General features: G+C 41.1%; 2 protein-coding genes and 1 pseudogene across 5 annotated transcripts; 2 read left to right on the forward strand and 1 right to left on the reverse strand.

The window, feature by feature from the left end:
- Positions 1–8,077: 8,077 nt before the first annotated feature.
- LGI1 (leucine rich glioma inactivated 1) lies at positions 8,078–46,797 on the forward strand. Of its 2 annotated transcripts, none has more exons than XM_047825579.1 (8): positions 8,078–8,517; positions 8,926–8,997; positions 27,850–27,921; positions 28,018–28,089; positions 39,562–39,633; positions 42,474–42,643; positions 42,919–43,083; positions 45,645–46,797. In XM_047825579.1, exons 1-8 carry the CDS (start codon positions 8,303–8,305, stop codon positions 46,478–46,480), a joined length of 1,674 nt encoding a protein of 557 aa, XP_047681535.1. In that variant the 5' UTR covers positions 8,078–8,302; the 3' UTR covers positions 46,481–46,797. The 2 variants fall into 2 exon arrangements, with proteins under 2 accessions (XP_047681535.1, XP_047681536.1); XM_047825580.1 differs by having other exon boundaries at positions 46,426–46,797.
- Positions 46,798–58,032: 11,235 nt separating this feature from the next.
- On the reverse strand, positions 58,033–59,835 carry LOC125147609 (stress-induced-phosphoprotein 1-like; annotated as a pseudogene).
- A 59,280-nt stretch (positions 59,836–119,115) lies between these two features.
- On the forward strand, positions 119,116–129,419 carry SLC35G1 (solute carrier family 35 member G1). 3 transcript variants are annotated; one of them, XM_047826370.1, is made up of 3 exons: positions 119,116–119,360; positions 124,198–124,378; positions 126,374–129,419. In XM_047826370.1, the coding sequence occupies exons 1-3, from the start codon at positions 119,183–119,185 to the stop codon at positions 127,110–127,112; spliced, it is 1,098 nt and encodes a 365-aa protein (XP_047682326.1). In that variant the 5' UTR covers positions 119,116–119,182; the 3' UTR covers positions 127,113–129,419. The 3 variants fall into 3 exon arrangements, with proteins under 3 accessions (XP_047682326.1, XP_047682328.1, XP_047682327.1); XM_047826372.1 differs by having other exon boundaries at positions 124,270–124,378; XM_047826371.1 differs by having other exon boundaries at positions 119,116–119,348.
- Positions 129,420–132,929: the final 3,510 nt, after the last annotated feature.

Raw genomic sequence — 132,929 nt, forward strand, 5'->3', positions numbered from 1 at the left:
TCTGGGCTGTGGGTGCAGTGTTAATGGCTTCTGCTCAGAATTCCCTCCTTAGCCATCCTTTTCACCAACTGGCTAGTTATGTCCCTGCTTTCTACCTAACTCCTGTTTTTCCCCCTTTGACAAAAGCGAGAGGCTGTGTTCTAGCTCCATGTCCCTGTAGCATTTTCACCGTTAATTCAACAGGTATTTCTTAAGCATTGTTTCATTCTTCATGTTGCTGCATTAACAAACCATCCAAAACTTACTGGCTTAAAATCATTTGATTTGCTGACAGCTCTTTGATCTGGTGTAGGCTCAACTGGGAGTTTCTTCCATTGGCCTTGCCAGCAGTCACTCTTGTGGTTGCATTCATCTGGCAGATCCGTTGGGAGCTGAACTCAGCCTAGATGCTGGAGTGGCTGGGTCTCCTTCTCTATGGAGACTCAGGGTTTCTAACTCTACGTGACCTCTTCACAAGGAGCCTGACTTACATGGCACCTCAGCACTCCTAAAAGTGCAAAAGCAGAGGCTGCCAGTTCTTAAGACTCTGGCCAGGAACTGGCATCGATTGTGTCACTTCTGCAGATTTTGTTGGACAGTTCTGCTCCCAGAGGAGAGGGCACAAGGGCATGAATACTGGGAGGCCTGGTTCATTGAGGGCCATTAATGTAACAGACTATGGAAAGCACATTCTCTGTGCCTAACATTGTGTTAGGATCATCGGTAAAACGTCAGACCAGATTCCTGTCTCCACGGGCCTGCATCCTAGGGCAGTGGTTATCAAAACTTAAGAGTGAATCGGAATCACTTGGAAGCTTTGTGAAAACACAAATTGCTGGGCTTCACCCCAGAGTTTCTGTTTCCATTTGTCTGGGGTGGGGCCCGAGAATCTGTATCTCTAATAAGTTCTCAGGTGATACCAATGCTGCTGGTCTGGGAACACTTTAAGAACCACAGTCCCGGGAACCAGAATACATCCCCAGAGATTTTAATTCAGTTAGTCTGGGGTAAGGCCCAGGCACCTGTATTTTTTTTTTAACATTTCCCAGAAGATCCTAATATGCAGCCAGGATTAAAAACCACTGCTTGAGAGCCTATTCTGTCTCCCTCTCTTCTCTCTTACAAGTTTCCTTGAGCTAGTCACATGTTGATTTATCTTTATGACCCCACCTGAATATTTCCCATCTTCAAAACCAGGGTTCTCAAATTTTGCTGCACTTTGGAATTTCATGTGACCTTTAAAAGTCTCAATGTCCAGGTCATACACCAGACCAATTAAATAAGAACCTCTAGGGATGTGACCCCAGCATTAAGTATTTTTAAGAATTCTCAAAGTGAATGGGGTGCCTGGGTGGCCCAGTCGGTTGAGCGTCCAACTTTGGCTCAGGTCATGATCTCCCGGTTTGTGAGTTTGAGTCCCAAGTCGGGCTCTGTGCTGACAGCTCAGAGTCTGGAGCCTGCCTCGGATTCTGTGTCTCCCTCTCTCTCTGCCCCTAACCCACTCGCATTCTGTCTCTGTTTCTCTCACAAATAAATAAACATTTAAAAAAAAAAGAATTCTCAAAGTAGAGGTGCCTGTCTGGCTCATTTGGTTGAGCATCTGACTCTTAATTTCGGCTCAGGTCATGATCTTGTGATCCGTGGGATTGAGCCCCGTGTTGGGCTCTGCATTGACCATGAGGAGCCTGTGTGGTATTCTCTTTCCTTCTCTCTCTGCCCCTCCCCTATTTACACTCTCACTCTCTCTCTCTCTGAAAATAAATAAACATTAAAAAAAATTCTCCAAGTGATTGCAAAGTGCAACAAAGTTTGAGAATGGGTGCTTTAAAATACCCTTATTGATATTGTCACAGTACACATTTCTCAGTTAAAAAACGATCCTTCCCACAGTAATTTTCAGTGTCTTCCTTTGAACACTAAAAAAAAATGAAGAGAGTATTTTAAACTAGAATTTTAGGTTCTCCTCTGTCATTCCCACTTACATCTGCATTCATGCCTCAATTTCATAATTATCCTTTAGGGAGACCAGATTTTGCCACATTTGCCATTATTTTTTTTATTTTTTATTTTTTACCGAAGACCGTGAGGAACTTTTGGTGAAGAAGGGGTTAATGTGCTAGCCCAGTTGCATGCTGGGAACTGTAGTCCAGGAGAAGCACCTAGCCAGTGAGGCACTATGGGCCTCCAAAGCAGCACCCAGTGTCTCACATCCCACTGATCCTTTGGGGACGCAGCACCTGATAGTGGCTAACACCATGGGTATCAGAGTCAGATCCCAGTGCCACTGCTCACCAGCTGCAGGACCCAGGGCAAGCTACTTCACCTCCTGGCCCTAAGTTTCCTTATCCGTAAGTAGAGAGGAAATAACAACACTAATAAAGATCTAACCCATTGGGTTGTTATGAGGATTAAATGAATTAATATACATAAAGGGCTTTCAACAGCAGATGGCACACAATATGCATCCTGTTAAGTGTCAGCTTTCATTATTCTTGCCTTCCATCTCCCCTTTTGGCCAAAGATGGACTGCAGGAATCGAAAATGCCCCAATTCCACAGTCAGGACACAAGAGTTTAGCTGTCTTTTGAGAAATTATCCCTGTTTGTCTGAATTGTCCTCTGGTCATTCTCTTAAAAATCATGAGTTCGGCTGGGGTGATAAGCTGGGGCCAAGGGAAATGATATTAGCGGACAGATACTGGCACACATCCCATCCGTAGTGAGTATTCCTGGGTTTTGCCTACCCAGCAGCCATCCTCTCTGCTCCTGGTAGTAGAACCAAAGTTTCCTTTAGGGTGCCACCCCCCTTGCCACTGTGTCCACTCTTGGTGGGGGTGGGGTTGCTGCCAATGTGTCCTGCTTTCCCGTGGCAAGTGGGTGGGTACCTGACCCCAGATCAGCCCACCGGGCTCTCTCCTTCAGGGAGGAACATGGGGATAAGAACTGGTTAGAGTGCATGCACCTGAGGACCTTGTCCCTTACCTCCTTCTACCTAGATTCCAAAGCTCCCTCAAGTTTCTCCATTCTGAAGTCTGCTTGGACAGCCCTTCCCTGGATTCTGCCAGTCACTCTATCACCATGGCAATAAGGGCCTTTTATGCTAAGGTTGGCAGAGTCAATGTCTGACACTTTCTCCAAAGAGTCCTAAGTGACACACTCCTTCTAAGCAATCTTCAAAATCTGGTCCTCTGCTCACTGCCCTCGCCTACTTCTCATCTACTTTCTGGCAGAACTATCAGTAGCTGAATGCCTTCTTTGTGACATGCCTTCCACGTGCATTGTCACTCATCTTAATATCAACAATGCAAAGATGGTATTCTTGCTACTTTATCAACGTAGAAAGTGAGGCACAGAGAAGCTAAGCAACTTGCCCAAGGTCACACAGCTAGTGAATAACAGAAATGGCATTCTAACTGGTCTATTTACTGCCCTCAATCAGTAAGTGGAATTTATTGAAATTGAGATCGACATTTCACAGACTCCTGGGGCGGTGAAGATCTTACGCACTCTCTAATGAAGCATTTTCATTTTCTTTCTTTCTTTTTTTTTCTTTTTTCTTTTTTCTTTTTGGTCATAGACTGTAAGAAACATTTTACATCACAACCATGCGCGCGCACGAACTGACACCATTTGCATGTGTGAGTGTTTGTAAAAGGAGGCAGGGCCAAGCTGCATCTTCCAAGGCTCATAATAATGATTTGTTTACTTGCATAATGCGTGTTTCCTAGGCCACACCAGCCGGATGGGAGAGCTGGAATCAGAACCAGCACAGGCTGTTCCTCTCTCACTCTGCTTTCATCAGCTCTCCCAGAATCTCCAGCTCCCCCACAAAGCCCCTGTCCAGTTTCTGAGGATGCCCAAGGAACGTCACACACATGCTCCCAAACACACACCAGATCCTCATTTCCCTTCTCCTGTGCTCTGGCTCCTGCTGGGATCATCCGCCAACTCCTCTGTGGGGCTGTCACTGCTGCTGGGTCACTAGTGTTGAGCTGCTCCTGGTGAAAAGCCCGGTGACTTTGGTGATATCTGAGTCATGCACTTGCATGGGGACGCTGTTGGTCTTGTATCTCCAGTGCCACAGCGCTGTGTGCAGTTCCTCACAGCACCCACCTGCAATGCCGCGATGCCCACTAAACTAGAGAGAACCCTCTCTGTGACAGGGATCCCAAGCAGATTCCTCTTACCCCTTCTAACTTACACACGTTCAAGGGCAGAAGGCTGAAAACAATCTTTGTCCCGTGTTTAGAAGCACCTTCTTTTTCTCCAGCTCTGGACCTTGTCCTTGGACTGAGTTTCGATGTCGTAGTCTCACCCAAATTGGTGAGTTCTTTCTTTCCCAGGAGGATCCTTGGTTGCTTTATGCAAATAGACTCTTGGCAAGGCCACAGTCTGTCATCCTGCCCAGAAGTGCCTGCTTCCTAGAGTGAATACAGACTTAAGATAAACCCATTTTTATTTGAGAGCTTTGCTTCCCAGGTATCAGGAGTCACAAGTTCAGAGTTCAAGTCCTGTTGCAGCAACGATGATGATGATGACAAATCTTTCCCATGTATCCCATACTAAACACTTTGGATACATTACTGGATTTAATTCTGCCAACAATTCTGTGTGATGTATATTATTATTATCCTCATTTTACAGAGGAGAAAACTACAGCTTAGAAAGCTTAAATTGTAGCCCGTAGCCACACGGCTGGCAAAATGCAGAGCCAGCCCTGGACCCACTCAGCTACTCCTCCAGGCTGGGCCTGGCATCGAGCCTTCCTCAGCCTGGCCTCCCAGACCCCCTGGGCCTCCTGCCAGCTCTGCTTTCATCCTTTCTAGGCCAATCTCCCAGGGTCCCCACCGCAATCCACAGGTGGCTTATCAAACCTTATCTAAAGGTGTCTGAGTTTGTGGAAACTCCTAAGCCTCCATCCTCCCGATTCCCACAACTCTCTGAGCCCAACCAGGGCTTCCTGGAGAAGGGGGAAGTGTCATCAGCAATAAGATCCCCCTTGCCAGGCCCCCTAAGACTTCAACATGGTAAACTGCTCTCCCTAGCCCCCTCCTCAGATCCAATCCTTCAGTCAGGACTTTGTCTTTCCTAAAAGGCCATTAGCAATCTACATGACAGGGTTAACATTTTGCCTGATCTTAGTGGGTTAGTGGGTGTTTTCATTGAATAGGGAATTCAAGTCTGGGCTTTAAATGCCATAGAAAAAGAAAAAGTTACTGTCTTTTCAGAATGCCCATTGTAATTTGTCCTTAGAGTCCCCACTCCCCTCCCCATGGTCCTTTTTCCACTTGAGCTGACAAACTTAGCCACCAGATACATATAGCGGCAAAGTGAAGTTATGGATATGATTTCTTTCCCTTATCCATTTGCCCTTCTGGCTTACTCAAGTCAAAAATAAAAGACTGCTCACACTTTCTTTGACCATGTCTAAAGAGTACAAAGCCAAGGTCTGATCAAGCAATCTTGACAATTTGATACATTTGACGGGGAAACACAGGGAGCGAATGACCCTGTTTAACCGCATCGATCAGTTTAACCAGGTATCTGTGATGGTGTCACCCCACACAGAGTGGTGGCTCTGCTCCTAACCATCCGAATGACCTCTCAGTAACTCAGTTGCCTCATCTATAACATTTTGGAGATCGAATCTGAGAACTCCAAGGTTCCTGAAAGTTCTCCGGGTCTTTATTTTATAATTACAAAATGCATCATTTACAAGTCAGATAAGTTAGGGGATGGGTGGTAAGAATAAAAACAATCCTCTATAAAATTTTTACCACATAATTATTTTTATGGAGCAAATCTCCACTGTGCACTTGAAGCAGGATGCAATTTACAAAAATCTGGCTTGCAGCCAACTTTTAAGTGACACTTTTACCATTTCAAGTAGGGCTTGCCCATGGGTCACAGTCTAAAAACACTCTCATGGGGCGCCTGGGTGGCGCAGTCGGTTAAGCGTCCGACATCAGCCAGGTCACGATCTCGCGGTCCGCGAGTTCGAGCCCCGCGTCGGGCTCTGGGCTGATGGCTCAGAGCCTGGAGCCTGTTTCCGATTCTGTGTCTCCCTCTCTCTCTGCCCCTCGCCCGTTCATGCTCTGTCTCTCTCTGTCCCAAAAATAAATAAACGTTGAAAAAAAAAAAAAAAAACACTCTCATATACTCCCTTCCTCCCTCCCTCCCTACAGAGACTTTGACAGTGAAACATTAGTAGAATCTATTCTAAAATCATTACTTATCTTGGATTGAGGTGTTTTTTTTTCCTTTTCTGTAAAAATGCAACATATTTATATACCCTCAAAAACTGGCTGAATGATAATAATCTACTGGTCCTTTTGAAGCACAAACCAGATTAAATCACTCCTAAAACACTGGAGGGGTGTCCGCTGCTCCCTGGGGCGAGGCCAGGCCCTTGTGTCTGTTTGCCCTACCTAGAATGCTCCCACTCTCTCTTTCATTCCCTCTTACCTGGGAACTCAGTTTAATCATTACTTCTTCAGGGAACTGTCCCCAGACTCCCTTGATGAGATCAGATCCCTCTATTGTAACTCTGAGATGTGATGTGACATTTCTTTGGATGAGCATGTCCTGACCATGAATAGCTTCTCTGCTCCGTTGTCATTCTAGAAGGCTTACTTTTTGCACACTTCGTGCACAACGCTGTCCAGGCACTGGGTGCCTCCCTTCATGAAGCTTACAGTCTTCTGGGTAAACAGACAGAAATCAGCTACAAGAATGAACATGCCTTTGCTGCTCCGCCCCCCCCCCCGCCCCCTCTCCCCCCCCTCCCCCCCTTCCCCCCCCTCCGCCCGCCTCCAGAGTTTATAGAGATTAAACAAGTGATAGGCATGAGCATGTGATGCGAGGGAAAGGGGGGCTGGGTAAACTGACAATGCATCAAGCTCCCATAGAGGTTGAGTTTATGTCATAATCACACCTTTGCTCAAATGTTCCTAAGAACATTTCTCCGCTAAGAAGCTGAGCAGGAGAAAGGATTGCAGACTGACATCCCCTGGCCAGCTGTGCCAGCTCTAGGGATAGCCGACTTCAGCATGGTAAGAGGACCCACAGTTTATTTTCCAACGTGTCCTCCAAGCTAAGGGTCTTCCCACCCTCTTGGACTATACCGCCCTATCCCAATGTCAAGGACTGTTGTGGTTTTTTTTTTCTTCTTTAAATTAATTTCCTATTCCAAGGGTACATTCTCTTTTCCATCAAATGTGACAGTAACGTAGCCTACCGTTTTGATTTAATGTTCATAATATTTATGGAACACCTTGGCGACCATCCTCATTTCACAGGCAGGGGAACAGATGCAGGGATAATATCAGCTAGTTTATGGCAGAACTGGGACCTCAACGCCAGGTCTCCGGCTCTTAGTCCAGTGCTTCCTCCACCCTGTCTGAGCCTCCTGGGCTAAACCAGGATCTTTTCAGGGCCCTGAGAAGCCAAAGTTGGCTGCCTCCTGCTGGCAGGGAGCTCTTTCAGCCTTCTGGTTCCACTACTAACACAGGGGGAGTGAGAAATGAGGAAAGTGGATTATGCACAGAGGCAGTCCACACTGCCATCTCCACACCTCATTGGGGAAGGAGAGGATGGCTTACATATGGGGGGGAGGGAGGAATTATGATAACCAATAATTCATAACTGTTGATAAGTGTCAGAAAAGTATTTACTCACATTCATTCCCTGAAAGTCACATTCTCCATGTGTTCTCATTTGTCTTTCAACGATGGCATCAGTCAGGTGGATTCAGCAAAAACTACCAAGGTTTTAGCCAAATGCTGCAGAGGGAGAGAGTTTCATTTAACTTCATTTTTCCAGCCAGGGCTGGCTCCAAAGCGAGTTTTTGGTTTGCTACATGCAAAGCAAATTCCCAGAGGTTTCTGAGACTGCCGAGATCTGATACAAGATGACTGCTCCCACCCACCCACCCACTAATAAGACAGAAAGCCATCCTATTTTTGGTAACAATTAAAGAGCCTCCCCGTGCAAGCGGAAAGCTGTTTATTTTCTGTTACATCACTTCACTTTGCCTTTGAAGGCTGGTCTGTGCTCAGTGTTCTCGTGGTGATGCAAGTCGGCTCTCTCCTCCAGCCGTTGGGTCCCTCCCATCACACAGCACCTCACAGGTCTCTTCCCGGAGCAGCGCATTGCTGGAGCGAAGAGCAGCTCACGAATCAGCTGCAGGTCCCCGGTTTGAAAAGCAGAGATACAGAGAGGCAAAGGAAAAGGGTGGACTCCTGTGTGACCTGGTCTCAGAGCAAGACAATCACCAGCTGAATTCCAGAAGCCCTGTTCATGTTTGGGGATATTTTTTCGACTGCATGGAATCAGAGAGAAGCCAAAGGATGGGAAATGCCTGCATCCCCCTGAAAAGAATCGCTTATTTCCTATGTCTCTTATCTGCGCTTTTGCTGACTGAGGGGAAGAAACCAGCGAAGCCAAAATGCCCTGCCGTGTGTACTTGTACCAAAGATAATGCTTTATGTGAGAATGCCAGATCCATTCCACGCACCGTTCCTCCTGATGTTATCTCATTGTAAGGCCCGTAAGCATTTTGATATCTAATTTACGATTTAAAAATTCCAGCCGATGTATTTGGGGCTTTTTGTATGTATCGGTAGGAGGGCATGGAGAGAGAAATTCCTCTTGCGTGCTTGGCCATTTGACAATGCTAACATTTTGCTGCATTTAGAAATTTTGATTTTTATTAGCTGCTATGGAACCTGCTTAGAGACCCCCCCAACCCCTGAACATTATTGTGGGAAACCTGTAGCCGATTCATCTCTCCTACTTCATCTGGGAAGGAACAGTATCGTACTTCATAAAATAGTGTCAAAATAGTGACTGTTTTGCTAAACCGGATTAACATAAGGTTTGTTCTGTGTGTGTGTGTGTGTCTCTTTGTGTCTGTCTGTCTGTTTGTTTTTTGTTTGTTTTCTTTCAGATCCTTTGTGAGATCTGGTTTTACTGAAATCTCAGAAGGGAGTTTTTTATTCACACCATCGCTGCAGCTCTTGTGAGAAATATTTATATCATGACTATTTTTAATATAGCATATATTTGGATAAGCCCTCTAGTAAAGTGATCTCAATATTAATTTTGTCAAATGTGACTGTGTTTCTGGAAAGAAAAAGAATATCCGTAAAGTAAGAGGTAGCTGGGTTTGTTTGCGACTTGACATGGGCAGTGCAGGTTGTTTCTTGCAAGGGTAAATTTGCTAACCTGTAATGCTGTCTACTTTCATGGCTATTTATGAAGTTGTTGGAATGTTTGCAACAATGATCCCAATTCCATGCCACTATTTTACTTTCATTTTTGACTTGGGAACTTTGCTTATTTCGCCCTGGAGTTTTTGAATTAGTCCATACAGAACCCTGCGTAACATATGCGCTCAAGATGTTGTCTCCCAGGGATCTGGGGCTGGCTGCTACCCTGTATGATTTACCATGTGGGGAAAAGCAAATCCGGGTTCCTTCGAGGTAACTCCTTAATATATTAGCTCTCGTGAGATTGTTTTCTAATCTCCTGTAATTTATAACTTACAAGGAGGGAAGGAAAATATTAATATAGGATAGTGCAAAGGATTAGTCTTTGCTGTATGTTTTGAGTTAGCCACAAGGGAACCACATATTCAGTCTATGTCTCGAAACAGTCAAAAAACAATATTCGACTAAGAAATCAGATATCTCCACAGGCACAATATCACATGTATAATTTGTTCGGACGTGTAATGTTGGGGCCATTGGAGTGCTAGTCCTTAGAGCAGGACCACGTGAGGGTCAAGAGGTCCCCTGGTACTCAGGTATCAGGCAACAGATTAGAGTTGTAGTGACATGGGTCCAGGAGGAAATTTAGCCAATTGTCAATCAACTGAGTTTTGGCTATCTGAACTGCATGATTCAGGACCCAAGTTTTTTGCTTGCTTGTTTTTTGTTTTCTTGCCTTCATTGGCCATCTTGGCTGTTTTAAGTTATATATAGAGAGACAAACAGCATGATTTGAAATTGGAGAGAACTGTGTAAATCTAACCCCACTATTCATTAGAAACTAGACATGGAATCTTGTGCAAATGACTAAATCTCTCTGAGCCTCAGTCTCCTCATCTGTAAAATGGAGGTGATAATGCATTGAAGGAGTGTTACCAGAGATAATCAAGATTTAAGTAGATAAAATGCTTGGCATCAGATATGAAAAATTGTTTACACATTTTACAAAAGGTGGAGGTTTAATTTTTTACATAAAGCTATAAAGCTAAAAAAAAAAAACTCGGTTAAATCTGTTAATATATTGCTTTATCTATATGAAATCCCAAAACTGGTTTGTCTATGTCATTGATTCACAACCCCGATCAGGTGTTATGACATTATGTAACAATGTTGGCTAATGTCTTTCTACCAGCTAATGTCTTTGAGTGATACACAATTGAGTAGAATATTCTTAAGGGATTTACCTGATTGATGGCTAGTGGTGTGATTAGAGGAAGTGTTTACACATCAAACAGACCCAAACAAGAGTCAGGCAAAGAGCACATGAAGAGGCAAAGTCTCCAGTGCTGGAATCCTTCTATAGCGTAAGAATTGGTTGTATCTGAAAACGCGATACATTGTGCTTCTGTTGTCCACTTGTTAAATAAATAAATGGCTCATTTAAAAAGCATCCTTTTGATGAGCTGAGGCACCTCCTTCCCCCCAGGATAGTTAAATAGATCAGTCCTTAAAACTGAAGAAGGGTCGGTCAACACATACTAATATTCCAACATTAAATAGACATTAGCTGTGACACAGAAAACCTGGATAGAGCAACCCCATCAGTCAGAACGCCCCTACTTTGTTTTTGCTGGAGGACCAGCCTCACAGGCACAGATGCCGGACAGTGTTATAGGAATAGTTACCGGCTGCTGCGGGGTAATGTGATTCCACGTATTTAGAATCACAGAGGGAAGCCAAGGAACTGGTTTTTAAATAGCCCACACCGAGTGTGTGCCATGCCCCTGTGTCCCATGCTCTGAGTTCCTATGGAACATTCCAGCCCTTATTTCTAAAAGCAGTTCAGGTTTCAGAAATAACAAAAGGGCGAGTGATTCTTGCCCGGTATGTCCTTACTTAACTCACATTGGCTAACCTCAACATGGCAGATTTGTGCCAGGGCAGAGCTTATGCAAAAATGTCAGGTGTCAAAGTTTGTCTCTGATCTCAGGACCCTGTTTCCTAAAGATTTTGCTCCCTATTCTTCCTGCCCAATGTTCTCTGCTTCCTGCTCCTCAGGAAAGGGTCTAATAAGCTGACTTTCACTGAGGAGGAAATAAATTCTAAGGCTCCAAATACGAATTGTGCCATAATCATAACATTGATGGGACTAGATGGTTCACAGACAGGAAGAGTGGCCCTATGGGGTAGGGCCATCCAGTGCCCTGAAAAACCCATGTGGGCTGCCAACTCCCCGTGGAACATGAAGACAAAGGGGCCTGAATTTGCCTTTGCGTGACTTTTGCCATCAAACGAGGCCTGGATCACACCAGCCATTGCTTGTGTTTTGCAATGAATTCTAAAGCATTTGTGACTGTGGACTGACCTGTCATATCCTGTGAAGATGCAAACTTCAGACTCAGTTCTGCTTGATTGACACACAAACACAGTCGGTTTCTTGCTCTGTTTTTGAAAAGGGAAAAGAAATGACCCATTCCCATCATCCACGCTAACAATCTGATAATTTTGTTGTGGTTTTTTCAGACCTTCTGCAGAAGCATGATGAGAAGTACTTTTTGAAATGTCAGCTCCGGGTAGTGAGGGAAACGGACGCAGTGCCTCCTTAAGTTGCATACCGTGTTTTGGGGGAAAAGATCCTGGTAGGCCATGGCTGGCAATGTGCATGGGAGAGCAAGAACAGCAAAAGCCCAGACTCTGTAGAGAGGAGAGAAAGAATAGAATTATCACAAAAAAAAAAAAAGAAAGAAAATCATCAAATTAGTTGTACAAAACATTTTAAAAATGTCTTATTTACGGTTTTAAGCAGCAACAATAACAAAACTTTGCCTAAGAAAATGCAATTTCATTCATGTTTTCCATAGGGCCAGTCACGAAGCATAACCAAGGAGAATGATTATTCACTTGGGTTTGATTTTAGCAGTGGAGAACAGTGCTTGGAGTGAATGCAATTTACAGAAATGTGTTTTCACACATTAAAGCCCTGTTCTTCTCAATTACAGACTGAAATCCCCAATGATAAAGGCTCATTCCAGAAGTAAAATTCTAACTGAAGAGTATAAAATGTGGCCTCATTTCCATTCATTTATAAAATGTTTAATAAACTAAATCCCTCCAATTCTTATGAGAGTGCTATATGCAGGGAATAAATTACAGGGTTGATTTTAGTATCATGCTATATATATATAAGAATTCAGTGTGGTCAGAAAAAAATTCTATTTATTCCAATGAGATTTGATCTTGTTTGAAGCAATAGAATTGATCGTGGTGGGGGAGAAGATATCAAAAACATCACTATTTCTTTTCTTAATCCACAATCGGCACACAAGTACATAGTCCATAAGAAGTAAAAAAACTAGGGGCGCCTGGGTGGCGCAGTCGGTTAAACGTCCGACTTCAGCCAGGTCACGATCTCGTGGTCCGTGAGTTTGAGCGCCGCATCAGGCTCTGGGCTGATGGCTCAGAGCCTGGAGCCTGTTTCCGATTCTGTGTCTCCCTCTCTCTCTGCCCCTCCCCCGTTCGTGCTCTGTCTCTCTCTGTCCCAAAAATAAATAAACGTTGAAAAAAAAGAAGTAAAAAAACTAAATAAGGAAAAAGCAAATGCCATGAACAAGGTAAATAATAAGTCCATCCTTATTAAGGTTTTATCGTTTAGTCCTTCAAAATATTCTTTGTCTGGGAAAATATATCCATGGCCTATCTCTTCTTTGCAGTGATCAGCCCCCTTTCATCCTTAGGTTACAAGATTAAGAAAAATGTAGCACTCTCTTTTTTTATTTTTTTTTTAATGATTATTTGTTTTTGAGAAAGAGAGGGAGAGAGAGAGAGACAGAGCACAAGCAGGGGAGGGGCAGAGAGAGAGGGAGACACAGAATCCGAAGCAGGCACCAGGCTCTGAGCTGTCAGCACAGAGCCTGACACTGGGCTCAAACTCACCAGCCATGAGATCGTGACCTGGCTGGGCGCTTAACGACTGAGCCACCCAGGCGCCCCATATGTAGCACTCTTTGATGAGTACTCAAGCCAGACCTAAAAGCTAAGAGGGCTTCTAGAGGAATTATTTGCTGGCTGTGGATGAGCCTGTTTTGGTTTATGCCCAGCTGATGCCCCTCCCCCCTACAATAGACCAAGAAGTAAAAATTTCAGCCAGCTAACTAGGTTGTTCTGTCTACAACTTGCCTAAGGACCCATAGATCTGATTTTGAGCTTTTTAATTAATTAATTGTCGTGACTGCAAGCTGACCCTGTACAACCAATGTTTTCTCTGAAAGTGTATTTCATCCTTTCAATTATTCATGCAAGAAACTTAGGAGTTACCAGCCCCTTATCCCTCACTATCCACTTCCAACCAGACAAGTCCTCTCTCAAACAGGATGAGAACCTGCCACCTCTTCTTCACCCTAGGGCCATGGCCCTGAATGAGGCTGCAATTCACCCGTCAGGCCACTGTGGGAGTTTGTGCACTGGGTGCCTGTTTAACCCTCCTCCATTAGTGTTACTTTCCTGAAACACAGATCTCATCAAGTCACACTTGTGCTTGGAAATGTTTAATGTTTCCCTAGAAACAGAGAAAGACTGAACATCTGAATTGGTATTAATAGAATTTGGCTATTGGTCCAGGGTCATCTCTCATAATATTGACACCACACACACACACACACACACACACACACATTCTCTCTCCCTTGGCTCCATTTATACCAGACTGAAGTACCTCATTCCCTGACCTCTATTTTCTCAAGCTCTATAGATTTTACAGATGTCTCTCGTTCTTCCTGTCACTTACTAGAGTTCTTTGTGCTTGTATCTGCCCCATGTCTCTGGACATCATGGAGGGTTATCAATAGCCAAGGTCCTACAAAAGAGCCCAGATGTTGTAAGTCTGGACTAAGCATGTTATTTGTTGGATTCAATCCATATTTTCGCAGATTTTATGCTTAATACTCTTGCTTTCCTATCAGTAGATAGTCACATCCTTTTTCATGTTTGGTGTACCCTATCAGATTTCACATAAGCTAATTGTGTGGAGAGCTAGAAAGTGAACTGAACCAAAAAAGAAAAAAAAGTGAAGAGATTTTCTTCAGCCTCAGAATAAAGGTGTTGTTCACCGACTCAGTTCCCTCCTTTTTTAAAAAAAAATTTTTTAATGTTTATTTTTGAGAGAGACAGAGACAGAGCACGAGTGGGGGAGGAGCGGAGAGAGAGGGAGACACAGAATCTGAAACAGGCTCCAGGCTCTGAGCTGTCAGCACAGAGCCCAACGCAGAGCTTGAACTCACAAACTGCAAGATCATAACCTGAGCTGAGGCCAAAGCTCAACCAACTGAGCCACCCAGGCACCCTGTCAGTTCCCTCCTGCATATTGGCATCTTAAGTTGGGAATCGTCCCCCTTCCCTAGGAACCAAGGACTGTTCCTACAAAGAGAGTAATGGTTGGGTGATATTCTCTCAAGCCAAAGAGAAGCTCCCCAATCTGTCCTAGGGACCCAGGTTGACCTAGAAAGTGTGGGATAGAACACAATGTGGGGAGCCCCTGGCTCTGAGGTTCAGGTTACTGGAGGACTTCTACCCTCCTCCCTCCTGAAGACCTAGATATAGACTAAATTTGAGTGGGTCAGGCAGAGAGTCTAGTCAAGAAACTACCTTGCCTTTGGGACCAGAACAAAATAGTGGAAGCCAGACTTCGAGGCACGGCCACATCCTCTTCCCCAGGAGAGGCCAGGGCCAGTAGAAGTTTACCTGGAGACCCCGTCCTCCCTGTTCTCTGCCTCTTCACGTTCTTTATGCTTCCCACCCCCCCACCCCCGCCCCGTCTCTTCACACCTACTCCTGGGCTGTCCCAACCCTCTCTTCTGTGTCAGGTGTGTTATTTGTACATATAAATTATACTTTAAAAAAAAAAGGAAAGGAAAAAAGCATGGTGTTATGATGTTAAACTTCACCAGAGATTTCCAGTATACCAGAGCGTAAAAGGCAAAGCTTTCAAAGCCTTTCCTGAGACGCACTGCCTGAGTCTCTTCTGTCCCACTTGGACTTCTACTAGGCCTTTGACATGTAAGAATTCAAATATTTCTCCCAGGTTCTCTATTGATTCTGGAGGTCAACTAGCTTCTCTCTTGTGAAGGGTAAAATTCCCCCATTCTCCTGTCCAACAAGGCATCCAAAGGGAAATGTTGCTTAAGCTTAAAGAGTATGAAGATGAAAAAAAAATTCATTAACATAGGGTAATTTCCTTTTTGACTTATTTGTATTTGCTTAGCTAAAAGTATTTATTCATTGCATCGTGGCAAGCAGTAACAAAATGAAAGCAAAAAGTTTCCCATTTCATAAACACATTTTTGGATTCTGCTGTGCAACAGGCATAGCATTGGACTTTGTTAGGGACACAGAGATGAGTGTCACCTCCCTCCCTGACCTGATATGCAGCTCTCAGTTAACAGAGATATCTAATAAAGTAAATTATAATTGCCTGATTTTGAATGTATCATAATGTAGTCTCTTTTTTAAACAATTTTATCGTAAACTAGTCTTTAAAAATTTTTTTTTAATGTTTATTTATTTTTGAGAGAGAGAGAGAGAGAGAGAGAGACAGTACGTGAGCAGGGGAGGGGCAGAGAGAGAGGGAGACACAGAATCGGAAGCAGGCTCCAGGCTCCAAGCTGTCAGCACAGAGCCTGATGCAGGACATGAACTCACAAACCATGAGATGACCTGACCCATGAGATCAGGACCTGAGCCAAAGTTGGATGCTCAACTGACTGAGCCACCCGGGTGCCCCTATTGTAAGCCAGTCTTGATTGGCTTTCTCATTTTGTTCAAAATGATATCCAGTTGATTGGTGATGATGGTGACTTGTGCCAACTGTTGAGATATAGGCTACAGAATGATTGAAGGGGCTTTGTGGTGACAGCTGTGATATCCAAATGGCTAACCCTGGAGAGCTGGCAATGTGACAAGTAGCAAAGAACACAGGTTTTATGGTGAAATAAACATGGGTTCAGTTTCCACTCTGTTGCTTAGTAGTTCTATGAGTTGGGGCAAGTTTTATCAAGCCTCATTATCTGCATCTGCAAAATGGGGACTAATCATAGATTGCACAGGATCACAGTAAAGATTAAATGAAGCAATAAAGCAAAAAAATTTTCATTCAAAAATGAAAAAGTACTTGGCACTGTGCCTGTAAGTCAATATTAAATGTTAGCTTTTATTATAGTTTTTGAAAATCACTTTAGTATATATGGGGCTGAAGTGAGCACTGAAAATCACTTTAATTTGACTGACCACAACATCAGATTAGCATCCGATTGTATGGGCTGGGTTTGCTTAGGATCCTAGATTCAAAATTTTGTTGTTCTACACGTAGGTCTCCATCAGAACCTGCTAAGAAATCTTTCCTTCAAATACTTCTGACAGAAAACATAAACTATTTACCTTTGTTGGGGTCAGGGACAGAGAGGAAGCAGAATGTTCTCACTTCCTCCTCATGAAAAAAATGCACCACATTTTGTAAAACATGATTTTGTTCAAAATAATGAACACTGACCAGTATTCAGATGAGTGGTTCTGTGACAGGATAGAAAGAAGTCTGCGCTAGAAGACATTTGTTTCAAATCCAGTTCAGCCATTAATGGGCTTTCTGAACTTGGGTTGGTCACAAAATGTCCATGGGCCTCAGATTTTATATGTAGAGAATACCAGAGATAGACCAATTATGGTTCTCAAACTCAAATGCCAGTGGGGGTTGGGTGGTAGCATAAATAAAGGAATCAGCTGGGTATAAGACCTTAGGGCCTGGTAGTGACTGGGGTAAGCCAGAGAAGGCATGCCTTGCCTAAAAATGACATCCTCCGCTCCAACTGATTATTGCTGATGAGAATATGGTACATGAACATGGGGTCATATTTTCCTTATTTTCAGGAAAAGGCAAAAATCTGGAAGCAGATTTTTTTTAAAGGATAAACACCAAATAAAATGTAAGTTGACATTTTGAAACCTTTACATTCAATTAACTAAGGCGTCTTCCTGGCTTAAAACAATTCTATTGTATTCTGTTCTATTCTACAAATAGAGTTACTTTAAATTATAATATAGAAAGTGGTCTTGTTAAAGAAATGGACAAAATTTATTGTATCAGTTCTAACAAACCAGTAAATTGGATTGTTAAATGAAAGAGCCTCATAATATGGAATTGACTATTATAGAATCATTGTTAAAATAATAATGTAGTTCTCAATTTCTCATGGTGGCTGATGATAAAACAATATTTCACTATCCCTCCCATGGGCAGGGACTAGAAAGGAATTGTGCCTGTTTGCATGGCGAGATGCAAGTGTTTGCCTGTGTCAGGTGTGATTAAAAAGCAACGAGCCTTTAAAAAAAATAAACCGACAAGAATTTGTATGTACAAATAACTCTTGAGTTGCAGCGAATTCCTGTGGAAGGTCATAGATTCCTCCCTTCTATGCTTCCATGGAGAAGCATTTCTAGGTCCTTCTCTGAGAATTGTCTTTGCTGCCACTTTATAAGCCATGCAGTAAAACCAGGCAGTCTTTTTAGGGGGTGTTTGTCATTTTTGAATCGCCTGATGCTAAGCACTTTATAGATCTCTCTCTCTCTCTCTCTCTCTCTCTCTCTCTCTCTCTTTTTTAACTTCATCATCACAATAACCCTATGAGGGGGTATGATTACCTCCATTCAACAGAGGAAGCACTGAGTCCTAGAAGGGTTTTAGGTAACCTCCTCAATGTCTCACCCTTCCTAAGTGGCACATCTGGGGTTTAAACCCACGTCCTCACTTTTAATTACTTTCGTCTACTTCCTCTTGAACATGAATCACCGGGCTTGACTTTGCACAGTTCTGTTCCCAAAATCCAACCCCCTCTCAAAGGGTCAACCTTTGCCATTAATGAGGGTATTCAGGGGAATGTGTCCTGATTCCTGGACACAATTAATGAGAAGGAGTTTCAAAAGCCCTTTGAAAGAGTGGCAGCATTACTGGCAAGAACATCTCGTTTCCCTAGGATTCAACTCTCATTTGTATGTGTAAGCTCTGGTCTCCTTACTTGAAAAAGAGAGAGAGAGGAAAAAAATAGTAAATGAAAAAGGACTTATATACTTTAAAGTTATGCCTTAGACCAGCATTTTCTAAACCTGTGTCCTGTGGAAAAACTGTCCTGAAAGAAATGCGTCTGTGCTCAAATAAATTTGGGAAACTGCACATTTTACCCCCACCTTGACTATTCACAAGGCACTTGGGCTTAGAAAAGCCTCTGGAATTATTTCATGTCATTTCACTTTTCTTAACATCTCATAGGATATTGGGAATCTATGCCTTTGGTATGCATATTATTTTATTAGATTAATTATTTGTACCCCACCTTCTTTTAGAAAGCCTTGCTAGCAGTGCTTAGGCAGGTACAAAGAATTCCATCTTGGAGGATACATGAAACCATTTATCTCCATATAAGGCCTAACTCAGACCATCTTGTTAGTGTGGATTCATCGGGTGTGAGATCTGGGAGGACGCCTCCCTGCCACACTGTCCACCTGGTCAAGCAGCTTGGCACACACAGCTTCTCTGGGCACCTCCCAGTGGGTGCTCCATCTTTCTGAAGAAGGAGATTACCATTTGCAGCATGTTAAAGGAAAAATGCCCCTGAACTTAAATCTACACTCTCACCGTTTTTGTCTGGAGCAGGTTCCATCACAGCTATTTCCCAAATGGCTAATCCAACATTTCTGTGGGTATGTTCCGTGGAATATTCGTTTTACATAAAGCTCAGTGATAAAAGGGTTCCATGATCAATAAAATTGGGAAATTGCATATTTCATTCCCTTTTGAAGAGTCTCTGTTTAAGGATAGAAAGATCAGTGTAATTAAGATTATCTTCAATTATCTTCACTTACTCACTTTTCCCAGACTTATTTGGATTTTTGTTGTTGTTGTTGTTCATGTACAATCTCTCAACCCTATAAAGGCCTCATATTTCAGGGAATATACTCTGGGAACAACTGGGCAAGGCTGTTCTAGATTTGTAGCAGATAAGTGGGCAGATCTGATGGGATTAAAAAGAGGAAGCGTGGCCTTGCCTATGACCATTACCAGTCTAAGCACAGAATCCCAGCTCTGCCAGTTACAGGCTTCAAATTACTTTACCTCTCTCACTTTGGTTTTTCTTTATATTTTAAAAGGAGAATATAAAACCTAAATTAAAGTGTTCATTTTAAGATTAAAATGAGTTAATAGATGGCAAGCTGCTGAAGATGAGGCTTGTCACAGAATAGGCTTAAAATTTAAGTCCCTTCTCCTTGGTGCTTCAAGACCAGGGCAATACACGCTGAATTTACACACATCAGGAGGATGGGCTGTTGACTAGTTATGCCAACTCCTAGAAAGGAAAAGTTTGACTATCCTGGGATGAGAGGTAATAGACTATAAAAGCAATGAGGTAGATCCATGCTCTAATCTTTGCTAGTATGCATGCCAAGAATATTCCAAAGGGAATCCCTGCAACTCTAACACCTACATTCTAATCCTGGCCCTGCCACTGATAAAAGATGTATGTGACCTTAGGTAAATCACTTAACTTATGGAGACCTGTTTTCTCACCTTAAAAAAGAGGAATTGGGGGCACCTGGGTGGCTCAGTTGGTTAAGTATCCAACTTCTGCTCAGGTCATGATCTCACAGTTCGTGAGTTCAAGCCCTGCATCGGACTTTCTGCTGTCAACACAGTGCCCACTTTGGATCCTCTGTCTCCCTCTCTGTGCCTCTGCCCCCTCTCAAAAATAAATAAACATTAAAAAAAAAAAAAGGAGGATGTAAACTACATATCTCTCTGGAGTGCCCCTCACCTCCCACCATATTTACATGAAGCTAAAGTAGGGTTGTTTCCTATCAATCCAGATGAAGAGGTGGTGGTCTACTTAAGTGTCAGCTGAATTGCACTGAGAATATTTTGCAAGGATGAGAGACCAAAAAACCCCCAAAACCAAAAAACTATGACATAATGTGCTCATGTGTGATGCTTCCCATTTTAATGCTTTCCTGTCTTAAAAACATATTTTTAAATATTCAAGTGTAAATTATTCACATGGCACATGCACTTAGAATATGTGCATTTAACTAAAGTGAATCATCAGCCTATCATTAATTATCATTCAACCAGCCCTATTCTTTTAGATAAAGGAGAATATTAGTAACTGAAGGGGCTGAATCATTTAAGCACAGTGAGCTCTAAACAAGTTGGCAAGCTTTCCAGCTATGCCCTTAAATCTTCTAGCAGCTTATAGCCTGTGTGGCTTGATCTCTCATTTACCTATATATGCATATATAACACATGTTGCATATGTGCCTGGAATTGTGTGTTTTTGTGTCACACACACTACCCATGGCTGGTTAATTCCTTGGACGATGCCCATAACAGTTCTCTTGGACAGGTGACAATCTCACTAGACCTCAGTTTCCCTAGCAGTAAAACTAAGGTTCTTCACTATATCTAATGGCTCTTCCAGATCTGATGTTTTATGTCTATGCTCTTTGATTATTCTCTGGCAGAAGCATTGGAGACATGCTCACATACATTCTCTCATGTAATTCTTAGAATCTTCCAGGAAGTCTTTTTGTTATCATAATTCCGATCTTGACAGATGATGAAACAGATTCACCTACTTTATGTATCGTGTACATAATAAGTGACAATTACAAGCTTCGAAACCAGATTCTCTAGTCTATATCTGATTAATGCCATCTCCAAGTGAAAGTACTGGCTGCTCACTCTTTTCTTCTTCATGCAGAGTAGTCTTTACTGAGGGGACATTATATGGGAGACCCCTCCTAAATCATCTCCACCACCCCCCCCCGCCCCAAATAGCCAGAAGAATCTGCTCTGGCCTAGAAGACACAATGCAGGCCACTCATGTGTGAATGAAAATTCTAATGGTAATCGAGATATCACAAGTGACTAGAGGGAATTTGAAGTAGTAGGTATCATTAGAGTCAGGGGATGCTGGCACATGGCCAGATCAGCAGTCTGGTTGGAGACTAGGGGAGATTTTCTGAGCAGGATTACTCCTCCTATTCAGCTATCTGCAGCTCCCCATGCAGAGCCCAGTCCTACTCTTCCATGAATGAAGCCCACAATGCTACAAGCATAGATTCATATATATTTGAAGCTAGAAACAACCTAAAATACCTTGTCTTGCCCCCTCATTTGACAACACAGCCAGGAGAAGTCTCAAGGCCACACTGAGTATTTATGGTTAATTCTGGGAATTAAGAGCCAGTCTTCCTGATTCCCTCTTCAGTGTGCTCCTCCTGCAGTCCCTGGAGAGGTGAGGAACCAGGGCAGGAAACCACTTCAGCGGCCCATTAGTCTTGGCATCAACACATGTGCCCGCCCAGTCCTTTTGCTCTTGTGGACTTCCATCTCCAGCCTCTTGGCTGGACGTTGGGCAGCCTGAAACTTGACCTTCTTCCAGTGTAGCTAGATCCTAATTCTCTGATCTTCTGCTCATTTCTTTACTTCTCTGTTGTTACCTCAGTTTCCCTCAGGACTCTGAGCTCCGTGCTGACCCTGTCACCCACTTTTTTGTTCCTTTTGAATTAAATGCTCTGGTCCTAGCTTTTGAATTCAACCAGGAACCCCCTAACAATTTTATGGCCTTGGTGTTAATTTATTGCTTGCGAAGACATGCGACCCACACACACACACCCTCCTGCCAGCTAAGCAGTTGGATGTAGGCACCAGAGGGAGGAACTGGAGCTTGAGGCTAGCAGATACTTTTCAGATACCATCCTCTGTTCCCACTGCGATATTAACAATAAAATCATGAAAGCTTTTTTAAAAAAACTATCATTGATAGGGAATTTTAAGAATATTATTCTAAATGCTTGAGGAAATCAAATATGCAATTTGAAAAGATTATTACCGGGGGGTGGGAGGCAGGGGAGGGTGGGTGATGGGTATTGAGGAGGGCACTTTTGGGATGAGCACTGGGTGTTGTATGGAAACCAATTTGACAATAAACTTCATATATTGAAAAAAAAAAATAAAGTGCTCTTCTCCAAGGTCAGAGCATTCTTGATGGTGATGTGATATGTGTTATCAATAAAAAGTATATATTTCATTAAAAAAAAGATTATCAGAAGTAAAGTCATATTTCTAAATATTTTCATTTTAAATCAGAAAGAATAAACATATATGAATTGAGCACTAAGCTAAATATCCTAAGGAAACAAGAGAAAATAAATAATAATTAGACAAAATAATAAATTAGAAAGCAATTGGAATAATAAATAAATCCAACATTTGATTCTTGGGAAACCAATAAAATAGCAGACCTTTGAAGGAAGCAACACTCACAAATGGAGAGAGCATTAATTATTCAATAAAAGGTTTTGAGTAAATTTGGGTAAGTATTTAGGAAAGAATCAAGGCAGTATCTCATCTCATATTATACATAAAAGTAAGTCTCAAATGGATCAAGGAGTCAAATGTTTAAAAAAAAATTTTTTAAAGGGGTAGATGTAGGTAATAGTTCATTGATCTTTATGTAGGAAAGAACATTTTAAGAATAAAAGCAAAGAAAGAATATGTACCATATGTATGCATATCTTTGGGTAGTATGATTATGTAATCTTTAGTTTTTCCTTTAAGCATTTCTGTGTTTTGCAGAATTTCTACAATGAGCATATAGTGTTCATAAGCAGAATACACCAAACTGCATTCAAAAGTTTTAAAGTCTTTACTTGAAAAAAAAATACAGGTTTAAAAGGTTTTAATATCACTTTGAGACTACTCACATTAATTAGTTCCTTTAAAAAGGGGATTATTGTTTCATTGTATTTCTTAAATCCCTATGAGCTAAACAGTGTTGTTACGGTTGTCCGCCAGAATGTAGATATTAAGTCATTTTGTGACCCTATACTGACAGGCTACCAGGTGTGTCAATACCAGGGCACTGGACAAGGAGTCTTGGGCCTCATGACCTTAAGCAAAGCTTTTCACAGCCCTCTGATCCTCAGTTTCCTCTTGTCAAACAGATATTAATATCTCCTCTACCACTTTCACAGAGTTTTTCCAAAGACCAAATAAGATAATCCAGCAAGAATCTATGAAATATAGGCTATTATGAAGGCAACAACCATCATTTAAAGAATGAGCTATTGCCTGCCTGGAATTAACAGTTGGTATGTACAGTCTTCCTAAATCTCCTTCTTGTAAGGAAACATACACTCCCTTGGTTGCAGAGAGGAAATAAAGTCCTCCTCATTCCCCCTACAGTCCCCTTTCTTACTGAATTCATGAGGGTGATGACTAAGAGATATAAGTGCATTACCTTTGGGGGCAAGGTCAGATCGGTCAACACACATCCCTGTGTGCACCTCTACCAAAACTCTAGGGGGAAATGCCTGATGTTTTCCTTCCCTAAGAATAGAGGAAGTGGCAGAGACCTCACAGGTTCCCATAGGACCAGAGGTGAAGAGCAAATTCTAGACTATCTCCACACCAACCCACAGGATGGCTGCTTGGCAAGCCTATGGGATCTAGATCTCTGATTTGTGCCTCAGAGTATCAAGTTAATTCAGATGGTACATTGGTCCCCACCAACCCTTCTATGATGCTGCTTTTGTGAGCATGGTTGTCAAATCTGGGTCATATTATTGCAGAGTCTTACTACATGTAGTTATGGGGACAGGACCATCCACAGCACCTCTATGTCCCAGAGCCACTGCTCCAACTAGACTTGCTACAAGGAGCGAACTGCTCTCAGCCACCACAGGTAAAGAGGGGGTAGTGTAAGTGACCTGGAAGGGAAGCGTACCATATGCAACCCAGGCTGCATATAAGAGTCACCTAAGGAGCTTTTAAACATCCTCATGACCAGGCCACACCCCAAGTGTAGAATTTAACTAGAACCCCTCAGGGTAAGAACCAGTTGCCACCATATTTTTAAAGCTTCTCAGGTCTTTCCAAGTGCAACCAAGATTAAGAAGCTGTGGCTTAGGATCTAACACAGACCTAGGCATCTCCCCTGCTTCAACATTCACACAACCTTCCCTTTGCAAGGCCTCCTCCACATTCTGCTCTCTCGTAAGTGTGCCTGGCTCATACTTTGCCTGCCAGGGAGCTAACTCAACCCTGAGGCGTCCTTTCTCCTTCAGCTCCTCTGCTGGCTGGCTCCATCTCTGTTTGCTGATTCCAAATACCCAGGAAGGGACTTATCTTTAGCCTAATTTGCCTTTTGAACCAGGGTATTTGGCCCTTGGGAGGCTGACTGACCCCAGGATCAGCTATTCTGGATAAAAACATGAGTCCTAGCCCTAGTAATCTGTGGAAAGGGACAGAGTTTGTGCTCTGCTTGGTCTGCTCTAGGTCTGTCATGTGTGAAGATGGTATGGAGTAGCACAGTTTCCTTTTAACAGGGACTGTGGGATTCTTTAACAACTGGCCCAATGGCAAATCATAATATTGAAATCAAACATATTTCAAGAAATTCATAAAAATTAAGGATCAGAGTTTCACCCTCTTTATAGAACATGATTTTTAGTCTTTTAAGTATACATAGAATAATAAAATGGATAGCCTATTCAACTATATTTATAATGTATGTATAATTTTATACATCTTTGTCTACAGAATCCTTGTCCTTAGAAAACCACAATTGAATTTAGAATTGAAAGACTAAGATACTCATTATTATCTTAACCAGAGTGATTTTTTTTTAGTTTTTATTAAGAAACTTTTTTTTATTGAAATGTAATATACATAATGAAAAGTGTACATATACTAAGTGTTTATCTCGATGACTTTTTAAGAATGTTTTTCAGAGAAGTTTTAGGTTCACGGCAAAATTCAAGAGAAGGCACAGAGATTTCCCATATACCACCTACCCTCAGACATGCATACCCTCCCCCATTACCAACATCCCCCACCACAGTGGGACATTTGTTACAATTGATGAACCTACATTAATACCCAGGGTCCCTAGTTTACATAATGGCTCACTTCTGATGTTGTAGATTCTAGGGTTTTGACAAATGTATGATAATATGTACCCATCATTCTGGTACCATACAGAGTATTTTCACAGCCCTAAAATTCCTCTGTGCTCTACCTATTCATTCCTGCTTCCACACCACTGTGGTTTTTTATAAAGTGAATATCTTTGTAATCAGCATCCAGGTCAAGAAACTAAGCACTATCATTACCCCAAAGACTCCCCTTGAGCTCCCTTCCAGTTACCACCCATCTCCAACGGTAACCACTATCTCGATTTCTGGCAGTATAGCGAGTTTTGCTGGGGTTTGTGGGTTTTTTTTGTTTTTGTTTTGTTTTGGGTTTTTTGTTTTGTTTTTTTGTTGTTGTTGTTATGTTCTGGCTTCTTTCTCTCAACTTAGGTTTGTGAGATTCATTCATATTTTTACATGTAGCTTCCGTTTTAGCCAGAGATTTTAATCCTTGAAATATCCAGTTCAACAAGCATTATTTAACCAGGAACTGTGCTCAGGGCTGGGGACACAAAAGTAAATAAGGGTAAGCCCCTGCTCTAAGGAACATTCAATCTAGTAATGTAGTAATGACAAGAAGTTAATGTAAATTGAATTCCTTTTGTTTAACAAATATTTATTCAGTGTCCACTATGGGATGGGCAGTATTACAGGTGCTAGGGATAAGCAATGGACACGCAGATACAGATTCTACTGGGAATCCTCTGTTTTATTTCCCTGACATGCGTGGGCAAGTTCTGCCCACTAATATCTATTTCCTGCTCTGTTTTGCATCTAATTTCAACATAAGGGGAACTAGTGCTGAAAGCTCTTTCTTCTGGTGACTTAGAGTGTACAGTTTTGAAGTGGCTGCCCCAACCACGGGGCAGTTTGCAAAGCAGTGAGCATGGGAGGTATTTCTCAGTATCTATTTTTGCCTTATTCTATTCTGTCCATCACTGATACTGCCTATTCAGAATGAAACAAAGCTCTGGAACATAAGGAAGGCTTTGGATGTTACTTGGAGCAAAGCTGAGCAATCTTGTTTTTCACAACTGTGAAGTAAGAAGAGACAAGTGCCAGAGTTATGACTGGAATCATAAACCTTTGAATTTGTTGTAATAACTACAAGCATCTAATAAGTATCATTATTCATCAGTGTTGACTTTTCAGAGCCTAGTCAATGACTTAAGTATAAAGCTATGATGTTGGAAGAGGAGAGAAAGAGAATCCAACATCACTCCAGGATTGATAGCTTAAGATGAAATGGAACAGAGCATCTAGTTTAATTTATTTGGTTCATGTTTCCTCCCATATAAAAGTAGAGATAATAGTAAACTTCACTTCCATGTATCTCTGTTTTACCTTCAAAGATTCTCAGTCATGCTCAATTCATCTCCAACTCACTGCTTTCCCCTCCCCTGATTATTCTGAAGGAATCCCAGATGTCAAAATTTTCAAAAATGTTCAGGAAGTAAGATCTCTTAGTATTAGTCTCCTTAGTTAACAGGTATAGAGAGGTGAAATCACCAAGCTAGTTAGCGCCAATTATTTTTAATCCTTAGACTTCAAAAGTAAGTCAAAAAGATTCCTAACAGAGAATATTGGACTTTACATAGTGCAGTTAAATGGGATGTATGAGATTTGAATTATCAAATTATGTCAAACACCTGGTCTAGTCCATGACCATGATCACATTTTGGATAATAGTTACAAGTGGAATAAGAGGTTCCCCCACACAAGAGCCTTAATGTGTAGATGGAACATCACTTGAACCCATTATAAATTTGTCACCAGTACATTTAAAACTTTATTTTTAGCTTGTATCAACACTTTATCTAATGAATTCCATAAATTAATACTCACTCAAAAAAAAAAGCACCTCATCTTTGTATTATTTGGCCTATAATCACCTCTTTTAAGTCTGTCATTCAGAAGCTGGCAACTTTTCCAAATTGTTCAACAGGATGTTGGGACTGCTGGTTGATGTTCCTTTTCATCAGTAATTTCAAAACCAAATTCTTGTGGATTTTGACATTGCAAATAAATGTGCCCAAGTGAAACTGTTTTTTTTTCCCCAACTATTTAGTAATAAAATGGGTCTAAACCTTTTCCTAAGCCTCACTGTTTCCCATCTTCAGCCTGTTCTATTATCTAAGAAGGATGTTAGTTGATGTTCATTGAGCCAGTGTTGATGGCCTATCTACTGTGAGATATCAAAGCAAAACTAGGCTTTGATGGAGCTACTTTTCCAGGGCTTCCGGGCTTAACACCCTGAGGCACCATTGTATGAGCTGATCAGAATGTTCCAGAAGTTTCTAGAGCAAGAGGGAAAGATTCTGTTAGTGTCTTTGTCATAAAAATGTGCAAAATGTTGCTTTGGCTGCTTTGACTGTCAAACTTGTCCAGTGATATCTCAAAAATGTTACTCAGGGCATGTGACATCCATCACTGTGAGAAGTGAGACATGAAGACTCTACGAGTATCTGATGAAGAGATAATTGGGGGTAAAAAAAAAAGCTTCAAAGATTACCTAAATAAACAACACTGTGGAAGACAGACACCTAGACACTTTTCCATACACAACTCCCATTCATTTCTTTAAGACATAATAGCAGCAAAGATTGACAATCTGTCAGGTTAACTATTTTCATTGTGTACTTTTTCCTGGGCAGATTATTCACATCGAACTCCTTTGATGTGATCAGTGATGATGCTTTTATTGGTCTTCCACATCTAGAGTATTTGTAAGTAAAAAAAACTTTTCTTTGACATAATGATTCAGGACAAGTCCTCTTGGGTTCCTACAGCTGTCTGACAACAAATATTATAACTTATTGCAGATTCATAGAAAACAACAACATCAAGTCCATTTCAAGACATACTTTCCGGGGACTAAAGTCTTTAATTCACCTGTAAGTATGAATGTTGCTGTTACTTTTTAAGCTTACTAATAGACAATGCAGTTTGATAATCTGTGGCTAAAGCGCCCACTTAATGGGTAGTCCATGAAAATTTAAGAAACCTAAATGATTTCTCTCCATGCATACTTGCCATATCTCCCTGTCATCAGCCAGTGTGTGTCCAAGAAATTGATTACTATTAATAGGATTAGCCTAATCCAACCATAATTAGGAAAATAATCTAATGCAGGGAAGTTGTGTGGCTGAAATAACTTTTTAATTATCTACTTCATTACTCACTTCATGGATAATTATGGATTGACTATATAGCTTAATTTGATATGTGCTGTTTTTCTTTTTCTGTGTAAATCCTGACTTTATATACATTTAAATATATGCTATACCCACCAGCAATGTCTACACAGTACCTGAACAACTTGTTTATAAATTAAATGTTTAATTATTCAATGGATGGCTAGAGGTACAACTGTTGTTCTTAACAGGAGACAATTTTGCCTCCTAGGGAACATTCATCAATATCTAGAGACACGTTTGATTGTCACAACTGGGGGCTGTAATTGACATCTAGTGGGTAGAGGGAAGCAATGCTCTTAAACACCCTACAATACACAGGACAGCCCCCACAACAAAGAAATATCCAGCCTAAAATGGCATAGTGCTGAGTTTGGGAAGCTTGAAAAACATGAACAAAATAACTTATTTGTCCTAGCCTCCCCCACCGCCTACACACACACACACACACACACACACACACACACACACACACAAATGTATTTTTAAGAAAGCTAGAGGGCATGGGAAGAAAAAGCACTAACATTTATTAAGTCCCCACTATTATGTTGGTCAATTTGCTTTACATGGATTTTCATTTAATCCTTTTAACAATCCTGCCAGATAAGTAAAATAATCCCCATTTTAGAAATGAGAAAACAGAGACCCAGAGGTGATATGTGACTAGTGAACTGAATAGCTATGGGATTATAGCATCAGTAGTCGAACTGCAATGATTATTCATCCATTCAAGGCTATTTTTCAAGTGCCTAATATGTGTCTCATAATGTTGAGACAAAAGTCCAGGAGACCCAAATGCCACTCCATCAACTTTAACCTGTTCCCGCACAATACCTCACTATCAGCTCTGTTCTAAGCCCCAGATCTATAGCAGGGAACAAGGCAGACAAAAATACTTGCCTTTTGAGCCACATTCTAGTGTGTCCACATGGTCCTAATGCTTCTTCTCACCAAGCCTTGTTTCAACTCCTGTTTGGATTTGCAACAAGGAAGGGGGAACTGATGGCCAGATGTATTATGCACAAATCATTATACCTTTCAAGTCTCCTGTGAAAAGTAATTATAATAAAAAATGTTTGCTAGGCTGCTCTGCATGTCAATGATATAATGTGATGCAAAAATAATCGTGCATGGTATAAATGTTACGCCATTTTATCACAGAGCCAAACACCACCAAACCTCATTATTTAGAAAATGATAAATAACAGAAACAAATATATGGAAGAAGAAATGAAAGTCTTGACTTCAACTTGAGAGCTTCTTAATTCACATAAATCCCATTCAACATAGCTTCTGTGTGATGCTTAGCATCATGAAAGGCTAAAGGAAGGATGTAAGATCCAGGTATCCTTTCTGGGAACTTGCAGTATAAGTCTTGCCATTCCCCTTGGTTCACTCAAGTGTATCTTCTCTTCAGTCTAAAGGACTGCCTGACCTGGAAAGAAAGGAGGAAGGAAGGAAGGAAGGAAGGAAGGAAGGAAAGAATGGTTAATGAAAGGAGAGAGGGAGAGAAAGGAAGGAAAGAAGGGGAAGAAAAAATGGAAGGAAAGAGGCTAGAGATGGGGAGCAAAGGGAAAAAGAAAAAAAATCTATACAACACCCTAATGAAGAACATCTATTTTGTTTGACTACAGACTGTTAGGTCCATCAAATGAAACGGGAATTGAAATTTGGGTTATAATGAGGCCCTTTATAAGAAGGGGACACTGGTATAGCATGTGCTTAACATCTAGACATTTTCAAGCTCAAGGGAACACTAAAGTCAGTATTCAAAGAGGCATGAATCTTAAGGGTCAGACAGTGAAAGGAAAGACGAACCTCTCTGACCAGGTGCTAGAGGTGGGAAGGTGTTATGAGGGAACAGGTTAAAGTTGACTAAATGAATATGACCCTTAGGTCTCTTGAATCTTTATCTAATACTCAGATTGACTCATATGGCATTGCCAATATTAGACTGTTTTTGATCTACAAAAATGCAATGCCATATGGTTCATCCTAAATAGTCTTTAAGAAAGTGTCACACAAAGATGAATAAGATCCAATTCCAACCTGGAGAAGCTCAGCCTGGCAAGAGGAATTAGACAAACAAATATTTTCTCACTGAGTGCCTTTGTCCCCAAGTTATATTCTCCTTTCCAGTTATGCCATTCTTTGAGCTGTACTCCTTTCTCCCTTCCTTCCTTCCTTCCTTCCTTCCTTCCTCCCTCCTTTCCTCCTTCCCTCCTTCCTTCCTCCCTCCCTTCCTCCTTTCTTCCTTTCCCTCCCTCCTCCCTTCCTCCCTTCCTTCCCTTCTTCTTTTTTTCTTTTCTCCTTTCCTTTTTTTCCTTTCAAGGAGAGATGGGTAGGGAAGATTTGAAGCCTAAATGTCCCTCTGACTGCTCAGCACGTCAAGTTAATTTTCCATTATTTACCACCTGTAAATAAATCTGGCATCTGTTGGAGCCATTAGTGTCCTTTTTAAGATTTTAGGCTTCAAAGTGCAATTTCCTCCACCTTGGACCAAGTCTTCCAATCAAAGGCAAGCACTGAATCAGTGAGGAATGATCACCTGACCCTCTAAATTGCACATACTGGAGGAAGTTTACCAAGTTTTTTCAGGTCTTGACCTCATTATAGTCTCCTGGTGACCTTACAAAAGAGACAGGACAGTGGCACTACCCACGGTGACACGAGAACATGGAGGTGCACCTGCATTTAAGCTACTCCCCAGCTAGTAGTAAAAGCAGAAGTTTCCTGGGGTCTTTAATAAGACATCTCGTGCCCTCCCATTATGACAGGACCAGAAAGCTTTGATTGAGCTGCCTGGATCCTCCCACAGGACATGGTCTGAGAAGCAAATATGACTAGGAAAGAAGGAAAAGATCCTGAAGACAGGAGCCCTAGCCTCGCTCTTCATCTCCAAATGCAAATAGTTGGGATGAGACATATACTTTTATGTCCAGCTGGCTTCCACTCTGCCCCACCTGAGCGTATACACATTCAGTCAGTTCCTAAGGAAGCAGCACACTTACCTTACCTTCTTATACATCTATCTCAGGAAACTTAACTTCTAAAGAGAGATTTATAGACAACTTAAAAGTTACTATATATACACACTCCCCCTCAAGCTAGCTTTCAGAGTAGGGTGAATACATTTCAGTCCTTATAAGGCCAGTCAAATCCTGGGACACTATCTATTAGTTTATTTTGAGCGACTGTCCCAATGTTATATATGTTTAACTTGAATGTTTGAATAGTTTGTATATTTCAACAAGGTTTGAATTTTTCTAATGACTGTGCATTACTCTTGAAATCAAGGGGAAAATGCATTAAAAATATTTTATGGCCAATGATGATGAAATCTGTAAACATTGTGTATTTCTGTTAATACCCATGAGCCTTTTTCATAATTATTTCCTTGGGTATCACATATGTGTTTGTAACTAAGGCCCAATAGAGGCAGGTCTGTTTGCATATATATATAAAAATATTCGGGAAAAATTGTCATCGATCTGTATGTGTTGTGGGGCACCTGCTGGTTGCTCAGCACTGTAGGGGTGCAAAAGGTATATACAGCAGTCCTCAAACTCAGGGTGCCTATGTGTCCCCAATCAGTCAGGCAGGATGCCTTCACAATGACATACATGCAAGGAGGCAGTGCGATGCAGTGGCTGAGGGTGATCTCTGCCACCAGACTGCCTGGGTTCAAAGCCTGAACAACTGTGGAATATCAGGAGGTCACTTAACTCCACTGTGCCTCAGATTTCTTATATGTAAAATGGGAGTGATAATAATCTGTAAAAATAGCGACAGGAAACAATAAGATACTTAGGAGTACCTAACTCCTAAGGTTATCGTGAGATCAAGTGAGTTAATCTATGCAAAGTGCTTAGCACAGAGTCTGGTATGCAGTCAGCACCATTATGTAGGGATAAATTAAACTCACTGCCTAACTTCTATTCATCCTGGATCAAGATTCCAAATGCTGCAATGTATTTATCCCCTTTAAATGTTTTGTTTGAAATGAAAATAACTGCACTTGAAGCACTACAAGTTCAGTCAGACAGCAACTCAAGACGAGAATCTGCACTGCAGGGAGGCTGGGAGCACCCCAGATAGCTGTGGGTGATGTTTCTTAGCAGCAGAGCCCAATGGCACTGAAACAAACGTGCTGTCTGAGACAGTCTGGTCTGCCTTAGAGACAAGACTTTCCAGTAGGTTCCTTAGTCATAATCACAGGTTTTCTCAGGTAAACCAGGAAGACACCAAAGTGGAGGGAATGGTCATCCCCTCTGTCAGGAAAGAAAGACTGTCTGCCATTGGGAATGCTTGACCCTACTCAGCTAGTTTCAAGGTAACTAGACATTCAGTTGGGTAATTTCCTGGTGTCTTAAAGAATATTTCTAAGGCAGACTCTGAACCAAGACTAGAGAATGGTGCTTAGTTGAAGGCACACTTTAAAGAGCCTCCACATTGCTTTGGAATGAGTGAGGCTAAGTGAGGATGAGGCTAAGAGGAGGGAAGGCTCTTTGTGAGCAGTGGGTCTATGTGATGTGGGGGTGCATGGCAATGGCAGTTCACAGGGCTTTGTACTTTCTCCCCAACTCAGTGTCTTGGTATAAGGGGGCTAAGAGAAGCATCTTCTACTCTTTTCTTTGTCTAGATTGGTGCCCTTCTACTCCTCCACTCCAGCCTGCCTCATTCATATCTAAGTATCTACTGAGGGCTTACTTTGTGCCAGGTACTAGGAATACAGTGATAAGAAAAGCATCCTTCCAGTACTAACTACAGAATCAACCTAGAACAAATTAACATTGATGAAATATATCCTCAAACCTTTCCTTGCCTTGTCTTCACTCCTCTCCTGATCAGTGCTATCCCCAACACACTCCTCCCCACCTCAGACATTCTGGTACACCCCTACTCCCTATAAAAGCCTGTGACCAAACTCATTGACTCTTAACAACGTGGCTTAAAGTATTGCCCCTCCTCATATCATTTCATAATTATTAAAGATGGAGCCATAGCCTTTCACAGGTGAAAAGTATAAAAATGTGATTTAAGAGCTAGAATAGAACTTGCAGATTATTCTGACCAAGTGATCGTTCTCTTTGCAGAAAAGAAAACAGTCAGAGCTCAAAACCAGTATGCCATTCCTGGCCCATGTCATTTCCACCCCACTCTGCTGCCCAATCCAGGGAGCCCTGAAGAGGGCAGGCAGGCAAAGTGTCGGCTTGGTCAGTTGCCCAGATTTCCTTCAGTCATGCTATGCAGAACGTCTTTTCCTGACAATTCTAGGGCCACCTCTGACTCCTTTCCTCTCTCTCCATCAGCCTTGTAATTTGTTTTCCTCTTATTCCTAATAATACTCATATTTAGTTTTAAAGTCTAGCAATGATTTGACCTTTACCCACCTAACATATTTTTGAAGAGGAAGGAGGCCCCCCACATCAGTTCAAGCTCACACCTTTTCATGCCATCTCACACTGGACCAGAAAGAAGGAGACAGAAGGTCTCTAGACCTTTAGGAACAGTAACAGGTGTCTCTGAAATCAATTGCTTTCCACATGAATATCACCATGAGATGAACGCTGTATTAATGACTAAAAGAAAATATGACAAAATCTTTCTTTAAATGTTTTTATTTATTTTTGAGAAAGAGAAAGAGACAGAGGACGAGCGGAAGAGGGGCAGAGAGAGAGGGAGACACAGAATCTGAAACAGGCTCCAGGCTCTGAGCTATCAGCACAGAGCCTGATGCAGGGCTCAAACTTGTGAGCTGTGAGATCATGACCTGAGCCGAAGTCATACGCTTAACCGACTGAGCCACCTAGGCACCCCAAAATATGACAAAAATCTTAACAGTAATTGGCAGGATGGTTATTGTTTTACACTTGAAAAATAGAATTTTTATACTTTCCAAAATTTCTTGAAGAAATAATAATAAGTGTTATTATATATGTATGTATACATATATATGCATATGCATATATGTGTGTATATGTATATCAGGAAAAAATATATGCCAGTGACATATCTATCACTAATAAATGTGTATGCTTTATATACATCAATAAAAGATGAGACACTTAAAAATACAAAGGCATAAAGTTCTGTCTACTCAGAGAGGCAAAGAAAATAGATGATCTCAACCTCCTGAATTGAGCATTTAAAAGTGCTTAGATATTGGGGCACCTGGGTGACTCAGTTGATTTAGTGTCTGACTCTTGATTTTGGCTCAGGTCATAATCTCACAGTTTGTGAGATCAAGCCCCATGTCGGGCTGTGTGCTGACAGTACGGAGCCTGCTTAGGATTCTCTCTGTGTCTCTCTCCCTCTCTCTCTCTGCCCCTCCCTGCCTCTCTCTCTCTCAAAATAAATAAATAAACTTAAATTTTTTAAAAATAATAAAAGTGCTTAGGTATTAAGTATCACTGGCATTGACAACAACCAAGAAACAGATTAGTTTTGTGCCTTGATTATCTGACATAAGGCTTAAAAATTCACATGCAGATGCAGAAATTTTCCCTGGAATCTATTTCAAAAGTGTATTTATAAAAATATTAGTAGTTTTTTGTGTTAATTTTCACAATAAATGAAATTGGTATTCTTTTTTTTTTAATTTTTTTTTCAACTTTTTTATTTATTTTTGGGACAGAGAGAGACAGAGCATGAACGGGGGAGGGGCAGAGAGAGAGGGAGACACAGAATCGGAAACAGGCTCCAGGCTCCGAGCCATCAGCCCAGAGCCTGATGCGGGGCTCGAACTCCCGGACCGCGAGATCGTGACCTGGCTGAAGTCGGACGCTTTAACCGACTGCGCCACCCAGGCGCCCCGAAATTGGTATTCTTTACTCAGTTTTGCAGATGTAGAGACAGAAACCAAGAGAGGTTAAATTAAGTTGGTAAAAGGCACACTCCTGACAGTGAGGATGCTCAAATGGAAGCCCTCGTCCACTTGAGACAAAGCCAGCACCCAAACTACTACACTGATGTGGGTATGAAAGTGACAGCCAGTTTTACAAAAGACAGAGATCATATTTCAACCAGAGCAGCTATTAGGGAAAGGAGAATGATAATATGAAGCTGTTACTCGTGAAGCAGGGGGAAGATGGAGGGAAAGGAGAAACTGAGAACATTTAATGGATTGGATTTTCCATTTTGCTCTCCAGTAGCAAGACTCAATGTAGAGATGGAATCTGAAGAATCAAATGATCCTAACATCAAGTCTAAAAACTCTAACCCTAACCCTATCTCAATATCTCTAGCTGTTTCAGTAACCTAATAGGCATGAAATCTTCACCCTTTCTGCCTAAGGACCAAATGCTGAGCAGGCTTCCCGGAGCATCAGGGACTTGCTACTTTTTCTTCCTAGCAGCCCTGGCCCAGATCCCTCAGGAGCTCCCCACCCCACCCACCCACCTCCCAAGTCTCTCAGAGAATTGCCCATAAGCCCCAGACACCCATGATGGTTTTGGAAGCTCCAGGCCTTCCTCAAAGCTGAGTTTCAGCTGGTGCAAGGAAGCCAGAGGTGTAGCTCCAAATCTGGACTGACTGCAGTCCTAAATCTCCTCAGAGGATGAGGGCCTGAAGCCATGTGGGAATCTTGTGAGAAAAATGGGAGCTCCATCCTAAAACTGATCTCATGAAATAGTTGACATCATCTGACCATGACAGTTATTCACACTCCAGCCCAGTAACTTCAGAACTTTGCAGATGAAGTAAAATAATTGGTTTAGAATGATTAAATCCTCACTGGACAGAACCATTACATACACATATACTAAGCAATGGGGTCTTTTTAAAACCTCAACTTTATCCTTTGTTTCTTCTGAATTTAGAATTTAGAATAACAATACATGCTCGATGATAAAAACTCTTACAATCCAGATGTTTACATAGCAAAAGTAAAAGATTCTGAGTGTAAATGATTATATCTTTTTCCAGACCTTTATGGATCGTTAGACACATATCCTCCCTCCCCAAGTGGGATTATCTTCTACGTACTATTCTCCAATTTCCCTGCTTTTTGTTTTCCTTTAGGCATAATCTCATGTCAAATAATAGAGATCTACCTCATATTTTAAAATCTCCCGCAAAATATTCCATGTTAACTACACACAATCCTTACTGATGGACATGCAGGTTGTTTCCAATTCTTTTCTACTCTAGATAATTCTAGATTAACTATCTTTCCCCAGTTGTGCAGTGGGTCTCAACATAATTCCAATTCTCTTTACTTGGCAAATTGGAAAATACTCTTAACTGGCCAGCTAAGAAATGTGTGGAGGCATTTCATATTTCTCTTCTTCACCTTGCAGACTCTTCTGATCTCCTGTGTGCCCTGTGCATCCTTCACCATGTGCCCATCAGCCTGCACTGGCTGCTTTATATCAGGGCCCGGTTACATTTGTTTTGCAGAATAATTCCCAGGCTTTGTCAGCTTTGCTTTCCTAAGACATTCTCTGCTCCATTCCCTCTTGCAGCTTTCTTCTTATGCAAATGTGAACCCTGTCACTGAGGCCTCCCAAAGGCTTCAGGGAAGCTGTCTGAACTCCAATTCCTGGGCCTCTGGCATCTGGAAGCCTTCCTCTCATTTCTGAGTCTTCCACTTATTTCTGCCTCTTTTAGGATTCCAGGCAGACTTCTCATGCCTCCCTGTCACCAAACCTAGGCATGAAGCTCCATCCTATCTCCTTCAGAAATGGTCCACTGTGAGTCAGTATTTCACTGAATTTTGGCAGTGGAACAGGGAAAGAGTCACACTGAGTGCAGTAAATCCATCCATCACTTATGCCTTTGGCACCTCTTATGCTGTCCCACCCTCTGGTCCCCAGAGTGAGAGCCTCTCTGTCACAAGAAGTCCTCAAGAGGCACAAAGCCTTATTCTACAGCCCATCAGGTCAACCTGCCTTCATCGGCCCCATCCCCCAACTCTGTTGAATTAAAAGTCCTCCATCTTGTCATGGAAAAATGATGTGTCTCTACCCCAGAAGCCTGTAGCTCCAAGTCTGTGTCTTACCAGCTGCTTCTGTGGTTGCTTTCACCTTGGGTATGTGAGGCCTAGAGCTCTATGCATCCTTTGGGCAGGAAGTGCAACTCCCAGATTTGTTCACTGTTTAGAAGAACTGCCTTGGAAATGAAATGGAATGGAATCAAATGGAATGAAATGAAATGAATTGAATTGAAATAAAATAAAATAATAAAAGAAAATAAATAAATAAAAGAAAATAAAAGAAATAAAATAAAATAATTGCTTTGGGCAGCAATACAAACAGGGTATCTCTTCCTGGGCAACCCTAGTGGCAGTAGTAATTCAGGACTTGTCTGTTTCTTCATTTCACATCCACTGTCTTATGATCCTCCAACCTTGTGCCCTGCAGCCAGGTGTAGTTTGTGCTGGTTTCACCCATGTAGGAGTTAGCATGATAACTTAAAGACACATCGTGCCAGAAAATAAATTGAGACACATAACTCGGGAATGACTCTGGACTTGTCCAAGACACTAGGAAATCTCTTCATTCAAGAGAATTCAGAAAGGTGAATTATGGAGACATTCTCTTGAAAAGTCTTCTTTAGCAACATTTTATTAATACTAAATAGGTGGACAGTCATGGTAGTTTTTTCGTGTGGTCAGTTTTCTAAATGTTGTTTCCTGAGCAGTGTACACACAGAAGCCCTTCTCCTTTGTTTCCTCTCCCCACCTCCCTGCTGCCCTTTGTTGAGAGTAGACCAGATGCCAGGTGCCTTCCTGAGTTATCCCATTTACTTTTTCTAACAATCTTATGACATGAGGTATTAACTTCCCCCTAAAAATGAAAAAACTGAGTCTTGAGGAAGATTTATAAAGTCGCACAGCCAGGAAAGAGTGGAGTCAAGATTCAAACCAAGCTCAGAATGACTCCAAAGCTGTGCCCTTCTTTATATAATGGACTGTCATTGAGACTGGAACATTCTGATTCAGTTCCCATTCTTACGTTCCAAGGTCCATTGAAAAGAGTTTTCCAATCTAGTAGTAATTTCTAAAACTCAGGAAAACAACATAATTAACTTAAAAATAGGTTTTAAAAGTCTTGAATGTTTGCACTTGAGAAATCTCATAGTAATAGAGCAGGTGGAAGACAAGAAGAGTTTTGAGTGTGTTTTAAATGGAATTTGAGTGAATTTTCAAGGACTTTGGAGGCCAAACACATAAGCTCTTTTTATTTCATTTAATTAATTTTTTTTTAATTTTTTAAATTGTTTTTAATAGTTTTGTGGAATAAAAACAATCATAAGAAAAGTATATAACATGTATATATACAATGCTGATTAAAAATAAAAAATTACCAGTACCTATATTCCTTTCTGTCATGCAAGGCTCACTCCTTGTTATATCCACACTTCTGTAGTATGGACACATTTCTCTTTTCTTGATAGTATCAGGACTATTTTCTACTCATTAGCTTTGATTAGAATCATTCTAGTGATTCATGAAAGAACAAATAGAGAAAAACAATTCCTGTGACAATAAGACAAGAACTGGAAGAAAAGGAAAGAGGAGATGATTAAAGAGGATGGATGGATGGATGGATATTTGTGAGAAAGCTGTTTCCTGAAGTCGAATGAATGTATGTAAAAAGGGAGTATATACTTTGGAAAGAAGAAAGGATATGCTGGCAGAGAGGTAAGTTAGACAGAGTCCTCAAACTCTAGAGCTATTGGCACTATCAGTTGTGGATTCAGTTGCTGTCTAGAGCATGTGAGGAAGAGAGAGGCAGGAGGAGGGGCAGCCTGAGTGTGAGGGGAAAAGGGCACTGTCAACCATTTAGTTAGTCATCATTTGGGACACATCCCCTAGACTGAATGTCCAAGAGTATGAATCTCATATTCTATTCTACATAGAAGGATCAATGCCCAGTATCATTTTATTGCTGGCATTGTGGGGGTTGTTTGTTAGTTTCTTTTTTTACCATGACACATAAAGTGCCATAAACACTGAGCAAGTGTTGAAGCAATGAGACCAAAAATTGAAAATACGATAGTAGGAAACTGAGTAGTATCTTAGAAGAAGGAGAAGAAAAGGTACTTCAAGTAATTTAGTGTAGTCGGGAAAGAATAAAAGGGACTTATAATTAAGTTTTATCATAAAATGCATTTATTTAGTTTATGACTATAGTTTACATCACTCTTTTTTTTTTTTTTTTCTTCCAGGAGCCTTGCAAACAACAACCTCCAGACACTCCCAAAAGATATTTTCAAAGGCCTGGATTCTTTAACGAATGTGTAAGAGGACCTAAGAAATCACTGATTAATTAATTCGCAGTTGTTAACAAAGAAGCCTGGTATTGAGGATTAGAATTCGTAACTGGCTTTAAAATTAAGTTAGAATTTTTAAATTTAAATTTTAAATTGGCTTAAATTTTAAATTTACTTGAACTAATGTTGGAGCCTTCTATGGTATTTCCCACTGGAAATTCTGAATATATGGTGCCCAGGCATTCCTTTGACAAAGTGTGTGTCCTCTGGGAGGCAGTGCTGATAAGGGACTTCGAGGGTGTGGGAAGAGGAGGCCCAGAGTGAAGTTTCAAGATGCCTTTTTTCACATGAGTTCCAGGAAATGGGGCTACAAAGGAAAAACATAAAGGAGTCTGGGAAACTGACCGAGTACAGATGAAAGGTTACACCCATGGGTTGGTCAATCAACAGAGAAATGGAACAGGAAGTGGGGGAAGGGAGGCAAGTTTGCCTTTTCTCTAGTTAGACTGAACAACAACTCTAGGCTTAATCCCCAGGAATTTGGCTTAAGCCCCAGGAAGGGAATGAACTTAATTATTTTTGACCCTTTTTCAAACAAAAGAGCTTTCAAACTTTGACTTTTAAGCTTCAGAGTGAAAGATCTTTGTAAGGAATTTGTATATTTTGCTGTAAGCAAAGCAAGTAATATACGCCTAATCCTCTCAAAAGCAATTTAGCTTCATTAAGTGCTTTCCAGACATTAGAAGGGTATTTAAATGTCATAAGACAGATACAGGAACAAATGAAAGAATATATGAAACCGAAAGATTTCTTCTTATCAATTCAGGTACTTTGCTATAGAATATACATTCAAAACAAATTTTCTCCAATGACAAAAGATCTAAGTCAAGTATTTTCTCCTAAACCTAGTATTTAACTTCAAATCAGTAAGCTAATGAAAAACTTTCTTTGTTCCTTGTGGTATTTCCCCAGCCCCTCCTCAATGCCTATTACCCCAACTCCTGAATGATGGTTTATTTCCAAGAGAGTGCCAGAATCAGGACACTTCCAAGAGAGTCTCGGACAGACCACAGTTATCCGTTCTGGTTTACAATCACCCAGAAAAACTGATACTCATTATTCTGGGTCAGAGTATTCTTGGGAGATGAAGTCAGTCTTGGGAATGTCTTAGAGGTTAGATGATATGCTATGACAGACTTGGGGATACAGCTTATTTGGGCACCATCCTTTGGCCCATCCTGGTGTCAGCCAACACTGCACACTAGAAACAAAACAAAACAAAACAAAAACCCAAAAAACAAACAACAACAAAAAAACCCACTTGAAATTGGCTCAACCTCTATGGAAATCCCATAATGGATTTGGCCTCTTGGGCCTACTCTGAGATGCCCAAATCAAGAATTATCTAAGAAGTACAAGGATCCTTGCCAAGTTGTCTTTTAGTGGATTTCTTGGTTTTCTTGAATGTATCCCTCCAAAAGCATTTTTAAATGCTTCAACATTTAAAAATTACTCATGTGCTGTGTGAACACTAGGCAATACCTATCTTAGGAATTCCGTGTGACCAAGAAGGGTTTTAGGAAGGACCTGGAATTTCCAAACAAAAGCAATGCAAATAAACAGAAAACTTGGTGAGTTGGGATCATATGTGGAAATTTGAACTACCCATGCTGTATAGTTTATTACAGACATGAGTTGTTGTATGTCTGAGTTAACTCTGCTGTGTCGAAGTCATTTCCTATTAAAATTCAATTTGTAGACCATAGAGTAGGATCAGAATGAATTACATCTGTGAGGAAGAAGAAAAGCAAATAGCTCCCTTGATTTAATTAAGTATGATATAATAAGCACTGTATTCTATCCTCTAGACCTGCGTTGTCCAATATGGTAGCCACACATGTGGTCACCAAACAGCATTCATAGTGTAACTGAGGAACAAAACTTTAAATTTTACTTAATTAAAAAATTTTTTTTTAATGTTTATTTATTTTTGAAGGAGAGAGACACACAGTGTGAGTGGGGTAGGGGCAGAGAGAGAAGGAGACACAGAATCTGAAGCAGGGTCCAGGCTCTGAGCTGTCAGCATAGAGCCTGAAGCAGGGCTAAAACGCACGAACCGCGAAATCATGATCTGAGCTAAAGCCAGACGCTTAACCAACAGCCACCCAGGCGCCCCTAAATTTTACTTAATTTTTTAAAAATTAAGCCAAAAACTAAATTTAAATGAGTTCAATTATGGGAAAATGTAATTATGTTTGGAACAACTTGGATGTGTGAAACTACTGTTTCCAGCTATAAATTTTATGAAATCTAAATCCATATCACACACTTCTGATGAAAATTTAGCATCCAAATTGAGATATACTCTAAGTGTAAAACACACTAGACTCCAAAGACTTACTATTTTTTAAAAATGTAAACTATCTCATTAATGTTTGTATTGACTACACATCTAAATAATAATATTTTGTGTGAAATACTAAGCAAAATATCATTTTAAAATAAATAAAATATATTGTTAAAATTAATTTCACCTATTTCCTGTTATCTTTTTAATGTGTTTATAGAAAATTTTAAATTATGTATAGAGTCCACACTATATTTCTATGGACACACAGCTCTAGACAGAGCTGCCTTTGATCCAAGAGGGAATAACTTCTGAGGTTCCATTGACTGGGTAGCAATGAAGGGTACACTGTGGGAACTCTCTGAACTCAAAGTGAATTGTCAATCAGGTTTAAGGTAGATTATGGGGCACGATGTAAAGCCAGGTAAAGGCATTTTGCATGTGTTAATTGCTGAAGTAAAGTCATGCCTTTGGAGGTAGGACCCTCATACAGCAAAATCAGCTGAAATTTGTCTTTCAGGGACCTGAGAGGGAATTCATTTAATTGTGACTGTAAACTGAAGTGGCTGGTGGAATGGCTAGGCCACACCAATGCAACTGTTGAAGACATCTACTGCGAAGGCCCCCCAGAATACAAGAAACGCAAAATCAATAGTCTCTCCCCAAAGGATTTTGATTGCATCATTACAGGTAATGGATTCCAAATGATTCCACCTCATAAAGTTAAAATAAGGGCTACATTTTATGTGTGTGCAGGAATTGATATTTTTTATACTTTAAAAACCAACTGACCGATTTAATTTTTAAAATACTATAAAGCATTAAAACTTTGTGTGTTTAAAAGCAAAGTAAAATTATCATTTTACTATTTCTCTTAAATAAATGTATTTCTTATGGACATTTGAGATCTAGCCAAGGAACAAGGCATTAGCACAGTTATTCATCATCATTTCCTGTTTTTGCAGAATTTGCAAAGTCTCAAGACCTGCCTTATCAATCACTGTCCATAGATACTTTTTCTTATATGAACGATGAGTATGTGGTCATTGCTCAGCCTTTTACTGGAAAGTGCATTTTCCTTGAATGGGACCATGTAGAAAAGACCTTCCGGAATTATGACAACATTACAGGTATGAAAAGCCTGATTGTATTTTGAATAGAAAGTTAAGCACGTTGAACCAAGAGGAACAGAAAAAGACAAGTGGTATAGGGGGATGCTTTGGGCAGGCTTAGAGTCATTTAAACCCCAACTGTACCATTTACTAAGTGACTTGGGGTTGTTCCCTAAACCTTAATTTCCTGACTTGGAAATGGGAATAATAATACCCAACTCACAGGGTTGTTGTTAAGATAATGCAATCATAAGATAATGTGATCACATATTCAAGGAACTTAGCACAGAACCTAGTCTAGTAAACACACAATACAAGGTGGATTATTTTTCCAGGAAAAATATTGGACTAGGAATCATGAGGTTTAATCCAGGTTCTGCCACAAACTAGCTGGGTGAACCACTCACCCTCACTGGGCCCTCCCTTTTTCTTAACTATAAAATAAGGATGTTACTTTAGATCATTGAATCTCAAGCTTTGTTGCACAAACATGACTCCTACAAAATGTTAATGTACTCCTAGTGACAGAAAGGGTTTTTGGTCCAATATATCTGTGAGCTATATCTCCCTCTTAGAGATTCATAATACACAGTAAAGACCCTGAGAAGTCTGGCAGTAAGGCAGGCTCTTTAAAGTGTTTTATGCATTTAATTTGACGTTGGAAACCACCTTTTTTCCCTGAAAACTTTTACTTAGGTGCCCTCTTAAGTTTTGTTCTCATTTCAACAACTTTACAATTTTTAAATAAGTGAGAATATGGGGCCTCTTCTGAAATAGCTTTAGCTTCTAACGTATTTAAATCTTAAACTTTTCCATAAACTTCTCCATAAACTTCTCCCACCTTTTTGGGTGGGAAGGGTCATAATTAGATTTTGTGGGTGGCCACAAGCCCCATCGCTCATAGGATCAAGACAGGTCTGGGGCTGGCTTGAGACTGAGGTGCCCAGATGAAGGAATCTTCTTCAAACTGAAGTTGTCCCAGAAACCTCCTTCTTTCTCAAGGTGGAAGGTCATGCTTCCCTTTCTCCCCAAAACCCCTCAGTTTTCCCATGGGCTATTGTGCAGCTCTGTGCAGTTTAGTTCAGGTTCTTCTCACCTGGAATAATTCATCATTATTCCAGATGAATCTTAAGATGAACACTTGAAAGAGAAATGAATCACACATTTGCAGACTTTCAGAGACCATCATCTCATCTAGAATGACGAATATATGCCAAATACGCAGTTACTATGACTTCCCTTACCCCAGACAGATATCGCTAATCAATCATGGTGCTCTTGCTTACAGAGTGCAGACAGGGCAACAGAATCCTTCTCAACATAATTTTCCAGGAAGTTTTCCAATCAATCAGTCGATACGGTACGTGGTTGAAATCTAGTGGACATCCCTGATCTGGTCCAAACTCTCATTGTATAGAAGAGAAAACTGAATTTTAGAGAAGTAAAGTGATTTTCCTGAAGTCATACAATCAGTTGAGCCCTTGAAAGGTCACAAATAGAATAATTTCACCTATTAGTACAGAGTTGATGCAGAATTTATTGCCTCAGAGCCTTTAAAGTTGCAGTTAGAAAAGGCGTGGGCCCAGATTTGCCCCACTCTCTTTGGATTTCTTAGAGCCAAGCTCCTACTAGTCAACCAGAATTTACTGATCAAACTCTCATCAAACTCTTACCAAAAGGATACTGAGCTGGTCCACTGATCCCATATTGTTTTCTGAGATTTCCCAAAATAACTTTTAGGAGTATCACCCATGACTGTACCCCTCTTCCATTTTTCTCAAAGATTCCTCTTTCTTCTCTTCTGTCCTGCCACCAAAACTTCAGAAAAATTACAAGTGTCATCTTTTTCCTTTCTTAGGGGAAAATTATGTTACTTTTAGAGCAAGATTCAATTCACAATTAGAACAAACCAATTACAGTTAGAACCATGGGCTACCCAGATCACTGCTCAAGACTTTGTAGGATGGTCTAGAAACTTGTGGGATCCTAGCCCAAGTTGGAAGCCCTGGAATAGCTCACCTCCTCCCAGCTTGGGTTAAAAGCATAGAGACTCTGGTAGACCTGGGTTTGAATCCCAACTTTGCCTTCTCTTAGCAGCACTGAACCTCTCTGAGCTTCAATCTGCTCATCTGCAAAAGGGAGAATAATAATATTTATCTCTTAAGATTGTTGGGAATTTTTAATGAGATGATTTGGCAAAGCACATAGTTGGTGCTCAATAAATGGCAGTTTTCACTAGAATTACTATAACTTATAATATGTCAGGGAAAGCAATGCTTTCTTTCTGTAAGAAGTGAGAGGAGGAAACTCAGGCTGTAGCCATATGTCCTGAATGTCTAGTGCAGGTTGGATGTGACATGACAACTCAGGTGTTGGTAACAAGGCCTCATGAGGCACAAAGGCACAGAATGTCAGGATCCTGCTGCCATTGGGTCTTAGAGATTGGCCTTGCCTGTTCAACCAAGGAAATCTCTTATTTCAGGCTGATTTTGGTGGAAGTTGTATGGCCTCAGCCTGCATGTTTACATGCTGCAAAAGAGGATGGCCATCCAACTAATCTCTCATTTGTCTTTTCCCAGGCACGTCCACTGTAGTGTGCAAGCCTATAGTCATTGAAACTCAGCTCTATGTTATTGTGGCCCAGCTGTTTGGCGGCTCTCACATCTATAAGCGAGACAGTTTTGCAAATAAATTTATAAAAATCCAGGATATTGAAATTCTCAAAATCCGAAAACCCAATGACATTGAAACATTCAAGATTGAAAACAACTGGTACTTTGTTGTTGCTGACAGTTCAAAAGCTGGTTTTACTACCATTTATAAATGGAATGGAAATGGATTCTACTCCCATCAATCCTTACATGCGTGGTACAGGGACACTGATGTGGAATATCTAGAAATAGCCAGAACACCTCAGACACTCAGAACGCCTCATTTAATCCTGTCTAGTAGTTCCCAGCGTCCTGTAATTTATCAGTGGAACAAAGCAACACAATTATTCACTAACCAAACTGACATCCCTAACATGGAGGATGTATATGCTGTTAAGCACTTCTCAGTGAAAGGTGACGTGTACATTTGCTTGACAAGATTCATTGGTGATTCCAAAGTAATGAAATGGGGAGGATCCTCATTTCAGGATATTCAGAGGATGCCATCACGAGGATCCATGGTGTTCCAGCCTCTTCAGATAAATAACTATCAATATGCAATTCTTGGAAGTGATTATTCCTTTACTCAAGTGTATAACTGGGATGCAGAAAAAGCCAAATTTGTGAAATTTCAGGAATTAAATGTTCAAGCACCGAGATCATTCACGCATGTGTCCATTAATAAGCGTAATTTTCTTTTTGCTTCCAGTTTTAAGGGAAATACACAGATTTACAAACATGTCATAGTTGACTTAAGCGCATGACACACCAAATTCTGTGGCTGCCATCAGAAACTTTCTACAGTACATGATCCGGACGAACTCAATGCATGATGACTCTTCTTATCACACTTGCAAATGAATGCCTTTCAAACATTGAGACTGCTAGAACCAAGCACTACCAGTATCTCCATCCTTAACTGTCCAGTCCAGTGGTGTGGGAAGTTACCTTTTATAAGACAAATTGAATTGTGTAACTGTTCTTTGCAGTGAAGATGTGTAAATAAGTGTTTAATGGTATCTGTTACTCCAAAAAGAAATATTAATATGTACTTTTCCATTTATTTATTCATGTGTTCCAAAACAACTGCCAAATAAAATGTTTACATTTTCTTTCATATCTCAAAGGTAATTATTTACAATTATTTTATCCTTGGTGATGGATGCTGAGGAAATAGCTTTATACAATAGGGTTATATTTACATCAAGAACTTAGGGTGTGAATAGTAAGTGATGATGAAACACTGATATTGATTACCCAAGATATAGGAACAGGTTTATCAGCTGATTTGGAACATTCAAGGGTGTTTCCAAAGGTCACAGCATTTAAGAACATTTTGTGGCAAAACGGCGATGAATTAAAAGCAGGGTAGAGAAATTTGCTTATTACAAGAAGACTGATTTAAAATAAAGAATCGTAAGACCCATCCTTTCCTATCTGATAGCTCTAGCTAAAAAAAAATTATTCAAAGAACCTATAGAAGAAACCAAACTCAAGAATCTGAATTTTAAAAACCCTAATTAGGGACTTTCTAAATGTCTGACTCTAGACTTATCTGAGAGCTGATATAGATTGGTAAACCTTACAGTACTTGCCTCAAATTTACCCAATATGATGGCCTCTTAATCTGATCAAGGATGCTTCACTTCTAGACATCAGTTTGGATGTTACTGACATGCCACAGAGTGTCCAGGAGGTTCATATTTGATTTTCTAAATTCTTGCTCCTGGATCACATGGTTTGTTAGCACTTAGCACAGTGCCTGTTATAGGGTAGGCTCTCAAAAACTGCTTTCGAAGATGCATGTGTGTCCTCCTGTTATAATACAATAATAAACTTCGTAAGTCCCTTTGATCTATTCGGTCCTATTTATTGACTACCTATTAAGAACGGGGTGTTGTTCCTGTGGTGCTGGGGAGGAGAATTGAGGAGGAATAGGGCATGGTCCTTGCCCTTTGGGGCCTTAGACTAACCGGAGGGTTAGGACACAGAAACCTACAGAGTAAGCCCTGAGTGCCAATCATCATCTGAATATTCTGATTATAAAGATCATGGGAGTATCAAAGATGAGTTCCTAGAGGAAGTGGTCCTTGTTTGAAGTTAAAGGGGAGATATGGTTTCAAAAGGGGATCACGGCAGAGGAGCTGTTTCTGAAATGATTCCGTGTGAAAGAGCTTCCCCCAACTTATTGCTCCCCACACTCTTTTTCCAAATGAATGGGGAGCAGAGAGGGGTAGACATCAACCCCACTGCCAACACATATCTGGCAAACTTAATGGACCTAAGGTACACACAGTAGTTACACATTTTCCAGGAAGCGACACCTTGGGGCGTTATGCACAGGAACCAGATTTCTTTGCCACATGGGGAAGATATTAACTGACATTAGAATTATGGGGGGACAAGAAGTCTTACCCACTCCCGATCTGTACACAGGGAGACAGGCCTTTGAATGTCTTATTTTTTTCAGTTCCCTTTTTCTATAAGTAGCGTATATACTGTTGAAGAACACCTACTTTGTACAGACTGCGTTTAAGTCCCGCCTTGCCATGTGCTGGCTTTGTCCACAGGCAAGTTACTTAAGTTCTCTGAGCCTCAGTTTCTTCATCTGTAAAGGGATAATAATGCTTACTGCAAGGACAGTGGAAGGATGAAATGAGATAATGTGCACTTGGTGGACTGAATTTTCCAAATATGGTGACAAAATTTCCTATCCTACATGTTCTGTGAGAACCTTGCCCTCACGCCATCAAGAGGTGGTACCTAATTCCCTTATCATTAAATCTGGGCAGGCTTGTAACCAATAGAATGTGGTGGAAATGATGCAGTTTGAATTTTGGGCCTAGATCACAAAAACAAGGAAGCTTCTGTCTTGTGAACTGGGACAATCGTTTCTGGAGCCCTGAGCTGCCACCTGCAGGATCCTACTAGGCTGAAGCCACCATTCTGAGAAAGTCAAGGCTTTGATCAACAGCTCTGGCTGAGGTCCCTCCTAACAGCCACATCAACCACCATCCTGTGAGCGAGGATGCCTCTGGGTGATTCAAGCCCCAAGCTGTTAAGTCACCACCAGCCATCCAGTCTTCCCAGCTGAGGCCCCAGACAAGCAGCTAAGACAAGGGACAAACCATCCGCATGGTACTGGAACCAAATTCCTCACCCACAGAATCTATGAGCATAATAAAATTGTTTATTTGAACATCTAAGTTTTGGGGTGATTTTTTTTATACTGCAGCAGTGATCAGAACAGCACACCAAGTACTTAACACAGACCCAGCACAAGTCAGCACTTACCAAGTGCTAGTTAATGGGCTCCACACCCGGAATGTTGCGTGCTTCGGGGTCATGCTCTACCTTATTACCTTAATGTAACCCACGGTCGTTTCGTTTTTAAAGTCTATCTCCTGTTTTCAATACATTGCCAGTGTTCTAACTGTGCCAGGCCCTCTGCTGAGTTCAGGGATGCAGAGATGAAAGACCTCGATTCTTCTCTGTTTTCATAGAAGCATTATTAGCAAACCGACTCTCGGATTTACCTGAAACCTGAGACCCGGAGCTGTGAAGCAAGCCAAGTGAGGCAGGTTACAATCCCGGCCTCTGGACACTCAATGCAGATCTTTCTTCATCACATGGTGCTACCTTTCAACACCTCACCCTCCAGTCTGAACCTGGGATTGCAGACAGGGATGAGGTGAGGAGTGAGAAGACTGACAGAAATTCAAGAAAGACTGAGGAGGACACATGGTAGGGTCCACTTTCACTGCAATTGGCCAGTCCTTTCTCAGAGTTGCTCTTTTCACCTGTACCCTTCATCTACCTTACACTGTATAACTCTGCCCCCTCTCCAGCCATAGATGATTGGACGTGAAGTGAACTCCTCATCCAGGGTTCAACCCGGATGCTGGGCTGGGCTCAGCCTGAACTGATCTAGTTCTCTCTCCTGGATATTTGGAATTAGGACAGCAGAAGCTGGGTCAATTAGCTACAGGCACTGGAATTGTAAAATGATCTTAAATCAGGTCCCCTCAAAGCAGAGGGATTTATTGGGGGAGTGCTCTCATGCTATACCTGTAAGGGAGTGAGACTAGGGCAGGGGAAGATGCCACACAAAGATGTCCTTTCAGGAGAAGTTAGCTTCAGCCTGACTCCACCACGGGGAACTCCGGAGTATGGACTGTAGCACACAGTGTGTCCTGCCTTGAGGCAAGGAGGACAGACGTTCATACCCCACCCCCCCACCTGATAGTCTTTGACCAAAAAGTATGGGGCATAACGTCTCAGACATCTCCAGCAATGAAAGTCCCTATTGGCTAAGGACAATTCTCAGAAAAGTATGCAGATGTAAGCTGATATAAACTGACACCCATGGCTGCTGCAGGATGGGTGCTTCAACCTAGTAAAGAGCGGTTGGGTGGGAACCAGTGAAAGATGCTACAGGGACAGTCACTGAGGTGCTAAAGACACCATTTTGGAGCAGCCATAAGGGCAGCAAAAGAGCAGAGGAAGCTGGTCTGAAAAGTGAGAAAAGAATGACATAGAAGGTCAAAGAGAAGAAGGGGTGAGAAACTACCTAGTCTGAGGGGGAGAGGGAGGAAGAGCTAGGAGAGAGAGAAAGGAGAGGGAGAAAAGGTAAGAAAAAGAAGAGAGAGGGAGGTCTGGTGTCCCAAGTCAGGTCGCCTGAGAACCAGACTCTGAGAAGTACTGAGAATGTACACACATTTATCAGGTAGTACCCTTGAGATGACACCCGGCAGGGAGAAGAAAGGAGAATTTGGCAGAGAGCAGCTGTGCTGTGGTGCAGTTCCAATAAAAGTAGCACTGTAGGGAGCCAAGACGCTCCCTCTCAGGTGTCCCAAGTTGGAGCGAGGGCCCCACCAGGTCTTTACACCTCCATGTTGATTAGTTATTGGATATGGGCTGAAAGAACGAAAGGCTGTGTTTTAACCACAGCAATCCCCAAAGAGGGGAGGAAGCAGAGGCTGTCTCTGGGAGTCCTCCCAGCAGCTGGAAAAGTAAGTCTTTTATGTCTGAATAGGATCTGAGCAGCACAACACAGCATCCGCCACAAGGGGAAAGAGGGGGGGAGAGAGAGGGTGCGAGAGGGAAGCAGTCCAATTCCTAGGGATTGTCCATTTCCCGCAAATACCTCATTACATCCAATGGCACTCCCTGCCCCTGAATTCCTTGACGTACTTCAGTAGCCTTCTAGTAACAACCCCACCTCCACCATCACCACACACACACATTTGGCTTTGTTCCAGATTAGTTTGACTGGGTTTCTGTACTTGCCACACAATTATCTTCACCTAAGTCAGAATGTTTAGGCACAGTTACTGAAATGTAAATACAATGCGGAGTACTAGATATTCCCATCTCTTTTTCCTCTGCTATTCAAACTGTGTGATTTCTATTCATCTATCTTCAAGTCCACTGACTCCTCTGTCATCTCTGACCTCAAATTTCTTTAAAAGGTAATATTACTTCAGCTAGATCAGACCTGCTCAACTTTTAAAAAATATTTTAATGTTTAAAAAATTTGAACCATGGAAATTAAAAAAATCTCCAGTGTATTTTAGGCCAATGTCTTTCCATTGTGTTGTGGACCAACATTTTTGGAAATTAGAATAAAAATGAATTACCAGAAAAATGATCAAATGCTTCATTATTGTGGTCACACTGCTGTAAGAGATTCTCAACATTTCCTTTCTTTTTTATTAAAAAAAAATTTTTTTAACATTTATTCATTTTTCAGAGACAGAAAGAGACAGAGCATGAGCAGGGAAGGGGCAGAGAGAAGGAGACACATAATCCAAAGCAGGCTTCAGGCTCTGAGCCATCAGCACAGAGCCCGATGCAGGGCTTGAACTCATGAACTGCAAGATCATGACCTGAGCCGAAGTCAGAGGCTCAACTGACTCAGCCACCCAGGTGCCCCCTCAACATTTCCTTTCAAGTCCTGTACTCAATCCATCCCAATTTAATTCCAAACTCTTCCCAGCCTGGCACTAGATGTGGTCCTAGGACCACATCTGTAGGTATCTGAACTAGTCAATGAGAGCTAAACTCTCTCAACTCAGTTCTTTGTCGATTTTAGTGTGGGATATAGAGGCATTTATTTTTATTTTTTATTTTTTATTTTTTGAGAGAGAGTATGCCCTCAAGAGTTGGGGAGGGGCAGAGGGAGGGAGAGAGAGAGAGAGAGAGAGAGAGAGAGAGAGAGAGAATCTTAAGCAGGCTCTAGGCCCAGCTCAGAGCCCAATGCAGGGCTGATCTCATCACCGTGAGAACTTGACCTGAGCCAAAATCAAGAGTTAGAAGCTTAACTGTCTGAGCTACCCAAGTGCCTTGGATATAGAAGCATTTTAACATGGTTGCTGTCATGGGTACAGTGCACCCAGGACCACCGCAGGCCTAGGAAGACCTACAGTGGTTCCTATAAAGTCCTAAAGGTGGAGTTCAAAATCTGGCCAGCTTCTCCTTCTACTCCTGCACCTCTGTTTCACCCACACTCCCTTTATGCTCACAATTTGCCACTCCCTGTTTAGCTGAGCACATAGTTGCTTCTGTGCCCATGCTACCCCAACTACCAACAAAGGCATTTCCCAACTCTTCTACCTTTTGACATCTTAGTCCTCATCCAACCAGTTAGATGTGGATTCTCCTTTCTTAGCCCATGTCTTTTACCATGAGCAAGGCTCATAATTCATCCTGCCTTACATTATGGTTGGTTGTTGATCTATACATCTCTCCACAGGTTACACAGCCCTGCAGATCAGGACTATGTCTTAGGCATCTGTGATTCTTCTATGCCATCCTGCCCTCTAGCCCCTGGAATAGTCCTGCTTTGTAGAAACTCCATAAAGCTGGTAGAAATGAAATAGCTTTAAGCCTACCAGCTTCAGCCTCCTTGTTTTGCATATCTGAGAAGCGACCTCATCCCCTACAGCAAATTCCCAGTCTCACAAAGAATCCTGGCCATGGAAAACATAAGAGACTCTTAAATATAGAGAGCAAACTGAGGGTTGCTGGAGGGGTTGTGGGGGATGGAGGGAATGGGCTAAATGGGTAAGGGGCATTAAAGAAGACACCTGCTGGGATGAGCACTGGGTGTTATAGTAGGGGATGAATCACTGGATTCTATTCCTGAAATCATTATTGCACTATATGCTATTTAACTTAGATGTAAATTTAAACAAACAAACAAACAAACAAACAAACAAATAAATAATCCTGGCCATGGATTACCCCAAAAGAACACACGTGTACAGGCCCACTTTCCTAGGGGTAACTGGGGTGGTCTGGAAGGTAAAAGAAACACAATTTATTTCCTGAGTAAATCCTTATTCAAACAATTTATTTCCTGAGTAAATCCTTAGGCAAATCTACCTAAAACCTGATCCACAAAAATGAGGGACTGGAACTAATTTAATTAATCCATAGAGACCCAAAGAACACGAGGCTTGATATTAACACTTTCAGAAAGTCTATGCCCTTTGAAATTTTTATCCCCAAGAGGGATCCACGTCCATGGTCAGCACTACTCAGAGATGCCTCAAAGGGAGCATCTTCCCCAGCTGAAGCTTTTAACAATAATTCTCAGCAAAACTGTGTCCCAGAAATTTGTCCTTCCAACAGTGCCAGATCCCAGGACAACTGTCCTTTGTCCTTCATTCCCTTAATGCTGTCCACCCACACATATTTAACAGTTCTTAAAAAAACTTTAGGAATTTTAACATTTTAATTCAGTATTATGATTTATATTTTAACATTTTAATTTCATTATAATAATAGGTGGCACTTATTGAGTACTTACGATGAGCCAGGCACTATATTTAAAAAAAATTTTAACGTTTATTCATTTTCTGAGAGACAGAGAGAGACAGAGAATGAGTGGGGAAGGGACAGAGAGAGAGGGAGACACAGAATCTGAGGCAGGCTCCAGGATCTGAACTGACAGCACAGAGCCTGACGCACGGCTTGAACTCATGAACCGTGAGACCATGACCTGAGCCGAAGTTGGACGCTTAACCGACTGAGCCACCCAGGTACCCCTGAGCCAGGCACTATATTAAATGCTTTATCTGTACTGTCATTCCATCTTCTAGGATTCTGTAATAATAGCATTGTTTTACAAATGAGAGAGCTTAGTCTTAGAAAAGCTAAGTAACTTGCCCATATAGCCAGTTAAGAAGGAAAGTCAAGATTCATTTTGGATAGTATCCGTCAATGACATCATGGCATGCTATGAAGTGCTTAAAGACAAAACACATATTAAAAATTAAAAATTCAGGACTGTGTAAACTGCAGATAGACACCCCAATCAAGAACCTTGAATGTTCCAAGTAACCTAGGACTACTGATTGGTATTTATACCCATGGACACAACAAGCTCAATTGGATAGAAAACATTTATTGAACAGCTACTATATGCAAAGTGCTGTGAAAAATGATATGAAGGAAACAAAATGAGCAAGAAGTTCTCCCTCCTTTTAAACAATGCACATGCCTCTGGAGTTTGTTTCTAAAAGGCAGCATGTAAAAACAATAAAAGAGGCATCAGTAAGTTCTACAGTATCTAAAGGAGAAGTGAAACATGACCCACGTTTTCTGGCCTTTTGCCTGTAAATCTATCCTATTTGGTGACCAGAATATTCCTCTAGTTAGAGCCACAGACATAGTGATTAACAACATGTGTTTTAGACTGAGGCAGATCCGCGTTTGCATCTCACTGTGGCTACTTACTAGTTCTATGACCTTAGACAAATTAATTAATCATCATTTCACCACCTAGGCTCCGATCCCTGAAGGCAAATAATGGTCAGGATTCTTTTGGTTATAAATTGCTGAAATCCAACTAAACTAGTTTAAATATGAAAATACATATAGCTTCAGAAACATTACCAGTTACTCAGGTGATACTTTCATAAATCTGTTTTTCTCTGACTCTATTGCTGACTTCTTTCTAAGCCAGTCTCTCCTTTCATGGCGGAGAGATACCCATCAGCAGCTCCAACATGACATCTTGCCAGTAGCCATGCCCAGTTGAAAGACAGTGTTCCTTTTCCAGTAGTTGTAGCAAAAGTTTGGGGCTGAGGCTCATTGGCCCAGTGCCCATCCCTGAAGCAATTGTTTTGGCTAAGGATAGAAGGCTCTGATTGGCCAAGCTTGGGTCATATGCCCACTGTTGGAACCTATGGGTGAGAACCATGTGCAATGACAGTGAGGTAAGGGTGATTCCCTAAAGTAAAACTGTAATGCTATTAAAAAAAAAGAAAAGATGCTGAACAGACAAAACAACAAAAGTCATCAGCAGGAGGTGTGGTCTCTATCGAGAATCTGAGTTTAGAGAGCCAGAGTTCCCAGGGAAGAAGCTACACCCTTTGACGTTTCTAGAATCCCTTCACTAAAAGGTTTCAAAGAGTCCTTCCAGCTCTTATTTTGCAAAACTTGACAAAATATAATCTCCCATCTTTGTCTATTATTCATGATGATTCACTGTAACAATTTCTATATACATTTTTAAATGGTGTTCTCGCAAACATTCTGTTTTAAAATATTTAAACTGATATCCTCTGTTTCAGAATGATGTTTTCCCAAGTGAAGTCAGGCTGCCAATTCTGATTTAGTGGCCACCCATCCCTGGAAGATGAGATCAAGCATTCCTAGATCACTTTTTGTTCCCCTGGATGTGCTTCCGTTTCAGATCAATCTTCACCTGGCAAGGGCAGCTCTCTCCTTACTCTAATCACCTTGAGGTTGGCTTGAAGATTAACACCTTAGAGGCTCCCTACTGCTCAGGACTTTTCCTGACTTAGTTTTTCCACAGGTAACTAGCCATTACCTGGAAATTATCATAGATCAATCTCTGCAGAGAAGAGAATGACATAAAACACTGACTTTTTGTTAATAACGGTTCCCTGACCTGGTTTTCCCCCAGAATCACCCAGAAAGCAAACTAACTACACAGGTTCCTGGGACCCCACCTCAGAGCCACTGAAAGTGAATCTTCAAAGAACAGGACTTAGGAATTTTTATTTTTAAACATTCCTTAGGTGATTGTGATGTTGCTAACCCATCACCAGTCTACTAACTGGGCCCCTGCTCTAAATAACCACATTGAACTGACCGTGGCATGTCGGGAACACCAAGCCTGTGGTTACAAAAGTTGGCCAAAAGCTGTAGAATGTACAAGCTTTAAAGATTTCCCGAAACCAAGACACCGAGTCTCCTTTGGCCTCGGTTTTTTCTATAAGATATTGGAACTAGGTCAGGTCAAACTAAAGGTCTTTCAGCTCTGAAAAATCTGTAACTTTCTGTTATAATGGGGGGTAGGGAATAGCTTGTAAGTTTGGAGATCTTGGCCCAATACAACTACCTTTATAGTTTTGTGACCTTGAGAAGTCACTTTCACTCCCTGGGTCACAATTTCTTTTCTTTAAAAATTGGTTGGAGTACATGAGTTATAATTCTAAGATAGCTGTAAGATAACAATTAAGCCTTAGATAATTCTCCAAAATAATCTGTTAATATGTATAATATGAACAAGCTGAGGTTGATCACAATTTCCTGTTGACTTGGGTTTGCTGGCTTAAGGGTCTATAAGCAGCATTTGGTATGTTGGTGTTTAATGGATATGACATTTCATTGCACCAAATGGGAATGGAATATTTTTAGCACAGAATCCGCTAAGTTTTAGTAAAGAGGGCTTGTTCTGTGAATGGAGTGTGAACAAGCAAAGATACTATTTTAAAAGACAAAATATAACCCCCCTCCCCATCACAGAATAGTCATATGTGTACATATTTTCACCACAGAGCTTGAAGAACTTACCCCTTTTTGTATTTTCTAAAAGGCAGTATTCCATCTACTTTAATAACTATGCTGGCTCACACACATTCCTCCTGTCTTTGCATGGCCTGCATACTTATGATTAGTAGGCTAGAAGGTGCCTGGGTGGCTTAGTCAGTTAAATGTTGGACTCTTGATTTCAGCTCAGGTCATGATCTCATGGCTGGTGGGGTCAAGCCTGATGCTGAGCTCTGCACACTAAACACATGGAGCCTGCTTTGGATTCTCTCCCTCTCTCTCTCTGTCCCTGCCCCTACTCACATGCGCATGTGCATGTGCTCTCTCTCTCTCAAAATAAATAAATAAACCTTAAAAAAAAATAGGCTATCACACTCTGCACTGACAATGCAGAGTCAGCTTGGGATTCTCTCTCTCTCTCTCTCTCTCACACACACACACACACACACACACACACACACACATGCTCTGAGTCTCTCTCAAAACAAATAAACTTTAAAAAAAATTGTGCTAAAAATATTGTTAATGATTGAAGGCAATAATAATAGCTACCATTTATTGAACACTTACTATGTGCAGAACATACGCTATTTCATATGTATTTAGTCATTCAACCTTGCACCAATGTTATTATTCTCAGCATTTTCTTAAGAAAAAATGGAAGTTCAGAGAGGTACAGAAGCCTGCCCAAGGCATGTAGCTAACAGACAGCAGAACCAGGGTTCAAACCAGGTCTCTCTGCAATCAGAACCCTAGTGATTGACTTACATTGATGTACTTATACTGATTGTTATCAGTCAGGATAAGGTGGGTTATTTGGTCACACTTTGGTGGCACTCAAATACTACTGGCTTAAAACAATAAAGACTTATTTCTTGTTCACATTACTGACAGCACAGTTCCAAGTCATCACAATCTGCATACACGGATGCATGCATTCATGTGATAGCACCAAATGGGACATTACTACATCAGAGGGGAAAAGAGCCATGGCAAAGTATGCATGACTGCTACAACTGGTTTTGGAATTCTTTATCTGATTTTTAAAAACTATTTTCATTTTCCCCCCACCCTTTTTTTTTTAATTTTACAACCATGCCTGGCTGGCTTGCTTTATTGGAGAAGGGCATGTGGAGTTAACAATGTGAAGATAGTTGGGACCTGAGGTCCAGAAGAACACCCTCCCCTCCCCATACATACAAACTGTCCCAAATAAAAAATAACCAACTATGGGAGAGCAGCTAAGACAGTGACTGAGGGTAGGGAAGGGAACATGGAACCCAAGGGCCACAGGAGAAACCATGCATGGGCTGGGAGGGCCCAGAGGCAGCCTCAATATGAGTAACGTGAGTGAGAGTCTCTCTACCTTCCACATAGGTCTATATAAATAGAAGTTGTTCACCTTCCCCTATTCTCCCCTCTGCTCTGTGCTGCTCACTGTGGCCCCAGCTCCTCTGTTCACATGTGGGCAAAGGAAAGGGATGATGGGCAAATCATCACTGAATTGTGATCAGACCCACACATTCACCAGCTCTCGGATCTTTTGTGCGTTACAGGATTCTTTATATGCTCACTGAGTGCCTGGGGGTCCTTCCGCATCTGTTCCAGGATGAGCTGCATGGTGGGGTCACTCATTATCTGCTGCACCTCTGGCATGTGGTGTCAGTTGTGCTGGGCCATCATACGGTGTTGGTAACTGTCCGCAGCCTCCTTACAGTTGGCATCCAGTTCTAAGGCTTTCTGGTAGACATCCACGGTTTTCCTGTAGTGCTTCATCTCTTCTAGGGCAGATGTTTTCCCTGTGAAACCCTTGATGGAGGTTGGCTCTAGCTGGACACATTCCTCACAGTCCCTGAGCACTAGCTGAGACTCCAGGAGTTTGGTGTAGCAGGCAGCTTGATTGCTGTACAATTTGGAATCCCTTGGGTTCCGTTTGATGGCTTCTGTATAATGCTTCACAGTCTGGGGATCCTCCCTTTCTGAAAACATTCATTGCCTTTGTTCTTCTCCTCTATAGGCCAGTCACCCTTGCTCCTTTCTCTGCTTGTTGGCATTTCTTTTCTTTTTTTTAATGTTTATTTATTTTTGAGGGAGAGAGAGAGAGAGAGAGAGAGAGAGAGAGAGACAGAGACAGAGTACGAGCAAGGGAGGGGCAGAGAGAGAGGGAGACACAGAATCAGAAGCAGGCTCCAGGCTCTGAGCTGTCAGCACAGAGCACAACACAGGGCTTGAACTCACAAACCGTGAGATCATGACCTGAGCCCAAGTCAGATGCTTAACTGACTGAGCCACCCCAGTACTCCTGCCTGTTGGCATTTCTTGAGCACATCTGGGGTTCAGTGCTCTGCCAAAGACTTGTTATAGAAATGGGTGGCATCCTTGTACTTTTCTTCTTTGAAGTAGGCATTGCCAACTCTAGCATAAGCTTTGGCAATCTGTCGATATTCTTCTTGATTTTCTCACTCCACTTTGATGGCCTTCTCACAAAGCTCTAGGCATTTACTGTAGTTGCCCTTCTTGAAGTACACAGATGCTTGATTGGTCATGTAAGTCCTGTTGGTGGGGTCCAGGTCCCTGGCTCTGTCGTAGTGCTTCAAGGCTGTATCAAAGTCTTTCTTCTTGTAGGACTCATTCCTCAACTCCTTCTCTTTCAGTGCCTGCTTCTTATTCCCTGGAAGATCTTCTTCCATTGGCTCTGGCTTGGTATCCTTTTTGGGAGGAGGTAATGGTGGAGGTATTGCACCTTCCTCCTCCTCATCCATACTGTCCCGATCAACTCCCAGGAGGACACTGAGAGTCTTCATGACCTGGGGATCTTGCAGTTTCGTGCCCAGGTCAGATGGCTTGTTTCACAGCTGCTCTATCATTTCCTGGTAGGTAGGATCAGTGAGCATTGTCTTTGTCCTGGGATCACTCTCCAACTTCTGATACAGATTGGATATGTTGAAAGGGTTCATGGAACCTCCTCTCTGCCACCTGGGCCTCCATATTCTGTAAGCCCTCTTTCAGCTGAGATTATTTGCTTCATATTCTCAACCTTCTTTATAGGTTCACTTGGCTTCTTCAAATCGGTTTAAGAACTCAAGAGCTGCTGCTTTTCGTGAATAGCCCTTGCCTCCATCAGGCTTTAAGTCAATGGTTTTATAACCATCCTCATAAGCCTTCTGGCATAGGCCACTGAGCAATTGCTATAGAGCATGTGGTTCTGGGGATCTAACTTAATTGCTTTAGAGCAGCACTATAATGTATCATCAATGTTGCCAGCGCTCAGGGCCTTATTGCCCTTCTCTTTTAGCTTATTTACCTGCTCCATAGCCTGGTCCAGAACCGCACTGAATCTATTCTATCCACTTCACATTCCCAATTCTTAAGAACTATTTGCATTTAATACGTGGATAACTTTTTTAAAGGGAAGTTTTCCCAAAAATGGAGCTTAAAAGGGCCTAAGCTCCCCCCCACCCCACCTCAGCCATCTCTTGGAGATGTCACTGTTGGTTTGATGAAGATTTTACTGTCTTGTCCTCCTAATCTGAGTCCAGTATGCCCTGTAGTCATCAATGATATGAGCCAGATGGTCATGTTTATAATATTTACACTGGTGTAGGGGCAAAGTGCAGACCACTTTTATATACACACATCTGCCAAAAGGTTCTTCCATGACAAAGAAGAAAGGTTACATGGTAGGTGGATCCTCCCAGAAGTACTGCATTAGTGTGCTAAGAAGGGCCAGAGGGGCCAGCCCAAGATTCTGAGGAGGTCTACAATATACTATAAAATCTGGCAGGTATACTGGTTCCTGGTAACCCAGCACATTGGGCTATCTAAATCCAGTCTCCTTTATCTCCAGGATGCCTGATTTCACCTCCATCAGCATCTTTCCAAATCTTCTCCCTTTACTTTCAGTTTAAAAGGTCAACCTGATGCTGAGATTTGAGATTTCTGCAGTGCTCAGGTACTTCTTCAAGGATGCTATAACAGATGAATCATAATAATAATAACTATTATTATGCTACAAAAAGTGGCTTTGTGTTTAGAGGCCCCCAAATAGAAACTATCATAATATGCGGGGGCAAGGTCAAGAGATATCACCGTTGATAACAAATTGAATGAGTCAGGGCATATTTGATGAGCTCAGACATTTCCTGCACATATTTCAGGGCCTTTCCCAGAAATAACCCATTATCCATTGTGATGGGTGCCAGAATCATTCACTCAGACATGTTAGATAAACTCTATGTGGAAGCTGCAACCTGGCCCCATGCCACCTTCCTTAATAATAAGACGGTTTGGTTCTTACTGTGAATTGTGGAGGAAGAAGAGTTGAAGGGTAAGAATTGCAGCCTCCTGGGGGAGAGGGACATGACCAATGGTTAACAAGCAGAACATGACCACTGTGGCCAGCAGAGGGCAGCAGAACCAGATTACTTGTGCAGGTGGTTCCTTCCAGTGACCCTGTGGCCACTACTGTGAACATCTGTGCTCCAGGAGACCAGGACGACACAGGGTAGTCCCCAGAAAAGGTACAGCTAAAGTGGGAAAGGAGGTTTGGGGGAAAGAGATTTCCTTCCCATTGATGATATTCTTTCTCTGAAATCAATCCACTGGCCTGCCTCCTAGAAAATTAATCTTCCAAAGGCTGCTCATCCCAAGAGGAACACTCAGAAAAGCAATTTAAATCACACAGAGCTAAAGACTAGAACATAAACATCTAATGACTCAATCAAGATATAAACAATTCATTAAATTCAGCCACCATTTCAGCCCTATCCTTCCCTATGCCCTAACAGATTTACCATTGCATTGCTTGTGCCACCAATGTCCACCACCTCCACAACAAAGACACATAATATAAACACTTTGCACTCATCTTCCCAGTAGATCTCTTGCCCTCCGTTTTCTTCTCCAGAAGGTCAGTGTTCTTAATCAGAGGGTAGTGAGTATGGGCAATGGGCAATACACACAAAGAGAGGACCTGTTTCATCCTCCCTTTCTTCTTTGGTTAAGCCAGAGATGACTCAGTATAGTTGAATTTTACTGTCCTTGAACACAGCAAGACTCCTTAAACTTCACGAGTAGAGGAGGGTCAAGTAGGGCATACCACTAAGAATTATTGCTGTTATGATGACTGTCCCAATGAGTGTGGGTAGATGCTCAGATGCTGAAAGGAAATTACGGCTAACTTTGTTATCAAAAATGTAAGTCTAATCAGGTAAAAATGTTGATGTCAATGTATTTTCAGCCCTTCCCCTGGCCCTATGAGCTAAAGAAGGTTCTGCTTTTTTCTATTCTGTTTCTTCCTTTCCCACGCTCCTCCCAGCAGGGTCCTGTTTTGGGGACTCTCATGAAGCCGTATTGAAAAAATAACATAAAGAAACTCACAGGGCAGGCTGAAGGAGGATGTTCAAATCTGTGTTTTAGAAGAGAGAGGCCCAGAAGCAGCTGTGGAAGGGGAGTGGGTGGGTGAGGACATGGGGATTCTAAGTATTTCTGTGGGTTACAGCCTTTCATGACATTAAAAAACATGTTGTTGTACCATGTTCATTTGATGCAAGTCTTCCTTGAGAATGGACATTACGAATCATAGTTTCAATAGAATTATAGAAGACACTAACACAATTCTGCCTCTTCCTTGCAGTGATCATTTGCATAATTTGAGTAGGTTATCCTGTAGCGCATGAGGAGCATGGAAAATTACCTAACTCACAGAATCTCAGTGTACCAAAAACCGAGCAAATCAAAAGCCAGATACTTAACCAAAACTCTGCTGTTTCTCATCTCTGCTTCTGTGTTATTGTACCTAGGGCTTTTTAGAATCATCTTTGCTGCTTGAAAACTGTTGGAGACTTTTCCACTCCATCTCTCTTGGAAAGTTTCTTCTTCTGGGGACCTTTAGTTTTACCACCTCATGACACAGTTCAAGGCTGTCCTGCAAAACCTCTCACTGGGACCTAGACTGACCAGGCTGATGCTTTATACACTGAGGCCTCCCCCACATGACAGAGCCAGTGTTCTTGGTTTGGTTCCTTTTTTCTGTCCTGAAGGGACCCTTTTAACTTCCAGAATTGGAGGCATTTAAAGAAGAAAACAATTGCTGGGTGTTATTATAAGCCTCAAGGCCAAAAGGCACTTAATTAATTAAATGTTACATGTGGATTTAGGATGACAGCAGAGTAAGAGGCATGGGGACAAGAATGGCTTTTCCTCCCAAAAAAGGAAAACCAAATAAAGAGGTAACATTACCTGGAGAAAATTTCCTGGTTACAGATAGAATTTTGATATCTGAGCAGCTGGGATTTCCAATCTCTCTCTCTCCCTGATTTTTTTCTTCATTGGAGGAAGATGAGGGCAGAGATAATTGAGAGGAGCTGGAATTCACTGGGGAAATTACCTCAGAAGCAAGCTATGGAAGAGGGCACCACAGAAACAGGTCCCCATGTAACCATGGTGACAAGCAGAGGAAGGAAAGGGTGGGGAGAAAGGGAGCAAAGAGCCAGTACAGATAGAGGGCAGGAGGGAATGCGGGGAGGGGAGGGGAGGGGCACCCAGGTCAATGAGTGAGTGACAGGAACTTTTAAGCTAAATTCAGGTTTTTAAAGGAAGAAAGAATTAATTTGTAACTGCAATTAACTAGGAAGGCAGGATGTATGTTACACTATGGATTCTTTTTACATTTAGAAAGGGTTTTTAAACGTTTCTAGAGTTTAGCTACTTTAACAAAGCAAGATTAGGAGTGAACAGTAGAAAGTCACGGCTGAGCTGGGGGTGAGGTGAGGAAGGATGGAATAGAAACTGCAGTCATCCAGAGTCCACAAAGCACCCGGCTGCCTCCTGGTGGCAGCTGTCCTCCCAGAGATTCCCCTACTGAGGCTGAAGTGGAAAAACCAACGCCATAAGGACAGAATGCCCACATCTAACAAATACAAATACAGTTAATTTCCAATGTCAGATAAACAGCAAATAATATCTTAGTAGGTTTGTGTTCCATGGCAACCCTAATAAGGTGGTACCCACTAATTAAATATCATCTTGTTCTCTCATCCCCTATATATTTAAAAAAGAAAGGAGAGAGGGGCGCTTGGGTGGCTCAGTCCCACAAGCATCTATTTCAGCTCAGGTCATGATCTCAGGGTTCGTGAGTTCAAGCCCCACATCAGGCTCTGCGCGAACAGTGCAGAGCCTGCTTGGGATTCTCTCTCCCTCTCTCTTTGCCCCTCCCCCACACGTGTGCGTAGGTGCACATGCACTTTCTTTCTCTCTCTCAAAATAAATAAAGAAACTTAAAAACAAAACAAAGAAAGGAGAGAGGCAAAGAAGGAGAAAAGGGAGGGAGGATCTAAACACTAAATGGTTACTTTCTCTTTAATTATCAACCCACACTCCATTCCTTCTTGCTTTCCTCTCTCCTCATCATCATAGAATATTCTCTATTCCCTATACAAAGCCTTCAAACAATCAAATCCGAACAAAGCCACACACAATCAAACCAGACCTCTCTGGTTCCTACAACCTCGCACTGTCTTTTCCAGGGTGTTGGTCGTGTATTATGGCGCCTCCTCCAGCCTCACCTGGGGCCTCCACCCTGACCTCACTAATCTTTCTTGCAGCTGCTGGTTGTTCCTGCCGATCTGCACCTGTACCAGTTGACCCCACCTCTGAGCTCCCTGCTGGCACTTTGTCAGTCCCTTGTCTACAATTAACGCACAACTCTTAAAGCCTCCACCAGTTAGGTGGCAGGTATCAATAAATCCTGTCACAGCAACATTTCAACAAAGTGTTTTACAAAAAATCAATGCCTATGGTTCAGCAACGGTAATGACTTTGTTTGATGGATGTTTCTCACTCATGCCACCTCAGCTCCAGCCCTAACCAAACACCACTATGGAAAAGACCAAACAGAAGACAAGAAATTGGTTCACACATCACCTTAAAACTTCAATCAGATCGTGTTATTTGATTTAAAACCCTCCACTGCTGTCTCATTACATTGAGAATAAGACACAAAATGCTCACTATGGCCTGTAAGTTCTGCAGGATTTTCCTCTACCCACACATCTCACTCCATCTATGACTCACCCACTGTTATTCAGCCACGTGGAACACTTTTCTGTTCCTGGAAAATGCCAGGCCTTTTCTTGCCTCCGGATCTTGCTCTTGCTTTCCCTTCTGCCTGGAACGTTTTCCTTGACCAGATCTTTGGTTGGACAAATCATTTTGATCCTTCAGAACTCAGTTCTGGGGTGCTAAGTACATTCTACATTATCTTGAAATTTGTGTGCTTTACTGTATGAATGTCACAACCCAGTGAAAGATAACATATTAAGTGGGACACCCTAGTAATTTATTATCACATCACCCTCTTTATTTCCTTCCTGATAATGATCACAATCTAATGGTGATGTTGATTTGTTGGCTGTCTGTCTTCCCCCAAATCAGAGTTGGCAAAATGATGTCCCATTGTCCAAATCCAGCTACCATCTATTTTTGTAAATTAAGTTTTATTGGAACTCAGCCATGGCCATTCATTGACTATTGTCTGTGGTTCCTTTTTCATTGACTATTGTCTGTGGAAGAGCTGAGTAGTTCTGACACAGATTTTGTGGCTTCATGAACCTAAAATGTTTACTACCCAAACAAAATTTGACTGTCCATGCCCTCAGTTTCATGAGGGTAAAAACTGTGTCCATCTTAGTCATCTCTATTTTCAGTGTCCAAATAGTGCCTGGTCCAAACTTAGGAACCCTTCAATAAATGTTGGCTTCCCATTATGCCTCCTGCCAACTGGCTCCCACAGTAGTCATCTCCTAGTTGTTCTTTCCCCCATCAGAGCCTGGATCCTGACCAGTTGCCTGCAAACTGTAGGTTCTTGCCATCTGTCGTCCCCTCCTAGTCCTACCTCCTTGCTCTGTATCTCCAACTTGGGCTACTGAAAAGCAATCTGACCACAACCAATAATCCCATACCACAAAGCTTCCTCTGCTTTGTGGCCATCAGAACCATGTTTTATAATCAATTATTATATGGCCAATCCATTCTTTATAATCATGAAAGCATTCTTACTTAAAATTTCATTCTTCTATCATTCAGCTTCTTGACAACATATTTATTTAGGTCATTTTCTATTATAAAAATGATTTATACACATAACATGAAATTGTGGAAATATAGAAAATAAAATAAAAAGTCACCAAAAGATGATCACTTTTATCATTTTGGTGTAGTTTCTTTCCATTCTTCTTTCTATCTTTCTATGCTTTTTTTTTAAAGTACACCTGTATAAAACAACAAAAGATAGCTGAAAATAATTTTTTCTCTTGCATTATAAAAAACTTTTATATTGCACATTCTTTGTAAATTAATATTTTTGGTATTGGCAAAATATTACATTGAGTGAATATATTTATGAAATATTTCCCAGTTCTTAAGAAATATTTATAATATATCCATATTTTAATAACCAAATGTCTTTGTGCATGCATGAAGCTTTTTTTCCCTACCTTTTGGATAACCCCCTCAAGTAAGATTTTCAGAAGCAGAATTACTGGATCAAAGGATTTTTTTTTTTTTTTAGTTTAGATACATATTGTCATTCTCACTTTTGAAAAGGCATAAAAACCTCTGGATAAAGTTCTCAAAGTAAATATACTCAAAATCCTCTTTCCTGTACTCCAAATCCATAAGAATGAGAGATGAGATATTAACATATATATTCATACACTACTGTCAAAACACAAGAGAAAAATCTCAGTGGCTAAAAACAGAAAGAAAACTTAAACAATAAGCAAAGTGTCAAGTCACAGGAACCAAAGGTGGGACTGGAGCCAGACAATTACATACCTCCTAAGAAAAGTCTGAATGCACCTTATGTAACAAGAACCTGAGCTGGGCTTCCCACCCAAGAACAGTGGATGACATAGCTCCATCCATGCACCTAGAATTGTAGTAGAAACACCATTACCTACTCAGGGCCAGAGTCCATAGCAGAGTCTCCTTCTGGTCTGTACCATGTGAATTGTGGAGAATTGTCACTCCAGAAATGGGGAGCTCTGAGCTGGACTACAAATATATGACCTGGGTTGACTCTGGTCAACCCATGAGATCAAGGCTAAGGCAGCTAAGAAACTACCTCACAGAAGAGGGATGTATGGGAGAAAATTCCTACACAATATGAGCTTTCCAGAAAAAAGTTTCAAAACACACTTAGCACAATGAAAAGTAGTCACAAAGGAGAGATTTACACCCTGAGGTGACAGAGATACAAGAATCTGAAAAGAAATTTGAAATGAATCTGTCTGAAATCTTCAAAGAAATAAAATAAGGTAACATCAATAAAATCAGAATAGGACATTATAAAATTGGAATAGGTAAATAATGAAAAGAACATTAAAAAATTATCCACCCTTGGGGTGCCTGGGTAGCTCAGTCAGTTAAGCTTCCAACTTTAGCTTAAGTCATGATCTCACAGTTTATGAGTTCAAGCCCCACACTGGACTTTTCTTCTGTCAGCGCAGAGCCTGCTTCAGATTCTTTGCCCCCTCTCTCTGTCCCTACCCCATTTGTGTGTGCTCTCACTCTGTCTCTCTCTCTGTCTCAAAAATAAATAAACATTAAAAAATATATATGCACCCTCCAAACTTAAAAATAAAAGCAGCCCTTAAAGGAACTGTACTTCACTACATTGACAGAAGAGGGTGATCTTGAACTAGGAATGGCAAATTTCTCTAAATCCATGAAATGAAATGAAGTATCATAAATCCACACAAAACGACTCCAAGGGGGAGGGAAAAAATTAGAAATTAGAATAAAACACCTCAGCTGGAGAAAATTTTTTACCAAAAAACACCCTCAAAGCAACCACAAAACACAAAATTCCAAACAGAATTAATACCCTCAAACAAGCATTTGGAAATATGAAAAATGACCTTAAGTCAGAAATTCAAAATCCAAGAATAGAAATGGACAAAGTGATAGGTGGAGAGAGAAAGAGAGAGAGAGATTGAAGTCAGGAAAGAAAATGCATATTCATGTTAGGAATGAAAGCTACATTATAAGTACCCAATGGAGAATAGACTCAAATGAAGTTGTTCTTGTTTTTTTAAGTTTATTTATTTATTTTGAGAGAAAGAGAGAGAGCACCCAAGCAGAGGAGGCGGAGAGAGAGGACAGACAGAATCCCAGGCAGGCTCCATGCCATCAACGCAGAGCCCAATGTGGGGCTCGAACCCACTAACTGTGAGATCATGACCTAAGCCAAGAGTCGAGGTCTCGGATGCTTACCCAACTGTGCCACCCAGGTGCCCCTCAAATGAAGTTTTAATAAAGAGTATTGAGGAGTGGAAGTAAAACAAGAAAACAAGAAAACAAAAATGAAATAAAGAAAGAAGTAAAAAGATTCAGAGAGAAAGTGGTTGAAATGGAAGACAAAGAAAATGAAGGGTCCATTGGAACCCTTGAAAAAGACATATGAAACACGGGAATAAAACTTGTGTTTAAACCTACAATCCAAAATAGAGAGATATACCATGTTCATGTACTGGAAGACTCAATATTGTTAAGATGTCAGTTCTCCCCAGACTGAACTATAGACTTCTTGTTTATAAAACTTCTTGTTTCTCCTTTCCTCTCATACTCACAACTCTTCTGACAGTGTTGGGTAGAAGTGTGGGTAACAAACCTACACCCACCAACTCTCCAACACAAGCTGGGTGTCCTACAGCTCAACTCAGCACTGTCTGCCTGAAGTTAGCATTATATCCCACAAGTTAAGGGTTCAGTCCCACAAGACCATCCCACTTCAGATACCTATTGTAGATCCCATGTTGTCTTTTATACTTTTGATCAACAACCAAAAGTATATCTGTATATATCTGTATATATACAGTATATCTGTATATTAGGGTTTCCAAGACTTCCTTTTCAGATTTTATAATTTGCTAGAACAGGTCACAGAAGTCAGGGAAACACTTATTATGTTTACTAGTTTATTATATAATAAAAAAATATGATAAAAGACACAGATGAACATCCAGATGAAGAGATACATGGGAGGAAGTCTGGAAGTGTCCCAAATGTAGGAGCTTCTGCTCCATGGAGTTGGGATGTGCCACCCTCCCTGTGTTCGCCAGCCTAGAAGCTCTCCAACCCCTGTACTTTTTGGATTTTTGTGGAGGTTATATTGTGTACACATGATTGATCTTAGCTCAATCTCTAGCTCCTCCCTCTTTCTCAGAAAATGGGGAGTGGAGATGAAAGCTCAAAGCTTCTAATTGTGGCTACATCTTTTTAGTGACCAGCAGACATCCTGAAGCCATCTAGGAACCCACCAAGAGTCACCTCATTAGGACAAAAACATTCCTATCACCCAGGGAATCCCAAAGGATTTAGGAGCTCTTTGTCGGGAACCAGGATCAAAGACTAAATATTACAACAGAAGATGCTACTTGTGCTCTTAACACTTAGGAAATCACGAGGTTTTAGGACCCCTGTGCCAGGAACCAGGGACAGAAACATATATATATATCAGTTCTCCCCAAATTGAACTATAGACTCAATCCCAACCAAAGTCCTAATAAACTTTACTATAGGAATTGATAACCTGTTCCTAAAACTCATATAGAAATGCAAAAACCTAGAAGAGCCAAAATCATTTTGAAAGAAAAAAAACAAGGTTGGAGGACTCACATTACTTGATTTTAAAACTTAATATAAAATGAACCATAACTAAGAAAGAGTGGCATTCATTGAGTTATCATCTCATGCCTGTTAAAATAGCCATCATCAAAAAGACAGGAGATAACAAATGATGGCATGGATGTGAAGAAAAGAAAACCCTTGTGCACTGTTAGTGGGAATAAATAAGCCATGTGATAATATTCACATGCATATATAGGACCAAGGACTTATATCCAGAATATATAAAGAACTCTTATAACTCAATAATGAGAAGATGGGTTGTTTAATTTTAAAAACTGGAAAGGAAGGAAGATTGGGAAGGAAGAGTCTTGGGCAAGCTGATGTGGAGTCTTTAAGCCAAAGGTCATGGTCCTCTTGATAGATGGGCTTCCTTAGTCCCTCTGCCATGCTTAATCATTGGAGGGAGCAGCCTGGGAATCAGGACTCAACTTAATGGTGGCAGTGGATCTAGTGGCACAGAGGTTGTGGCCAGCTAGGCAATTTTTTCTTCACAATAGAAAATACATTTTCATGGCCATGCCATCTTCTTTCTCTACTTTCTATTCTTCTTGGCCTTTGATCTCCCAAGTATCATTTTTCTCTTAGCCTCTATTCTATTCTCCCTCTATAAAGTCAGAGACATGGTAACCAATCATAATGCATTTTCCTAACATCTGACAGAGATGAAGAGCTCCAGCTCTCCAAGAGGCTCCCTTGAAACTTAGAAGCAGAAAAGTACTATTCTCACTCTTGTAGGGACTATACCTTTTTTCTCTAGTCCTATATTCCCTACCATGGTATGTACCCATCTCTCTCAGGGAATTCTGTCTCATTCCTACACTGTAATAAGATGCTAGAATGCAGAAAATCCCACATTTCACCATCAGCCAATTCTGTGTGTGTGTGTGTGTGTGTCTCACAGTATTAAGCAGCTTTTAAAGGTTTTAAACATATATTTTTTTTGGAAGACCTGGTGATTCTATCATAAACAGTTTTCTGAAAATTCCTCTGGCTTACATGCACTGTTAACCTTTGAAGTTGCTATGGGAACCAGTGTTTTTTAAATAAATTATATATATAAAAGAAAAAAAGGCCTTGATGCCTAACTCAAGGAAAAACAAATGAGGCATTGGAAGATATTTTTAAAAAACAAAAAAAAACTGAACACATCAATAAGAAGAAGGAAAAAAAGTGTTTTAAAAAATGTGGGGGGCACCGGAGTGGCTCAGTCGGTTAAGCGTCCGACTTCAGTTGTTCAGGTCATGATCTCATGGTTCATGAGTTTGAGCCTTATGTTGGGCTCTGTGCTGACAGCTCAGAGCCTGGAGCCTGCTTCAGATTCTGTGCCTCCCTTTCTCTTTGCCTTCCCCTACTTGCACCCTGTCTTTCTCTCTCTCTCTCTCTCTCTCTCTCTCTCTCTCTCTCAAAAATAAACATTAAACATTAAAAAAAAAAAAAGAGGGGGGTGCCTGAGTGGCTCAGTTGGTTAAACCTCCAACTCTTGATTTCAGCTCAGGTCATGATCTCACAGTTTGTTGAGTTTGAGCCCCCATATCAGTCTCCATGCTGACAGTGTAAAACTTCTTTGGAATTGTCTCTCTCCCTCTCTCTCTCCCCTCCCCGACTTGTGCTCATGTGCTCTCTCTCAAAAATAAATAAATACACTTTAAAAAAGTGCTTATAACAAGAAGAGCCTTTCATTCTTTACTCAAATTGTACTAATGGAAAGCTTGCAGAAATTCTGCTATGTGGGGAATAAGAGCCCTCATTTCTATGAACAAAGTCAATTAATACTTGTTGGATGAATGAATGAATGAATGACGAATGGGAGACGAGACAACCCTAAGACAGTATTGAATAAACTGGTCATGCTTTATACTCACTTGGGTTATAGAAATTGGAAGGGTTCATCACCCCATGATTAGTCACTGATTCCAGCTTCTTATCAGTTCTGTTCCTTAAACCTTGAGAGATTTCACTACGAATCACACATTCATTCTTCAGAAACCTATTTTCTGGGCTGTAGGAGATTAAAAGTTGGTGTCTACAAAAATGTCATACTATGAACCAGCCTGAAAAAGCCAAAGGTAATCTATGACTATAGGCCAGGGGCTTCCTGCCAAAGAAATTTAACCACTATAGCCAGATGTTACAATTTCTCAAGTATAAAACAAGATCACATTAATTTTTAACGTCCACATTTGAATGACTGAAACCAGTGGGATCATTACTAGATCTCAAAGTCTGTAGTAATGGGGATGGTGAATCCCAGGTCTTCCTTCAGGGAAGGATTTTTATGGCTGCTGGGAGTGTTGTCAGCAAAGAAACTTCAGTTGTCAGCTCCTTCAGGGTCAGCCTCAGCTATAGAGAGCTGCCTTGCCTAAGGCCACATTTTTCCTAGGCAGCTTACACCCCATGATGGGAGGGAGCAGGGGTATAAAGTCCCAGCCATTTCAACCCAGTGTGGGACAACTTGGATACATTTGGTTGCCTTTAGGATTGGTTGAGGCTGTGGGGCCTATCTCAGTTCACCTTCTTTCTTAACCCAGTTCAGTTTTCATCTCCCCACCTCCCCGCCTGCTTCCATGTGTGTTGATCTCAAAGGCACTTCCTAGTAAAAATCCTGCACACTAAACTCCATCTCAGACTCTGCTTGCCAGAGGACCTAACCTGCAAAACTCCTCCTATCCCCTGCTACCTAGCATTGTCGGATAAAATACTGCCCAGTGAAATGTGAATTTCAGACAAACAAGGGATAATTTTTTAGTATAAGTAAGTCCCAAATATTGTTATGGCTCTATTCCCTATTCCTTGTATGATACTTGGCTTAAGTAAATGTTTGTTAGATGAATGAGAATGTTAGGACCCCATCTTAAAATAGAGTGCCCTGGGGCACCTGGGTGGCTCAGTCGGTTGAGCTTCCAACTTCGGCTCAGGTCATGATCTCGCAGTCCGGGAGTTCAAGCCCCGCGTCGGGCAGGCTCTGTGCCAACAGCTCAGAACCTGGAGCCTGTTTCCAATTCTGTGTCTCCCTCTCTCTGACCCTCCCCCGTTCATGCTCTGTCTCTCTCTGTCTCAAAAATAAAATACAACCTTAAAAAAAAAATAGAGTGCCCTGTCACACAAGGAAGAAGGCAGAGGTGAGTAATGGTCCCCTACTTTCCATTATGCAAGTGTTTCTCAAAATGTCAGGAGGTAAGCAAGATCCTAAAGACTTGGGAGTGGGTGGTGCTAGTTATAAATGCAGATTCCTGAGGCCTCACCAGATTAACTGAATGAGGATCTCTGGGACTGATCCCTAGAAATCTGCATTTGTAGCAAGCTGCCTGGGTGATTCTTCTGCCTCCTAAAGTTTGAGAATCTTCTACACTGAGAACGGTATCCTTGAACTAGAAAGACCAGTTTCATCTAAATTGAGAAGGTCTCTCTCTGTGGTTACCAAAGAACCAAAGACAGCAGAGGACCAGCCCTGTTTCTTTCCCACTTGTCTACCTTCTTTCCCTTTCCTCTTGAGTCTCCTTTAGACGGAAAGTAAGTTCTTGGACCAGGCTGATCATAAACTCTGGGAGAAGTGCTTTATAAGAATACCGATGTATTCATTCAGCATAGTACTGGAAGTCCTAGCCACAGCAATCAGACAGAATAGAATATAAAATAAAATAATAAATACAGAAATACAGAATAAATAAATGGCATCCAATTGGTAAGGAAGACGTAAAACTTTCACTATTTGCAGATGACATGATACTATTTTTCAAAAACCCTAAAGGCTCTACCCAAAACTACTAGAACTGATAAATGAATTCAGTAAAGTCACAGATATGACTGTCAAAATCATTTGATATGAAACTAATATATAGAAATCTGCTGCATTTTTATAGACTAATAATGAAGTAGCAAACAGAGAAATTAAAAAAAAAAAAACAATCCCATTGCAGGGATGGGCTAAATGGGTGATGGGCATTAAGGAGGGCACTTGTTGGGATGAGCACTGAATGTTATCCGTAACTGATGAATCACTGGGTTCTACTCCTGGAACCAATACTACACTGTATGTTAACTAACTTGAATTTAAATAAATAAATTTTTTTAAATCTCATTTATAATTGTACCAAAAATAACAAAATACCTAGGAACAAACTTAAATAATGAGGTCAAAGACCTGTAATCCAAACATTATTTAAAAAAATTACTAACCTACTAAATCAGAGACTCTGAGAGTGATATGCTGAGCCCAGCAGGGCCTCAGAGAAGCCAGAGTTACAGGAATAGTCATTGAGGAAAAACTGGCTGTGAATGATGGATGGTATTTGCATGGGCAGATTGAAGAGGTTTGAACATTCTAGAATTATAGAATTAGAAGCAGGAGAAGCATGGCAGGGGGACACTTATTGTTAGAAGGCTCCTGGAACTCACTGACAGTGTTGCTGCAGAATCTGGGTGGCAGGTTCAGAAACATTCCTTCCTAGCTGGCTGTAACACACAGTCTTAAGTTTCTGCTGCCAGAAGCCCTTCCCCCCCCCCCCCCCCCCCGCCCCGGAAATAAGCAGAGGAATCTTCCTATGGGGTTTGATCAGATCTCAAATGGGTCAACACAATGTACCTACCAAATGATCATCCACTAGAAATTCACATATTGGTGCCTCAACTGGCTGGTCACTGTGTCCAAAAGCTCACATTCATGTTTGTATCTTTGTCAGGGTCCTCCTCACACAAAACTCTACTTTCTTCCCATCAGGATGAAGGTGCATCGGGTGCGTGAGTGGTTTTCCCCAGATGCCAAACAATGCCACAAAACGTTTCCTCCCCCCACCTTTATTTTATCGTTTAAGAAACAATAGGATTCACGGGTAAGAGACATCTAAACCTTTGCGGTTTGAGAAAGATGATTTGGGGCTGATGAAGAATATGTCAGCTCCACGGAAGGGTAAAAGGGTAAGGTCACTCTGCATACACCTGGCTAGAGCAGCACGTACATGTTGCGGAAGAATAAAAGTCAGATTGGATAATTGACAGTGATTTGCCAGCCATGGAATGCTAAGAGCTACAGTTATCTTCTCAGCACATCCTTCTAGTCTAGACTCATTTTATTCTTGTCATTCAAGTCTCAGTTTGTATGTCTCCTTCTCAGAGAGGACAGCCCTAAGCACCCCCTACCCTGTCTAAAATCACTTTGGCCCTACCTTGTCACTCCATCACATCATGCTGTTTGATTTTGTTTAGAGTGCTACTCTTCTATTTAAAATTATGTTGCTCATTTATCTGTTCTCCTATTTATTATCTTTGCTCTCACAAGAATGTAAATTCTATTGGGACTGGGTCTATATCTGCTTTGTTCACAGCTACAATCCCCTACCTAACATTATTCCTAGTATTTAGTGAGTACTCAATAAAATAGGTGTTGAATGAAAGAGTGAACTTACATTTTTTTCATTTTTACATTTTGTTCATTATGAATATTTGTTAATCCATACCAGAAACATAAGTATAAATGCTATAATAATAGAAGCATCGATGCTCGAGGGGCCCATACCTTGCACCGTCCTCAGAATCCATGTGCACTATTTCGTGAATCCCGAACAACATTTGAAAAGTCACTGACAAGGTCAATGAAGAAAAAGACAAAAGTTGAGCATTTGCAGAGACTTTATCAAGTTGTAGCACAGGGCTTTCTGATTTGACATTTAAGGGAAAATCAGCCATAAATCCAAGAGAAGAAAGGTAATAATTACTCATAAACATTACATTTTAAAGCTTTACCATGGGGAAAAAAAAACCTTTAGACAGATGGGTATATTTCACTTAAATTTTATTTTATCTCAGAAAAAAAAACAGACTTAACTGAGTCTAATGAATAAAAACGTATTTTTAACACTAAATAAACCTTGTCACAATCTGCATATGCAATGAAGTATTTGTTAAAATTTAGGTGGAGAAGACTCAAATTCAATTAATCAGTAAGAACTGAGAGTTCAGTCCAGGATAAAAGAACTAGAAGAAGGATGTTAAAAGCTCTCACATATTAATGAAGTCTGCACACCATTTCCCAATATGTATGATTATAATATTCGAAATTTCAGTTATCTGTATCTCTGGGTTTAATTCTCTTATGTTTTGAATGTCATAAAAGTTCATTTCTTCAGATCTGCAAAGAGCACAGTGTTTCTAAAAATAGGCAAATAGAACCTGTAAATCACTTACCTTCTGAAGTCTAAGTATCTATAATTATGCTCTGCTTTTAAAAAGGAGGTAGCTACATTATCTGTGCCTTTTAAAGAAATGTTCAGGAATTTGGTTAAGGCAGTCAAATTTATAAGATGGTTAACTAGCTTAAAGCAGGCTATTTTGGGCTTCTATTAGTGATTTTGAATCTTCTGCTTTCATTCACTTTTCATTCATTTATTTCCAATGTTACCTGAGTTATGGATCTATGTCCATCATAGATAATGTGCCTCTAGTTCAGAGCATCTGTGTTCCTAGCAGAACCTAGCATCATCCATTCATTCAACAAATATTTGTAAGTGCCTGGTATGATCAAGACACTGCAGAAACAGCAGTTAAATAAAGACACCTGCCTCCTGGGAGCTTGTGTTTTAGTGATGAAGATAGACAATAAATAAGTAAAATAAGTATGCTGGTAGACTGTGATGGTAGATTGTGTGCTAAGAAAAAGCTAAGCAGAGAAATGTCCATAGGAAATCTGTCTGGGGAAGTGTGGGATTTCAAATGGCATAGCCAGAAAAGACCTCAGAGAGAAAAGATGAGTAAAGATGGGAGGGAAGGGGTGCATGCCAGGTAGATAGAAAGCACTCATGAGTTGAATAACTGAACCAGAGTCAATTGGTTCATCAGCTCTCATTGTGTTTGGGATGGCTCCTCCCTTTGGGGGCTGATGTGTTTACACTGTAAATGGCTTGTAACTTTTGAATGGTGTCCTTACCCACAGCCTGTAAATAGCAATCCCAAATGCAGCTGATGTATATATCCACATCCTCAAGGATAAACAGCTCTGTACTGTCAGAAATTGAAAAGGCAGCTGTATGGGCATGTAAGGGTTAATATAGTAGGTTGGATTGGTGACAGGTAAAGAGCACCACCTGAGGCTTTTTGGATATGGAATAGCACTATGCATAAGTAAAGAAGGTGAAATGGAAGTAATCAAAGAATTCCAAAGAGAAAGCAAAAGACAGAGAGGTCTCCCTATTGGGAGTTAAGGTTTTACACGCAAACCGCAACAAAACTCTGCATTGTAAACTAGTTTCCTCTCTCTGACATGCATATCTGTGGACTCTCCTCCACACTTATCTACTGGTCACATCCAAAATGCATGTTGTTCTTGGAACAAACTACTGCCACGAGGAGGGACTTACTGCTCTAAGGCAAATAAGAACAATAGTTCTAGTAACATGATGATAACAAATGTTCAAGTTCCCATTTCATTCGGAGTAAAAGCAAAAGCCCTTCTAAAGGCTTCTAAGGTCCTGTATCATCTGCCCCCATCATTTCTCTGGCCTCTCTATCATGTTCTTCCTTCCTTCTGCTCCAGCCAGCCCTTTTTGCTGCCCCTTGAAAATACCAGGCACACTCCCACTTCAGGGCCTTTGTATTGGATCTGACCTCTGTCCAAAGTATCCTTCCCTCTACATCTGCAAGGCTCACTCTCTCACCTTCAAGTCTTTGGTCACATGTCAACTTCTCAACTGACCACCCTATCTAAAATGCTTTGTTCTAAAGCACATATCATGTTTTATCATTCTCCATAATGGACTTATTTACTGTATTCATTATCTCTTTACTCCACTAGCTTGCAGGCCGCAGAAGTGAAAGGATATTTATCTGTTTTATTCACTGAATAGCCTGTGTCAGTGGTTAGCATATCGTGGGCGCTCAATCAATATGCAGTAAATGAGAGGATATTGCCATTAGCAGCCCAAGGGAAAGTTTATGAGGCCCCGCAAGTTAGAAAGCACAGAACTGCCTTTCTGACTTTTTAATTATTAAGCTGCACAAGTGTAAAAAACTCATTTTGATTTCACCCTTCAGTCCACAAAGCAATAAAGGTCCCTGAACTTGCTTAATGAGTCCATGAGAATGATGGCTAATTAATATAAGGCAGCTAGTTGTTCGGCCAAGTTACCCACTAGGATCACCTGAAGAGCCCCTTAGAGGTGGAACAGGCCTGTCTCTGGCTCCCTGCATCTGTGCCCAGCTGGCTGTGCAAGACCAGAGGGGTATCTAAAGTGGAGGGAGAGCTCAGGCAGCTTCTACCTCAGTGGCTTTGACAGTTCCTGGTTGTTCTCTTGGCCAACAGGGAGCCTGGAACTTTCCCAGCCTGGGACCCTCAGCCTGGACCTTGGTTTGTTGGGTTCTTCAAAGACTGGTCCTAGAGCTATTTAATTAGAACTCAACTCTGTGATTCCATATACGCTCATGGGATAACTACATCTGAAACATGCTCTCTGGAGTCTTCCCTGGCCTGGCTTTTCCTGGCTGAAGAGCACTTAATCTCTCTTTTTACAGAAACTGATGTTTTGGCCACAAATCCCGAACAGATTGCACCAGGCAGACTGGGTCTGCATCCAGCTGGGCCACTTACTGGCTAATTGACTTTGAACATGTGCTTCAACCTTTTGTCAATTTTGTCAATATTACTTGAGCCTGAAGAAAACATTGAGGGTTAAGAAGTACCCCTATCTTTTTGTACTTCAAAATCCCTTCACCCTTTTTTGTATTCCAGGAACAGCTAATCTCACAAAGAACAACTCTGACCTCTGACCTATCTCCACCCTTCCCAGAACTCTCCTAGATCCATTCCCTGTTTACCTGCTCCTATAAAACCCCAGACCCCCTTCCCTTTCATTGAGACAGTCCTAGTTAATGAACCTTCTCCGTATTGCAATAACCTGAATAAAACTAACCCCTAACTTGTCCAGTACATTTTGTCTTTGACATTTTTAAGCCTCAATTTCCCTATCTGTTAAAAGGAGATCCTTGTAACTACTTCCTAGAGATAACTGTGAAGATTAAATGAATAATGTGTGTAAAATGTAGTGAGCCTTCAATAAATATTTTGATGGAATTATTTCCTGTTGTTAATTCCCTCCAGCCCTATCTTACAGGCCTTGGTCTTTAGGGCTTCCTGTGCTGATTAATGTCTGATGGATGGTCTTAGTAACTTAAAACTTGCTATTACTACACATTTTCTGTTAATGATAGCATTTTTCTAGAAGCTTTTGAGGGATTTAGTCACATCTAACCCTACTCAACCACTGTGAGAAGTAAGGGAAATGATTCATTCTCAGAAATACCAAATAAAAGCTGTGCTGTCTAGTTAACAGTAGGTTTACAACCTATTGGAAATATGTACAACCTCCCTGCCCCCCCACCCTCACGCCGCCACATTGCAGTCCCAAAGTCTTAGACACTTCACTTCCAGGTTCTTCACCTCTCTGTTTCGAGGGCTCATTTTCACAGGTTTTTCATTGAGCATGTACCAAAGAACAAGGAAGGGACTGAAAGTCTCTCTGCGTCACCTCAGAGAATGTACATTTGTTCCAATCAGACTACTTTTTGCCTTACATGGGCATAGGCGATGTCCAAGTAAGGCTGTAACCTCTGTAGTACTCAGCCAATGAGGAACCAGGGGAGAGACTTGCATGCATGAAGATAAATTGTCTGCTGTAACTGCTCAGAATATGCCTGTCCATCAGACACATGCTCTTGCAAGAAGGTTGATTAAAAATTAAAACCTTGCTTCACTGTGCTCAGACACCCTGTGTCCCTCCTTAGATTGGGTCAGTCGGCTTTTTTCTCACAGCCACTATCAACCACCAAATACATCCTAAGAGCATGTCCCAAATGCTGTCTGAAAACACCATTCAGTGCTCCTTCTCCATCCAGAAATGGAGTTTTGAACTGTTTCTCCAACCTGCCACCACATTATTCTCCAAGATCTGGCCTTGATTCTCCCTTCACATTTGATCCTTGGTAGGTTTTTCTGTGATGAGTGTTGCTTCTTGCCTATTGAGCTACATGTCTCTGTGTCCTAAAGGAGAGGCTACTTTAGCTCTGGGGAGAGCCAGAGCTAATATTCCCTCACTGTGCTTCTGCAGAACCTTGCCAGTAGTTGGAATTGGAATCCCCCCGGAGACCTTTTTTAATTCTCCTCATACCTACGTGGCAATTCAGACCAACTAAATCATGGTCTCTGGATGTGGGACAAGGGCATTGGTATTTTTAAAAAGGTCTCTAGATGTTTCCATATGCAGCCAAGATTGAGAACCATTGTTATACAGACTTCTATGGTATCAAACACCCTCTAGTATAATTTACTTTTCTGCCTTTCCTGCTAAACCAGAGTTCTTAATCTGCAATCCATGGACCTTTACACGATGATCAGGGATCTATGACCCAGAAAACATTTAGGCTCATTCATCCCTAATCCAAGAACTCCATGAGAACAAGGCTTGTAGTTTATCCATTATTGCAACCTCTGTGCTAACCTCTGCTAACTCAATAATGCAACATTTATGCAACAATGAATTGGATACTGAAGGACGGCATCTCAGGAGGCATTGCCCAGAAGTTCTTTGAGGAAAGAAGAGGAGACTTAGGTTGAAGAACAATCTCATGCTTCACATGCCCAGAATAACAGTGGAACAGATTTTTCTGCTCCTGCATATATATGACCAAATACCAAATAAGGGTGGAATATATATATATATATATATATATATATATATATATATATTTGGTCATATATATTCAGGAGCAGGTCATATTTGGTATTTGGTCATACATATGCAGGAGCAGAAAAATCTTTTTCCCTGTGCTTTCCTAGATTTAATGTCTGGGCCTATCAATCAAACTGATAAAAGAGTAATAAGAGAAAAAAGTTTTAATTCCATATCCATGCATGGAAGTTGACAAAGAAAAATGTGGCTCAAGGAAGCAGCCAGATGATTGAGGTTATATACCATCATCATAGTCCAAACAAAGGAAAGAGTTTCTTGGCTTATGGTCAGGGAGGCTGTGTTATGCCCAGAATTCGTGATCCCCAAAGACCACTAGGGAGCCGAGTCCGATGCAAAAGCGAAAGAGCCTTTATTCGAGTTAGCTCGAGCTCAATCCCCTACCTGCACCGACGCAGCAGTGAGATACCAGGGAGAGAGGGTGAGTTTCAAAAGGACAAAGGTTTTATTGGGGCCTAGGGGCAGTTGGTGAGGTAATGGCTATAGCCTCAACCGATTGGCTGGGGAAGGGTCCGAGTCCTGTTAGGCAGGTTGGGGGGGGGGGGGTTACTCAAGGGGAGGAGGTGTGGTCAAGGTGAAGGACACAGAACAAGATGGAGTCGGCGGCGTAGGCCCGCCCTTTCAGCTGGTTATGAGAAGGGGAGAAGAGGAAATGTATGGCAAATAAGGGTTGTCAGGTTACACCCATGTAAGTCTCTCAGGAGATATTATCTCTGAGAGTAGCTCTCTTCCTAATATGGAGACATCTTTATATGGACATTTCCTTTACAAGTATAAATTTCCTTTATAAAAAGAGCAATTTATACTCTATTTTTTGGTAGTCAGGGGGAGGCAAAGAGCTCTTCCTGTGTCTGCTGATTCTCAATTCTTTTAGCTCAAAATAATCCCATACACCAAAGAGACATATTTGGGGATTGCATATTTGGGTACCCTTCATATGTTTACTGAGGGGTTGGATCCTGATCAAATTGTAATTGTTTGAAAGTTCACAGCATCTGAAGAATCATCCTAAGTTCCATATGTTTGCCCAGGTTAATTCATTATAAGTTGATTTAAATATTCATCTATTTCCCTTTTTCTTTCACCTTAATAGGATAATAAGAGTTGCAGAGAAGTTTTGAAATGAAAATGCTTTAAAATTCATTCTGTGTATTTGAGCTGAAGGGGAGCAGAATATGTAACCTGAAAACATGTCCCTTGAACAGATGGATTATTTTGAGCTGAAGTCAATAAAAATCCAGCAGACTCAAGAAAAACTTCTACCTCTCCCTTAACTGTCCAGAAAATTTTAGATAGGGGGCCTGGCTCAGGGTGGGGGTGGGGGGAGAGAGAGAGAGAGAGAGAGAGGGAGACAGCTATTACCAGAGATCACTTTTACCTGAAGGACCTACCTGTACAGTAGAGCAAACATCTAATTAGCAAACATCTGCTCTTCCTATTGTCCTGTGAATTACCCCCCCTCCCCTGTGAAGCCCAGGCCTCTACCCCATTCCTTAGTTCAAAATGCCTGGAAACCACAATTGCTGGACTTGTCCTTGGGTCTTAGAGTCTTATGGGCACCACGAATGTGTGTAATTAAACTTGTTTTATTTCTATTAATCTATAATTTGTTTATTAGACCAGCCAAAGAATCACAAAAGACAGAGGAAAAAAATTTTCCTCCCCAATGGATCCTAATCAACTTTAGTGTCATTATTATAACTGTGGAATGCTGCACAATTAACAGATCAAATGTGATCACATCTCTGCCTGTTTTCTAACAATTTGCCTGAGGCCCCATCTGCCTTACTAGCAGGAAGCACAGAATCTCCTTCCCTGAACTGTCCACAAACCGTGAGGGGAGAGTTGTAAGTAGGGATGGGGGCATCTCACTTCATCCAAAGAGGAAATCAGTCCAGTTTCCACATTCTTACTGTAGCAGGGAGTACCTGTATTAATCATGCCTTTCTATTTTCATTTCCAATGCTTTGACAACTTGGGACCTTGCTAACTGTAGACTGTCCCTCCCAGGGCCAGCCTAGAAGTAGCAGACTTGCTAGGAGTTCTTTCATATGCAATCTAACCAATCCAGACCCCACACCCCCACCACCTCCTTCCTCTATCAGCCTCTCCCACTCAGAGCCACTATTCTGCCCTAATCACCCGAGGACCGGGAACCAGACAAGGAAAGACAGTCCCTACCCTGAAAGCCCCAGAGCCCACTGAAATTGTTAAAACAGCTAATAATCCTCAGCCTGCTTACACTGCCTCACCTGTTTCTTCCCATTGAAACCACAATAAACACACTTGCCCCACATTTTTCCTGTTTTGCCTCTGACCAACGCTGGTGCTTCCCCTTGGGCTTCCCTCACCCCCTACTGTGGTAGGGCATGCTCCCTTCTCTTGGGAACTATGAGTAATTGTCTTTTTATTGGCAATTGTTTCCTGATCTATTGGTCTCACTATTCTTGAACGATAATAAGACATTTTAAAGCCCACCAGAGGGGCACCAGGGTGGCCCACCTGGTTAAGCGTCCAACTCTTAGTTTCAGCTCAGGTTATGATCTCACAGTTCTTGATATCAAGCCCTGTATGGGGCTCTTGGCTGACAGTGCAGAGCCTGCTTGGGGTTGTCTCTCAATCTCTCTCTCTCTCTCTCTCTCTGCCCCTCCCCTGCTCATCGCATGCATGCACCCCACCATCTCTCTGTCTCTCTCTCAAAATAAATAAATAAACATTAAAAACAAACAAACAAACAAACAAACCCCACAGAGTCTGGTGAGTCCAGCAGGCTATTGCTTCCAAGAGCATCAGCATTGAAAATGGATATTACAAAGTCCAAGATGCCATGGCAGTCCCCTACTGCCATGATGTCAATGTGTTTCAGATCTCAACCAAGACTGTGGGAAATCCTGGGGGCAGAGCCCAGCATAGCCAAGAATGCTTCACATCTGGGATCCCAAGAGGGCAGAGGCTTAGCACTTCCAGTTTGCCTATCCAAGAACCTCCTGGGGGCAAGTCTGCCTGGTGGAAGCCTGAGATCTAACACTGGCCTCCCTGGGGATCCATAACTATCTTACGAGGAGGCTGTCTTCAGATGATACACTACTCCAGTGATTTACCCTTCTAAGGGAGTATTTTATGGGAATTTCCAGCATTTCTTTTGCTATAAAAAGAGAACTATCCCCCTAAATGTATCCTAATTTCATATAGGTGTTTTATAACTTATTAGAACATTTAATTTATGAAAGAACAGCTTGTAAAATAACCTTCATTACTTCCTCATCGCGTCCTTCCACAGCCTCATTATTGGACTATTATTGTTCCCGAAAACTCCCTTTCTTCTCATCTCCTACCTACAGTGGCCAAAGCTCCCAAACTGACCCTTTCTCTGCTAGTCTTGACTCCTCCATCAGCATCAGCCTTGTTCCCTTTTCCTGCACCCTGGCGCATTTGGGGTTCCCCACAAACGCAAGCTTTAGCTTTCAGAAAGACTTAGAGACCAGTGTCAGGTCCAACATTTGAGTTTTAGGTTTGTGCTGCTTCAAGAATCGAAACAGTGGTATGGGTTAAAATCGGTTTTGAACTGGCCAGAGAACCTAGTCAACATTTAAACAAGTGTGTTTCTAGGAGAAAATGTGTCCCAAGTTCCAAACAAGTGATATACAAATGAAGTTTCAGAACCTAACACTATCTGCAAGCTAGGGATGGCCGGTCCCTACAGCCTCTGGCCAGTGGCAAAGGGGGTGCCGTGGAATGAACACTGCCCTAGGAGGCTGGGCTTCTAGTCCCAATTCTGCCACTAGGAAAACTCATCTGTAAAACTGGCATACTACCTTTAATACCTTCCTTGCCAGAAATTAAAAGAATGGACCCAATTGTCTCTTATAGTTCTAATAATAATATAAAATTAAAGTCAAGCTCCAAGAGGTCCATTTCCTGCGGTGAAGAATTCCTGGATTGAACGATTTATGGAAAATTTTGGGAGTGAGGGTGGTTTGACACCAACTGAAAGGATCCACCTTCCCAGCAGAGTTTATTAATTCAAGGATCACCACAGAGAGGAGAATGGGGGGTGGGCTGAGGGCTTTGAGAGTGGTTGGGCCTGAGACCCCAAGGTTCACAAAGGAACCAGGGTTGACCAATTTATTTCTTGCCATAGTTTCTTTTTTCTCAAATCAAGTGCCCTATTGCATCTCAATGGTCTCAAAGTAGCCATTTGCCTTCATTCCAAAGAGCAGTCGTTTGCCACCTGCGGGTTTATATTAACATAAACTATGCAGACAGCCTTTTGTTCTAGAACAAAAAGCCTTTCTGTAGGGTTGCTTAAGGCAATCAGACATTCTGCTTAAGAAAAGCTGAATTAATTGACTGCAGAAAATACACTGACATTCTGCTCCAAGTACTGATGAAGGAAAATAATCTTGAATGGGTTTGTAACTGGTTCATTTACACAATTTTTGGGTTTTTTGTTTGTTTTTTAAAGGATTCAGTGAGCTTTTACAGTTCAGGGGCCTCAGGTTAGTAAAAATTGCTCTGGGTGAGATGTTAAACATTGACACTAATGCACATTATCTTTCCATAGTGTTTATGACAAACATTCAAGCTGCTGCTGCTGATTCCTTAAGGGACATTAGGCTATTAAATGTCAAGACCTATATTTACATTTCTATTTTCATTTTGCTAATTATCACTTTACAGAACCTGTTGTGATTGACTCTCATCAACCCATCGAAAAAGGAACAGACTTCAAGGAGAACTTTTGTTTAAACAAATCACTGGACTGGAGTGCACGGAGTGGCAGGCCTTGGCAAAGGCCTGGAGGTGGGAGAGACCATGACTAAGGAGACCGGGGTTAATAAAACCCAGTAAACAGAGCAATAGAGGTCTTGGAACTCAGAAGTCATATGTTCAAGTCCCAGCTGGGTAGGATGAAGTGACTAGATCATTTATCATTCAAACCAGGGGCACATTCTGATAGTTTGATAGTAAGAGCAGGTGCTAACTAGGTGGCAGACCAGGACTAAAGAACAGAAATTTTCTTTGGGAAAATCAGAATGAGTGGTCACCACACTACTTGGCTCCTTAGCAGTTTTGTGATAGTGGAGAGTCCAAGAGTTGTTTGACCTTTCTGAGCCTATTTCTCAGCTTTACAATGAAGATAACAATGTCCTGCAGGATTTTTTTTTAAGTTTATTTATTTATTTTGAGAGAAATAAAGAGTGAGCAGGAGAGGGGCAGAGAGAGAGAGGGAGAGAGAATCCTAAGCAGGCTCCATGCCCAGCGCAAAGCCTGACTTGGGACTGGATCTAACAACCGTGAGATCATGACCTGAGCTGAAATCAAGACTTGGTCGCTTGACCAACAGAACCACCCCTGCAGGACTTTTATACTTACTGGTCTTGGAGATACACATTAGTGCACTTTATAATTTGTAAAACTTGATAGTAATGTGAGGTACTATCATAGCTGATAAAGCAAAGACAAATTTACTGCTTGCTGCTGAGAGACTGAATATATGAACAATGGCCAAACCATATATAAAAACAGAACTATGACCCAAAACAACTTGTTCAGGAAACCAACCCTTTTTCTACAATAAACAGACTAAGAAGCCAGCCTACTGTTAGATTTGCAGGAAGCCAGATTGCTATCTCTAGTGAAAATCCAGGAAGTGAAACACTAACTTCTGTAATAATCAGCCCCAAATGGCCAGGACTTGATTAAGAATTAACAGTTTCCCTAATTTCTGTCTCTATTTACAACAGGACTATAGCAGGATTCTCATGCATACAGAGATGGGACACCAAGACTCTTCTTTCCTGGAAGCAGCTTTATTCGTTCTGCCAGCATGGGCTCAGTGGGTTCGTACCCGAAAAACTGAGCCCCAAGTGCAGTGGGGTGTAGACCTTTATGCAATTTCTGCTTCTTTGTCTCCCATATATTGTGATATATAGTCTGATTGGACACAGTCCAAGTTAAAAGTGTCAGAGTTATGCATGCATGTATAGGAATTGATTGGGCCATGTTGCTTGTTACCTTCCTTTGTTCCGAGAAGGCCTCCACCACGTTCCTCAGGAAGCAGCTTTACCAGAGGACCAATTGGAGAAAAACAAACTTGCATCCCTCATCCCTAACCAATCACATAGGATGTTCCATTTCTTACTAGGCAGCCTACACTTCCTCAAGCTAACAGCTTTCAGTTAGAGAAACCTGAAGCCTTCCTTCTTTTCCATTGAAAAGCTATCCCACTCTTCCATCTGCCTTTGAGCTTCTGCCAAAACACAAAGGACAGTGGTTGACTCTCTGACCACATAGCAAACTCTAAGTAAAGAGCCTTTGCTTTCATTTAGTTGATCTTGATTCATTGCCACATCTGATATTTACATAGAAAACTTTGGGTCACAAGATATTGAATGGAACTTTCACTGTTAGAATGGTCAGAAAAACCCTAAAGCTGAGGAAAATAGGTGCTAAGAATAGCCAAAGGATTGAAAGGAGTCCAACGGATCCCGCTACCATTCTGTTATCATTTCCTACAGCCTAAATCTAGAGTAGAACTATTCCCAGAGTAGCAGAATGACCCTAGAGGAATGCCAAGTCTTCTCAGGTAAGGATATTTGCATTTTCTGTGCTAACCTACTCCACATAAAATAGTAGAACTTGAGACTTGTCACTGGTACCCTGGGTAGGCAGCTGTCTGCTGGTGAGAGGATCCTAGCCCAGAAGGGGCTGAGGGTGGTAGTCAGAAAGGGTTCTTTTGGAAGAGGTCATCTTGCCTTTGGTGAATGGTCATTCAAAATAAAGATTACATTTCCCATGTCCCTCCACCTAGATGTGCTTAGTTCTGGCTGATGAAATGTGCAGCATCTGTGCAGTACAGAGATCATGAAGGGCCTCTATCCCCACAAAGGTTTTTGTTTTCTCCCGGTAGTCCCTGCTCTGCCTTATCCAATCCTGGTGGATACAGAAGCAGAGTAAGGAGGAGGATTCTCTTTCCCCAGTGCCGGTCCCTTGGTCATACCCAAGCTGAGGAGGAGGGAAAGAGCATTGAGTTGGATGTGAAATCAAAGCTTCCCATTATACTGGACTAGACTAGACTAGACTTTTTAAAAAAAAATGTTTTTTTTTTTTATTTTGAGAGAGTGGGGACGGGCAGAGAGAGAGGGAGAGAGAGAGAATCCCAAGCAGGCCTTGCACTGACAGTGCAGAGCCCCACACGGGGCTCAGTTCCACAGTCCATGAGATCATGACCTGAGCCAAAATCAAGTAGACTTTTTTTTTTAAATTTTTATTTTAGAGAGTGAGAGAGTGTGAATGGGGGAAGGGACAGAGAGAGGGAGGGAGGGAGGGAGGGAGGGAGAGAATCATCAAGCAGGCAGCTTCTATCCTCAAACTCTTCCCCTACATTTTTTAATGTTTAAACTGTAATCTCTGTGCAGATATCTAGCAAAATGGAAGCTTGAAAATGGAATTGCAGCTTTCTAAGCATTAAGAAAGTAGGAAACTAATTTATTTTACATATTTTGAATCTTTGAGTTTAAATGTAATGATGGGCTAAGTGATCGCCGATTTTGAGATAGATGCTGACACCTACTGGCCAAATTTGATATTAAATGCTTGACATGTTTTGACCAAGAAAAAGAAAAGTTCCTGGTTCTTGGAGAGGAAAATTTGGAAGGAAAAGCAGGGGGGTGGAAATCCTGGTTCCAGGTGGGTAGGAGTATGGCCACTGGGAAATGGAGACACGAGTGTGAAAAAAGACCTAAGGAAAAGAATCATGGGGTAGCTTCTGAAATGTCTTCAAAAGCTGACCCCAGAACTCCTGGTTTGCCTACCTTAAGTCCTTCCTCTCCTTGAGTTTTTCACTTGGCATTCTAAGTGATTTTATTCCAGGTGCACAGTTCCATTTTCAAACTAGACTGGAAAAGAACCAGCCTCCAAGCCACCAAACACAAGTCCCCCTGCATCTTTTTCTGTGCATCCCTGTGATGATCCCAATGATCACCAACGTTATTATTGTTGACATGTTTGGATGCTTACTCTGTGCTATCACGCTAAGTGCTTTATAAGTGCACAGAGCCTGGATTTGGGCTACCTGGGTTCCAATACTGACTCTAGCAATTATAAGTTATATGACTTGTCAAATGACTTAATCTCTCTTTCTTTGTCTCTAAAATGGAGACAACAATAATGCCTACCACATAGAGTTCTTGTGAAGTTTTAAAGAGTTTGCATATGTAAAGTGCTCAAAACAATGCCTGATACATCTCAAGGGCTATAAAAGTGTCAGTTATTCTTACCTTACTTCATCTTTACAATGATACTGTAAAATAAATACTGGCATTTTTAAAATGAGGGAACTGAGGCTTAGTGTACAAGTTAGAAATGCTTTTGGCTTCAAATAACTGAACACTTAATTAACAATGGCTCAATAAATTTCCTTCCCCCTCCCTTCTCCTCCCACTCCCCTGTCTCCCTCAACACCAGTCCAGGGATGATTGCCCGCTGGCACTGGCTAATGGCTCTGTGATACTGGGATTCTGTCTTGGAGATTATTTAGGTTTCTCCCTCAGGATCACAAGATGATTGTCCAATTCCAGGCATCATGTCTGTTCAGCAAGATTGGGGATAGAAAAGGAAGCTGGGGGCATTGGCTCCATCTGCCATTTTATTTGAAAAGCAAAGATTCCCAGAAACTCTCCCATTAACTTCTATTACTTGTGTTCCATTGACCAGAACTGTGTCCCCCTTGGTCACTCCCGGCTAAGAAAGAGTGTGAGACAGTGAGAATTTAACTTTTCCTGATCTTTTGTAGAAGGCAGCAAGCAAGAAGGGTGTTGGGAATGACTACTTAATCAACCAGCCATCTATATCTGCCACATCTTAGGATAAATCACTTGATAAGACCATATCACTACTAAGTGGTGGTGCCAGCATTCAAGCCCAGACAGTCTGGCTTCTTGTGTCTTAAATACCATCTTATATTAATATTATGATGGATAGTCTCCATTTGCCCCTCCAGATCCACTCTTCCTATTCTCTATCTTCATGTGGTCCTGAAATTCTGTTCTCTAAAAGCTGTAATACATGGGCCCATGTGCCCTCAGATTTATCATCTGGGTCAGCCAATGGTATCGGAAGATGGGAGGAAAGAGAGGTATTTGCTCCCTCAGCTGTCTTTTTGTCAGGCTCTGGTTTAGCAGAGGGGATGTTCCTCTACTGAAGACCACGGCATGTCGGCAGCTTTTCTCCTACTGGTATCCACTAATACCATTCCTTCCTTTGCCTTGTCAGGCCTAGGGGTAGTAATGGCTTTCTACTATTGATAATCCCTTGTTGATTCTCTTAATCCTGACGGAACAGATTAGGTTGCCATCTGTTTCCTGCAAGAACCCTGACAAATACCTTACATTTACATAATGCCCTATAATGTCCTTTTATGTATAGTCTCTTAAGGGGTCTTATTCTATTGAGATTTCAACCTCTAGCCTTGCCCCCACACATCTTTCTAGTATCCCAGCTTCTCATGATGTCATACTCTATCAACATACATACAACAACTTTCCTGTAGAATAAGGAAGGCTTGGCCCCAAAAGGTATGCAGGAGAGAATTATACTTACATGGCTTCCTTCACAAATCCAGCCTGACATAGTTCACTTTATAAAGTCTGATTTTCCTGGTATCTTACATCTCTCCAAGGTTGTCCTGCTTAATTGGAGTCCCAGTCCTTGGTCTGGTCTTTCTAACAGGAAGTCCAGCTTCTTTGTCTTCTCCCTTTTTCTTTCATCCTTTGCTCCTAAGCTTGGCCCAATGTAACTCTCGTAAGCCTCTTTCTTCCTCTGTCTGGGTCCAATTCACCTAGCATTTCCCATTCTTAGCTATTTCACTTCTTTCTGCTTGTCTCCTTCCTCCAATCCACGCTTCTCTCCTTTTCCCTTCTCCCTGGCTTGCATCTGGAACATGGCACCCCTGCAAACCTCATTTCCAGGTCTACTATCTCACTGTTTGTCAATCATTGGCAGACCATCACGCCATGTGAGAGAGAGTTCACTTATTTTATTTTATGAGTATTAGCATTGTAATAGGGCAGGTCTTAGATAAAAATAAATATGAAATAAATATAAAAAATAAAATATCGGGGCCCTCGGTTGGCTTAGTTGGTACAGCATGTGACTCTCAATCTCTACGTTGGGCATGGAGTCTACTTAAAAATTAATTAATTAACTAATTAATTATTTTTTTTCAGTATATGAAGTTTATTGTCAAATTGGTTTCCATACAACACCCAGTGCTCATCCCAAAAGGTGGCCTCCTCAATACCCATCACCCACCCTCCCCTCCTTCCCACCCCCCATTAACTAATTAATTGATTGATTAACTAAATAGAATAAATATAAAAATAAATATTACTCAACTCTAAAATACCACACATGGATAGGAGCCTATTCTATTCATTCACAAGAGCTATTTGTTTTTATTATGGTATAACGTATATAACATAAAATTTACCATTTTAATGATTTTTGAGTGTACCGTTCTATGGCATTAAGTTCATTCGCACTGTTGTGAAGCCATCTGCATGCCACCATCCATCACCAGAACTTTTTCATTTTCCCCAACTGAAACTCTGTACTCATCAACTAACACCTCATTCCTTGCTCCTCCAGCCCCCGGCAACCATCATTCTATTTTTTGTCTTTATGATTTTGATTCAGAGTAGACCTATTTTGTACTGTTCAGAACAAGCTCAGAATCACTACAGGTGAGTTGCAAGTGTTACATAGAGATGTGTGTTCAGGGAGGGCCATCGTTGGGGGTCTGCTGCAGACAGAACGGCCTGCCTGTGGCAATGCTCAGGATTGCCTGAATGACTGCTGCAAGGATGTCAAAGGGTGACGTTCAGCCCGGAGACAGAGGGCACTCCTACTCCCGACCCCAACCCCCAACCCCACCCCTGCAAGCTCTCTTCCGACTCTTCAATTTCATGACAAGGAAACTTGGACTGAGTAATAGAAATGTGTTAATAGGAAACACAAGCTGGCTATGTTACTATAGCCATTATGTCCATACAGGAGTTACTGACAATTAATGCCAGATTTGTGCAAAATAATATCAATAACATCTAGTCTTTTGATTAAGGCAAGTGCCCCCTGCTCCCCAAAATAGGAATCAGCAATGTAGAATTGGTGAGGGTAGGCAAATTATGGCAAGAGTAGCAAAGAGGAAGCCTGTAGGCCAGATTCAGATGAGAGTTGTCCTGTTTGTCCTGTATGATGTATTTTTAAATGTGTTTAGTTAGCAGATTTAAACATCTGATTTCTGGTTTCACTTGGAAAATCTGGCAACACTGGGCCTGCAATCCTGCCTGGCAAGAACATAAATCTCCCCATTCCTTGTTGCCCTACAGCCACGCCCTGGGAGCATTTGAGTTTGCAACACTTGCTCTTTGGGATCTTAGGGTCAATAAGGATACATTTAATAAAATGTCAAGGACATGATTATAGTTTTAAAAATTAATTTTTAAATGAATAGAGGAAATATTTGAAAATGAACAGATTCCATGAGTGCTATGGAAAGGGAGGTTTGACTTCATCAAATAAATTTGCAAAATTGGTAAAATAATTTAAAGAAATATCTGAGGAGGAAAGATCAATCAATACATATTTATTGGGCACTTGTCAACACTCCCCACCACACCCAACCCAATCCCTGCTCTGTTTCACCTCAGTATTTATCACTATTTAACTCACTATCTGCTTTAGTTATTTATTATATTAATTTATGTGTAGTTTATAATAATTATCATAGCTTAATAAAGTTGTATGTTTTTGTCTTTATGATTTTGATTCAGAGTAGACCTATTTTGTACTGTTCGTGACAGTGAACAGTATATAATATTTAATTGTTTATGACAATAATATATAATTGTTCATGACAACTTGTTTTGTTTGTGGTCTACTGGAATATAAGCTTGCCAAAGGTAGAATTTTCCCATCTGTTCTATTTACAGTTGTATCCCCAGAGCTGAGAATATTTCCTGAAACATAGCATATATGCAAGCAATATTTGCTAAATGAATGAACAAGCTTATTGTGAGCAAGTTAGTGCTGTACAAGCAATTGTGAGAGGTAAAAGGATACATATGACACACATCACATTCGAAGTTCTCAATGTAATGGAGAAATAGACAAACCACAATAATAGAAGATTTGTATATAATTAACAAATGACTGGAGGAGACAAATTATTCCAAAATTGAGGAGGGAGGAGAGAGTTTGACTTGCAGGTGGACGCTTAGGAAAACCTCATAAAGAAGTTGGGACTTAATCTCAATTTGGAAGGAAGGGTGAGAATCTTGCAGGCAGCAGGCAGAAGGTCATTCAAGGAAGAGAAAATTACCTATTAGAAAAAATCAGCAAAATAGTTTGATGACATCCTGTGAACACTTTCACTTTATCATTCCATAGTCTGAGCAGCATTTAACTGCTCAGACTATGTACTAACTGCATGTATTCTGGGAGTTTGGGGGGAAAAAAGTAATTGTCCAAAGCAATGTTTTTGGACATTTAGTTCATAGCAAGGTCAAGGATGAATTTGCAGGACATGGTACTGACAGCACTTGCAGAGGCAAGGGAAAGAAGTCTTGGAGATTTCACAGCTTTGTAACGATGAGTATCATTAACAGAATAGAGAAGTCAAGGAAAAGGAGAGGCAGCTGATCAGGATTTTTATCACAAGTAACAGAAATGCAATTTGAACTTCTATGAGCAAAACAGAGACTTTACTGGCTCATGAAACCAAACACTAGAAAGAGCAGGCATAACATGGAGTCTCAAAAACATTTGGCACAGGAACTTGAAGTTCATCTCACCATCAGCATCTGTATCTTCTCTCTGGGTTCACTTCACTCATGCAGTTGGAATACTCATGCCAGCATCTCCCAGGTTCACATGCTTCCCACTCTGACCCCAGAGACAACAGATTTTACTTCCTTAGTTCCAATTGAAAAACTCTTGGGGAACACTGATCTGTTCGGGTCATATATCTACTTTAGTTGGAGAGAAGAGACAGAGGACTCTGATTAGCAGTGCCCACTAAAATCATAAGGTTGGCCGTTGGAGCAGCCCCTGAAAACAAAGGTAGGATTATTTTCAAAAAGAAGTAGCAACACATGCTGGATAAGCGAAGCAACTAATGCCTACCACAGGGGACAGGCTGATAGTTGTTTGGTTGGTTGATTGGTTGTTTTAACATTTTATTTTTTATTTTTATTTTTTTTTAATTTTTTTTTCAACGTTTATTTATTTTTGGGACAGAGAGAGACAGAGCATGAACGGGGGAGGGGCAGAGAGAGAGGGAGACACAGAATCGGAAACTGGCTCCAGGCTCTGAGCCATCAGCCCAGAGCCTGACGCGGGGCTCGAACTCACGGACCGCGAGATGGTGACCTGGCTGAAGTCAGACGCTTAACCGACTGCGCCACCCAGGCGCCCCTGTTTTAACATTTTAAACTTAGGTAAATAGCATACATCTAAGATTGCAGAATCACATAGTCTCAGAATTCCATAAAAGTCATCTGATTCCACATCGTATCTAATGTATCCATTATTTCCATAATATTCCCAACAAGTGATCTGCCAGCAGGCATTCAAAGAACTTACTCCCTCCTTAAGCATTCTATCCATTATAAAATGTTCCTAGTTGCTACAAAGTTGTTCCCTACAGTCAGGTAAAATTTGCCAACTTAGAGTTTCCACCAGTCAATGGCAACTGCCTCCCTTGGAGGTGTCCATAATGAATCTCTTCCATTTTGCAGGTTTGAAGAAAGCTCTTATGTTCCCCAGTGAGTGTTTTCTTCTCAGGCTAAGTCTCAATTTACTCCAACTATTTCTCATGTAGCATGGAGATTCACCTTTGTCTGGGGAATTTTTTCAACATTCAACAAATGTTTATTTATGTATTTGCTTTGTGCCAAGCAGTAAATCACATCTTGAGAATAAGATGAGAAAAACAAATTACATTTCTGTCCTAATGGAGCTTACAGTCCAGGAGGAGAGACGAATGTTATAAATTAATACAAAAATATTGCAACCATGATAGGTACTATAAAGAAAAACTACAGGGTTATATGCTTCCCTTAAGTGTTGCTTCTCAGAATCATGTAAAATGCTTCATGTATGGTCTTGCCAGTGGTAATAATGAGTGGTTTAAATAGGTTCACAAATTCCTTGACACTGCCTTCAAAGGTGCGACTCTCCCCTTGAATATTAGCTGGACCAATAGGGAAAAAGTAGAAGTGACAGAATAGCACTTCAGAGACTAACTCATAAAAGGCACCACAGTTTCCTGCTTGCTCTTTCTCTTGCTCAGGAAAAGCCGGCTTCTGTCATGAGGAAACTCTAAAGCCCTATGAAGAGGCCTATGTGGTGAGAAACTGAGGCTTCCAGTCAACAGTCTTGTGAGCAATGTTGGAAGGGGATCCTCAGTCAAGCCTTCAAATGACCACAGCCCTGGCCAAAGTTTTGTTACAACCTCATCAGCACCTGAGCCAGAAACACCCAGAAACCAGTCTTTAGTTCCCAACCCACAGAAAATGTGAAATATTAAATGTTTGTTTTAAGCTGCTAAGTTTTGAGAATAACTGGTTATGCAGCTAAAAACAATTAATATAGTAACCAAATACGACAATTGTACATATATCTGAAAATTAATAAATGGACACATCTTTTATTTATTTATTTATTTTTAAATGTTTACTTATTTTTGAGACAGAGAGAGACGTAGCATGAATGGGGAGGGACAGAGAGAGGGAGACACAGAATCTGAAGCAGGCGGCAGGCTCCGAGCTGTCAGCCCAGAGCCCGACGCGGGGCTTGAACTCACGGAGTGCGAGATCATGACCTGAGCCGAAGTCGGCCTCAACCGACTGAGCCACCCAGGCGCCCCTGGACACATCTTTTAGAATGGAGTCAGAAGTTTGGTAAGAGAAGCTCTCACACCCTCCCACTCATCATTGTAGACCCAACAAGAAGAGACAGACCTTGCACATCCATACTATGTTATTATGCCAGCAGGAGGAGGGAGAATTTCTTCCTACCCTGGCAACAGCCCAGCCAATGAAAGACAGCCAGAGCTCAGCCAAGGAAAAGTCACTGTTCTTCCAGCTCCCAGTTTATTCCAATGGGCATTTACATTATAACAGCACCTCCTAACTCTCCTCTGTTCTAACTCCCCTCTTTCCTCTATAAAAAGCCATTCCTTTCTTTTGTTCTCTGGACTTGGCTGTGGTTTTGCCACCTCTTGGTTGTCCCAGATTGCAATTCTCAGCAATTCCCAAATAAAGCCACTTTTTGCTGGTAAAATAACTGGCACTTTTATTTTTAAAATTAACACATCCTTCACATCGACTATTTTAGCTGTCACATTGCCCTGTTGATACATGTTGATTTTACAATTAATATTCCTAAGTCATTTTCTCTCACATTCTATTAAGACATAGTTCATTGTTCCATCCTGTCAAAATCGCTCGAGAATTTAATTCTCTATCAAAGTAATGTTATCCCTATTGCTTTGTCCTACTTCATAGAAGGAGCAATGACATCAAAATCCACAGAACTGGGTGGTATTCCCAGATCTGCCACTAACCAGTTGAATGACAATGAGAAAATCTCTCAATCTCCTTCAGCTTCAGTTTCTTCAGGTGCAAACTGAGTATAATAATGCTGATTTCATGGGGGCTCTGAGGGCAGACTAACCTGAGACCTGTTCCTAGATCCAGGACTTACCAGATGCAAGGGACATCTTTTACCTGTTGAGCATTTACTCTCTCCCCTGCTTCTGGTAACAGTTCTGGTTTCTTTTGGGAAGCACCTCTCCTATGCTTTCAGTCCATCCAGTTCAGCAAGAGTACACTCAATTCTAAGTGACTTGAAACTATAAAGATGTTTGCTGTATAGGTGTAGGAGGTTAATGGTTTGGAGCAGTGGTTGAACAGTGTCAACTCTGGTTCTGCATCTCTGAGATTCTCTTGGCCTTTTCCTCATTGCCACACTTGTCTTGACATTCTCACACTCCAGTGTCAGAGCAGGAAGTAGCTGGGTGGGGTGTGGGGTATTCATATAGGAAAACTGGTGTTTTCCTTTTAATCAGGGGAGAATGGATTATGATTTTGGTAAAATAATAATTATTAAATAAACCCCAGGATGCTGGATGGTGAGCTGGGATTGGACAAAAGACCACAAAATAATTGAAAAAGATTTATTAGTCACAGGTACTAGAGGAAGTTATTTTGCATGTCTTGAGGGACCCACAGGAAAGTCAAAGCAGGGTTCAGGCAGAGAGAGAGGCAGGACCTGGGCACATGCATTTATGAGGGTCTATGTGTGCAGTGCTTTGGAGATTCCAAGTTAAGGCCAGATTTAGTCATTTCAAACCAAAAAGAGCAGGGTTTTGGTAAGTTCCACAGGGGTCTTCCCTAAGAGGGAGGGCACAAGGGGAAGGCCCCAGGAGGTGGAGACTGTTTATCACAAAGGTAATTGCATAAGTCATTCCTTAAATGTAAGGAATTTACATTTACTTAGGACTCTGTGGGCCATTATCTGGGATAAGAGCTTGCATGAGGAAGCTAATGTTAGTTTAAGGTCTCTACAGTTCATTTGGCCAAACAAAATAGATGCTGAGGCAGCTTAGCTAAGCTCTCAACAAAAATCTTCCCTGGAAGTCTGAAAGATCAACCTCCTTTTTTACTTCATCAGCCAGACTTAATCACATGGACACACTTAGCTAGAAAGGAAGCTGAAAAATTGAGTATTAGTTTTTTTCTGACTTTCAGGCAATGGGAAACACTGTTGGGTAGGTTGTTAATCAATAGCATGTGCCATGACCCAGACTAGCCAATTAGCATACTCCATCTTCCCAGTCACAGGATTGGTGCATGGATGGATGAATACATGGTCCTGCATGGCTCCTTGAAAGTCAGAAATACAGGGGTGCCTGGTAGCTCAGTCAGCTAAGCATCTGACTCTTGGTTTCAGCTCAGGTCATGATCTCATGGTTTGTGAGTTCGAGTGCTGTATCAGGCTCTGTGCTGACAGTGCAGAGCCTGCTTGGGATTCTCCCTTTCTCTCTGTCCCTTCCCTGCTCACTCTCTCTGTGTCTCAAAAATAAAATAAACTTAAAAAAAATTTTAATTAAAAAAAAAGTCAGAATTATTGTGCCCATTTGCCATCATTAGTAAGGAGTCTGCGTGAGAATGGTGTTGACACAGAGGAAGCAGAGGTGAGAGGCAGAGAAACATATTCTAGTTGACTTCACTTGAGTGCCTTATTATTGACATGCCTAAGCCAGCTATACCTCTTAAACCTGCCAATAATGTGAGCCAATAAAATCCCTAGCCCAGTATGGTTAGCATATTACTTTAACAACCTGCAATGAGTAATACTTCCCAGTATTCATACCTTCTGCAGTCTCTCTCCTTAAATCTGGGATGGCCCTCTGCCTTACTTTAGCCAATAAACTATGATGAAAATGACATTGTGCAAGTGCTGGGCCTAAGCCTTAGGATTTGGGCCACTGCACTTTTGGGAACCAGCCACTCTAGAAGTCCAACTACTCTGAGACTGTCGTATTGTAAGGAAGTCCAAGCTAACTATATAGAAGAGGCATATAGAAGAGAACTAAGAAACCTAGCTGCATCGGTCAGGGTTCTCCAGAGAAACAGAACTAATAGGATAAATATAGAGAGATATATAGAAAGAGATATATTCTGAAGGATTGGCTCATAATGTAGGCTGAGAAGTTCCATGATCTTCCATCTGTAAGCTGGAGACCCAGGAAAGCTGGTGTGCAGGAAAACTGGTGGTATAGTTCCAGTCTAAACCCGGAGGCTTGAGATCCAATATGTAATTCCCTGTCTGAGTCTGATTGTCCAACCATGAGTGCTGACATCCAAGGGTGGGAAAAGATGAATATCCTAGCTCAGAGAGAGAGAGCAAATTTGTCCTTCCTATGTTTTTTTGTTTTATTCAGGCCCTTGATGGATGATGCCCAACCACATTGGTGACAGTGATCTTGTTCACTCAGCCTACCAATTAAATGCTAATCTCAGGGCACCTGGGTGGCTCAGTCAGCTAGCTGAGCGTCCAACTCTTGATTTCCATTCAGGTCATGATCTCACGGTTTGTGAGTTCAAGCTCTACATAGGGCTCCATGCTGGGCGTGGAGCCTGTGCTCAAGATTCTCTCTCCCTCTTTCTCTGCCCCTCCCCCCAATCTAAAAAACAACAACAACAAAGCCCAAAAATAAATAAAATAAATGCTAATCTCTTCCAGAAACAACTTCACAGACACCCAGAAATAATGTTTTATAAGTTATCTGGGCATCTCTTAGCCTGGTCATGATGACACATAAAATTAACCATCATACCAGCCGACAGCAAGAACTGAAGCTCCCAGCTGAAAGTCAGCACAAACTTGTCAGCCATGTGAGTGAACTATCTTAGAAATGGATGCTCCAGTTCCAGTTGATAAGCTTTCCCCACTGAGCCCTATCCACATTGCAAATACATAAAATTGTTGTTCTTTTAAGCTACTAAGTCATGGAGTTGTGTATTACACGGCAATAGACAGTTAAAATACTGGGATTCAGGTATTGTTTGCAGTTGCAAGGTCTTTAGCTAATATACCAGCCATATATAACCTTAGAGGCATTGTGATATCTGCCTACAATTCCGTTTCTTCAGCTATATACATTATACAAGGGTTGTAACCGACATTCAGTGTATATATAACTTTCTTTCATTCATTGGGTTACTTTTAGGATTAAATGAAGTAACACATGTAAAAGTACCTAATAATACTGAGGATTCTTGCTGACTCCCAGTGACCACTGTTTTCTACCTGCTTTGCTGAAATCCAGTAATACTATCTCCAGCATTGCTTTGATCTTCCAACTTTGTAAATCATCAAAAAGTGAATAGGATTAACTTAGCTAGTGAATTCCTGCTGACACCCAATGACCACTTCTTTCCCAAGCGGGGAAAAGATTCATCAAATGGGCCTTTCTAGAAATCTGCCATAAATAAAGGCATAGGGATCCATTTAAAACTGAATTTTGTTCATTTCTGCAACAAAATTATTTCTTGTTTATTCCTGTTCTCTCACTGCTCCTATCCCACCTCCTCCTCAACCTACCATCCCCAGACTAGATCAAGATCAAGAGAGTTCCAGGCAAAGGGAGGAGCAGTATGTCTTCTTGTTTTCAGAGACCAGTGTAGTAGTTCGTTTTGAGTAAAATTTCATCCAGAAGAATCTGTTTGTATATTTTTATGCCATTAAAGGAACATATTTTATGTCTCAAAAGTTACCAAAAACCAGTGGTTTCTGGTTAGCTGGGATGTATTGTACACTCCATGATGTTAGTTTCCTTACCCAACCTTGCATAACACTGGGAACCATTTTGAACTACATTGTTTTAATAGAAATCTATTGGAGTATCTGCCATTTCTCAGTGACCCTGTTCACAGTAAATTGCTCTTCCATGAAAGTGGACTCCTGTTGTAATAGATGATCCCGGGCAATGATAAATCAGACTGAGGGAGACATTTGGCTCCATCTGAACCAATCAGATTGTCCCCTGGAAATTAAGCTTGGTGGCTAAGCAACAGCAAGTATTCTCAGGGTGCAGCTGGAACGGAGGGACACATAACCCAGGAGGTGAGAGACTTTCCTTCCACTGAACAGAGAAGTGAAGAAAGAGAAGAAAAAAGCAGATGGGCAGGGAGATCTGGTATCATAGAACCATCTGCTCCACAAAGAAAGAGATTGAAGTGTGAGAGAGGGTGGTCTTAGCTCCTGAGGGCAGTCCTGCAGGACACCAGCTATATGCCCACCCTTGACTTCTGAAACACCCTCCGTATATCATTACATACATCCCCCCCCCCCCGCCCCCTGCCCCACCTCCACCCATCTTTTGTGAAGCTACTTCAAGTGAATCCATTACTTGCAAGAATGGAAGTTCAAAGATAAGATAGCGAATATTTGTGTGCCTTTGTTTTCTGGTGGCAGTACCTGCTACATGTCCAAACAGCAATGTTGCAAGACCTCAAAATAAAATTATTTCCTCTCAAAATGCATGTCTATGACTCAGCAATTTTCTTCTCGGAGTCCCTGCCAAGTCCTGTAAATCTCAGCCAAAGTAAATCTCAGCTAATCCCTGTCCTCTCCTTGTTCCCCAGTGGGTTAGGTTGGCTGCTTCTGCAACTTCACACTACCTTGCTCGGGGCATATCAGATGAATAAGTCATCTAACACATAGGGTTGCAGTGGTGAACAAGACAGACCAAACATCTACCCATCCAGAGCTTCTAGCTACTGGGGGACACAGGGAATTAAACACACAATTATAATTCTATTTAAGTGTTGTTTAGCCATGGGGAAGTACAGCATGCCAGAAAGACACATGGCATGGGGTGCCTAACCCAGTCTTGGAGGGGTGCAAGAGGAAGAGTGATTTGTCAACAGAGAACACAATCCCCAATCAAAGCCATCAATTACATTTGGCTACTGTGTGTGACATTATTCTAAGCACTTTACCTATATGAGATCATCTAATTCCCACAAAGTTATATGGTAAATACTATTATTAGCTGCATTTCACAGATGATTCAGGTCTATCATGGAAAGGTTAATAAACAGGTATAAGAACACACTTGGTGGAGCTGAGATTCAAACCTGGGCAGTTTGAAGAAAAGTTGTTTATTTATTCATGGAACAGCTACAAACTGGACAAAGCACAACAGTGTTTATCACTCCATCAATGCCCATGTTGGTCATTTATACTTCTAAAATGTAAATATCCTGGGCGCCTGGGTGGCTCAGTCGTTTACACATCTGACTTCAGCTCAGGTCATGATCTCATGGTTTGTGAGTTTGATCACGCATTGGGTGAGCTCCAGCCCCACTTGGGGTGAGCTCAAACCCCGCCTCATGTGAGCCCCACTTCGGGTGAGCCCCATTTCTTTCTCTCTCTCCCTCTCTCTTTCTCTTTCTGTCCCTCACTCACTTGCACCTTTTTTCTCTCTCAAAAACAAAAACCAAAAATAAAATGTAAATATCCTTAGGCCTTGAAATGTGCATCTAGCGTGACTCAACTGTATTCACAGAGTTAATGTCAAGATATAAAAAGAGCATTTTGAGGCAACTCTGCCATTTTATCACACTCCTGATAAATAATGAATAGCAGCCACATTATTATCAGTAGTGACCTCTACATATCGGGGAGCAGGAAAACAAACAGGATCATTTCAAGGTTGTACCAGCTGCCAGCTGAAATTACCCATTAAAAGGGAACTCCAGAGGAGTGGTTGCTGGGCAACAGAAGCTTGTTGACACGAAGTGCTCCTTTTCAGGAAAATCTTTCCATGCAGATTTTTATTTTCACAGTTTTCAGACTGATTTTGTAGCATCATCAGAAAATGATTATTTGGTTATTCTATTTCACAAAATGTACTGCAGCATTTACTCATGAAGCCATTGAGAGGTGTACCAACTTCAAGCTGAAAGTTTACCAGAAATTTGTGTGGTATTTGGCTACACTGTATTTTGTACTAAAAAGAAGAGATCAAAAATTTTTTTCAAAGTGACATGCTTTTGTAGGTTTTCCAAAATTGTATTTATAATTTGTTAACAAAATAAGGTATTCTACTTTAGAAGTTTTTCATTTGTTTCTGTTCTTTTTTCCTTCTGCTTATATTCCCTCCTCCTCTTCTTTTAGCTCACATCTATACAGCAATTCTCTCATTTTCCTCCTAGAAATTTTATAATATTTAAGTAAGAGATAATGGCCTGATTTGTGCATATGAACTTGCAGAGAGATGATGGGTTTATTTTTAATTTGGGGGGGGAGTTATTTTGATCTAATCTCTCATATCTCTTGATATTAACTGTGTGATAGTCATTAGGGTTATTCATAAATATCCTGGTGCCCCTCCTTCTGGTACATGATAGGACTGTGCTTCCCACCCACCTTGAAGCTAGGCATGACTGATCATGTGACCTGTTTTGTCCAGTAAAATACGAGTAGGGTGATGTGAACATATTGAGAGCATGTAAGGCAATAATAATAATAATAATAACAATAATAATAATAATGGAAAATTACAAGTGTTAACAAAACTGTGGAGAAATTAGAGCCCTCATATATTGCTGAAAGAAACATAAAGTGGTGTAGTTGTTGTGGAAAACAGTTTGATGGTTTCCCAATAAACTGAACATAGAATTACCATATGACCCAGCAATTCTGCTCCCAGGTATATATCCAAAGGGATTGAAAACAAGTGTTAAAACAAATTTTACATGAATATTCATATCAGCTCTATTCAAAATTGTCAAAGGTGGAATGTCCACTCTCACCATTGTTATTCAACATAGTATTGGAAGTTTTAGCCTCAGCAATCAGACAACACAAAGAAATAAAAGGCCTCCAAATTGGTCAGGAGGAGGTCAAAATTTCACTCTTTGCAGATGACATAATACTCTGTATGGAAAACCCAAAAGATTCCATTAAAACACTGCTAGAACTGATCCATGAATTCAGCAAAGTGGCAGGATATAAAATCAATGCACGGAAATCGTTTGTATTCCTATATACCAACAATGAAGCAACAGAAAGAGAAATCTAAGAATTGACCCCATTTACAATTGCACCAAAAGCAACGAATAAATCTAACCAAAGAGGTGAAAAATCTATACACTGAAAACTATAGAAAGCTTATGAAAGAAATTGAAGAAGTCACAAAACAATGGAAAAAATATTCCATGCTCCTGGATAGGAAGAATAAATATTGTTAAAATGCCAATACTACCCAAAGCAATCTACATATTCAATGCAATACCTATCAAAATTAATACCAGCATTCTTCACAGAGCTAGAACAAACAATCCTAAAATTTGTATGAAGCCAGAAAAGACCTCAAATAGCCAAAGCAATCCTGAAAAAGAAAACCAAAACAGGAGGCATCACAATCCCAGACTTTAAGCTGTATTACAAAGCTGTAATCATCAAGAAAGTATGTACTGGCACAAGAACACTCAGATCAATGGAACAGAATAGAGAACCCAGAAATGGACCCACAAACATATGGCTAACTAACTAATCTTTGAAAAAGCAGAAAAGAATATTCAATGGAATAAAGACAGTCTCTTCAGCAAGTGGTGCTGGGAAAACTGGACAGAGACAGGTAGAAAAATGAACTGGACCACTTTCTTACACCATACACAAAAAGAAACTCAAAATGGATCAAAGACCTAAACGTAAGACAGGAAGCCGTCAAAATCCTTGAGGAGAAAGCAGGCCAAAACCTCTTTGACCTCAGCCACAGCAACTTATTACTCAACACATCTCTGGAGTCAAGAGAAACCAAAGCAAAAATGAGCTATTGGGACCTCATCAAAATAAAAAGCTTTTTCACAGCAAAGGAAACAATCAGCAAAACTAAAAGGTGACTGACAGAATGGGAGAAGATATTTGCAAATGACATATCAGATAAAGGGTTAGTATCCAAAATCTATAAAGTATCAAAAAAACCAAATGATCCAGGGAAGAAATGGGCAAGACATGAATAGACACTTCTCCAAAAGTGACATCCAGATGGCCAACTGACACATGAAAAAATGCTGAACATCACTCATCATCAGGGAAATACAAATCAAACCACAATGAGATACCACCTCACACCTGTCAGAATGGCTGACATTAACAACTCAGGCAACAACAGATGTTGGCAAGGATGCGGAGAAAGAGGATCTCTTTTGTGCTGCTGGTGGGAATGTAAACTGGTGCAGCCACTCTGGAAAACAGTATGGAGGTTCCTCAAAAAATTAAAAATAGAACTACTCTACGACCCAGTAATTGTACTACTAGGTACTTATCCAAGGGATACAGGTATGCTGTTTCGAAGGGGCACATGCACCCCAATGTTTATAGCAGCACTATCAACAATAGCCAAAGTATGGAAAGAGCCCAAATGTCCATTGATGGATGAATGGATAAAGAAGAAGTGGTATATATATATATATACAATGGAGTATTACTCAGCAATCAAAAAGAATGAAATCTTGCCAATTGCAACTATGTGGATGGAACTGGAGGGTATTATGCTAAGCAAAATTAGTCAGTCAGAGAAAGACAAATATCATATGACTTCATTAATATGAGGACTCTAAGATACCAAACAGATGAACATAAGGGAAGGGAAGCAAAAATCATATAAAAACAGGGAGGGGAACAAAAACATAAGAGACTCTTAAATATGGAGAACAAACAGAGGGTTACTGGAGGGGTTGTGGGAGGGGGGATGGGCTAAGTGGGTAAGGCGCATTAAGGAATCTACTCCTGAAATCATTGTTGCACTATATGCTAACCAACTTGGATGTAAATTAAAAAAATAAATTAAATAAAAATTTTTGAAAATTGTCAAAGATGGAAACAAATGTCCATAAATTGATAAATAGATAAACAAAATGTGGTATACACACATAATGGGATATTACTCAGCCAAAAACAGGAATGAGGTACTGATACATGCTACAACATGAACGAAGCTTGAAAACATGCTATGTGAAAGAAACCATATGCAAAAAGTCACAAATTGTATGATTTCATTTATATGTAATATCCAGAATAGGCAAATAAAGAAAGCAGATTAGCAATTGCCAGGGCTTGGGAGTGAGGGGTAAGACTAGGGGTGGGGAATAGAGCTTAACTGTTTAATAGATGTGGGATTTCCATTTGGGGTGATAAAAATGTTATGGATGGTAGTGATGGTTTAAAAACATTGTGAATATACTTAATACCACTGAATTGTACACATCTGTTAATATGGTAAATTTATATAATATGTGTTATTGCCACAGTTTTTAAAAAAATGAGTGTGTGTGTGTGTGTGTGTGTGTGTGTGTGTGTGTATGAAGGGCATGTATAATCCTCCAGGGTGACCCAGAGTTGATAAGGAATATCTATCAATCTGAATAATTACAGCATGACTGAGAAATAAAGTTCTACTATATGGTCATTTGATGGTCATTTGTTGCAGCAACATAACCTACCCCATCCTAGCTGATATAAACTATTATGTTGCATTTAGTTCACTTAATCTTTTCTTAAGCCTCCTCTGTGCCATATGCTGAGGACACAAAGATGACAAGACTCAAGCAATTTACAAACTAGCAAGGGAGAAAAACATGTTAACCAAAAGAGGTTCTTCTGTGTGATGATGCCATAATGGAGGTAGATTATGAGCTATGGTGGAAGCACAAAGGCTGGAATGGCCAACTCCATCCTGGAAACTCAGAGAAGGCTGCCCAAGACAGCAAAGATTGAATTACATTTTAAAAGATGTATAAAAGTTTCCCAGTTAGTGAAAGGAATAGATTCATTCCAGGTTGATGGAAGAGCTTGCCCTCTATGCAATGATATAGGTATGAAATAGCTTGGCATGTGGCAGGAAATGGCAATTATTGGTAAGGTGATGAGCGCTGGAGAGGGGACTAGAGAAGTCAACAAGTGTCTGGAGTTTTGACCTAATCTTATAGCCCACCCTTTCTTTTTTTTTTTTTTTTTTTTTAAATTTTTTTTTTCAACGTTTATTTATTTTTGGGACAGAGAGAGAGCATGAACGGGCGAGGGGCAGAGAGAGAGGGAGACACAGAATCGGAAACAGGCTCCAGGCTCTGAGCCATCAGCCCAGAGCCCGACGCGGGGCTCGAACTCACGGACCGTGAGATCGTGACCTGGCTGAAGTCGGACGCTTAACCGACTGCGCCACCCAGGCGCCCCTAGCCCACCCTTTCTAATCTTTCCATTCATGCCATACATGGAAAATTAAAACACATATGGCACACTGGGATAAAAAGTCGAGGTTTCTTGTGACTGACAACACACTTGGCCCAACCCTGGCCACCATTTGTATTTGTTAATCTGCTGTAACACACAATTGGTGCACATGTTTTGGGAAGCTCTACTATGGGTAATGGAGTAACACTGAAGATTTTTAATGATAAGATTTGGAAAATAAACCATAGTTTGGAAAATAAAGGAATACGAAGAATTAGATTGAAATCAGAAGTATCTAGAAGGAGGCTATGGCAACAATCCAAAAAGAAATAGCAGGAGTTTAAATCATAATGGCGGCCATGGAAATAAAGAAAGTGGACAGATCCAAGATATAGTTACAAAGTAGAATTAACAAGCTTTAGGACCGCCTGGGTGGCTGGGTCGGTTAAGCCTCCAACTCCGGCTCAGGTCATGATCTCACGGTTTGTGGGTTGGAGCCCCATGTCAGGCTCTGTGCTGACAGCTCAGAGCCTGGAGCCTGCTTTGGATTCTGTGTCTCCCTCTCTCTCTGCCCCTCCCCTGCTGTGCTCTGTCTCTCTTGCTCTCAAAAATAAATAATAAACATTAACGAAAAAAGAATTAACAAGCTTTACTGACTGACTGGAGGTGGAGGAGAAGGGGGAGAGAGAGACAAAAATGGCTTCCAGCCTGAGTGAATGTTAGTGGTTCCACTAGGATAAGAGAGAGAGAAGAGTACTAGGAAGACAGGAGTCAGTTCTCAGGGACCTGAGAGGTACCTGAAAGGTAGTTAAAAACCAGGGGAATTAAATACAGGTTCAAAGAGAAGACTGGAGTAGAGTTAAAGATGGGGGGGTCATGGACAGATACAAGCAGTAAAGTCCAGGGAATGGATGAACTGGTTGAGAGAGGACATAAGAAATGCAAAGGTCCAGGGTCATTTAAGGGGAACACAGAGGAAGGAAAGCCTGTGGGAATAGCATTGGCATTTCTTTGATGCATAATAGGATCTTCTCAACTGACTGAACAGATACCCTTTGAAAAGAATGACTCTCTTTTTAATCTCTCTAAATCTGTCTGAATTATCTATAAAGGTACCTCTGGGAACTCCAGAAGATTGGTCCTCTAATACAGGCTGATACCTTTTGTGAAAGATGAAGGTTTAAAAAAGTGAATGATTTGAAGTAATTTTAACAAAGTCATAGTTATGGCTCTTGTTAACATATTACTACAATATATTGTGATTATCTACTTTTACATCTGCCCCCTGTCACTAGACTGTAAAATCCTCTAAGCTCCCAGTGTTGGTGTCTAGCCTGGCACCTGGCACATAATACACAGTTGATAAATATTTGTGAATTACTATGGATTTAAGTTTTAAAGTTCAATATATGCAGATTATGATAACTCAGTTCCAGTAGTCTTTCCAATGGAAATATGTTAAATTGGCAAGAGATACTATAGTTCTAAATGTGGCCATGCCCCTCAAAATAGTCAACATTGATAATGGTACATGATATATCCATAAAATGTAATATAGTAAAGACAGTAAATCAACTAAAACTACATATAGTAACAAGGATGACTTTCACAAATATGATATTGAGTGAAAGATACCACACAGAAACAAGTGCATATGTAAAATTGTTATCATATGAAGTTTAAAAACAAACAAATCTAATGTATAAGTTTTAGAAGTCTGAAGAGTAGTTATCTTTGGAGGGGGTGTAGTGATAGGGAAGGGGCACAAGAAGGACATTTGCAGAACTGGTATGTTCTATTTCATGATCTGGGTGTTCTTTTCATGAGCACATTAAATTTGTGATCATTGATTGAATTGTACGCTCATTATTTGTGTCTTTTTCTGTATGATGGCTAGATTCCAGTGGACTATTACTTTACACAAATAATTCTGATACATGATATTACATGATAACTAGTAAGATTGAAGAATAAGGTCTTCAAGTAAAGTAGAAGTATAGCCTTAAAGCAAGTATTTGAACCTATGCTAATCAACTAATAAGAAAAAAGAATAAAAGGAAGAAGTCAGTAGGTTTCAGAAGGTGTGAGAGACTTGGTTGGTTTATTGGCTGAAGACACAAGTAGTTGCTAATAACTACATATCTGCATGCAATCATTATCCAAAGTGGCCTTGCTATCTGATAGGACCATCTCAAATTTCTGAGCATTCAGCACAACTATCACCAAAGGAAGCTTCATCTCATTAGATCAAAACTCTTGAGAATAAAGGACTTCTACTCATGCTCTGATGGAGTAACTGGTATTATCCTAGCCCCCCCCCCACCATAAATAAAGTATAGATAAATATGGACAAAATATGAAACACATCTATTTTAGACACTGAACAACAGGCTATACAAGAGTATAATCTCTAAGAGAAGGGGAACAAAAGAGGTAAGTCCTTACAATTGTCTTGCTTTAGGCTTAAAGGCACTCAGATTCTGGCACAGAGAAGAGGAACCCAAAGAATAACAGCCTTCCTTAGTTGAGGAGACAGAGATTTTAGTTTGGTGAGACTAAAAGAGCTGGAATTTGCAGAGAAGTATGTGAAAGGAGGATACTATGCAGAGGGAAAACTCCAAAAATCTGCACACAGTCTAGGAGAAAAAAAAAAACTATGGGGGAAAGAACAACTTCAGAGAGCTATGAGCTGAACAATTGTAAAGCCCACAAAATTTGGGGAGACCTTTCCGTTCCGATCAACCACAGCAGAGAGATCTCATTAAATATCTAAGACGTTCATTAGAGATGCCAGAAAGTCCAGGTCTTATGAATAAAAGTAATCTAGCCATAGAGTTAAAGCTACTATAAATCCATTCTAGCAGAGCTTAAAGTCAAGCTTTGAAAGTATACGACTGATCCACAAGTAAATTGACTGCAGACCAGGACAAAGCTCAACACTTCTCAAAGGAAGACAATAAAATCTAGACTCTATCACCCAATAAAAACAAAACAAACAAAAAACCATTAGACCTGCAAAGAAGTAGGAAAATGTAATCTATAACTAGGAGAAAAGTTAGTTAGAAAAGTCAATCTCAACATGGAGACCCAGAAATGACAGAGATGATGGAATTAGCAGGTAAGGACTTGAAAACTATTATTGTAAATATGTCCAAGGACTTAGAGGAAGACAAAAACACAATGAGGCAAGAAATGAAAATTATTAAAAAGAATCAAGTGGAACTTCTAGAGTTGAAAAATATAATACCTGAAATGAAAAATTAATTGGATAGGTCTGACATAAATTTAGACACTACAGAAGAAAGACAAGCGAACTTGAAAACAGGAAGTAGAAATTATTCAAACCAGAGGGAACAAAGGATTAAAAATGGAATGATCTCTGTGATCTGTGAAATAAAACCAAACAGTCTAAGATTTGTATAATCAGAATCTCAAAAATTAGGGTGATGGGGGGGGGGCAACAGAGAAAATACTTGATGAAATAATGGCTGTTGATTTTCCATATTTAATGAAAAATATTAACCCAGAGAGCCAAGAAGCTCAATGATCCTCAAGCAGGATGAAGACAGAGAAAACTAGAAATTAGATCAATGCATATTGACAAAAATCACTGACAAAAAGTTGCCAGCGAAGGGGCACTTAGGTGGCTCAGTCAGTTAAGCATCTGACTTTGGCTCAGGTCATGATCTCATGGTTCAGTTTGTGAGTTCAAGCCCCGTGACAGGCTCTGCTCTGACAGGACAGAGCCTACTTTGGATTCTCTGTCTCTCTCTCTGCCCCTCCTCTGCTCTCTCTCTCTCTCAAAATAAATAAATAAATAAATAAATAAATAAATAAATAAATAAATAAATAAATAAACAAACATTTTTAAAAATTTTCTAGAGAAAACAGGAGAACAGAGATAAGAATATTCAATTCAAGCCAGAAGAAAATAGAACAAGATCTTTAAAGGATTGAAAGAAAAAACTGTCAACCTATAATCGTACATCCAACAAAAACATCTCTTAAACATAAAAGAGAAATAAAGACATGTTTCAGACAAAGACAGAATTATGTCCCATCACATCTTCTTTACAAGAAATATTTTTAAAAGTTCCTCAGGCTGAGGGAAAATGATAGCATATAAAAACTTAGATTGGAACAAAGAAATGAAGAGTGCTAGAAATGGTACTCGAGTACATCTAAAAGATTTTTCTCCTAATTTTTAATCTCTTTAAAAGATAACTGACTTTTTGAACAAAATGAAAACAAATGTATATGTGAAGAACCTTATAACACTCCACTTCCTCTCTCCTGTTTGTTAAGATATCACTGTCACAATTGTCATACACTTTATTTTTACATACTATAAATGTGGATACATACATGTACATGTGCACACACACACACACACAACTCACAGGATGAAGGAAATATTCACCTTGGCAGAACTAGACTGGCCTCAGAGCATTTTTTGTTCGAGGATAATGATGGTTAAGAATTAAAGTTTAGGTATTGGAGAGTACAGGTTAAGTTTAGCTCCACCAGTTATTAACTGACTCTGAGCAAGTTACATAACTAGCCAAAACCTCAATTTCCTTATCTGTATAATGTGAGCAATCTCTATTTACTAGCATGGCTGTGAGATTAATTAAATTATCATAAATATAGTGTTAGCACATTGCCTGCCTGACAATAATAAGGACTTGACACAGGACAACTATCTGAAAGTCAAACATGTCCCCACCTTGCCAGATATCAACTTGTTCAGACACCGGTTGGCCAAGAAGTTATGACAGGAACTAGGGAAAGCAGGAAGTGGCAAGTAAAACTAAAATTCTCCATCTTCCAAAGAAGAAAAAAAGAAATCATCTAACAGTGGCATATCAGTAATTACAGACTCCGGAATATGTAAGAGTTTAACAGCAACCACTAGAAGAGTTAAAGACAGAAATTGTTTACGGTAATTGCCTCTGAGAAGTGGGATTGGGGGAAGAGAGAAACGATTTTATTATTCATAGTATACCCTTTTATACTGTTAAAAATTTTATCATGCTTTAAATATTGCATAGAACTTCAAAACCTAGTTCTATAATTTATAAAGTACAGCTGGAGCAAGTAGAAAGGTTAAACAAATAAACCGGAATCTGTATAAAGATGGAACTTCTGGAGTGCTTCCCATCCTCACCAGCACTGAAGGTGAAACCGCTTGCTGCTTCAGAAAACTGGTACTGGCCTCGAGTAGGCTGTGGCAACCAAGAACTGTGTGTGTGTGTGTGTGTGTGTGTGTGTGTGTGTGTGCGCATGCATGCGTGTGTATGCGTGTGTGCATGCACATGCATGCAAATGTATGCACCTCTTGTTTGTCTGAAAGTAAATGCTTTATGCTTTAATACTGGAATTCCCACTGACACTTTGCTTAGGCCTTCTCCCTCCTTGGCCCTCATATTACTAAAAACTAATATTTGCCCTTTTTGTTGGCAACATGAAAAGTTGGAAGAAGATCCAGTAATGGGAAAATAAAAATAGAGCAGACCCAGGATGCAGGGAAAATAGTAGAGTGCCCTGGATAGTCAAAGGATGCAGGAAAAAACTAAAATCAGGTCTGCGTTGCTGGTGGGTACCTATTCACTTTGCAAATTGCCTGTGAGCTCTCACCCCACCCCATCCCTGAGGGCCCTAGCTAAGAACCCAGCTTTGGACAACAGAAGTGAGTTAGGAAGAGATCGAAGTTGTGGCCAGTGGAGCATGACTGTTCTCAAAGCTGATGAGGAAATAGGTTGTCTATTATCATTATCATTATCATCACCATTATCATTATTATTAAAATTGCTTTTCTTCATTCCATAACATTTTACTCCAAGAAAGTTTAGATGCTAGACAGACACCATAAGCCTAACACAAACCACACAGCTTCACTATGGTATGGAACATAGTCATGGGATGTTGCCACAGTAACAGCCTCAAGGTCCAAGCCAGGATATAACATAAAAGGGATCGTGACCTAATGAGATCCTCTCAGAAACCAGCAATCCTGGCAATTAAGACCTTTGGATGAGTAAAGTCGTTGGGACAATGGACTTTGACTCCTGACAGTCCTGGGTTTTGAACCTACTTCTGCTCTTCCCTATTAGCATGCCTTTGGCAAGTTATCATCTCTGAGCCTCAATTTTCTTCTCTGTAAAATGGGGATAATAAAAGGCACAATTTCTTAAAGTACCTACTATCTAAAGTTCTACACGTATTACCTCATTTCGTTCTCATAGCAGCTGGATACATTTTATTATCCCATTTTTAATAGATGTAGAAATGGAGGCTCACAGAGAGGCTAAGTCGCTAGTCTGAAGTCACACAACTGGTAAGTGAAGAGGCCAGAAGGGTACCCCACCAGTGGACCCCAAGAGCCCTGGTATTAACCATTATGCTAAAAAATGCCTGGTAAAGTTCATCTAAGGATTAAACGACATGCGTTTAATAGCGGTTGGCATACTGATCATTTGATAAAGAGCAATTATTATAATAAGAGCTGGGTAGAATCCAAATTTGGGGTTAAAGTGGATTGTGTTGTACTTTTATCATCTAGGGCAAAGTCTTAAAGCACAGGCATCCTCACTCCCAAGAAATTTGTAAGCCAACAGCAAGTTCCCACAGGAGGATACAGGTTCCTCAGGGCCGTGGCAGGGGCCAGAAATCATTTTTACTGGAGCTACCTTTCGCACCGTGGGAACAGATGAGAGTAGGAAAGCAAGAAGCTGCAGGAGAAAGTCCCTACAGTGTCAAGGCCTGCGGGGCACTCCCTTGTCCAATGGTGACTGCTTGAGATCCAGTCGTGTGACTTCCAAGCTGAGGAAATGGAGATGGAGAGAGCCAAGCAGATGTGTCCAGACCTGCACAACTGCACTGAACCCAGTGTCCTGATTCCCAGGCCAAGGGGTCAAACTGGGAGGGACAGGAAGCTAGGCAAGACACACACCGCTGAGGCATGGCTTCTGCATGCTAGGTAATGGTCGCATCCTCTTTGGTTTCTGCGTCATCCCTCACGCCATGCTAGAGAGGACTATAGCCTTGTCTGTTCGGTTCCCCACTACCTTGCTAGGAACTGGAAGTGGTCCCGTGCAGGCACTCAAACATTAGTTGAATGAGTTACATGAAAAATGGCATTAAGAGAAACATAAATATATTAGGGAGTAGAATGGAAAATTTGCATACATGTCTAAGATGGGACAGGGGACTTTAAAGAAACTTCCTATTTCTGGGGCACCTGGGTGGCTCAGCCGGTTAAGGGTCTGACTTCAGCTCAGATCATGATCTCACAGTTCGTGGGTTCGAGCCCCATGTCTGGCTGTGTGCTGACAGCTCAGAGCCTGGAGCCTGCTGGATTCTGTGTCTCCCTCTCTCTCTCTGCCCCTCCCCCGCTCACACTCTGACTCTCTCTCTCTCTCAAAAATAAATAAACATTAAAAAAAGGGGGACACCTGGGTGATTCAGTCAGTTGGGCGTCTGACTTCGGCTCAGGTCATGATCTAATAACAGCTTGTGGGTTGAAGCCCCACATTGGGCTCTGTGCTGACAGCCCAGAGCCTGGAGCCTACTTCAGACTCTGTGTATCCCTCTCTCTCTGCCCCTCACCTGCTCATGCTGTCTCTCTCTCCTTCAAAAATAAATGAACATTAAAAAATAAAAATAAGAAAAAAAGAAACTTCCCATTTCTCATGGGGGCTTTAAACTCTGTCTCCAGAAATTAAAGTTTATAGTTCCAGGTTCATACTTTTTTAGCTATTAGCGATACTTGGATGGAAAAAATTCAGAAGCGCACACAGCACACTATATTATGCTACCTCTTTTCCTCCTACTATGGATTTTTTAAAAATTTTTTTAATGTTTATTTATTTTTGAGAGAGACAGAGACAGAATGTGAGTGGGTTAGGGGCAGAGAGAGGGAGACACAGAATCCAAAGCAGGCTCCAGGCTCTGAGCTGTCAGTACAGAGCCCAACGCGGAGCTTGAACTCACAAGCTGTGAGATCATGACCTGAGCCGAAGTCAGACGCTCAACCAACTGAGCCACCCAGGTGCCCCATCCTACTATGGATTTTTTATTAATGCTTATTTATTTTTGAGAGAGAGGGAGAGAGACAGAGTGTGAGCTGGGGAGGGACAGAAAGAGAGGGAGACACAGAATCCGAAGCAGGCTCCAGGCTCCAGGCACAGAACCCAATGCAGGGCTCAAATCCAAGAAATGTGAGATCATTACCTGAGCCGAAGTTGGATGCCCAACTGAATGAGCCACTGAGGAGCGCCTGGAATTTTTAAAATATATTATCATCTCTCTATAATTATGAATCAAAACTGAAGAAAGGAGAACATGGCTAGTACAGGGGAAAGTATCTTGCACTCCTCAGTTTGTTTGCAGACCCAGGTTTACTTCAACTTTGGATCTACATTGTTGGTTTATTAGCTGTCTATTGCACACCCTCAGAAAAGTTTTCCCCTGGCTTTTTTTTTCTAAAACTTTTTTTTATTGTGGTAAAATATAAATAACATAAAATTTACCAGTTTAACTGTTTTTTTTCCCTAGAAAGAGAGAGCATGAGCAGGGAAGGGGCAGAGAGAGAGAGAGACAGAGAGAGACAGACAGACAGAGAGAGAGAGAGAGAGAGAGAGAGAGAGAATCCCAAGCGGGCTCCAAACTGTCAGCACACAGCCCCATGTGAGGCTTAAACCCACCAACTGCAAGATCATGACCTAAGCCAAGATGCTTAACTGACTGGGCCACCCAGGCACCCCACCAATTTAACCATTTTTAAGTGCACAGTTCAGAGACACTAAGTGAGTTCACATTGCTGTACAACCATCACCACTATCCCCCCACAGAACTTTCATCCTCTCAGACACTCTGTACCCATTAAACACTAACACCCCTTTCCCTCCTCCTCTCAGCTCCTGATAACCACCATTCTATCTTCTGTCTCTATGCATTTGACTATTCTAGGTCCCTCATATAAGTGGAATCATACAGTATTTGCCCTTTTAAGTTTTGCTTATCTCAGTTAATGTTTTCAAGGTTCATCCAGATGTCAGAATTTCTTTTTTTTTTTAAATTTTTTAATGTTTACTTATTTCTGAGACAGAAAGAGACAGAGCATGAGTGGGGGAGGGTCAGAGAGAGAGGGAGACACAGAATCCAAAGCAGGCTCCAGGCTCTAAGCTGTCAGCACAGAGCCTGATGCGGGGCTCGAACTCACCAACTGTGAGATCATGACCTGAGCCAAAGTCGGTTGCTCAACCGACTGAGCCACCCAGGCAACCCCAGAATTTCTTTTTAAGGCTGAATAATATTCCATTGTACGTATACACCACATTTTGTTTATCATCTATCTCTTGGTAGACATTTGGACTGTTTCCACCTTTTGGTTATTGTGAATAATGCTGCTATGAACATTGTTGTACAAATATCTGTTAGATTTCGTACTTTCAATTATTCTAGGTAAAATATAACCAGAAGTGGAATTACTACATCATGAGATAAATTACTGGATCATGAGGTTGAATTCTTTTTTGAGGAACCAATCCTGGCATTTTTTTTCCTCTTCTATTTCCAGAATCAGTTTTTATCATCTATTCAAAAAGTTTCTTTTACCTCTCCAATACACTACTCTACATAAATGCTAAACTACCTCTCTTTTTTGCTTGTTCCCTCTTTCACTTATCAGGGTATTTAGAATTATGATCTTCTGTTCCACAGCACTGATTCCCCCCCAAACACAATTGGACCTCACTTCTTGGAACAAACTGCCATTTTCCAAATCATAAGATGCATTAGTGAAGAGTAAGAAATGAACTTTTTGGGAGGAATGGGGGGAGCAGTCTTTCAAACCAGTACCAAGATACCAGTCCGATAGGAATCAGGTAGCTATACCAGGAGAAGAGAGCTCCTGATTCACAAGTGTCTTGCATAGGAACATCCCTGCATATAGATGGAGGCAGAAATCAGGAGTCCACCCTTTCCCCTGCAGTAGCTGGAGGTCTCCATCTACACCCACCGGGATGATGAGGATCTTGCACCTTTCCTTGTCCATGGGACAACTAGAACATACCACTCTCCTACTTCCAGCCTCCTTCTTCCTTCCTTCCTAACCCGAGAACTATGGGAGTGCCACCCCACTGTGGTTACCTGGCATTATAGTGAAAGTCCCTGTTCTCACTAGAGGATTGAATTCCTTCAGAAGCAGAATTTCAATTGGAACACTGTATGATTTCGCCTACAGAAACAATGTTCCTTCATACTAAGTCCACAAATCCTTTCCATTCTAGCTGCCAGCTACCTCAAAAGCAATCCTTCCTCCTTGCCTCCTCTGCCTTGAAGGCAGAACCTCACTTAAACTAGCAATGGGCTTGGAGCTGGTCCCCTCATGCCCCAGTCAGGATTTCTGCCCCACCCTTCACACTGTAGGGGAACCCACCTCTCACCAGCTCTAAGTCATTGTCACCAGAGCCTAGAAATGCTCAAGGAAAAACTTAGCCATCCCATGCTTCTGCTGGGCGGAGCTGCAACTTGGAGCCATGTCTTCTGACTCTTAGTCTGGTCCATACTGTTCTTACCAGTTGATTTTATGTTTCCAGGGCTATTGTTTGTTTAGCAAACAAGAAAAACGATGGTGAGATACCTTTCATACATCAATGCCAGCAGCAGAGGGGAAGGAGGGTAGAGGAAATAAAGTGCAAGACCCAAATCATCCTGGCACCCTTTAGTCACCCCAGTCTATACTGGTGTGGTATCCATTTTCTTCTCTTTCTCTTCTAGGTACTTCTTGCTCAAATCATCTGATTCTTTCTTCTTTAGACTTCCTAACCACTGTCTTCACTATTTGAAGAGGGAAACTAATAGGGTTGCTGGACATAATTCTACTGCGGAGGGGGGTGGGCAGAAGGAGATTTCCCCACACCAACAACAGTTCTTCAGACACCAGCTGGGTGTTCTATAATTCAACTCAATTCTGACACCATTTACCTGGAGATAGCCTCAGACACCACAGCTTAAGGACTCAGTCCTACAAGGCTGTCCCTCACTCCTTCAGATGCCACTTTTAAGTCCAGGTTATCTATCACCTGTGCTTCTGATCCACCAGCTATAGATTGGAGGTTCCCAAGACTCTCTCTTCAGGTTTGATGAATTTGCTAGAGCCACTCACAGAACTAAGAGAAGGGTTTTACTCACTAGATCACCAGTTTATTGTAAAAGGATCTAACTCAGGAATAGCCAGATGGAAGAGACCCATAAGGCAAGTAAGTTATGGGGAAAGAATGCAGGCCTTCTGTGAGCTCTCCAAGAGAGCCATGCTCCCCACATCTCCATGCTTTCACCAACAGTAAGCTCTCCAGACTCCATTCTTTGGAGGTTTTTATGGAGGATTCATTACATAGGCATGATCGATTAAATCATTGGCAGCTGGGGACTGAACTCAATCCCTGCCCTTCCCCCTCCCCATGGGTGGAGGGTGGGACTGAAAGTTCCAACCCTCTAATCACATGGTTAATTCACCTGGCAATGAGCCCCCATCCTTAGGTGCTTCCAGAAAGTAACCTCATTAACATAAATTCAGTTGTGGCAGGAGGTTTGTTATGAATAACAAGGTGCCCATTTCACCTTTATGGCCCTGAAGCCATTTTAGGAACTAAGGACAAAAGACCAAATATTATAACAAAAGCTGCTCTCATTTCTCTTATCACTCAGGAAATTCCAAGGGTTTTGACAGCTGTGAGCTAAGAACTATGGATGAAGAGCAAATAAATATCTGAATGACCAAATATATACCCCTTGTAAGTCACAGTATTACAGGGATTCTTCAAACATTCTGCACATCTAAATCTTACAAATAAATGAAGTTGTGAAACTGCACCTGATTTCTAGATGTTTGGAGAAGCTTTTTGGTTCTCACTTCATTCATAATCATGATCTACCACCCTCACCACCCTTCCCTACACTTTCTCTCCACTAAAATACCACCACCACCACCAGCAACAAAATCAGTTTCATATATTTTTATAAGCAGCCTTTAATTCTTTTTAAGACAAGGCAAAGTTATATGCTAACCAAGTCAGAATTCAGGTGGCCATTTGTCCCAGTTTGTCTATGACAATCCCAGTTTCAGCCTATTGCCCTGCATAATTTCTGAAAAAGCTCCTTCTTTTACTCTAAAAAAGGCGTTCCCCGTTTTAGAAGATCAATTATATGCTCACCTTACTTAAAAATACACCTGGATTTTCTAGTAAAGTGCTTTCCAGGTGACTGCTGTTGCACACCTCATTGGACTTCATTTGCACAACTCTGCAAAATAGGAAGGGAAATCTTTTATTTCTGTTAAATAAATGAAGTAACCAAGGTTTCAAGCTGTAGGTGGTGACTGTTTGACGTCACATACTCAGGGATAGAATCAGAGCCAGAACCCAGGATTCCTGACTTCAAGTCCAATGTTTTTCAGTTGTCAATCACTTCGTGCAAATATCTGAGTAAAGACAAACTTTACTCTCTTGGTTGGTAATTTGCTTGCACTTGGGCCTAGAATAGTTTAGACAGGTTCATCCTTGCCCAGACACTGTCCTTTCACATTTAAAGCAAGCAGAGATGAAAGAAGAATTACTTAAACATAAAGAGCCTATTAGTGAATCCGAGGGACCCTGGGGCCAGATGACATACATTGTTTACTTTACGGGGTGCAATTATGTCAGATTATTGTAATCTTATATCTAACCAAATTAGTATGTTTCAGTTAACAACAACAACAGAAAAAGAGAAAAGAAAAGAAAAAAAAAGATCAATAATGAATGTCTACTGTTACAAAGAACATAAGGGTTCTGTCCCAGTCTTACAAATATATTTTCCCTGTGGTTATGTGCTACTCCTTTTTTTTTTTTTTTTTTTTTTTTTTTTTAACCTAAAATTCTACCTTCCTTGGATAACTGGCAAGGAGACAAAGGCACAGTGTTTGGCAAGGTCTCCAGGGTATACCAGAGGGGCTGAATGCGGCGCCACGCCAATAAATAAATAAATATATACTCTCCTAACCTCCGATGACCCGCCCCAAAAGAAGGCCACAAGACCCTTGGGCGTAGCTCTCTCTGCAACGACAGAAAAGGGTCCACTGAGCCTGGGGAAGGATGACTCCAAGCTGCTGGCCAGTTTAGCTAGACTGCAGCAGAGGGGTGGACGCCTTTGGTCCAGCTGTGTGCACCGCCGCAGCCCAGAGAGGTGGCCGACCTCCCCTGCGCAGCAGGCTCCAGGAGCTGAAGGTAAGAGGCCAGCGGAGGACAAGCGCGGTCCCCAGCAAGGGGAGGAGGGCCGCGCGCGCATGCGCCCCGCCGCCGCCGCTGCCGGCCGGAAGAGCCGGGCAGCGGAGCCGCTACTCCCCGCGCTAGTCGCCGCGGCGCTGGGGAGAGCGCTGGCCGCGCGATGCGGCCCGTGGACAGTGCCGGGGCGGCGGAGGTGCCAGAGCCCGGGCTACCGCTGACGGACAACGCGCCGCAGGGCGCCAGTGAGGAGCCGGCGGCGGCGGAGGCAGCGGGGACGCCCGGCCCCTGCAGGTGCTGGGTGTGCGGCAACTCGCCGTGCGGCTCGGGTGCGTCGCAGGGTGAGTGTGGGGTGCAGACCCGGCGCGGGTTTCGCCTCTGGGGTTGGGTGGAGGGGGTGCGGGTGCCAATGGGCTAGGGTCCCCGCAACTCTGGGCCGGGGGCGCAGCGAGGACCGCGCCCCCATCCCTACCTTGCCCAGAGCTCGGGGAAAACCCTCGAGCCCTCACCTGGGGGTCTGCAAAGCAGAAGCCCTTTTCGTCCCCGCGGGCGCGAAGACCAGGAAAGTTTCTGATTGTGTTTGGAACCCTTTTGGGATTCTGAAACTGTACCTGTAATTAAAGTGTTGCGGGCACTACCGCGGAGTCAGATTGCAGTTCCGTGCACCCTGCTGGAGGTTGGGGGGCAGTCAGAGAGGCCATCCCTTAGGCTGGTGAGGTTGGGGGGGTCAGTAAGAGAGGCCATCCCTCAGGTGAGTGAGGCTGGGGGGTCAGTAAGAGAGGCCATCCCTCAGGTGAGTGAGGCTGGGGGGTCAGTAAGAGAGGCCATCCCTCAGGTGAGTGAGGCTGGGGGGTCAGTAAGAGAGGCCATCCCGCAGACAGGTGAGGTTGGGGGTGGAGAGCTAACCGTGAACACTGATCACAGTAGGAAGCCGTGTTCCCTGAAGAGGAAGTTGAAAAGCATAGAGCCTAGAAAATGTTTGCCTCAGTCTTAGAATCTTGGGAGGGTAGAGTTGAGTGGGACCACAGGTTCTTAAGCTTTTGGGGTTAGGAGGACTTTTTTGTTGTTGTAAATTTTTACAATATCTTTATTCATAACAACTCACTGAACTAAACCAAATGTCCATTGTTAATATAATGAATATTTTGTAATATATTCTTTTTTTTCTGTTTTTAAAAATTTGAACCACTGTATTGTATACCTAATATATAGGAGGACTTTCTTGGCAACTAATCCTAAACAAGGCAGAGGCACAATCTTATATACATTGTTAAGAGGTTCACAGACCTGTGTCCAAAGCCAGAGACCCTTTGTAAAAACACCTTGATCTTGTTCAACCTCTTCTTTCCACAAATGAGGGAAATGAAGCCCGGGAAGGTGAGGGCTTGGCGGTGGGGGTTGCTTTGTTTTTCCCTAGATCTGGCATGTGTGGGTGAGACATGGCACAAGTCCCTGCAGCACCAAAGTTAAGGATCCCAGCATGCCAGAGTCCCAGGCTAGGCCTTTTCTACTGACCACAGTGCTACTTTAAGCACATTCCTCCTTAACTCCACCACCCACCTAGGTCATTTTCCTGGAAACAGAGGAAATAGGTAGATCTCCCTTGAAGACAAAGTTACACAGCCTGCACCATCTCATCCTCTGGGTGGCCTCCTCTAAGTGTGACCCTGATTTCTATGCCTCTTATCCCTACCCCATTCCCCCTTCTCCCTATTAGGAACTTTCCCCTAATTTAGAGAGACGAAACCTAGATGATTCTTGCTCCATTTTTGTCCTAAATGCTAACTAACAATGGTCAGACTTCTTTTTTTTTTTAATTAAAAAAAAATTTTTTTTAAATAATTTTAGAGAGCACGCGGGGAAGAGAGGGGAGAGAGGCAGAGGGAGAAGGAGAGAGGGGAAGAAGCCCAAGCAGGCCCCATGCTCAGTGCAGAGCCACACACGGGGCTCGATCCCACGACCCTGGGATCATGACCTGAGCCGAAATCAAGAGCTGGATGCTCAACCGACTGAGCCACCCAGGCGCCCCCAAAATGATCAGACTTCTGATTATTTATGCATGGGCTGGTGCCTCCAGAGAAGGGGCTACCCCAAGCTGTGTAGACCAGATGTGTAGCTTGTAAAGAGGTGAATTTCTCACCTTATCAGTTATTATGGTTGAATGTCATTTTGGTGGAATGCTGAGTCAGTCCTGGTAAACTCTTAAATGTTTCTGCTGTTTGTAAACCAAAGAGGAATACTGTACCCTCAGGCAGCACATGGCAAAATGATAAACATTATAAGCGACTGCACCTAAGAATCTTGTGGCGTCTTTTAACTTCAAAGAAAATTGCTAACAGTGAGACTTAGTAATAGTTATTGTAAGGTGACCAGATAATATTCTGAAAACAGGACTGCCATAGAAACACTTTAAACCACTGTACTGTTTGTTGTCATTGAACTTTGTGACAGTATCACTTTAACTGCTTGATCCAACTGGTTATCTCAAGAAAGCTCATTTTCAAGTTCAGGTTGAAACTTTGAAACTGTTACCCATTTTTCTACATTCTTGGATAACCTTCACAGACAGCATACAGCTATCCTAAGATATCTATTTATTTTCTTGAGGGACAGTGTGGATCTTAGCCTGAAGCAAGAAACTGTCTTAGATGTGTGCCTCACACGCCCCTGGAGGGAGTTCTCTAGTGTAGCGATGGTTCTCTAGCTGGCAGGGCTTTTACAGTCCCAGAGATCCTGTAGCAGTGGGTCTGGGGTGGGGCTCGGGAACTGAAGTTTAAAAAATTACTCAGTTGATTCTGATTCCCAGCCAGGGTTGTGAATCACCACTTTAAAGGATAGAGAAACTGAGCAACTTTTCAGTTTTCTTCTAACTCAAGAAATTACACCGTGGCCACTTAATTTGAATTATTTAGCTATGCTTGTAGTGGAATATGATCATAGAAGCACAGTACATAAACAAATGCATCTTTGGATGATGCTACTCTCTTGTCCATCTCCCTTGGCAGAATGGAAATTATTATTCAGTAAGAGAGGTCTGCATGAGTAGAACCAAGCCTCACCCTCATAAGAAATAATCAAGTTCAGCCAGGCCTTGTAACAACTGCCCTGTTGCAGTCAGCAATCATGGGTCATAGGGTGTTTATAGGCAAGAAAATATGTGAGTGTTTTAAGAGACAAGATAATCAGAACCAGGGGTATAAAATTGAGTTTTAAAAGAGTTAAAATTAAATAAATAAATAAAACAGTTAAAATACCATGTTAAGTTAAAATTTTTTGGAGAAAAATTTAAAAGTTTAGGTTGGGGAAGATCCTTGAAATACAGACCGGGGAGATGTTTTCTGTCCTTGATCTTCCTGTTCTGTTCTGTGTGAGGGTGTTGGTTCTATGCATGGGTTGGGTTTCTTTTAAGAAAAACTATTTTATTTGGACCTGAACCCTGAAATTTCAGAAGCTGAACACTGAGGCTGACCACAGCCAAGACATGTATTTTGTGGTGCTTAACTTGGAAGTCGTCTAAAGTTTCCTTCTCATGGGCTGAGTAAGTATGTGCAGTTTGTTTCTGTGGTATCTGAGCCACATAGGTGTTGAACAGAATGTGGAGGATTCTGGTACTTACAATACATAATATGTGACATGATGACTGGTAGCTCCAAATGATTCTCTTCAACTGTGCACCTGGAACAGGAAGAGGTAAAGGCCTCTGATCACAATGGTATCTCTTACTACAAAGGTCAGGCTGTACAGTGCACCATCATACTTTGTCCTGAGTCACAAAGACACACACAAAGATTGTGCACCATCATACTTTGGTCCTGAGTCACAAAGTGTCTGTCACTTGTGGGCAAAGGTATCCAGCTAACATGAGGATATTGAAATGTATTACTGGGTGTTTGCATTTATCAGAGAAGGACATTTTTTAAAAACATTATTATGCAAAACTGTTCTCTAGCCAGGTAACACATTATAAATTCCTAGATTGGAATGATAATCCTAGTTTTACTAGAAATTGCAAGTACCCACACACCTTTCCATTTTGCTATGTTCTTAACTGATGAGGGCCAGTAGCATTTCCTTCATATTCTTTTTTTGTTTTGTATTAGTTTCAATAAAGAAAAAAATAGTAATACGTTCCTCAGTTTGTCACCTGTCTTTTAGGGAGTTCTCTGCTTACCCTGTCCCATTTTGCTCCCCTCTGAATGATGGGTTTGGGGTGAGTATGAGATTGAAAACAGATTTTAGTCCTGTGTTCGGTAACTAAGACAGAAGTGGCTAAACAAAAGTTGAATGCTCATAGTCACTAATGGATTGAATACTTGATGCCCTAGAGAAAGCAGAAGTTTCTTGGTTCAGATCAAGCCAAGAAGTTGGTATTAAATGGCAGTTGTAATTTTTTAAAAATTTTATTTTAAAGCACTTTGAGGTCAGAGGGGTAGACCTACCCTCTGTCCTCAAAGAGTTTATGCTCTAAATGGAAGATAAGTTGTAAAACCATGAAAAGTAAAAGATTTGATTAATGGTTCAAAGTAACAAAACAGCTTTCCCAGATTAGGCTGTTACCAGTGGTGTTAGACTGTGCATCTTTCTATGGAGTTCTCTCATATACTTTCATTTAGCAAATATTTAATCGGGGTCTTCCATGTGGCAGGCACAAACAAGAGGTCCAGTAGAGGTCCCAGCCTGGAAGGGTTCACAGGCTACTGGGAGAAGTAAGATAATCAACAAGTAGCCATAGGACACAGCTGTAAACTGTTGTCTAGAAAAAAAACACTTTCTTCATAAAGCCAGGTTCACCAGTGAGATGATATAAAATATCACTTGGAAGCATTTTTCTCTAGCCATCTTGACAAGCGTTTCTTAAAGATTTCTCTCACTGTCTTGGCAAGCTTTTTTACTTCTTTTTGACTTATAAGTGAGTAATGATTCTTCAGTGAGCCAAAGGAAATCCATTTTATAGGGTAAAACTGCATTTAAAAATTATGGGTTTAAATTGTTGCCTACATCAGTGATTCCTCATTCTTGGTGGGGAAAATGGTTCAGGTCCAGAGAATGGATATGCTTAGGAGACAGTATTTGTAGCCTGTTAGCCATTAACACTGTTCCATTTTTCTCAATTCCTAAGTGAAAATATTAAAACATACACTTGGAAGCAAGGACTAACCAGAACTTAATCTTTTTCAGAAGCCAAGAAGAAAGCACGCTGTCCTGGACTTGGCTTGTTTTATACATTATTATCTGCCTTCCTTTTCTCAGTGGGCTCTTTATTTGTTAAAAAAGTGCAAGACGTCCATGCTGTAGAAATTAGTGCATTCCGATGTGTGTTCCAAATGCTAGTCGTTATCCCTTGCTTAATATACAGAAAGTAAGTATTTCTTACCTGCGAAGTGGAAGGTATTAACAAATGTATGTAAATCTTTTGACCTGCTTAAATTATTTATTCTACAGTGTCTGCTTTATCCCTCCCATAGATTTACCAGTTACTACATTGTTTGGCTCTGATTAATAAAAAGTCATAAGGATTCACCTACAAAAGATGCTCTTATAAGCACAAACCACATACCCAAGAAGGGGGGGGGGTAGATTGAGTTATTCTCCACTCCTCATTTTGAGAACAAAGCTTTCCTTGTACAATTCCTCCATCTTGTACCACCCTCCCTTCTTTCCCTCTGCATAACTAGTATTTAGAAGAAAAAAGTAAATGAGAGGAAGTGGTGGTGTCTCCTAATATCAAGTTTCTTTCAGTAGAATGGACTGCTCTGTTACCAGGGCAGACAGAAGATTAAAGTAATAATATCAGGGTCTTGCCCCTGGGGTGATGTGGGAAAGGGAAAAGGTAGTCTTGAACAAGACCTTTTAAAATACTTTCATGTTTATAGTGTCCTCATCTATGAACTGGAGGGAATGATAATCTTTGTCCTCTACCCTGCACCTTGGTGGCAAGGGCCAAATAAAATTAATTATAGATCAGAGCACTTGTGTAGAATGTAACAGTATATGAAAACTGTCTTTTTTCCCCATCCTTACTGTTCCCTCCCTACCCAATGCCTCTTCCCCTTCCATATAGAACACCCTCCCCACCCTTTCCCAGATTAAAATTATGCCTTCTACACATCCCTGTGTACTTAGAACCCTTAGAGGATAGGCCACTTTGGTTCCTGGTGGCTGTCTGGCTCTTTCTCTCTTTGGGCAAAAATGCTTAAACCCTAAACTAAAAGTTTCAGTCACTTGCCCCCAAATTCTCCTTGTATCTATAACATAGTACAGATTCATTTAGAATAGTTTCACCCCGTATCCTGAAGATCTGGTGAAAAATGGTGAAAAGCTACTAAGATTAATATTGTCAGAAATTCCTGTATAAGTGTGGGCAAGTCACAGTATTTTAGGAAATGATGGTAAGAGTTCAGAAATTTTCAAGGGTAGCAACTGGTGCTAACACAATTATCTTCCCCATTTTGCAACAGAACAATTGGCAGGGGAAGGCACTAGAAGAATTTTTGAAATCCTTAGCACCAATCTGTTTTGACCTATTTTATGTTTCATTATCATGGAAGACTCTTAGCTTCTCAAAGTATGAGTCAAAGGTGACCACAGTTTCATTTCTAAATGAAATGTGGGTCCTCATGTCAGGCTTATAGGCTACCCTAAAGATGTTCAGGGCTGGCACAGGTCAGCAAGCTGCACCTAGCCTGAAATGTACCCAGCATTCTGCTTGGTAAGTATTAAAAAAAAAAAAAATTGAGTATCAGTTGTTATACTTATCCAAATGCTACTTGTTCTTTTTCAGTGTATCTTAACTCTTCTTGCAGAGAATAATGAAAAGTAGTCTGACATCCAGTGGCTAAATTACACTTTAGCATTGCCTCAGCTTTTATAGAAAAACTCGTAAGATTGGCAATGCATACTAGCCACGACCAAGTTTTCTTGTATAAGGCAGCTTAATCTTGAAATTGTACTTATCATAAAAATCATACATTGTCATTGTAGAAAATTTGGGGAAAACAAGGAAAAATCACCTAGGAGACCACTTATTAAGGTTTAACCACGATGAACATTTCCTTTTGTCTTTTTTGTAAGCATGTATAGACATGGGAAAAGTTATATTTGTTGAATTGTAATTATACTATTTATGGAGTTCTCTTTTATTGATTTTGCTTATACTGTGAACACGTACATGCTTTAGCTATACGTAGAAACCATTTTTTTGAACGTGTATAACATTCAGTTATGGGCCTTAAAATTCACTTACTATTTCCTTATTTTTTGCCAGTTAGGACTGTAAAAATAACATCTAATTAAGAACTGCAATTTAAAAAATACCACCGTGGTTTAATGTGCGCTCTTTCATTTGAATTTACAGAACCGGATTCATAGGCCCCAAAGGTCAACGCATTTTCCTCCTCCTCAGAGGAGTCCTGGGCTCCACCGCCATGATCCTTTTGTACTACGCTTTCCAGGCGACGTCCCTGGCCGACGCCACCGTCATCACGTTTAGTTCTCCAGTGTTCACGTCCATATTTGCTTGGATATTTCTCAAGGAGAAGTACAGCCCCTGGGATGCCCTCTTCACCGCCTTCACGATCACCGGCGTGATCCTCATCGTGAGGCCCCCGTTTCTGTTCGGAGCCAGCGCTGCGGGCACGGACGAGAGCTACTCTGTTCACCTGAAGGGCACGTTCGCAGCAGTGGCGCACGCTGTCTTTGCCGCCGTGACCATGGTCATCATCAGAAAGATGGGGAAGTCCGTGGACTACTTTCTGAGCATTTGGTATTATGTCGTACTCGGCCTCCTAGAGAGCGTCATCGTCCTCTTCATCATAGGGGAGTGGAGTCTGCCATACTGCGGGTTGGACAGGCTGTTTCTCATCCTCATCGGCCTGTTTGGTTTGGGGGGTCAGGTGTTTCTCACGAAAGCCCTCCAAATAGAAAAAGCAGGCCCAGTGGCAATAATGAGGACGATGGATGTGGTCTTTGCTTTCATCTTCCAGATTATTTTCTTTAACGATATGCCCACGTGGTGGACGGTGGGCGGGGCCCTGTGCGTTGTAGCCAGTAGTACCGGCGCGGCCATTCGGAAATGGTGCCAGAGCTCCAAATGAGGCTGTGGCAGAAGTGCGTTCTTGGTTTTTCTGGGCATCATCCCTCAGTGCGGACACACCGCGCACGCACACGCCTGGAAAGCCTGCATTTCCTTCACTGATTATATTTAATAAATTTCATAATTAAAGTACCATTTTTGAATATGCTATGTCTTTAATTAGCTAAGAGTTAGCCAGTGTGGTCTAGCAATTACTTTTTTCTCAATTATGTTTTGGTCTTGGTTTGGTTTCTTACTTGCTGTTGTTGGGGTGGTGATGGTAGGAGATCAGGTCTTTAGTTGAAGAAAAACTGCAAAATGTTTTATGACTCTGGTATAAATGTAATTTTTTAAAGTGTATTTTTGGTACTGAGGGGATACAGGTGGGGAGGAAACTTTAGATGTTCTTTTAGCAGTGTAAAAGCTAAGAAACTTATTGATAATAATGCTGCTATGATTAGATTAGGTCGGTAATTCATTTGAAACCTAATTCCATTTAGGAGGCCAAAGCTGAAACTTGGAAAAGGTGCCTACTTAATGGTGTTAATAATACAAATGAATTAGCCTTATTTTCAAGGCTTTTATACATGGTTATTCTTTTAACACACATGAGTGCCTTTTCATTTTGATGCCAGAATTTTTATATGTAAAGTTTAAAAAGTTTTTAATCACCAGGTTTGGCTAGAAGTTTTCTGTTTCGGTGGCATTCACAACTGTAGCTATCATTCTGTAATTTTAATTGTCCTCTGGTTTTGGATTTTGTGTGTGTGTGTGAAACTGCACTACGTTTTTCTTAACTTTCTGAGATTTCAGGTCTTTAAGCCGCAAGAGAGAAATCTTGGCAAAACCAGTGTGCACATTTCCATCCTGAAGTATTTCCCCCTCACTAGAAATGTGATTTTCTATAAATTCTTTTTGAATTTATAGTGTGATGCCAAATACAATTTTCTCAGGATTTTATTAGGTTGAACCATATGAAATTGCCAAGATTTTACCTTTTTAACTTACAAAAACCAGAGTTCATTATGGTTCATCCTAATAGATACCTCCCTTACCCTCTCTACACCAAATATTTAGAGGACTTTGGCATATATTTTTTTAAAACAACTTTTTAAAATGCAGTAATCTTATTAAACTTATTTTTATAGTCTTTTCCCCTTATGGAATTATATGTAATAATGCTTCATGTTATATGTTAGATGTAAAGACCTGTGAATCCATGGTTGATTGACTTCTGTAGTGTCTTGAATAATAAAGTGTCTTGAATAATAAAAAAAAATCACTGTTAAATTTTAGTATATCACTATGGTATTAAATATCAATGCTGCCCCATGATACTAACATCATGAATTCAAACATTTTATATCTGGAACTTCATCAGCCAATACTCTGCAGTTAGAGAATGTAATATTTAGGAAAGCTTGGAAGGTTAATTGGAAAGTAGAGAGTACATGGGAATGATTATCATAATGAATGCTTTATTGGTGAGGCTATAATGGTCTCCAACTCTTACTGTCCAACCTAGCATCTGTTACTATCTTAAGCCTGCATATCTGAAAGCTTATAGGCTCTTTCTCTTCCCTTCATCACAATTCTTCCAAAGAAAGAAAGAACTTGGCTTCTGAGGTTTATGCCTTGGTGAGAAAGGATCTTTTCCAATAGTTCCAAGAGGGAATTTTTGGCTTGCTGATCTTCCTAAATGCTTTCCACCTGACAAATCTTAAATGAAGTCTACTTTGGGGAATCATACTGTCATTATAACTTTAGCCTCATCCACAGTGTTGGAATTTAGAGTTGCAGGAGCATTATCTTGCAAATAGATAGTTACAGAATCAGCATTTTAGAGCTCAAAGGTTAGAAATCCTCTTGTAGGAGGAGCCATGCTGCACAGATAGGAATACTGGGGAGGAGGATCTGCCCGAGATGGGTTCCCATGGCCTTCTCCCTTATTTCCATGATAAAGTATAGAAAGTAAACCACTGCTTGAGTTACCTAAGGTAAATTAACTCAGGGAACCCTCTCTTGGTTCTTTACCTTGCACAATAAAACAACTTATGGGACTTTGAGAGTTAAATCCCTTTCAGCCTGTACACTAGAAATGTGTTTTATTTCAGAAGTGTGGTTTAAGTGCTTGAATGTCACAATATATGGCCAAGGTTGGAGAAAATGTTTCTTCTCTCAACTTTTACAGGGTGTCATTCTTAAACACTTTTATAATGTCTGAGGTATATACAAGGATATGTATGTATTGTAACAATTATAGGCGTGTGTATTTTGCAAAGACTGTAGTTTATATCCTGAAAATATTTTCATAAATTGTTTTTATTTTATAAGTACTAATAAAGCTAATATGAAAGAAGGCTATATTTTGGTTTTTATGGTTATAGCAAATGTGCTCGCTAATCTAACATTTCCTTTTTCATCCATGTGCTTCAAAATTCATTTTATAAAGGATATTGACCCTGGTCATTCAGCTGTGATATAATCACAAGTTTCAAACTGTTTGTTTGTCCCTCCGATACAGTCACATCAAATCTAGTATCTCTAAAATAAAGGTCCTAATCTTCTGTTCCAGGGAGACCTTCATTGTTCTAGACCCAGAGCTTGGAGCAGCTTCAAATTCCATACTTTTTGTTCCCATAGCTAATCTGTTACCAAGTCCTGGAGTGTCTGTCTTATTGTCTTGTGGATTCACTCTTTTGTCACCATTTCCACTGCTACCATTTTAGTCCAACATCAATAATCTCAAGCTGAATTACAACAGTATCCTAATGAGTTACCCACTTCTTGACTCTTCCACCCAGATCCTTGTCTCACTGCCAGACTGTGACCTTCCTAAAGCCCTGCTTTCATTGCTACTTTGGTTCTCATAAAACCACAATGATGCTGTATTGCATACCACATCTCATTCAAATTATTTAGCCCTATTCCCACTTTTCCAACCTGATTCTGCGTGTCCCAACGTGAGTTGATACTCTGATCCATATCCCCATCAACTCCCACATTTGCCAAGGGATTCCTTCCTGTGTCTCCCCTGCTTCCTTTGCCTTCTCTTCTGTCCTCTAAACCCTCTTAGCCTCCAACAGTTCAGCTTGAGCTTTTGTTTCTTCCACTGCCTCCAGCTTCTCCCGCCCACACTAGCCCACTTTGAAAGAGTGGATAAAGCACTGGAATAGGAGTGTGGTCATATCATTTTCTAGCTGAGCCAGGCATGTAATGTACTCAGCCTGTTTGCCTCATTTGCTAAATAGAATATCATTACTTGTCCAGCCCATGTTACAAAGCAATGCAGTTGGAGGACTTGGAAACCATAAAGGGGAATAAAAACACTAAGTATCAAACTGTTCTTAATACCATAGAGTTGAATATTGTCTCCCCTTCTCTTCAAAATGATGCCCAGCTCAGGGTCCTTACTTCTGAGCAGTTTGACTAGGAACTGTAGGAACAGTCTAATGGATTTCAAACCTCATTTGACTCCCTCCTGCCAGCATATAATCCTACTGTTGGACAGTTCTCAATTGCCTGGCTGACCTGCCCACGTAGGTAGCCAAGGGTCACCAGTCTTTATCTTACACATAGTGTTGCTACCTTTCCAGTTCTGGCTTTAGTTCTGATCCTCTGCGAGAATTACACTTGGCTCTGGCTGGGGAATGAACCTGATTTTCTATGTGTTTCCCATGCACTACTCTATATTTAGCATGGCTCTTTTAGCCCCTTATCTATTCACTCAGTTAGCACAATTAGTCTCTTGACAGTAATCTAGTGGTAAGAGAGCCAGATGTCTTTATGTAACGTGTTGACTTCTAATGTAGGTGTATGGAGCCATGTTCAGTACTGGGCATTAGAATTTGATTCTTGGGGTGTAGGTTGGGCACATGAAGCCTGGACACTACCCCAAGCACGCCATCATATAGTCCCTTTGGTGTCTTATATGAAGTCTAATACAGCTATTATATTCACTTAGAATTCTGTAAGATGCCCTCATAGGAACTTTGTGATCCACAAAGACCCATCCAAGTTTTAGCCTATTGGAATGCCAGGTTTGGAGCTGGACTTGGAAAACCAATTCATAGAGAGCTCGTGAAACTTGGTGTTGCCTATATCATTTCCTAGAAATTGGGGTGGAGCTTTATCGAAAGGGGTAAGGAGAAGACATGTCTATTGTCAAGGCAGGGCAGGAAATGTTGCATCATAGAAGTCCAGTCCATAGAAAATGTTCCACTGGGTTGCACAAGGTACAATGCCAGCTATCATCTATCAAGCCAGATTTGCAACAATATAAAACAATGCTATTCTTCTCACTAGTTTTCTAAATATTTATTTTTCATAAGAATATTATTTATGTTAACATAATGGAATCATTAAATAAATATTTCAATTTTTTTCAGTTTTGCTTTCAAATATGGTAAATATCTCTCATATATAACTCACATAACAGAAGCTCTTTGGAGTTCTCAATAATGTTTAGGAAAGTAAAGCAGTACAAGACCAAAAAGTTCCCAAGCTGCAGAATTAACATATAGAGTTATCAAACTTGAAACTTTAAAAAACAATGAGTAAGCCAACCACCAAATCTACCAACTTATTCATGAGGTTCTGATAGTTTGAAATGCAGCTAAATAACAGTTTGTAAATTAGAAGCATCTTTAATGTGATGTCCCATTTTAGAATTGTGAGTTAAACAACTTTAATCTATATAAGAGATCCAAATTATCTACCCGAGAGAGCAAAGAAAGGAACAATAAGCAATCCAATTGGCCTATGCTCATAGGATCATATCAAGTTGTGCCTGATACTTCCTATGTATGTGTTTTAGTTCCTTCATATGTGCATTTTTAAAAAGTCAGAAGACTTTGATACTTTGCAGGTAATTAGGTACATTGGTACAACCTCTATGAAGGACAATTTGGCAGCATCTATCAATTTACAAATGAATATACTTTTTCACCCAGAAATTCTATTTCAGGAATTTATCTTATAGATATATTTGCTTATTGCAAAATAACATGTAAAAGTTTACTCATTGCAACATTACTTGTAATAGCAAGATAAGAAAGAAAGAGAGAAAGAAAGAAAGAAAAAGAAAGAGAAAGAAAGAAAGAAACAAAGAAAGAAAGAAAAAAGAAACAAAGAAAGAGTCTGATGTTAAATAAATAATGGTATTGATAATGGGTTAAATAAACGCTGGTACTGAAAGGGAGGAAGAAATTTCCTCTGTCCAAGTTTCTTCTAGCTGGACTAATAATTAAGCTTACATAAGACGGATTAACAGAAGGAAAAAACCCACAAAGTTTTATTACATGTGCACAGAGGCCCAATAATGAAACAGACCTAAAGAAATAACCAAGGCAGGAATTTTTTATACTTTTTAGAAATAGAGACAATAAATCTATGAGGAATTGACAGGACAAAGAAAACTTTGGGAGCTTCAGTTACTAAGGAATTCTAAACAGTATTTGGGCTGGGTCAGTAAATTAGTAAAAAGTAACAAGTCTTTTTGGCTCTAAATTTCCTATCTCTGGTGATAAAGATACCTCTACTTCTTGGTACTAGGAGGGTATCTTTCATATGGGATATTTAGTTCCTGCTTTCAGGGGGACAGAAGAGGGTCTGAATGTCCTTCTTGCACAGGCCATCTCTTAAGTAACTATTACTGAAAATACTCAATATGCCAAAGTGGTATATTTGGGGTGGCCTGCCCTTGGGCCTTATAATACATACATAAAATAAAATGTAATACAATAAAACTAAACTAAGGAAGAGCAAGGGAGCTTTCCACACATGAATGTGGAATAATCTTCAAGATTATTAAATTTTTTTAATGTTTGTTTATTTTTGA

This window comes from Prionailurus viverrinus, chromosome D2 (genome assembly GCF_022837055.1).
Source record: "Prionailurus viverrinus isolate Anna chromosome D2, UM_Priviv_1.0, whole genome shotgun sequence".
NCBI classification, from domain to species: Eukaryota; Metazoa; Chordata; class Mammalia; order Carnivora; family Felidae; genus Prionailurus; species Prionailurus viverrinus.

Bases quoted from the DNA above. Each gene is read 5' to 3' on its own strand.
- LGI1 (XM_047825579.1), top strand. From the start codon at position 8,303: ATGGAATCAGAGAGAAGCCAAAGGATGGGAAATGCCTGCATCCCCCTG. The intron at 8,518-8,925 runs GTAAGGCCCGTA...GTTTTCTTTCAG, and splicing joins CCTCCTGATGTTATCTCATT to ATCCTTTGTGAGATCTGGTT. The intron at 42,644-42,918 runs GTAATGGATTCC...CTGTTTTTGCAG, and splicing joins TTTTGATTGCATCATTACAG to AATTTGCAAAGTCTCAAGAC.
- SLC35G1 (XM_047826370.1), top strand. From the start codon at position 119,183: ATGCGGCCCGTGGACAGTGCCGGGGCGGCGGAGGTGCCAGAGCCCGGG. The intron at 119,361-124,197 runs GTGAGTGTGGGG...AATCTTTTTCAG, and splicing joins CGGCTCGGGTGCGTCGCAGG to AAGCCAAGAAGAAAGCACGC. The intron at 124,379-126,373 runs GTAAGTATTTCT...TTGAATTTACAG, and splicing joins CCTTGCTTAATATACAGAAA to AACCGGATTCATAGGCCCCA.